This window comes from Poecilia mexicana, unplaced genomic scaffold, assembly GCF_051168715.1.
Source record: "Poecilia mexicana isolate PSO_F unplaced genomic scaffold, ASM5116871v1 scaffold_22, whole genome shotgun sequence".
Lineage (NCBI taxonomy): Eukaryota > Metazoa > Chordata > Actinopteri > Cyprinodontiformes > Poeciliidae > Poecilia > Poecilia mexicana.
The window spans coordinates 24,491,203-24,627,281 of NW_028263391.1; the positions used below are offsets into that span (position 1 = coordinate 24,491,203).

At 40.8% G+C, this 136,079-nt stretch overlaps 4 protein-coding genes across 9 annotated transcripts in view; 2 read left to right on the top strand and 2 right to left on the bottom strand.

The window, feature by feature from the left end:
* Nucleotides 1–35,473: 35,473 nt before the first annotated feature.
* id2a (inhibitor of DNA binding 2a) lies at nt 35,474–37,056 on the top strand. Its single transcript, XM_014970986.2, has 3 exons — nt 35,474–35,868; nt 36,016–36,076; nt 36,485–37,056. The coding sequence occupies exons 1-2, from the start codon at nt 35,527–35,529 to the stop codon at nt 36,070–36,072; spliced, it is 399 nt and encodes a 132-aa protein (XP_014826472.1). The 5' UTR covers nt 35,474–35,526; the 3' UTR covers nt 36,073–36,076; nt 36,485–37,056.
* A 2,862-nt stretch (nt 37,057–39,918) lies between these two features.
* kidins220a (kinase D-interacting substrate 220a) lies at nt 39,919–92,316 on the bottom strand. Of its 5 annotated transcripts, none has more exons than XM_088002721.1 (32): nt 92,187–92,316; nt 86,551–86,699; nt 85,859–85,957; nt 85,277–85,375; nt 83,889–83,987; nt 82,964–83,062; nt 82,754–82,852; nt 81,298–81,495; nt 79,090–79,188; nt 78,790–78,888; nt 78,325–78,423; nt 78,080–78,257; nt 77,836–78,000; nt 77,406–77,585; nt 76,999–77,164; nt 76,303–76,454; nt 75,340–75,440; nt 75,075–75,260; nt 74,174–74,314; nt 72,578–72,806; nt 72,429–72,490; nt 69,140–69,284; nt 68,294–68,456; nt 55,914–56,092; nt 50,997–51,208; nt 50,223–50,336; nt 49,371–49,430; nt 44,922–45,038; nt 44,755–44,853; nt 43,855–44,076; nt 41,919–42,140; nt 39,919–40,992 (listed from the first exon to the last, which is right to left on the bottom strand). In XM_088002721.1, exons 2-32 carry the CDS (start codon nt 86,680–86,682, stop codon nt 40,225–40,227), a joined length of 4,983 nt encoding a protein of 1,660 aa, XP_087858847.1. In that variant the 5' UTR covers nt 86,683–86,699; nt 92,187–92,316; the 3' UTR covers nt 39,919–40,224. The 5 variants fall into 5 exon arrangements, with proteins under 5 accessions (XP_087858847.1, XP_087858846.1, XP_087858845.1 ...); XM_088002720.1 differs by lacking the exon at nt 49,371–49,430 and adding an exon at nt 47,974–48,006 and having other exon boundaries at nt 72,399–72,490; XM_088002719.1 differs by having other exon boundaries at nt 72,399–72,490.
* On the bottom strand, nt 92,250–120,919 carry mboat2a (membrane bound O-acyltransferase domain containing 2a). The gene is made up of 13 exons (XM_015004715.2): nt 120,628–120,919; nt 108,866–109,011; nt 107,428–107,505; nt 104,518–104,613; nt 103,727–103,782; nt 102,611–102,668; nt 101,385–101,571; nt 100,169–100,361; nt 99,559–99,662; nt 99,418–99,482; nt 98,529–98,661; nt 97,325–97,476; nt 92,250–96,037 (listed from the first exon to the last, which is right to left on the bottom strand). The coding sequence occupies exons 1-13, from the start codon at nt 120,709–120,711 to the stop codon at nt 95,872–95,874; spliced, it is 1,518 nt and encodes a 505-aa protein (XP_014860201.2). The 5' UTR covers nt 120,712–120,919; the 3' UTR covers nt 92,250–95,871.
* Nucleotides 120,920–130,890: 9,971 nt separating this feature from the next.
* Nucleotides 130,891–136,079, top strand: part of asap2a (ArfGAP with SH3 domain, ankyrin repeat and PH domain 2a) — a 43,424-nt gene continuing 38,235 nt past the window's right edge. For both annotated transcript variants that reach the window (XM_088002308.1, XM_015004707.2), the window contains exon 1: nt 130,891–131,378. In XM_088002308.1, the coding sequence (XP_087858434.1) occupies nt 131,253–131,378 (126 nt within the window). In that variant the 5' untranslated portion in view covers nt 130,891–131,252. The remainder of the gene's footprint in view (nt 131,379–136,079) is intronic.

A 136,079-nucleotide genomic window follows, 5' to 3' on the forward strand; every position in this document is an offset into this window, starting at 1 on the left:
AATACTTATTAAAAATCTATGAACTGGGTCACTTTACATCACTACAGTCATGTGAGAGAATTCAGATACCTGTTTACATTTCAAAATAAATTAATCGTAAATTTCCAACAATCATTTAGTATTAGCTTCTGGTAAAAATCAGGCTAGTGCAGGGCTTTAGCATTAGCTTCTACTAAATAGCATGTTGGTATTGCGTTTATATTTTAGCATTAGCCTCTAGTAAATACCACATGGCATTTTAGTGCATGCCAACCTCATGATATAATAACATGAAGTACGGTACTTTAGCGTTAGCATCCAGTAAATACCGTGTTTGTGTAGCGTTTAGCATTATGTTTTGCTAAATTCCATATTGCTATGGTGCTTTAGCAATAGGTTCTGGTAAATACCATGTTGGTGTAGCACTTTAGCATTAGCTTCCACTAATTCTAATGTTAGCATTATGCTTGTACTTCAGCAATGGCTATATAACACAATGGTACGGTGCTATATCATTAGCTTCCAGTAAATACCATGTTGTCGTGTTGTCGTAGCCCTTAGCGTTAGCTTCAGGTCAATACCATGTCGGTGTAGCCCTTTAGAATTAGTTTCTGCAAAATACGGTGTTGGTTTAGCGCCTTAGCATTAACGTCTGCTAAGTATTGTGTCAGCATGACGCTTTAGCATTAGCTTCCATTAAACAATGTACTGGTTTAGCTTTTTAGCATTTGCCTCAGGTAAACGTCGTGTTGGTTTAGCGCTTTAACATCAAAACGGAAAACACTTCAAACATGCAGGACGGTTTGTTTTGAGGTCTGGGGTTGGGAAACACTGCAGTAGACGGTGATAGACGAACTCGTCAGGGAGAGGAAGGGGACATGTTCTTGATTTTCGTCTCTTCAACACAAAACCCTCTTAACAAGCGCATGCTTCATTCTTGAGAGGCTAAAATGACCTGGAAAGGCTTTGGCTACGGTCCAGCTGCCTTCACGCTAACACACACACACACACACACACACACACAGTCCTCATCTTGGGTGATTACATAGCCTTTCAAACTCATTTACACACACAAGCAATCAAGCTGAAAACTAATTAGTTACAACATACACAAACAAGCACACACTGACACTTACACTCACACCTACAGGCATGAAGAGAGCATCTATAGAGCAAGGTTAAGAGAAGTGGAACAGTACACACGTGTGAGCCATAATCATTTCCACATTCAGACTTTAAATGTTCTAATCGTTCTAATAATCAGAAAGTATTTATTAAAGGAAGGACAGATTCCCAAACTGACATGATTACTGCCAGACCTCTAAAAAGCAGGTCCTGCCTCACAACATGAAGTATGCACTAAGGTTTTCCACAAATGGAGAAAACTTTACCAAAACTACTCCAAGACCGACTCACCCAGGATCTACAAAGAGCCCAGAGCAACATCTGTCTGAACAAATCCGCTAAATGTGTTTCCAGCTTCTCTTGAGCGCATTAGATTAAAAAAACACCTTAAGCTAGCCATAAGCGCAAAGACACTTTATTTTAAATTTCTCCAACCTTTTCACACAATGCTCCAGAATGCATTGATGGAAACAAAGCTTGCGTCAAGAAACCGCAAACCAATTGTCGCTGCTCTGCTGTTTCTTTTCCCTCAATAAATGAAATCATTTGAAAACTGGTTTAGTGTTTATTCTTGCCATCTTTGATGTCAGTTTGATGGTCTTGAATACTTAAAAGATGAAAGTGTTTTTCCCCTCTCTGCCTTCCACTCACCAGATCAATTAATCATGTTTGTACATTACATTTCAGCAGTAAGGCAGTTCAAAGTGCTTAGAAAACACAAAAATGTCATAAAAGAAGCACCAAAGAGTCAACAATTGAAAAAACAGCAACTCTAACCAGGTGGGTTTTAGCGTTGAGTTAAAGGAACTCAGTGTTTCGGCTGTTTAGTAGTTTTCTGGAAGGTTGTTACAAATTTGTGATGCATAGAAGCTGAAAGCTGCTTCTCCATATCTGGTTCTGAGGATGCAGAACCAGAACCTGAACCTGAGTGGCCTGGAAGGTTGATACGAGTTCTGCATCCACAGGTTTGGATCTGGATCTGCAGAAAGGAGACTGGTGTCAACTGGCCGTCCATTCAAGGCGCTCTGTGTGTGCGTGCAAGTGTGTGTGTCTGTGCGCCCGCGCATGCGTGTGTGTGTGTGTGGAGACAGTCCAGTTGTTGTGTCCCAGAGTCTTGTCCCCAGGCTATCTGACACCTCTTCCTGTTTGGACATCAGGCCCCTCAGGACTCACACAGCTGTGTACCAAGCTAGCTCCGTCGCTTGCTTTAAGTCAATAATTCCTTAAAATTGATGAAAAAGTACGAGATCTAGGGGCAGATAAATTCACATATAACTATATATTTTTCCCATAAGTGAAATAATCTGCTAATGGAACTAGAACCTTTTCATCAACATTAAAGAATTATTGACTTAAAACAAGTTCCTATATATTGCTGAAAGGTAATCTAGTTTCGTCTTATTTCAAGCGCACAAACATATATGCACTAGAAACTTTTTGTGTTTTTACAATGAAACTCCCATTTTTGCACTTTAATTTGTGTTTCTACTGCTTCTAAAAACAGCTGTGTGACCCCAGCAGAGTTCCGCCCGTTGCTGAGCAACCCCATTGGAGTTTCTGCCCGTTACCTAGTAACCCCAGCAGAGTTCCGCCCGTTGCCGAGCAACGCCAGTGTTGTTTCTGCCCGTTACCTAGTAATCCCAGCGGAACTCTGCCCGTTACCTAGCAACCCCAGCGGAACTCTGCCCGTTACCTAGCAACCCCAGCGGAACTCTGCCCGTTACCCAGCAACCCCAGCGGAACTCTTCCTGTTACCTAGCAACCCAAGCCAAGTTTCACCTCCTCCTTCATATCTAACAAAATTTATTACTTATCCCTAAGACTATTTATAATTTATTCAGCTTAAACATTACTGTTCTAATTCTGCTTTAATTGTTTGTTTGTGGCAGCATTATGTTACTTTTTACATCCATTCATATGTTTTTTGAACCGTGAGCTCAATTTTAATTCTGTAACGAGGAAAATTTCTGGTAAATTTCTTCCGTTTCTTTGTTTCTACTCACTAATGATTGTCCCTTTAGATGATGCAACCAGAGCAGGTGTGTTTTAAGTATCATGGCGAAAGCTGTAACGCTTCACCTATGAAAGTAAATCTACAACAATTCATAGTGCCACACTGTTGGACAGGACACATTAAAAGCGTACAGAAAGTATAAAAAAGGGCAAGTATGAAACGCTGCTTCACAAAACAGAAGTCCTCCACACCACCAGGGGGAGTCTGGAGTAGCTGTCTTCATATTATATCATACCAACTTTATTTATAAAGCACTTTAAAAAAAACCGCAGCTGATACAAAGTGCTGTACATTAAAACACAACATAACAATTAAAAAAAATTAAAACTCTTACAGTTTATAAACAAACAAACCAACATACAATTTAAAATTAGATCCTGCTGGAGTTGAAAGCCAAGTAAAATAGAAGGTTTTAAGACGAGCTTTAAATAAAAACATGAAGTATGACGCACCTTTTCTATCTTCCTTCAACTTTCGTCTGGTAAAAATTATGACTATTTACTGAGGATCTTTTCTCAGATGATTTGGTGGTCGGCTCCCCCTGCTGGTCTGGAGGACTTCAGTGTTGTAGATTGAGTTTGTAGCTTTTCATATTTACTTTTATTTATTTCCTGTGTTTGCAGGATTTTGTTTGTGGTTTCATTTGCACCGTTTTTCTGTTGCATTTGATGTTTTTGTTTGTTTTCATCCATTCTGACTGAGTTTGGGATCATTTTTTTAAAAAAATGGCAAAAATGTTGGTTTGTAGATTTGGAAAGCTGGTAGAAACATAACCTAAAACACCTGCAGCTGTAGGAGAAACGTGATGAGGTTAAATGTGTGATATTCTCATTCCTTCCTCTGCACAACTGTGCTCTGCCTTGTGCCTTTCTAACATAAAAGTACAATAAAACACCTTGATTACGGTGAAGCGGTGTGAAATCACAGAATTTGCGTTATTCCAGAAATTTCTTCCGACTTCACCTTGTCATTGCAGCCGCAATGACAAGCTGAAGAATGCAGTGAATGAATGTAAAGCAGTTGCAGCATCCTTGAGTTTGATGACTCAACAATAAAGTATGGAGACAAAAGAAGACAAAACAAGGTCTCATAGTGGGCTGAAATGTCAGATTTCTTTTTGTCTAGCATCCAGAGCTTCTGTTGGATAAAACAACTGAATGTTTGTCTTCACTCAGCGTTTGCATACTTGATGACCGCAGATGATCTCGTCTTCTTGGCAGCATGTTAAACGCTGAAGGAATGTAATGCAATAAACTGCAAGAAGCAACAATCTCCCCTGTTGTTTTGATTTCCAGGGCAACAAGTTCCTCCCTGGGCAGTGATGGCAAAACCAGCAACTTCTGTCAAACGAATCAAATCAAAGAGAAACCAGAACCTTATTTACACAACTGCTGAAGTCGAGCAGAGATAAACTCAAACCTGACACTGGAAAAGCAACTGGAAACTCAAGAAGTTTCAGTTTCCTCGTTAGTTTTTATAATTTTGTAATAATTTGTGAGACTGCCTCCCTGTTTTATCCAAGACTCGCCATTTTCTTCCTCTGCATTCCTGACTGATTCTCATCTCCCCTAAGAGCTCCATCCTGGTTTTCTCCCATTGAGATAAATTTCTCATTGCTCTCAAGTATTTGAGTATCTAAAACCATATATTTAATTAAAAAACAATTTTTACTGCAAAATTATTGGATAAATACACATATGAGCTCTACAACAGATATTTACAGACTGTTTTCACACCTGACAGTCCGATAAACTTGGATTGACTGGGGGTCAAAGTAACAACATTTGGCTCATTTTCAGCTGCTGAGGTTCAACTTCACAAACGATCCAAACCCTTTGACCAACCTGTTCTCCTCCTGGCCTGTGGGGGCGCTGCGCCAAGAATCACTAAAGGAAACGACACGAAACCTCTGAAGACACCGAGAGCAACTTCCTTCTTCACCAGATGGAAACAAGATGGAGGCGTCAGATTTTAGCGGTTGGAGGATTTATCTTTAGTCTTTGGCTAAAAACCACCATTTCTCCTGCTAGCGCTAGGCTAACATGTTTGTTTTGGTTGTTTACCAAGCAAGCTCGCTAAACAAACCGGACTTTCGAGGCAAACGGACTGGAGTTGGATTAAAGTGGATTAAACAGAGCTGGTGTGGATGCAGCCTGAGTTTTTAATCTGTTATTCAGGTTATTTAATCATCTGGTCGGTGCAAAGTTCATGTTTCCTGAGTTTCCGGAACATCTGAGCATTCGTGGAACTTCTTTAGAAATGTGGACTGTGGAAACTGACATGAGCGTTAGCGTCTGATTGAGATGCTATTAGGCTAGCATAGCATTGCTAATAGGCTAACTCCTTTTAGCACAACAGCAGTCTTTTCCAGCGTCCCATCAGATCGGTTTGCTGTCGGCTGTGAGTCCGATTTCCAGGTGTATTAAAAACAAAACACAAAGGTTCCTGCCAGAACCTTTTATGTAAAAATGTGTTGAAATCTGTTTATTTAAAACCAAAGTTTGATTTGAGTAAACCTGAGGAAGATGAGAGGTCTCGTCTTCATCAGAACCTGACAGATGAAGGAGAAGCGCGCCCTTTTCTTTCTCTGCCGGATTGCAGTGTTTACCCTCTTATTCCACAAATACATGCTAACACCGCAGATCCTGCACACGAAAACACGGAGGAGGCAACGGACATGTGTTGTGTACGCATGATTTCAAACATATAAATACACGCTCGTATCGATCCAGTTCGCTCAGCTGGCCTGGCCCTGCGCTGAGTGTTTGCTGGTGCTGAGGTCTGCACCCATCTGCTCCTGTGTGTGTGTAATCTGCCTCAGACAGGCTACAGCGCTTAGAGGGGCCAGACTGCAAACACTGCGCTGGGATGAGACACCTGCCACAGGGCTAAGACCGCAGCCTTCACACACAAACACACACCCAGATGGAAGAGGCCGCTGTTACCAGGGACCAACGTGCACTCACGTGTCCCTTTAAAATTTAAAAATATCCCACATTTTTCCTAATTGGTTCGCATTAATCGACGGCGGCGTATTTAGAGAGCGCCTGCTGAAGACGGAGGGAGGAATGAAAAAAAATCTCTGCTTATCCTCGTCTTGAAGTCTAGCTTTGAGCATCTGCTGTCAGGGTGTCACGTCTGAATTTAGCAAATGCCCAGGCACGAGGTGGCTGCGTTCTAAACGCCCAACGCTCAAAGGAGTGTCTGTCGTGCCGCGGCTCCGCGTGCCAAATCAGAGCTGGCTAGGAGCTCCCTATAGGCGAACAGATGGCCATTACTATCATTTATAACTTATTAGGGCCTATAATCCTACCTGCGTCAAACACGCCCCAGCGCCTAGAGCTGCCTTTCTCCTTTTTTATTTAATTTTCTTTAAACTCTCCAACGTGCCAAATAAGTATCTGTCACAATTTATTTATTTTTTATTATTATTATCTGATTGACACATATGTGCAGAGATAATATGATGTAGGGTTATTTTTCTGCTAAATCAACAGCCAACAGATTGCCCCATGATGGCGAAGAGCTGGAAAGTGATAGCAGTGGATGGGAAACGCAGGAACAACATGTGGTGTTCGATCATTCTCACCAACTGTACAGGAGAATCAGACTCTCCTATTTATTTTCATAACATTGCTCTGTTGTTGCTGTAATCACTGGACTAATGGGCAGCGCTCCTCCTGAAGTCATATGCTGTGAGCCGACCGCTCAGGATTTATCCATGAGAAAAGGATTTACCCCTTTCTTCTGTTTCTGAAATGTTTCAGATCATCAGTTAAAGATAACCTGCAGGAGGCACCGATGACTAAACCGAAGCTGTGCTAACGCTAAAGCAGGAACGGTAAATATCAGTTCGGCTAACGATAAAGCATCGACTCAGCATTAATGAAAGCTAAAGAGCTTAACTAACGTCTTATGTCATAGAAGCTCGTAGTAATACAGTATTTATTAGTTCAACTGAAATTTTACAAAACAGCCAAGTAAATTAGCTCCTTAGAATTTAAAAAAGTTATAATTTAGGGGAAGCTAAGTGCGTTGATTATAATCCAAGTTAGCGGAAATCCAGCATTACTGTCCGTCTGCCCGCCACCGATAACCTGCAGGATGCAAGTATTCATAACTTTATTAAACAATTAAAACTATCCAAACCAACCTGACTGGGTGAAAAAGTTATTTCCCCTCTAAAGTTTAATGTGACTTATCACATCCAGGCTTAAGGCAGAGCTTGACCAGCAGCATGAAGCAGGTCAAGGGATTTCAAAAACCATCTCATGACGACCCAGTCTGAAGAAATTCAACAACAGACTGACATCCACCCATCTGGGAATGTTTCTCGAGCTTTGGGCCATCAGCAAACCCCAGACAGAACCAACCAAAGATGCTGTGAGCTGCAGTTGATGATATAAAGGACACAATATTATAAACATATACATCTATACCCGGTGCTATAAACACCAACTTGATTAGAGGTTGAGATCTGAGCTGGGTTGATTTTTTTAGTTTGGTGGGTTTTACTTTGTTTTTGGGCTGGAAACTGTCAGCCAGCTCTGGCAGCCCAGGTGGCAAACCCAGTTTTCATGCTGTTTTGAAAGTTTTTTGACTTTCCTTGGAATTTACCTTGGTTATCCTTGTGTTAGATGAGTCTGACGGCCTGTAGGGAGAACAGTTTTTCGCATCCTGCCGGGTTTCTGTCCGTCCTCCCACTTCATCAGTCTCTCTGTCTGGCTCCACGGAGCCAATCGGCAGCGATGCCTCACACTCGCCACCCAGGCAGGTGTGGGCATTGACGTTTCTGCTGTGAACAGGCTGCATCTGTCATGTGGCAAAGAAGAAATGGCACCAATCAATGTCCGCCGTGGACAAACACACAGATGGAGACACACACTGCTGCTGGAAACGAGGCCGATCGATCGGATATCATCGCCTCCGACACGCCAAGGCCAGAGTCGCCCTCGAACCTTCAACTGCACCTCCGCCATTTTGAAGCAGCAACATTTCAGCGGCCATTTTGTGTGGCGCTTCAGCTGGGGATGCCACATGGTGCCCCAACACACACACACACACACACACACACACACACACACACACGCACGCACACACACACACACGCACACACACACACACAAAACAGCATAATTTGTGACCGTTTGGATGACAGACAAATAAACGGGCAGACAGAGAGACAGAAGGAAGGCAGATGACCGGCTTTGATGAGTTTTATGGGGATGTGTGCAGGAAAGACGGACGGACAAATGTTGGCAAACAGACAGACAGACCGACAGCGTGTGTGTGTGTGTGTGTGTCCGTGTGTGTGTGTGTTTGAGCGGATGTCAGAGCAGGTTGTGTGTTCCTGCAGTGGCAGAGATGAGAGAGAGAGAACAGGAAGCTGCTCTCCTGGAGACAGATGGACTGCCATGCTGTGGACACACACACACACACACACACACGCACACACACACACGCACGCACACACCAGAGCAGCCAGAGAGGGAAACACACTCCGCCATGCTGGTCCATGATGGACGCACAACTGGGAGGAAACAGGTGAAAACGACGGAAAGTTGGTTGGAATCGTCGGCGGGCGACAGACAGCAGGTCTGGACCATCAAACAATATTTTTTGCAAAGATGTGATTTTTTTTTTTCTTTGCTTGATCGTTTATGCTACTTATAAAATTCACCACATTGTATTTGGGCCTTTGTACAAAGAACAAAAGAAAAATGAGGAGAAAATTTCCACCAAAAATCTCAGGATGTTTGTAGAAAATAAAAAGAAAAAAAACTGTGAAATTTGAAGAGTTTGAAAAGTTGCAAATTTTAAACTTTTGGAGCTCAGAAATTTCCTTGTTTTTTCTAGCAAGTTTCTGCAAAAAATCTCAAAATTTCTGAGTTTTTCCAAGCATTTTTTTTTTCTAGAAAATTCCTGCCACTTTCTGGTAGAAATTTGTTCTTTTTTGATATCTGTGTTTTTTCAAGAAATTTTTGTTTTTAAAATAAATATTTTTCAGTTTGAAAAGTCAAAAATGTGCAAGGACATCGTAAATGTTGATATTAGTCTCAGAAATTGTCTAGAAAAATCAACTAAATTTATCAGTTTGAAAAGTAAAACTTTGCTACAAAACTAAGAAATTCTGAGATCGATCTCAGAAAAGTTCCAGAAGAATCTTTTGAGTTTGACATTTTTTTAAAATTTGGCTAAAATAGAATTAAAGCGGTAAATTAGTCCACATATGGATTATTTTGGGGTGGAAAGATCGGATATTGGTCGAATTTTCCCGCTGCGAGCACTAATGAAGGAAATGAGTTTGAAAAACTCATTACAAGTTTCTGTGCAGAAGCTAAATACCTGAAATGAAAACGCCGCGTCGTCGACGAGACGCTCATAACAGGTGTTAATCCCGCCAGCTTCAGGTATGTGATGACAATCTTCTCACACCCAACTTGAGAGCGCTGGCGGATCTAGGCTATGCCAGGTTGTCACACAGGATGTGTTGTGTGTACACACACACACAAACACACACACACACACGCACACACACACACACACACACACATTAAGCATCTTCTCCTCACTTTTCCTCCTCTGAAAAGCGTCGCACACAGGAAAACGAGGAACGGATTCTCAGGCTCCAGCGGCGACAACAGCAGAGTCACACCGCGCATTCGGGTGTTTCTGCAACTGCCTGTGAGTGTGTGTGTGTGTGCGTGTCTATGCATGTGTGTGTGTAAAAGAGAGATAGACTGAGAGAGAGAGGGAGCATCTGCGAGTGTGTGTTCGTGCACGTCTGTTAGGTGTGCTTCGCAGAATTGCCAACACATCGCCTCGCAACGAGAGCCCTATAGGAACAGAGACATCTGTGGAGTGAAAGGACGCCAGCTTGCACGGCCGTCTCCAGAGGAAGCAGAGGAGAGGAGAAAAGAGGAGGAGAGGCGACCTTTGACCTCTAACAACACCTATACTGGTGCCAAAAGGAGAAGTTTTAGAAATGTATGGAACAACTTTTCTGAAAAATGCAGCAGCTACGATGGAAATTCTTCACTTTTTACGCAACAACCTCGACTTTCCTCACATCGTTAAGACTCACTTTTTCTCAAATTGGATGGAGATTTTCAGTTAAACCTTCATCTCATCAAGTCAAACTCACATAAATCTGAAAAGTTTAATCACAACATGAATGCAGCTGTTGGGTTGTAGAAGTGAAACCGCAGGGAGGTACAGCAGGAGGAGGACTGATGTATCGCCATGGAAACATCAGCGAGTGCAATGTTCATGTTGCATTTTTTTATGCTCATGCTACATTTAGCATCTTGGGATATTAAGAGCAACGTATAAAATGATAAAAGTTACAGAGTGACTGAAAACAATAGTAATGACACTCTGGGCGATAATAATGCGCAGGGCATTCTGGGTAAATGCAATCCAAACTCGTTAGCATAGTGCTAGCAGGAGAAATTGCTCATGGTTGTTAGCCAAATAGAAAAGAAAAATCCTACAACCACTCCATTTACTGTCAGGTAGGAAAACATCCTAAATGTTTTTATGAATGTTTTCCCTCCTGATGGTCCAGTCGACCCGGTTCTACTGGAACCAGAACTCCATCATCTGCTCCACCTCCAGCTGCTGTGGTTCTGAGTCAAACCAACCTGTTCCCCTCCTGGCCTGTGGGGGCGCTGCACCAAGAACCACTGAAGGAAACGACACTAAAACCTCTGAAGACACTGAGAGCAACTTCCTTCTTCACCAGATGGAAACAAGATGGAGGATTTTAGTGTTGGAGGATTTCTCTTTAGTCTAAAGACCAGGAGCCATTTCTCCTGCTAGACTAGATCGTTTGTTTTCTTGTATTTACCCAAAATGCCCTGCACTGTAGTTCACTTCCTGTTTTCTTAGTAATCCCACCTCCCCAAACCAACCGGACTAGCAAGGAAAATGGACTGGAGTTGGATTAAACCGGATTCTACAGGATTGGTGGCACTTTGTATGACAAGTAGAATAAATATTTTAAGGATTTTACTCTCTGATTACTCAGGAAAAGCAGAAGAAAAACTAATATTTGAAAAAGGCCAGAGTGTCTAAATAAAAATGAAATAAAGCACGTTGAGGTGTAGTCGTGTCAGAATAAAGCGCACCCTTGAGAAAAAATATTATTTACAAGTACCTTCCCTGCCGATCAGCAGATTGGCGAATAGAGACCAGAGCCACCGGCCTTCCCCAACAATTCACCCGCGGCCCTGCAGCCAGGGACTCCCGCCGCAAATGGAGTTGATGACAATACAAGCAAACGTCCTCCTTGTGTGCACAAGCTGGCGCTCTCCAGCAGATGTGCACCGCAGACCTTGGGAGAGCGAGCCAGCGAACAGGACACAGGTGCACCTGCTCTCTGCTCTCCACCAAAGGTCAGCCAAACTTCAGAGACCGAAGCAACTTCACAGTATTTACGTCTGAGCGACAGCGAGACGAGGACCGCCACAAACATGGAAATATGCTTACATTTAGATTTATTTATGTTGGTAATGAGTGTTTATCAGCATGAATACATCATGAAAATATGCAAGATTCGGCCAGAGAGGCTAAGTTTCATCTGTAAAATTACAATTAACATGCATGAAAACAGATAATTTATGACAGATTTCAATATACTGCTAATATATTTATAATAAAAGTAAGGAAAAAACTAGAATCATTTGATAAGCGTTCTGGAAAAACAGTACATCCCTGAGTTTGAAAAGTGGAAACTTTTCTAGAATAACCTGAGAAATTTTGAGATGAATCTGAGAAACGTCCTGAATTTCTGCTTCCAAGCGCCGCTGCAGCACGTGCCTCGGCGGCGCTTGCCAAAGTGCATTTGCAGCGATCCGAGCAGGTATACAGGAGGAAACATGTGCAGCCGGACTGGTGCCAGCAGAGACAGAAGGTCCGCAATGATGTTTCACTACATAGATTATGCGGCTGCCGCGGTCGCAACGAGGAGCAGACAGCGCTGGGGAAACAGAACACAAGAAACAGACAATTACCGACAGAAAGAGGGACGGAGAAGACGGACGAGAGTGAGCATGAACATGTGAGACAAAGAGGAGCGCGTGTGTGTGTGTGTGTGTGTGTGTGCGTGTGTGTGTCGGCTACAGCTGGCAAAGGGATTCCCAGAGCCAACTGCCAGTGTAGTGGAGCTCCTTAACAACTTCACAGGCCTCTCAGAAAGGAGCTTTAAAGTGGCCACATGGCCTGGCCAGCACAGCAGAGCAGAGCAGCCGGCTTTACTTGGGCTCCACACACACACACACACACACACACGCACACACGCACACACACACACACACACACACACGAGCTCAAACAAGACTCAGCCCGCCAGCTGCTGACAGGGACAAGAGTGTCCAGAGCGATAAATCTGTGAGCATGTGTGAGTGCAGGAAGGGGGTTAACCAAGAAACAGCAAATGAGCAAAAGAGCTTCCTGCAGCCGATTCAAGACGCATTTCTGATAAAAACACAACGCCGGCAAGAAATCACACAAACTTTCTTCATGTTTACCGCATTATGGCGACAAAACTCTGTTTAGTTTTGGTGACGGATCAATAGAAAATGTTGTTTTATGAAAATAAATATCAGGAAATTGATGAAAAGTTTACTTTTTTAATGTTTTTCCCTCATCAAAAACATACCTGGAGTGCTGCTTTGATTCTTTCCTGCATGGATGAGAAGTCCTTAAATCTCCATGGCAACCATTCAGCTATGCAAAACACCTGGTGGCCCTAGCCCCGCCTTCAAGATGCAGCTCCTCCCCCAATATGATCTTTCAAGTCATATTTGATATTTATAGCATTTTTATAACAACTGAAGGTAACGTAGCGTGTTGATTGTGTCACTATGTGCCTGGGAAACATATTGCTGCTTCTTTAAAGTCTCTCCGCCATCTTTGCTCATCTAGAAGTCAATATTTTTATCCCTTCGTCTCTGCAAAACAGCTCAACTTCAATCAGATCCATTACAGAGCTTCTCTTTTCCACAATGTTTCCACCAGATTTATCGCACCATCAACAAGCTACATTATCTTCATTTACTATAAAAATGGAAAATATATGAAATTTGATTTCCAGTTTTAACACCTTGAAATTGGGCCTCTGTCTCTTTAAAAACCTCCTGCTCTTTCTGAAGCTCCACCTCCAGGAAGTCATCCCAACATGGCTCCTCTCAGCAGCAGCTCCTAATGAAGCTGCTGCTCAGCTTCATTAGGAGCTGAAGTCAATCGTTCCAGTGACGTCAACCGTTCCATTAGCTGTTTACTAATTGCTGCTGGCTAGTCTGAAGGAGCTGAAAGGGGGAGGAGCTTTGCCTCGAAGGCGGAGCTAGGTCCACCCAGGCGTTTTGCACAGCTGAATGGTTGCCCTGAAGACTTAAGGATTTCTCAAATGTTTGAGAAATCAAAGCAACACTCCAGGTGACTTTGATGAGGGAAAAACATTAAAACATGATGTGAAGCTCAACCAAGCACATAACGCTGCCCCTTTAAATAAATAAAAGTGCAAAATTGTGAGAATGTTTTCGACAAATAAAAAAAAGAAACATAAAAAAATGTTGAACCAACTATTTGGGGTGTTTCTACCAGCTTTAAACGTCTACAGAATCACATTTTAATTTAAAAAACATCTCAAAATCAGTAAAAATATCAGCTTTCAAGTCTTGGCACATATTCTCAGTTGGGATTTGCACTTTGACTAGGCCATTCTAACTCCTGAATCTGCTTTTATCTTGTCAAATTGGGGCCAGGAGCCTTTTGCGGCCCCCTGGACTGATTTTGAAAACCAGATGACCAAATGTACTGGAGTTCCGCTTTGGTTGCTAGGTAACGGGCGGAGTTCCGCTGGTGTTGCTAGGTAACGGGGCAGAGCCTGCTTTTTGAAACTGCTCATTTTCCGGACATCTAAAAACGTGAACTTACTGCCAGAAACCGGCTGGTGTTTTCTTTTTAAAGCATTTGGCCGTTTCTAGAAGCCGTAGAAACCCAAACAGAAGAACAAACGTGAATTTAGCATAATGCGTCCCGTTTAAAGCGGTATCAACACTTTTGCAAGGCGCTGTCGTCCCTTTGCACACTGATGCAAAACCTAATTCCAGCTTCTGTGGTTCATTCCCCTTTTTTGCAGGAGTGAAAACACGCTGCACGCTGCGTAGCAAAGCGGCTTTGCTCGCCTCCCTTTGATTCCTCTGATAACTGTAAGCAGCGGCCGATCATCAAATGTTCCCAGCGAATTAAGCCCTCCTAATTTCAGAATCTCTGCCTGATCCCTTAAATGCTCGTTGCAGAGCAGAAATTGGTTCTTTTATGGCTCCATTCATATGTTTGATTATCATTATCCCTCTTTGGAGCTCAACTTGGACGAGGTTTGGAGACTTGGGGAGGAAGAGGAGGGAGGCCAGGGGAGGAGATGCCATCACACTGTGGTGAGACAAATGTCTCCTTCTCTGGATTCCTCCCTTCTCAAACCTCCGCTAGACGCTTGTCTGTCCGGATCAGAGGAGGATAACGTCCACGAGTTGTTTGGTGACAAAGGTTTTATTCTACTACGGCGCATTAAAAATAAAAGAAAAAGGAGTAAATAACAGTAAGAAGACTTAGACATTTTTAGATTCATTCTCTAAAATTACAAAATAGTTTCAAAGGTTGAAAAATTTCAACTTAAAGCTCGTTTTTTTCTAGAAAATTTCACAAATTTTCGACTTTTCAAACCCAGAAATTTTCAAGTTTGTTTCTACAAAATTTCTGAGACTAATCTAAGAATTTCTGATTTTTTTTTTTTTTTTTGCATTTTTTTTTACTTTTGGTGTCAAAGTTTATTTTTGTTTTTTCTTCTATAAATCTTTTTAGATTCATGTAAAAAAATTATTTTTTTTTCTTGTAGATATTCATGTTTTGAATCTCAGAAATTGTATTGTTTTTCTTGCAAAATCTTCAGAATTTTAGAGATTTTTCTTGCAAATTTACCACTTTTCAAACAGAAATTTCCAAGTTTTTCAAAGTTTTTTCTTGAAAATTTCTGAATTTTTTCTCACAAATTTTCGACTTTTGGAGCTCAACATTTTTCAAGTGTTTCTAAAAAATTTCGGAAATTGATGTAAAAAAGTTTGAGTTTGTTTTTCTAGCTAACTTCTAAGATTATTTCTTAAATTTCTGAGTATTTTCCTGCAAATATTTGACTTTTCAAACTCAGAAGTGTTGAAGTTTTTCCAGAACATTGCTGAGTTTTTCGCAGGAATGTCCTCCTCCTTTTTGTTTTCTATGTACAATGGCCCGAACACGCCGTCGTCCGTTTCAGCGCTGATCGCGGCTTTCCCCCTTTTCCCACCGTCGCTATGCCAGACCACCACTATACTAATGGTGGGGCATTAGCATTTCAAGGAGCCTCCATTAAGGAGGGCAAGAAAAGCTGCTCTCGGCGGGGGGAAATCCATTTTGTCCCAAGCTCCAACATCTGCTGCAGCCGTCGCAGCCAGAAGGACGCTCGGATAAAGCCGAAGAGCCCTCTGATTTACTGTAATGACAGACAGACAGACAGACAGACAGACAGACAGACAGACAGACAGACAGACAGACAGGCAGGCAGACAGGCAGGCAGAACGGATGACCATATGCGGAAGAGAGGGAGAAAAAGGAAAAGACAAAAACAACTTCTGTCTCACTGTCTGTCAATTTCTGCTGCTTTCTGCCTGCATGTGTCGATGGTGAGGAAGAGGAGGGAGGGGGTCATGGGAACGGCAGGTTGCCAGATTGAGCTCTGCTGGGAAGAATCTTTTATGCCACAAGAGTGGAAAATAATTTTCTAAAAAGCGCTACAATAGAGGCAAACAGAAAACTTTGGTAGCCATGGTTATGTAGGCGCATAAAGACCTGCAGCAGGACGGGAAGATGAGCGGCGGAGGGACGAAGGCCCTGATCCCCGCCCCATCTGTCCTGTTCTGCACTCCTTCATCCGCCCTCCCTCTTCAGTGGTCTCCTGTTTGTTTTGGTCTAAACCTGCTAAGTCCGTCACCAAGCTAAAGCCTGAACAGCACGGAGGTGAGCTGAGTCACACCCCGGCCAGCTGGGAGTTTTAAGTAGATATACAGAACCAGAGAGGCGACTTCAAACCGAGGCAGGAGGTCACAGCAGGGCGACGTCGCACCGGTGGTGGCAGCACTGCCGCTACCACGCCAAGAGCTCTTTTTTATGTTAGCTTTTTTGCTAACTTTTAAAACGATTAGCTCATTTAGCTTCCCCAGATAAATCTGGGTAAAGCGCTAATTTACTTAACTGTTTTGTAAATTTCAGTTGAATATATAAAGTTCATCCAAGTTCAATTTTCTAGCATTAGCATCCGCTAAATTAATTTTCTTGATCAATTCTAAAGAGCTAATTTACTTAGCTATTTTGTAAATTTTACTTCATGATTAACATCTGGGTTGAGTATAGTGTTGAAAGCACTAAATACTGATATTTCAATAGTAAATTCTTCAGCATTAAAATTTTCTAAATATCATGCTACCATAGCACGTTAGCATTAGCTTACACTAAAAACCATGTTGCCATAGCTCATTAGCATTTGCTTCCACTAAATTAAATTTCTGGATAAATACTAAAGCGTTAATTTACTACTACAAATAGCATTAGCATTAGCCTCCACTAAATGCAGTGTTCATATGGCACTTTTGCACTGCACTACAATATACACATACCATTGTAATCTAGTGCTTTAGCGTTAGCTTCCACTAGATGCCATTTTGGATAGCAAATTAGCATTAGTGTACACTAAATACAATGTTGACATAGCACTTTAGCACTAGAATCCACTAAAATACCATGTTGGTTTAGCACTTTAGCAATAACCTCCCCTAAATACTCTTTTGGCATAGTGTTTTAGAATTAGCTTCCACTAACAATTTCACTAAAGCACTTTAGCATTAGCTTCCACTGAATCCCATCTTGGTTTAGCACTTCAGCATTAGCCTCAGCTAATGCTTTAATATTAGATTTCACAGCTATACTTAAATTGCAGTTTCAGTATAGCTCTTTAGCATTAGCTTACTCTAAATACCCAGTATCTCCTGTAACATAATGATAACAGAGCACACTGTAATGACATGGGTCCTGATAAAGTCCCAATCTGGACCAGGAGTTTGCACTTAAAGAATCCTGACACGACTCAGCCGTGCTGTGATGGATACTGGCTGTTGCCACGCACCAAAACAAGAATCCGGCTCCAGAGGTTAAACACTGTATTCTTCATTTTCACAGCGGCGTGTTAGAGTGTTTGGTTGGATAAGTCATGCAAGCATGTGTGTCTCTGTTTTGTACCACCTTCATCATCAGTCTTGCTGGAATTTAAACAGACAAAGGGGTTCTACTGGGAACGCTTCTGAAAGGTAAGACCCGACACAAAGGATGGGAGGAAGGAGTTTTCCTGTTCTTTTTCAGGCTTTTAGGGGGGAGGAAGCTCAGCTTTCTGGCTCTGCATGTTACCACCACAAACTTCACTGTCATGTAAACAGATTTAATGCAATAAACCATCACAAATTATGTTATCAAACTTAAACAAAATCTGAAAAAAATTAAAGAGGTGTGATATTTTCTTAGGTTCTGCCCGTGCTACTGCTGACTAACACAAAAACCATGATGTATTTTCCCAGCTGAAGTTAAATTACCCTCATAAACCATATTTACACTTGGATTATATCTTCTTAGTGTTGAAAAGTTTGTTTCGTCATTGATTTTCTTAAATATACAAAAGATAGCATTGCAAGCTAATGACAGATTTAAGCTAGCTAACTTGCCATGTACTATAAAAATTAAGCTAAACACTTTACATCTGTGTAAAAATCAAACAACTATGCATAATGCTGTGTTGGTTTTTTGAAAAGGTTTTCTATTTTAACGGAAAACATTTAAACCACAACTTCTTCTTAATTCAAGTGACTCCACCTCTCAGTTCCTTCAGACTAGCCGGAAGCAATTAGCAATGATGGAAGATCTGCTGAGCTCGTTGTTAAAGGATTAATAATAGAGAAGACATGCTGTGATGACTTCCTGAAGAAAGAGCAGATGTTCCTTAAAGAGACAGAGGTCCAGTTTCAAGGTGTTAAATTACAAAGTCAAAGTCACTAGGTCTGTCACAATAAGCAATAAATCAATTAATCCTGTGATATTAAAATTAGCTCAACAATTTTCATTTGGTCAACAGTTTTTAAAGAGATGCTCCCCTTTAATATTGTTGAAACGTTGCAAATATTTCACACTTTTTTAAAAGATCATTTTGATTATGAGACTTCATCATCAATTTATTTAAAATATTTTCCAGTTCAGGTGTTAAATGTTCTTTAGAAATTAGAACTTTTTTGATCTTTGAGATAAAAATAAGCTATTATATAATATATATATATATATATATATATATATATATATATATATATATATATATATATAGTAATACTAGAAAGTGGTCTAAAATTACAATATTATTATTTATCGAAAAAATTTCTGTAACAATTTATCGTCAAGCAAAATTTCTGACATTTAAAGGGACAGAACTCTGAGTGACGTTCTGTTTTAATTTAAAGAGGGAATATTATGTTTTCCAGGCTACTGCTATTTTATAGCACTCTCATTTAACTATGTTACCTTCAGTTGCTACATACATCAAATTTTACTAAAGAAATTTTACTTTGTAATTTAACACCTTGAAATTGGGACAATGTGTCTTTAAAATCTCTGCCTTCAGGAAGTCATCCCAACATGGCTCCTCTATTAACCCTTTAACAACGTTTCCACCAGCACTGCTCTGAGAAGCAGCTCATCTGATGATCTCAGCAGCTACACCAGGTGTTTGCTAATTGCTGCTGGCTAGTCTGAAGGAGCAGAGTGGGGGAGGAGCTGCATCTTGAAGGCGGGGCTACATCCACAGTTTTGCACAGTTGAATGGTTGCCATGGAGATTAAAGGGCTTCTCAAACATGCATGAAAGAACCAAAGCAACACCTCAGGAATGTTTTTGACGATGGAAAAACATTAAAGTCAATTTTACATGATACTGCCCCTTTAAAAGCAAACAAAGAAATCAAGCTGTGGCCCGATTGAACTTGGAAAACGTGGTGAAAAGTTTGGACGCTTCTGTCCTGGAGATTTGCTGCAGATGCTAGTTGCTCGCAGTGTGGGAAAGTTTTTTTTTTTTGAGCGAGCAGGGAGAGGCACAGACACTAAGCAGTCGTGTTTTCAGTCCAAACTTCTCGCAGATGGACTTTAAAGTGAGTGATAAATCCACGTCCAGATTGAGGGTCCTTTTGTCATTAAACTAAGCCTTAGCACTGCTGTCCATCTGGCTCGCTGCGTGCGCACGCCTCTGCGCATGTGTGCAGACACTGGACGGGATCCTGTAGCGGGAAGAGCAACACAAGCCTTCCTTTTAAAGTGTTGCTGACTGTAGCACACTTTAAGCTAGCCTTCTGCTCCAGCGTCTCACACACTTTACCCCCAGGATCCTGTAAACACGACTCCGAGCCAGCGCGCCCTTCATCCACGACAGACCCAGACTTTGAGGTGCCTGATCTTTGAGCTAACACCACAGATAATTGTTAGGAGCAGAGAAACCCAGAAGCAGACCTGCAGAGACAGCGCAATAGATGACGTGTGTGTGTGTGTGTGTAGCACGATGGTAAACAGAGCCGAGCGGGTTGCCTGGATGAGTTACGTCTGGACCACACAGAGTAGGAGGCATCAGTCAGAACAAGAGGCCGGTGTTGCATAAAAGCCGCGGTGAGGGTGAGACAGGCAGGCAGACAGACGCGGCTCGCTCCAAATTCGCCAGGTTTTCCTCTACTATCCAACAGGCTGCGGTGTTCCAAGTTTCATTGTTTTGTCCAGTTGGAGTTTCATACCAGCTGCTGGCGCTGAGTGTGTGTGTGTGTGTGTGTGTGTGTGTGTGGCGGTGCTTCTGTGTGTAATGACGGAGCGCTCTAAACACCCCTCTGACATGTAATGGTTCTCTGGTGGTGAAAGCAGCCAGGTGCTCACCGCAGGCGACATCACAGGGTCAGCCCATGATGTGATGCACCGGCCGCCATCATGGCCGCCGCCGCCGCGTGACATCATCACTCTGCTTCTTTTCAGCCCGAACAAACAGCTCGTAATGCTGGTGCTTAGACCTGTCACAATAACACATTTTGTCTCAGACGTTTTGCGATAAACGTTAATATTCTTGTTTTGAGACAATTTTCATGTAATATAATGACAAGAACACGTTTTTAAAGATCAATAAACTTTAAATAACAATGACACTTCAACACTGGAACTGGGAGACATTTTACATACACAAAATAAATAAAACAACAGGAACAATAAATAAAATTAATCATGAAGTCTGGGGAGTGCTAGTTGAGACCAAAGCACCAGATTCAAGACTTTCATCTTTGGTAGAAAAAGAAAGAAAAGAGAAAGACAATAAATCATGCAAGAGTTTGTTTGCATATAGTATCCACAATAAGCAATGATTGATTTATTGCTTATTGGTTAGGTTATTACAGAACCTAGAGATGAGGCTAAAACCTGACCTGAACCTTCAGAGACACATAAAGTCTGTTACAAAGTCGTCCTTCTATCAGCGGAAGAACGTTTCCAGGACTGATTGACTTTGAATCAAAGTCAATCATCTGTGGTGTTACAAACATAAAAGTTGTATGATGCAACATTAAGTCGTCATGATGCAAATGATTACAGGAGGGTGTGCCACATAATTATTACGATTCAGAATAGATTTAAAATGTACGACAGCGTATTAGGGCAATTGTAGATGGATACAAGAACTGGAAGAGTAAATTTCCGACAAAAAACTCAAGAGATTTTTAGGTTCATCTCAAGAATTTTCTAGAAAATAATTTGGAAATCGAAGGCGGAAAATGTGTTGTGGGTTTCCATTTTGTTACTCCACAATGCGTCCTGACGTCACCACGCAGCAGATGTTCCTTGAAGGAAAGTACAAGAAACGAGAAAAAAACTGCAAAAATGAAAGAGAAAAGAGATTCAACCAGCCCTACCTTTGATGAAGGCAATATGCTAATGGCGAAGAAACAACTTTCCGTTACAGGAAAGCCGCTTATCCGACGTCATCGGCGGCTACTCTAGCTAGCCTAGCATTCATGACAGGATTTTCCGACCGCCTGTCTGTGGGCTTTGCTAGCTGCAGCGTCACACAGAGCTAGCGCTAAGCCCCGCCCCCTGGCTCTGATTGGTAGTTTCTGGGAGACGGAAGAGGAAATCGATTTTTTCACAGATTCATAAACTGTCACAAATATGTAAAATATATATGTTTTATAAACGTTACCTACTCCATTTTTAAGGAATTATTTACTTAAAAAAACTTATGTACTTTCTGAAAAGTTGTAAATTAGTTTTATCTTATTTCAAGTGTACCAGGATATTTGGAAACTAGACTTTTGCAGTGCACCAATAGATTAAAGCAGAAATCATTATGAATAATTGAAAGCCCACCTGTTTAGAGTTGCTTTTGAACAACAATAAATGAAACATTGACCAACAATTTGACGTGCAGCGATGACTCTTGGCAAAATGTAATCTTTACTGTGTGTTGTCTTTTTTGATGTTTTGGGGGTTTTTAGTTTTTATAAAATAGAGCACATTGATCTGCCTTGTTGCTGAAAAGTGCTCTACAAATAAACTTGACTGATTGATTTTGGATTTTTGTGAGTTATTAATACTGAAGTTATTATCTTTGGACCTAAAGAGGATCTAAGTTATTACAGAACCTAGAGATGAGGCTAAAACCTGACCTGAACCTTCAGAGACACATAAAGTCGGTTACAAAGTCGTCCTTCTATCACCGGAAGAACGTTTCCAGGACTGATTGACTTTGAATCAAATCATGAGATTGTAAAAGATTCCCAGCACCAGTACGAATCCCTGAAGATGGGTCGGGTCGGTCGGTTCTAGTCCCCCGTTCTGGTGCCAATGGAGTCGCTCAGGCCTTTATTTTCTGGGTTCAGTGCCGTCCAGTGGAGTGACAGCTCAGAGATAGACTAGCTACCTATTTATAGCGCGGGCCATCTGCAGAGCTCCCTCTTGTCTTTGGTCATCCTGTTCACAAAGGCTTGGAGGCAGATTCCAGCAGCCCAGCCGCTCCATTCACTATTCATTCCAGCGCCGGCAGCACCATATGGATCCGGCCCACTGCTGGGCCCTGGCCGGCCCGCCGCTCCCTCTCCACATCGCTCCTCTCAGATTCACATGGTAATGAAGCTTGGGCACCGTGCAGAGCGCCGCTTTCCCCTCTTCTCTCCCTCAGATGCTTCAGCATGACCGGACACCCCCCACTCCTCTTCATCCTCCTCCTCTTCCTCCTCTTTCTGCCTCTCTCTTCTCGCTCTGTCCACTCGCAGTCCTGCTGAATTATCTCATTTGCTAATGCAATGCAGGGATGTCCAAAGTACGGCTCAGGGGCCGTTTGTGTCCCGCCGGCAACACAGGGATGGGACAAATTTGTCCCATCAGCAAAGTGATTATTTTACTTTTAACCAGGGCAAAAATAACAAGAAATGTTAAATAAAATAAATAAAATGATAATACAGTCAAAGCAATACTAGAAAAAACCTGAAATAATACATGAAAAAAGTCATAGGAGAAAAACGTTGTAATATTAAGACCTTTTTCTTGTAATATTTTGATTTTATTCCCGTAATTTTATTTTATTTTTCATATGGCACAAATACTCTGCTATAGAGAAAAGACAAAATTTTTTTATAATTTTTAAAAAATTTTATAGTCTCAAAATTTTGCAAAAAATCCTTCAGAGGTTTTGGCTCAACATTAATCTATAAAAAATGAATTTCTTAGTTTTGTTAAAATGTTACATGTGTAGCTTATTGTTGAGAAGGCAAAAAACAAATTACATTAAAATTGTAAAAGTTTGTGCACCCCTGATCTGAAGTAACCTGAAGAAGCCAAGAAGATCTGAGTGAACCTGAAGACAGTTGTGTTTAAATAGCAATGATTATTTTATTTTTTATCAGTGTCATATGTCAAGAGGAAGGCTGGATACTCCCTGAAGTCACTTCCTCTTTTTCAGCTCACTTCCTCTTTCCAGCTTGACCATCGCATTCGATGAGCCTTAAAGCAGAAACAGGATCAGAGGAGGGGATTCCTCACAGATGAAGTGACAAACGTCTTGCAGGAAGTAAAAGGACTGCGACCCAAACAGAGCCTCTTTCAGAGCCGAACAACCACACTGAAGGCTTTATTACAAATGTGACGCTTTAATTACACGAGTCAAACATCTGAGTCTGCTGATCGTTATGTGAGGAGAGACGCCAGAGGTCAACAAATCACATGAAATGAGGCCGAAAACTGCCGGAGTTATCTTTGACCTGCTGTAATTTTCAGTTTGTGTCTTTATTCTCCGTTTTCTGATGCTGTGTCTACAATAAAATACTAAATATGTATCAGTTCATATTCTTAATGCGGCAAAAGGAATAAAATTAATCAAGAACAAGAAATTAAGTTACAGAAAGCCAACAAAACGGATAAAATCGATTATTATTCGTTCCTGCTGCTACGTGTTGTGCTAACACTAAAACGCTAATCATTAATATTAGGCCTGTTAACACCAAAGCACAATACCAGCACAGTATTTAGCTGAAGCTAATGCTAAGGCGCTAACAAAAAATTCCTAACAGAATTCTTCAAGTTAGGAATTTGGTTAAACATCTGTGTTTAACCAAATGTTAAACACAGATGTTGAACTTTATTCAACTGAAAGTTTACAAAACAGGCAAGTATGAGTGCTTCAGAGTTCATCCAGAAAAACTAAGCTAAGTGTGCTAAGCTAAAGCAAAAAACACTAAAGCGATAAATAAAAAGTCAGTGGAATAGCAGAAGTTCCTTCCACAACATAAAAGTATAGAAAACCAAGAAAGCAGCTAAAATTGCTCATTATTTATGTGCTCAATTATCAGCTGGTTTCATTTTCATGCTAACTTTAGTAAAGTAATGTTCTAATATGTTAGCAGTGGTCATTTAAAAAATACATTTTAATTATTTGTCCAATCAGGGGGGGTTTCTGTGAAATTTTCACTGTTTTGTCACAGCAGCATTTTCAGATCAGTGAATTAACTTTTTACAGTGTAACCAACAACTTAACTTTCATGCTGCAGCTTTAATGCGTTCACCCAACAGGAGAGCCGAAGATACGCCTCTCATCTGTGCAGAACTTTCTGCAGAGCATCCGTGGCTTTTCTGCATGCAAACCAGTTTCCTCCCACAGTCCCAAAAAAAGTGTTAGATCAACCCAAACACACACGAATAAACGACAATTTACAGCTTTTATCCCTCTAATAGTCCAGTAAATCTAAGTGACATGATTTGTACTAGTTATGGTTGTAATATTTTTAGAGGAGAGAACATTAGCAGTCAGAGGTATCACTGTTGCAGTCACCTTGGGATGCGTGCAGCCGCAGGCCCAGGCCAGCCTAGTTAGCCATGCACGCTGCGCTGGGCCTAACCTAATTAGGTGCCATCCCAATGTCAACACTGCTGCTGATAAAAGACGAGCTCCGTTAGCAGCGCCCTGCCATCTGCAGGCTCTGCGCCGCTTTCAGTTTCTCAAACATCAGCTGCTGCAAAAACTACGAAGGAAAACTATGGAGGGTTGAAATATGGAGCTAAATTCAGGACAGATAAAGAAGAGCTTGACTTCCAGCCAGAGACACAGCTTCTGCATTTCCATCGGCAACAGAATCACACAGTTTGACATTTTGAAAATAAATCTGCTGAATGTAAACAATTATTTCAAAAATTGGTTTATTTCACAAAACTGCAATGGAAATACTTTTTTCACACCACATGAATCACATGACCACCAACCGGATGTTACTACTGACGGAAACCACGAAGAAGATAACAGGAAGTGGTAGGAAGATGTTTTTAATGAATTATAGTGTGAAAAACTTAATTAATTAGTGGCCTCGTCAAAGTATGGACCTTACCTCGACTGATCCTCACAGTGGAAAAGCAGAGAAACTGCAGGGAGAAACTTTAGCGTGTATTCACATCAAATGCTTGTTTTTTGCCTCGATTTTGGTGCAAATATCTTTAAATAAGGCAAAACGCAATAGCAGCAGATTCCTGTGAATTAGATTTGTTATAGGTAGAAAGAAAAGGAGGAGTAAATTTCCACCAAAAATCTCAGAAAATTTGGAGAAAAATCTCAGAAATTTTCCAGAAAAAAAGAAAAATTTTGAGCTCCAAAAGAGATTAATGGATTTAAGTCACATAATAAACTATTACCTGCATATTCTGTAAATTTGTCTGGTAAAAAGCCTGAAACTGTCATAAAATGCTACAAAATAAGCAAAATCACAGCTAATTTCTCAGGTGGGATAAATATACTTACAGTCCACACTTTTCAGATGTTTGTTTTTATGTGTAATGACATGAAGTTTACTAACTAGGTGGCTTGTGGTTGTTTTTTATTTTCAGGGTGTCAGAGGAAAAGGGGATGAATATGAGTCCATGGTAATTTTTAGGGCTTTTATTTGTGGAAAATGATGAAACCGATCATTACCTCTCCATTTTCTCCATTTTTAGTAACAAAAAATGTAAATAAGCTGAAACGGAGAAAAGAAGTGATGTGCTTGAATACTTCTGTACGTTTCTCTTGTGTTTTGATGATGAAATCTACTGGCTTAATTCATTTTATCTGTTTTTGAAGCCACATTCTCATAGAAATACTCTGCAGAGAAACTCCAATTATGGGTGATCAAATATGGCTCCACACACACACACACACACACACACACACACACACACACACACACACACACACACACACACACACACACACACACACACACACACACACACACACACACACACACACACACACAGAGAGACACGCAGTGAAAGCTGCTTTTTAAATGTTTTCCACTAATTCCTTTTATGCGGATGAAACCCTCTCACAGACAGATTACCTGCGACGTTCGGTCGTCTCTTTCAGAGCGAGTCGTGGCACGGAGCCACTTCCTCCCACTGCTTCTTGGTCCATTAAAATACAGATGAGAGCGTTTTACAGCGCGGGCCAACAGCAACGCCTCCCAGCTAATCCAGCAACACAAACACAAACATCACATGAATTATCTGTAATGGAGACGACTCTGTTCTGGCACCGCTGACGGAGAAATGAAACAAAACGAGTTTATTTTGGTAAATATTTGGATTTCATTTTGATTCCTCTTTTCACAAAGTAATTAGCTGGCAAATATGGAAGCGCCACTGATGCTGTCTTTAGGTTTCTGCTTACTTTCTAAAAGGAAACTTTCTTTTCTACGACGCTGTGTTACAGCCAGGCAGGAAGAAAATAAAAGTAAGTTTTCAACAAGAAACTCAGAAGCTTTGAGATTAATCCCTGCAAATATAAAATAAAAAATAAAAAAATTGTGGAAATTTATGAACACCAAAAGTCAAAAATGTCCACCAAAAAACTCTGGAGATTTTGAGAATAATCTCAGAAATTTTTAAAAAAGAAATCATAAATTTTGAGACTAAAACTGAGAATTTGCCAGGAAAAAAAACAAAAAAAACAAAATTGTTTTAATTTTCCAGCTGAAAATTTTTGACTTTTGAAACTCAAAAGTTTCTACGTTTTTTCTAGAAAATTTCTGAGACTAAATTCTTTTAATGTATTTTCTATCAAATTTTTGAGTTTTCAAATAAAAATTTTGAAGTGTTTTCTAAAAACATTTCTTGCAAATATTTGACTTTTTTAAGCTCAGAAATTTCCACCTTTTTTGTATAAAATTTCCTGAGATTAAACTCAAATATTCAGTTTTATTTTTCTCGCAAATTTTTAATTTTTCAAACTGAAATTTCCAAGTTTTTTCTTGTAAATTTCTGAGGTTAATCTCAAAATTTCTGAGTTACTCTCTCACATTTTTTTTAATTTTGAAACATTGAAATTATCTAGTTTTTTCTAGGCAATTTCTAATATTAATCTCTAAATTTTAATGTTTTTTCAAGCAAATTTTCAACATTTGTAGCTCAGAAATTTCCATGTTTTTCTAGACAATTTCTGATATTAATCTGAAAATTACGGAGATTTTTTTTTAAAATGTAAAAAAAAAAAAAAACTTTTCAAACTCTGGAATATCCGAGGTTTTTCTGGAATTTTTTTGACATTAATGTGAACATTTTTTCAGTTTTCCAGCTGAATTGTGCTCCTCTTTTCCCCCTCCTGTGCATCGTCTGTAATTTAGTTGAGAAGAAGTTGAAATCCAGCCTGACTCCGTGTCTCCGTTTGCAGCAGCGTCGCGTCGGGTAAACAATGCCGCTCTGACAGGCGAAACTCTCTCGTGTCGGAATCTCATCTACTTAAAGCACTATTTATTCAGCACACATCCTTTTAATGCCGAATCTTGGCAACGGCGCATGAAATCCAGCACCTTAATTCCATTAGCTTGTTACTTCAATAAGTCCCAATAATCTAGACCTAACTGCAGCACGTACACTGACTCAGGAAACACACAGCGCGTCCCGTGGGCCCATTTTAATAACACTAACAGCCTTTAAAGGTTGATTCATTCTGCTGATATTAAAGCAAATGGCCGCATTAACCTGTTGGCTGAGACTAACTGCTGGAGCTTATCATAAGGAGAGGCTGGTGGCAATATGAAACACAGCAGGTTTAAAGCCATTTCATATAATTACATTGCAGAGATGCAGCAGCAGCTGAAGGAAAGTAGTTTCTGTCTCCGGCTTGCAGATTTAGTTTCTGCAAAAGAGCCGATCAAACAGAAACTGAAGCGTCTCTTCTGCTAATAAAGTTAGACGGTCAGAAACTAACACGAACAATTTGGGTTATTTAGCTGTTCACAAGAGAGAAGAATGGAGGTTCATATTGTCAACATGTATAAATGTCAAAGTTTCAAACTAAATATTTAAATATTCAAAATATTTAGTTCATCAACTAAATAAAAGCTGCAGCTAAAACTGAGCATGCTGTTTCAATTTACATTTACTAGCTAAACGTTTAGGCTGAAGCTAAATATTTAGTTTACTAGATAAACATTAAGTTTCGACCTAAATATTTAGTTTGAACACATAGATCATTGCCTAAATATTTAACTCCACACTAAATATTTAGCTCAATAGCTAAACATTTAGTTTGAAGGCAAACATTTAACTTCAAGCTGAATATTTAGCTTACCAAAACATCAACTTCCAACCTAAATATTTAGTGTGGAGCTAAGATTAAGGCTAAATATTTAGCTCCAAACTCAATATTTAGTTCAACCTATATGCTTAGCTTACTAACCCTCCAGACATATACAAAAAGCTGTGTTAAAATGGCCTAGTCAAAGTCCAGACCTAAATGCCACTACAAATTTGAGCCAGAGCTCGAAATTTTATGTTTACAGACACTTTCTATAAAGTTTGTCTGAATTTAAGTTTAAATATAAGTAAAAAAGACAATGCTAGCTTAAAATCTGGCATATTTTGGATTAATAATAAATAATCTTTTATTTTCAAATATTCTGAGATAAAACCTGAATTATGTATTTGCTAACAGATCAGGAGTGAATCAGTGATTAGGACATTTATTTTCTAGGATTTCTGTCCTCTCCAAAGGATTTGGCTTGTTTCACCGGCTCTCTCGAGGCTGTTTTGACCTTTGACCCCAGCACGTCTGCATGCCATGCAGCAAATGGGATGTCCAGGGACTCGTTTTGATTGTGTGAATCTCGACTTTCTGAGGCAGCCCTGCTTTTCACACTTCCTCTGTACAATAAGTAACGCTTGAAAGACAGTGAAAAGCATCTTGGCAGTGATGTTGTTAAGCTGTCGGCTTGGAAGGGAGCAGACTGCATTGTTTTTCTGTTGATTTAGCATTTAGAAAAGTGCTTGTGGTATTAAAAACAAATTTTATGGTTTCTTTTTGTATGATTTAAAGACATTTCAGATGTAAAGTAAAAACATGACAGAAAAATGGAAGAGAAAGTTCACATTAAAGTTAATGAAAGCAACAGAAGATGTTAGAGGAAACTTCCAACATGAGATGCTAACAGACGTGATGCTAACAGCAGTACGGTGGTCAGAGTGAATCAGCCGCCACTCGGCCTGTTCTCCATTTTCACACAAACCCCCGTCTTTTCTACATTAACTCTCTCTTCCCTTTGTGTTTTATAAATAGAGAAAGATTGAGTAAGAGCAAGAAGACTGGGGTTAGAAGGAAGTGGGATTTTTTTTTCAGTACGTCTGAAGGAAGGAAACGAAGGGAGAAGTCATGTATGTTCACTTCGGCCCACCGAGTTAATAACATTTACATGATTTAAAAACAAATCATAAATCTGTCCGTTAATGTTCCTACAATAACAGCCCAGGAAAAGGTCAGGATACGCTAACAGCAGAGCTAATTTTTATCTTAGCGCTTTAGCACTTTTGCTAACTTTGAAAATGTTTAGTGCACTTAGCTTCCCCTAAGTTAATTTTCACAGATAATTTCTAAAGCGCTAATTTACTTGACTGTAAACTTTCACTTGATTAAATTTTGACATCGGTGTTGAAATTTTGGTTATTTATTATTGAGAATTCTTTAAGTAGTGAGACATTTTTATTCATGCTCTTATTTTGAAGTTTGTTTATACAGCAGTTCTGTTTCCTCTCTATCTCGCTCTCTCTTTTTTCTCCATCAATAATCTTATTCTAAACAAGAAATATGTAAAATACAAATATGTAGATATAAACATAAACACAATACTGAAGGGAATTCCAAAATATGCAAATTATGTTACAATTAAATTGGTTCTTGTTTGTAGTCTTTAAAGAGTAGATATAATTTGAATTTAAGTTAACACTTTAGCATTAGCTTCCACTAAATATCATGTCAGTGCAGTGGTTTAATGTTAGCTTCTGCTATATACCCTGTTAGCATTGTCCTTAGCATTAGTGGAACTAATTATTAGTGCTTTAGGGTTAGAACAACTAGCTTCTTAGATACGAGTCGCATAGCATCTATAACTTGCCTCCATGTAGCAAACATGGTTTCTAATGAAGACACATCGACTCCGGTCCAAATTGACACAAAAAGAACCAGAACCTGCATATTTTTCTCATTTTTTTGTTTGGCGAGACTGATTTAAACATGTTTAAAGAAAACTGTGACTGATGAGAGAAATTCCCTGAAATCAAACACCAGCAGAGCGACTGTTGGACAGTTTCACCACAGAATCCAAGAAGTCTGTGGGCTGAGCGGTATCAGAACCTGGTTTCAGGTCTCGCAGACACATTCTCAATTCCCCCTGGAATAGAGGAACCTGTCAGATGGCACGTTGGGAATGAAACAACCACAGCCTCTCTGGTGAAATGCTTCCATCCTGAGCATGAATGTTATTCTCATTTTGCCTTTAATGACGCATCTAAATCTTTGTTGGTCTTCATGGGAGAAATGAAGATTCATCAAGCAACTTCAATGAATTTTAACCACAAAACGTGAATGCAGATGTTTCAGTTTATTGAAGATTTTCCAGTTGGACATTATTTTTCTGTCACAGCTTCCCACTGACTTTAATTTTCAATGATTTGAGGAGAAGTTGAAGGCAGTCATTGTCCAGTTTTCTCTCCCTCAAATGAAAGGAAATTGGGTGAAATGTTCAGGAACCAGTGGTGAGCACTGCTAACTAAAACGTTAGCTACGCTAAACCCAAACCTACACCTCTAGTCATAAATATCAGTTCTGCTCACACTAAAGCACAATACCAACGTGGTGTTTAGAGAAAGCTAAAGTGCTGTACCAGCATGCTAATTAGTGGAAGCTAATGCTGAAGCGCTAATTTCACCAGGATAACATGAGAAGGCTGTTAAAGCAGTTCATATATGTGAATTTGTGTTTTTTTTAATGAAATAATAATACAATATGTTCATGTAAATCCTTCTGTATACTTTATTTGTTTATTGTACACTTGCCCTTTTCTCAATAAAGTTTCTTGTAAAAAAAAAAGAAAGATTCTGATTAGTAGAAACTGCTGTCCACTTCAAAATAAGAGCGTAATAAAATAACTAACTTTAAACTTTATTCAAGTCAAAGTTTACAAAACAGCTAAGTAAATTAGTGCTTTTGAGTTCATCCAGAACATTAATTTAGGGGTATCTAAATATCTTTAAAGTTAATAATAATAATGCTAAAACGCTAAGCTAAAAATTAGCTTTGCTCTATTAGCGAATTAGCAGCTGACTTTAATTAAAGCCAGTAAATCAGAGGTGGCAGATCTTTTAAAGACAGTATATTTAAATCATTTTCAGAAGACAGCAAATAAATTCCAACTTTCGCCCCAAATAAATTAAAGTTTCTCGCTGTAAAATTGTTAAACAGCCGGTGAATTTCATCGCCAGCAGAGCCGCAGCGTTCATGCAAAGCCAGATAAGAAATTCTGCTGTACAGACTAACTGTTCAGCTAGAAACCACACAGTCCCACCTCCTGTGTGAAAAACCAAGCATCTGATTTTAGGGCCACAGACTTCTCACTGCAGTGACAGCTGTGCCGCAGTGATAGGTGGGCGACGCAGCAATGCTAGCGTCTGATTGTGTGCCAACAGGCAATATTGCTCAAAAGTTACACTGCAGCCAACTTTTGCAGGTTGCCAACTGGGAGGATGTTGCTACGTCCAACAGATCTGAGTGAACTCTGGTAGAAGAAGAAATTTAGGAAATTTTCATGACTATTTAAAAAGATGCATCCACATTTATAAATAAAAAGCTGTCAGAAAACTGAAAGGTTTCAGATTTTAATATCAGATTAAGAGAATCTGAGGAATCACAGGCAGCAGTTTTCAAATTAAAACAATAAAAAGCTATCAACCTGGACCAACCTGGAGCTTTGTGGGAGAAGTAATCACACCCCAGCTGGGCAGCGGCTTCAGTTCATCACTAAAAGAAACACATTATAGATTAATTACACACAGATAATGTTAGTTATGATGATTTTTCACTAATTATAGGGCTGCCAATAATGATTATTTTAGTAATCGATTAGTCTCTTGATAACTCTTAAAGTCGAATAAAATAATCTACCGATTTTTATTCAACAATTTTTATTCAATGTAAGAAATATATTAAAAAATGCAAATAAACAAATAATTCAATTCCTTTTTAAATAATTAATTAAACATGCTAGAGTGGTAGCTAATGCCAAACTGCTATATTATAAAAGCTAATGCTATTTAGTGGAAGCTAATGCTAAAGCACAATCCAACACAGAACTTAGTGGAAGCTATTGTTAAAGCTTTTGTCCAACACTGTATTTAGTGAATGCTAATGCTAAGTGCTACACAAACAAGACATTTTCTGGAAGCTAATACTAAAGCGCTATACCTACCCAGTATTTCACAGAAGCTAATGCTAATTCACTACATCAATATGGTATTTAGTGGAGCTAATGCTAAAGCTTGTGAAAGACTCATCATCTGTTACACGAGCGGAGACATGTTAGAGAGGCCGTAAGTAAAAACAGAAGAAACATGTAAGAGCGATTCCTTTCTTACTTCGCTGTATAACACAGAGGAGTCGAATTTATTTTATAATAAAATGCTCAAATAATTTCTCTGTTTAAGGAATACCAGAAGGTCATTGATGGTCTTCCTGGGGAGGGGGCGGCATGCAGCTGAACCTCCGTCCGCCTGTTTTGGTTCTGTTTCAGGGTCAATCAGCGCTCAGTCCTCCTGGCGTGACGTCACGTTGCTGCTGTGTTTTTGGGGTGTTTAATCTCAAACCCCGCCCCACGGGGGTCGCCCCACGGAGGTCGGGGTTTCCCTGCTCCACCCCAGGATGTGTTTACGCTGTCCTCCACGCGACCGGCGCGTGGCAGCTGATGGAGCAGCGCGAGGTTCCGGTTCTCCGGACCGTGGGAGCAGGACGCGCGTGGAGCTCCAGTGGGTTCGTTCTGCGCATGCGGACTGGTTCAAACCTGTGAGGGCTGCTGTGGGCTGGTTGAATATCTGAGGATCAAAACTAAAAACAAACTTTGGGAAAAGTTTAGCTTTGTTTATTATTTATGCCGAACTAAACTTTAGCAGTCTATAATGTTTGGTATAAATACAAGAAGCAGCAAAAACATCACTGATATTCATTTATTCATTCAGTTTAATTATTTGTTTTTTGGCTTAGTATTTTTAAAATCTGAGTTTTAATTACTTCATTAAATGTATTTCTTATCATTGGGTATTTTTAAATAATTTATATAATAATTTCTTTTTTGTTGGGTAATTTTATTTATTAATTAATTGTTTTATTGATTTTATGTGTTAATGGGTAGTTATTGAAAGGTATTCATTTTTTAAATATTTTGTAAGTAATTTTACTGCATTTATTTACTTTTTGTTGGATAATTTTATGTTCCAATAATTTTATTTTATTAATAGATTTATTTTTATTTTACTGGTGTTTTTACTTATATACTTAAGTATATTTAAGAAGTCATTTAATATACGTAGATTGGCAAGAGGTGAAGTATCCTTACAGGTTGGAGTTAGTGGCACCACCACTGGGTCAGAGGTCATTAATTACCCCTAACTGCCTTGATGTTTACACCAGGATCAAAAGATTAATTGTAATTAGTAACCTTTATTTGTGAATTTAATTTATTTATATAGCACCTACGGACATTTTGTTTGTTTATTTTTTGTTTATTTTTTAATATGTACAAAAAAATTATAGCATTATAAATCACAAAGACACAAACATGACAACAAGAATTGAAAAGCAGACATGAAATGTAGCAGCCGAGCTGAAATATAATTTTAATCATAATAATCTATATGAATTTATTTTTAAATCATAAATCCCAAATTTTGCATTTGATCAATTGATTTATAGTTTATATCCAACCCCCTATCCCTTCCCCCCTCCCCTTCCCCATTGGTTTTCTAGCAGCGCCCCTGGATTTGTATCAGCGCTGATGTGTTCAGGAGTTCCGGCGGTCCCTGAACGCACCACCGGCCCGGGTTTTGGGGGGCTCCGCCGGGGTCGATCAGCTGAGGACCTCCCCGCCGTCTCCATAGAAACCGCCTGAGCGGCGCCGCGAGGGCTTGGCTCGAGGACTGCTGTGAATGGGCTGACGTCACGGCGCCGGAGCGTCTGCTCCAAAGGCAGAGAGAGAGAGAGAGAGAGAGAGAGAGAGAGAAAGAGAATGAGAGAGAGGGAGAGAGAGAATAAGAGAGAGAGAGAGAAGGAGAGAGAGAGAATGAGAGAGAGAGAATAAGAGAGAGAGAGAGACGGAGAGAGAATGAGAGAGAGCGAGAGAGAGAGAGAATGAGAGAGAGGGAGAGAGAATAAGAGAGAGAGAGAGACGGAGAGAGAGAGAATGAGAGAGAGAGAGAGAGAGAATAAGAGAGAGAGACGGGGAGAGAGAGAGCGCGGCTGCTGATGGTTGCTGGTTCACTCAGCGATGCGCCGATGTGCTCTTGAGCAAATTCACCTGTCCGTTTGGAAAATGCGCAAAGCTGCGTAAAAACGTGACAAATTTATTAATTATTATTTAAAAAAAACATTTCCAATTTCCCCCTCTATTTATTTATTCTGAGTTAAATAAAACATTAAAGTTTCAAAACTGCTGATTTTTCCCACCTTGAAAAACAAAACGAAAAAAAACAGATTTATTCATTTGGATCTAATTTAATTAAGCACAGCCTTCACCTGCCCCTGGGGGCAATTAGTGGGCCCCTGGGGGGTCAACTGCAGCTGCAGAATGAAAACATCAAACATCATCCAGGTCGCTAAAAGTTTTTATGATTGAGGCGCATTTCAGAAAATTGATATTTAAAATTCAGGCGTTAAGCTTCATTTTTGAGCATTAAATTATAAAACTTGATGTTTTCATTGTAACTGGATATTTTCTCAGGTTAAAATTAATTTTTACCTGAATCTTCAAGTTTTCTTCACACCGGGTTGGACTGAAATGAATTAAGAGTCATCAGTCCTGTCACATTGGATGTGTTGCTTGATCATTTTATTTATTTTATTTTTTGTCATGATGATGATGATGATGATTATGATTACTGCGTTGGGTTTATTAAATCCAAGCTGCGCAAAGCTCCAGGCGCGTCCTCACCATCATTAATTTTCTTGATCAGAAACAGGTAAGCGCTTCATTTTCCAAATTGCTGAAGCGCCCTCCGCTGGTTCCGCGGCTCCGACAAACAGCCAATCGGAGCCGCGATGCGCAGTGAGCGACGCGGCGCCCGCGCCCAATCAGCGCCCCGGAGCCGCCCGTGTCACCAGCGCAGCCAGCCGCCTATAAAACCCGCTCTGACAAATCGGCTGATCCAGTCTGATCGCTGATCTCCCGACCGAACCGAAAGCAGCGCGACAACAACCCGACTCCCTCCGGCGCGATGAAAGCAATAAGCCCCGTGCGCTCCTTCCGGAAAGCCGGCGCCGGTTTCTCGGATCACTCCCTGGGAATCTCCCGGAGCAAAACCCCGGTGGACGACCCGCTCAGCCTGCTGTACAACATGAACGACTGCTACTCCAAGCTGAAGGAGCTGGTTCCGAGCATCCCGCAGAACAAGAACGTCAGCAAGATGGAAATCCTGCAGCATGTCATCGACTACATCCTGGACCTGCAGATCGCGCTGGACTCCAGCCTGCATCACCCCGCGGCGCGGCCGGGGCAGAGCGCGTCCCGGACCCCGCTGACCGCCCTCAACACAGACATCAGCATCCTGTCGTTACAGGTAATTACAGGATTTAAAAAAATAAAATAAAAAAAACCCGACGGCTCGTTTCTCCTCTTTTGTTCACAATACGACCTAGATTCGACGCCCGCTGCGTAAAAAAACCCCAAAACAAGCGCTAACATTTTGGTTTGTTTTTGTTTTCAGTCCCCGGAGTTTCCGTCAGAGCTGCGGACAGATGACAGCAGGACTCTGCGTCGCTAAGGCGGTAAGTAGGCGCAGTTTGCGTCGGATTTCTGCGCAGTTTGCGTCGGATTTGTGCGGCTCCTCTCGTGTCTGTAATGAAGAGCATCTGCAACAGGAAAATAATGGCTGTTTGGATTACTGCTACTACCATGTCTGCACATAATTGGTACAAGAAGTGGGTAGGCGCCAGCTGAGCGGCAATTACGCTGATTCTTCCCCAGATTGGAGGCTGAAGTTGAGCGAAAAGTGCGTGCGCTCCCATCCGTGTGTGTGTATGTGTGCGCGCATCTGGAGCGCAGGGTTTGCTCAGTATTGGGAGTGTTTGGTTAAATGTTAAAAACTGCGGCTTCCTCCCTGGCGCCAGTCTGTCCGGATCTCTGCCCTGTTTGCGTTTTCTAAACACGCCTCTCTCTTTCTCAATCTCTTGCAGGTGTTTGGTCAAGACGCAGAAACACACGCAGGACGCGGGGAGCAGGACTTTCCTCCCCCACTCCTGGATTTTTTTGTTTTTTCCTCCAGAAATCAAGAGACTTTCGCTTATTATGGGACAATCTGATGTGATGTGTTCTCTGTTTGGACTCCTCGTTATTATTTAATTTAAGACTTCTTATTTGTGGGTCCTTTCTGGAAACGGAAGGCGCGTTATTCGGGATTATTTCCCCTCCTGTCCTCCCTTCGTCTCCCCTCTCCCCGTTTGAACTCTTCGCTTTTTTTGCGGAGGTTGGGATCGTGTACAGAACAGACTCGGTTAGTTACTGTAAAAAGTTTAGTCTTGTCTTGTCAGAATTGTTGGCACATGAAGGACTGGACGATGTTTAAAACATAAAAAAGAGTAAAAGTGAAAGAATGAGACTTTGTGAACTCTCTTGTATAGTTGCAGGAATTTGAAACTCCTGCAAAAAAGTGTAATGTTGTACTTAATTATGCTGAAACTTTTTATAAAAGTTATGTAAATTGTACCTCTTTTTTTCTTTTTTTATACAAAATAAATCCAAAACGCAACTGCGACATGTTTCATTTGGTGCGTAAAGTCAGCTGTCGTCCAGCGGAATGTGCGCATTTAAAGCGACATTTCTGCCCTGGAGGCGCACAGGTTGCGTAAAAAAGCTTATTTGGAGCGCAGCACTTTTACTTTCTCACATGTTGGTTAATAGGATTAGGAGGTTTTAGTCTGAGCCAGTTGAGCTCCGGCCAAATCTCAAGCAAGTTAACGTCAGATGAAACCGAGTCTGATCGATTTTTAATCAATCTGATTGGAAATGATTAGATATCAGCTGGACAATGGAGATATTGAGGAGAGCGCTTGCGCATTCCGGGCTGACTCTTCCAGAAGTATTCATACCTCCGGAGTTTGTTCGCATTTCGTTTTGTTACAAACAGAAGGGAGACTGAAAGGCACCATGGGAAACATGGTGGTGGCAGCATTATGCTGTGGGAAGCGGACCAGAGCTGACGGGAGAAATTCATGAAGCTGGAAGAAAACTTGTTACATTCTGCAAAAAATCTGAGACTGACCATCCGAACCAGCCAGAGATGCAATTAGATGTGGTGAAATGGCCTAGTCAAAGTCCATACCTAAATCCAACTGAGAATTTAGTTGTTTTTTTGGTGGTAAATTGAAAACAGGGTTAGGGTTAAAATGAAAGAACCAGCTGACGTTTTTAAATATAGTTGTAATGACAAATGCAGGTCAAATTAAGAAATAATTAATTGATCCAAAAAGGAAATTAAAGGGAAAGTTTAAAACAGTGAAACTGCATTGATTTCCCCACAAAGTGCCAGGAATATTTTGTAAGATGTCTTGTTTTTTGATTCTATTCCGTTTGTTCACAATAGTAGAGTTTATTCAATTAATTATTCAAATTATTTTGGAAATGATCCACACAATGCATGATTTTCCACAGAAAAAGATGTACTGATGCTGTTTCTGGCAACAAAAAAAAATATTTTTTTTCCTTTGGTGTAAACTCAAAATTGTGATAAATTTAATTTATTTATAGCAAAAGGCATAAAAATTCCTACAGTAGATATTTATCAAAACAAAGTCAAAGTTATGTAAAATAGGTATCTCTAAATGAGTCTCATTCAGCTGCACTGAGTACAGAAATCGATCTTTGGATTGCAAACGCTGTAAAAATCCCCAAACGAAACGTTGAGGTTTCTGGTTGCATAAAATGGGTTTACGTTTGAAGGGTGGGAATAGTTTTTGTCATTTTTTGTGATAAAAGTTTCAGGAGGCTGAGATGTTCTCCATCTGACCCGAGGAATCACATCAGTCCGAAAAGAACTCTGAAAACCAGTTCAGTTTCATGTGAACAGAAACACTGAGTCAGTCTGGGAAACAGTAACCGAACCGTCTCCCTTCATAAAAGTCAACTCTCAGCTTTGAGTCTTGTTGCTCTGAGCTGCAGCTTCTTGTCGGCAGGCCTGCAGCGCGTTTGTATGGAGAGTGCGCCATCTATCGGACAAAATGAATCCTGTCAGTGCACATCTTCAGCTTGCCTGGCGTTGAACATGACGCATGTAGTTTCAAATTTAAACGGTGTAAACTCAAGGTTGCTGCACATTTTTATGTTAAAGTATCACACTTGGATTAATAAATACTGCTGTTTTCAGCGCATTTTAAAAGTTTTATACCAGAAAATTAACATGAAAGCTGCTAAAAACAGACAGGAGAAAACAAAAGTATTACAGATTGGTTGAGTGAGCATCAATAACCAGATTAATAAAAACAACTCAACAACCAAAAGAAGAACAATCAATACTCATCATGTAACTTTAGTTATTGAATGTTCAGATTCTCATAAAGTCAGTTACAAAGTCGGCCTTCTATCACCTGAAGAACATTTTCAAGATTAAAGGACGAAACTCATCCATGAGTTTATCTTTAGTCACACTGATAACTGCAGGTCTGCCTGATAAAAACCAATGATGCAGCTGATCCAGAACGCTGCTGCTGGCGTTCTGACTAAAACCAGGAAGATAGAGAACACCACCCAGTTCTACACCACCCAGCTCTAAACTACCCAGATCTACACCACCAGGTTCTACACCACCCAGATCTACACCACCCAGCTCTACACTACCCAGATCTACACCACCCAGCTCTACACTACCCAGTTCTACACCACCCAGCTCTAAACTACCCAGATCTACACCACCAGGTTCTACACCACCCAGATCTACACCACCCAGCTCTACACTACCCAGATCTACACCACCCAGCTCTACACTACCCAGCTCTACACTACCCAGATCTACACCACCAGGTTCTACACCACCCAGATCTACACCACCCAGCCCTACACTACCCAGATCTACACCACCCAGCTCTACACTACCCAGATCTACACCACCCAGCTCTACACTACCCAGATCTACACCACCAGGTTCTACACCACCCAGATCTATACCACCCAGCTCTACACTACCCAGATCTACACCACCAGGTTCTACACCACCCAGCTCTACACTACCCAGCTCTACACTACCCAGATCTACACCACCAGGTTCTACACCACCCAGATCTACACCACCCAGCTCTACACCAGGTTCTTCAGACCTTCACTGAGAAAACAGACTCAATATGTGAAACACAGAGTTCATTTAAATCGAGGCTAAAACCCTCCTGTTTAGAGCTGCCTTTGACTGGAACATCTTTAATTTTAGTCTGGATTATAACGTATTACTTTTTTGTTTTCCCACTGTGATATTACGTGTTTGTAGATAGAACTTTTTTGTTATAGGATTATTAATAAAATAATTTCACTCTAATTCTAGACTGCGTGGGGCCTCTGGGAATCCATGTTGAATATCTAAACAACCGATTATCCAGAAAATACTGTAATAACGATTATCAGACGATTATTATGGGTCATGTGATAAAATATTTATTGATTCACAAAACACAACATGTAGCAGCAAATCCATTCCCCTCCTACCTAGAAACACCACCATACATCAACACTGCTAAACTATCAGTAACATCTAGAACACTTTTTATTCCTTCAAGGAAAAACAAAGGAGAGAAATCACAAACAGGAAACGATCACTGATATGAGGTCAGGAGTTCTAACGGTTTTATTTGGATCAGCTACTCATTCCACAGACACCTGCACTAAAACATCACAACATCAAAGATGAACATGACCCAAATTAGAGAGGAGGGCCTCAGAGAACGCTCTCCCGCTCGTCTCCCAGGTTGATGGAGCACAGGTTCTGGTTCTGATGGACGGCGGTGGCGGCGGTGCTTCCTGGGTGGATGATGATGCTGGAGTCCAGGAAGTTCTCCTGCCGCTGACGACTGTTGTTGGAGTTGGAGTTGGGGTCGTCTGTCGTTGAGTTGTTGTTGAGGGTGGTGGTGCTGGCGGTGCGGTTCAGGTTGCTGACCGAGTCGGCGGGCCAGCCTTCGTCCGGGCTGCTCGCCATCAGGCTGGCTTCAGACGGCGCGTCAGAGCAGATGGACATGCGGGCCACCGCCGCGTCCTGCAGCCGGCTGGGCAGGAGGCCCCTCTTCCTCACCAGGCCCTCCAGCTCCAGCTCGATCAGGCCGGGGTTCAGCGCTCCGCCGGCCTGCTCCGGGGGCGAACCCAGGGAGCTGTCGCTGGACCGCATCCCTGAATCCGAGTCCTTCTTCTCCAGGACGTCTGAGTGGAAGCCAGGCGACGGCGGACTGGCGCGGCCCGCCTTGTGGAGGAGTGGCGTGGTGTTGTCGGCTTCCTCGGGGCCGGAGTCGTCTTCGCTGGGGAGCTTGTGGTAGTACGACCCCGCTGCTTTCTTTGAAGCCGGGGTCCTGGAGGACAGGCTGTGGTTCTCATCCTCTTCGCTGATGGGGTCCAGGAGCGGCGTGTCGGCGCCCGAGGCGAAGTCTGTGGTGTCGCTGCTCTTGGAGGCCCTCTTGAAGGGCTTGCGGCCGTCTGGGTCTGTTCCCTCCTTGGCCTGAGGATGAGGAGAGGATGAAGGGTTCGATAAGGAGAACACTCATTCCACAGCTTGTCGGAGATAATTACACAAGTACACCGAGGCCTCAGCATTCAGGATGAAGGAATGAAATTTAAATCATTTTTATTACTCAATTATACCAAAAATGGATTGAATACTGGGTGAGAGATGCATGGTTTCTCATTTACATCAATTCATCTTTTTAGATTTTTTTACCCCCAAATAGCAATAAAACGTCAAATTTAATGTATCTTATTAATTTTACCAGTGGTGGGAACTGCTAGCTATTAATTTAGCTATGCTAACCCTAAACCACCCTGAAGCGTAAACATGAGTTTCACTAAAGCTAAAACGCAATACCAACATGATATTTAGCAAAAGCTAATGCAAAAAACACTAACATAGTAATTAGCGGAAGCTAGCATTAAAGTGCTATATTAACATGATATTTAGCTGAAGCTGTTGCTAAAGTGTTTTACCAGCACCTTAATTAATACAAGTTAAGACTAAAGTGCTAAATTCAACCTTGTTAATTCCCACTTGAATGAAAAATTAGCTCCCTTATTAGCAGAAGTTTATCTGCTACTGAGTTTTTTTCTAGGCTGCATGCAAACATAAACCGTGTTTTTGTTGTGTTAAAGATATGTTGTGGCTCTAAACATTTTTTTAAGGTGAGGCCAAAATGCCAAAAGTGTTTTATTTGTTTTGATCTGGAGAAATGTACTCAAATTTTGTACAATTACAACAAATATGCTATCCTGTTTATTAATTGGGTGACTTCTGAAGGTATCCGACTTAGAGTAAGATGGGGAAGAATACAAATGCATGCCACACTTTTCAGATTTTGGTTTGTAAATCAATATGAAAGTTAAAAATGACAGTTTTTCAATGTGTGCTGGGACAAACTGAGGCAGCTGACCCACCCCTTTATCCTCTGAGCAGGAGGCCTGGAGGAAGTGGTTCGGATGGGGCTGGACGGGCCGCTCCGCCCCGCTGCCGGTCATCTCCAGCTGGGCCATCTGGGCCACGTACTCCCTGTAGGCGTCCCGGTACTCCGCCTGCTGCTTGTCCGTCAGCTTGCAGATGTCATTGGAGGATTCCTGGGAGATGAGGCTGGACATGCTGGAGGTGTGGGGGTTCGTCGCCTGACAGCAGGAAGGAAAAACTCCGGTTAGTGTGTTTGTAAAGGCGGACATGTTTAGTTGAACTTTAACCCAACTCCAGTCTGTTTGCCCAAAAAGTCCGGTTAGTTTGGGGAGGAGTGACCGCTAATCCAACTCTGGTCCTTCTACAAACCTCGCTCTCGGTTCGGTTTAAGTGAACTCTGGTCTGGTTTGAATGCATATGTGAACACAAAGCGGACTGGAGTTCGTTCCAAAAGCAGGAAGTGGACTACGGCAATGGGCATTCTGGGTAAATACAACCAAAACAAACAAGCTAGCCTAACGCTAGCAGGAGAAATGACTGATGGTCTTTGCTAAAATCTGACGCCTCTGTTTTTGCTCTCAGTGTCTTCAGAGGTTTTCATGTCGTCTCCTTCAGTGGTTCTTGGTGCAGCGCCCCCACAGGCCAGGAGGGGAACAGGTTTTCCCCTCCTGGCCTGTTTAGAAGTTTAGATCATTTGACTCGTTTCAGTGTGAAAGCAAACTGCAGGAGCTGAAAATGTAGAGAATGTTGCAGTTTTGGTCCCAGTTGAACTGAGTCTACCGGAGGGAGAAAACCCCGAGACTCCATTTAAAACATTTCACAAACCGAGACATTTAACCAGCAGCAGAGATGCTTGTTCTGAGACGTTTTTATTTTTGCAAACTGGGACTAGCGAGGGTGAAAATAAATGGGGCCTCATGACACCTTCTGCTGCTGCGTATGTATGTATTTTTAATTCTGTCAAATTCAACGTGACATTAGCTTCCTCCTGCTGCGATCGATGAGTTTCTCGCTCTAAACCACACCGACGTGAAGCCGCTGAGGTCACCACCAGGATGGCCTGCTGGGCGGACACCAGGCCGTTTGACGCCTCACAACATCTTAAACCTCAGAGTTGAGTTGGAATTTCAGGTAAACTGCATTATTTTTATTTATTTCTTTACAGTTGGATTTGACTAGGCCATTCTGACACATGCATATCATTTAATCTAAACCAGTTGTTTCCAAACGTTTTGTCAAACAGAACAAAAAATATTATTTTGCTTTCTCAGCAATAAACTAAGCATGAAATACTTTAGATGTCTGTCTTTGTCTTTTAATATTTAAATCTGTCATTTATTGGTTTATTTACAGTTTTATACAGTTTGTTTTATTGATTGTTACACTTTGAGATTTCTGTAAAATACTAAGGTATAAATGAAATGTATTAAACCTGAAAAAAAAATTATTAACTTCATCAGGGGTGTACAAACTTTTAGTCATCTGAGACAAAATTCAAGGAAAGTATTATTAGAAAATAAAATATAGCAAGGCAATAATAATAATTTTACCATGATTAAAAATCTAAAGTTTAATAAACTAATCTGTATAATTTCTTGACTACAAAAAACAAAAACAAAAAAAGTGCCAAAAATGGCCCCGGAGCCGCAGTGTGGACACCGCTGATTCTCTGGTTCATTTTCCCATCAACTGGCACCAAAGCGGCATTCTGCCTCCACAGCATGATGCTGCCTCCACAGTATGATGCTGCCACCACCATGCGTCAGGTGATATTCTGGCTGAAATCTGTCAGATTTTGACGTTTCTCAATTTTAACTTTGCCTTGTTAACGTTTCACATCAACCTGGGAAGAAAACTACAGGCAGAGGAATAAAACACAAAGCAGGACGGAATCGAACATGCGACCGATTCATCCGTTTGCTGTCCACCAACCGTCCACTGCGGGTTGCTGCTGTGCCGCGGCGGCTCCTCCAGCCCGGCGCCGCTCAGCTCCTCGAAGCTCAGGGCGAGGCTGAAGGGGGCGGCGCCGTCGCGCTGCGTCCCCGCCGGGCGCAGGCCCGACTCCCCGTGGAGAACGCTGCTGCCTTGCTCACTGGCGGCACGAGACTCTTCCTGCAGCGCCGCCTGCGTCTCCGCGTGCCGCTGCTCCATCACCTGCAGCAACGCATTTCAGCAAAACAGGACGACACACAGTGAGTTCCTGCTTTACGTTACGGCCAGGCGGTAAAGTCGCAAAACAGAAAATAAAATGATAAAACGATACAAGGATAAAGCTTTACTAACACCAGAAACCACATGGCAGAAAGGTCGTACAGCAGTCAGTCGAAATAATACAAGAATAAAGTCGTAAAAATCAGTAAATATGATTTATGACAATAAAGTCAAAATAATAAATGAAAAAAGTTGAAATAATACGAGAATAAAGTTAAAACGGGTCCTGGATTCATCTCTGTCCTTTCTAAACTAGCATATCCCACAGCATGATGCTGCCACCACCATGATTCATTGAGTGGATAGCATGTTCAGCGTCTCAGTCTTCAAACACAGAATTTTACTTCTTGGTCTCATCTGTGCAGAAAACTTGCTTTCAATTGAATTAACGGCAGGTTTTATAGTTAATTAGTCATATTTTAATTGAGAAAAGCTAAATTTTCAATTTAAAAACTCCCTTTTCCTGCTAAATTATTAATTGTTAACTTATGAGCTCAACAATATTTGCAAGTGTTTCTTTCTTGACTTTTAAATAATAGAAAAAGTATCAAGTCAACATTATTTAGCTTCATTTTTAGCATTTTTAGCCACTACAGTCGCAGTTTGCGTAATTTCTCTCACCATTCCTCTGAAAAGTTGCCAGTCTCCAAAGTTCATGTCCATCTCTTTCTTCAGCTCGTCCAGGTTGCAGTGAGTCAGAACTCGGCCGTTGATGTTCGCCTGAAACAGACTCGGTAAATTCACCCTGAACCTGGCGGTTAAATTTCAGGCAGAGTGCGGTTCTCCACCTTCGTGACGGTTGCTGCGTACTGCGGCAGCATGCTGGGGTCCATCCCGTCGATCTGTCTGAGCCGTTCGCACACGGCGTCCGTCCCCAGTGAGCTGAGCGGCACCACTGGACACAGCTGCGCAGCGAAAAAAAAAACCCGTCAGAGAAACAGAGAAAGTTACAGAGAAAATCAACCAGAAACGCTGATTGTGCAGAGCGAGGAGCCGTTGCTGCCAAAGAGACATGCAGGCAAAACGGCAAAAAACCTGCAAAAATCCTTCAAATGTGGATATTTATGAGAATATTTCTGGATCACCGCCACCTTTCAAGATGGCCACCGTTTTTGAGCATTTTAAGCCAATTGTCATAAAATGTTCCCCATTTTCATGAGTTGGATGAACTTTATCTTCTGTTTTGACATCGGTCATCCGATTTATCTAACTTCAAAGTAGTGATGTGGAGCAAACACCAAAACAGAGACAGTCGTCTTAATGGTTAGCATTAGCTTGAGCTAATGTTTAAAATGTAATTAGCATTAGCTTCTGATAATATTTAATGTGTTTAGCAGTTTAGCATTAGCTTCTGTTATCATATTTTTATGTCCAGTGCTTTAACATTAGTTTTCCCTCATTTTTTTGTTTAGCGGTTTAGCAAATAAGTGGTTATTGAACCTAATGTTTTGGTTAGCTTACACACAGCTAACCAACACCTTAGCTGTGGACTAACGTTAGCGGCCATTTTGGAAAGTGAAAAAGAAAACACTAGCTCCAGAACATATGCATGATATTTGTGATTTTATAAACTTGTAGGCTGTTATTTTAGACCATTAACATTCATGTTAATGTATTTTGTTTTTAATTATGTAAAGCACCTTGAAATGCCTTGATGCTGAAATGTGCTATACAAATAAAATTTGATTGATTGACTCATGTAATTGCTGATTTTAATGCAAAACTAAATTTTCTGTGGCAGCCATTTTGAAACAAATAAAGAAAATCAGTAAATATGATTTCTATGGGTCATTTGATTTGACACCAAAAATGTTCATCTGTAATAAATATTGGCAAAATTTGTGCAAAAATGAATTTTGCTTGACCATCATGGCGGCCATCTTAAATTTCTGGGAGCCGCTGTAAATATTGGTGCCAATTTAGGTTCCTGTATCCACATGTGAAAGACATTTGCTGAAACTGCTGTGAGTCGAACAGAGCTGCTCTGATCCCTTTACCTCAGTGAAGGAGCACAACACTAGCAGCGCACTGGGCGGCCATCTTTGTTGGCTGTAAGACACAAATACCCAAACCTCCTCCATCCTGCTGGTGAGCAGCGGTACTGCACCCCCCTTTCTCTCCGTTTATCCCCTCTTATCCTCTCTCCCTCTGGTTCCACCCGGCTATTAGCATCATTAAGACCGGGCTTTGACTGAGCCACCTGGCTTTGTCTCTGCTGCTGAAGGACAGCAGAACGCGGCTTAGCTGGACTCTGACTGGATGTTTGACAAAATAACAATCATCCCAAACAAAACTGCACACACCAGTAAGAGCCGGGCGAATGACGCGCTGATGACGGACGCTAGCAGACTGAAACTACAGCAATGATGGGAAATATTCAAACTTTAATGCATTTTACCAACACAAAGACATGCTAAACAGTCTACTCTATACCAGAAGCTCATTCAAATGGGATGGAATCTATCCACTGATTCTCAATATACTATAGGTCTGGACTTTGACTAGACCGTTCTAAACATGAATCTGCATTAACATCTAAAATGTCAACGCTTGCAAAACAGCTCAGTTTGGATGGACAGCGTCTGTGAGCATCAATTTCCAAAGAATCTCAGCTGGATTCAGGTCTGGACTTTGACTAGGCCATTCTAACACAGAAATTTGTTTTGATCTAAGCCATCGTCTGTATCTCTGGTTCTGTGTTTAGGGTCAAAGGTGAACCTAAAGGTGAAGAATGCTTTATTGATCCCAAAGAGAAACTAAATGTTTCTGTAACTTATTTTCTAAGTTCCTTCTGACTGTGATCTGGGACGATCTCCTGTAGCAGCCTGTATCACTGGAAATCTGAAGAGGCCTCTGACTGAAGACAATCTGTTTTTGTATAGCTGCTACTGTATGAAGAGGATTCTTCATCCTCACGTTCCCTTGACTGTACAGCTGAACTGGATTATATTCAGGTGATCAGAGTAAAACGGGTAAAAGAAAATGTTTAGCAGCACATGCTAGCATCTGGTCTGTTAGTGCTGATTGTTCTTTTTCTAGACTTTCGTTTACATTTTTGGACAATTTTTCTCTCTGGTTCTGGATGAGGGCAGCTGAACAAGATTTTTCCACAGAGCAGTAAGTTTAAGCCATCTCTTATCCCCTACTCTAGCATCTTTCTAACCGTACGGCCTGACAGAGATTTAAAGAGGAGCAGCAAAAGCAAAGGATCAGCATCTCAAAAGCTCAAGCAATCCCTGAACTTTGACCTCAAATCCCAGAGGAATTGAAACAGAGGCTTTATGGATGAAGAGCAGGAAGTCTAAAGCATCTCATATCCCCTACTCTAACATCTTTCTAAGCATACGGCCTTAGGGGAGTGGCAAAAGCAAACAAGATGGATTAGCATTAGCGTCATCCGGGATACAATACTGTGAAATATCATCTCCATTTCCTGGATATTGTTTTGTCAACATGCAGCCTTGTAACAGTTGTACAGGAACAGTCTTCAGTCAGAGGCTTTTTCAGACTCGTTGTGAGACTGGCTGCTCCTGGAGAACATTTAATCTCCCTTTGAGACAACTACAATGTTTTGAATTTAATAGAATTTTGAATTTGAGCAGAAACTCACACCGCACTATTCAGATTCCATGACATAAAATCCTCATAAAAACATTAAAGTTTGAATTTGTGACAATGTGACAGAAGATGTGAATCTTGTTGCTGATGTTAGTGACTGTGATGTTGTGTTGCCGTCTCTCTGTGCAGCATGCTGGGTGGCAGCGAGTCGCCGTGTTAGTGGAACGATGGAGCGTCGACAGGTGGAGGGAAAGAAACGAGGCCACGAAACCAAACATGTACCTGCTTCAATTTGCAAGGCAGCGACTTTAAATGCTTGATAAGGAGACAAGAAGAAGCAAACAGTCAAAAACCACAGATAAAACTCTGGGCGCTACGCAGCCGAGGCCCAACCTGCGAACAAAGATGGCAGACGTGAACACAGACAGAAAGAAACGGGCGGCGTCGGCATGGAGACGTAGAAACTGTTAGAGAATTATGAAACAACGAGCGTTAATCTCCGCCGGCACCTTTTACTCAACAAAAAGCAGAAGTTTCAATTCAGGGAAGATTCAGACGGAGAACGTGACACAAAGTGAGTGTGTGTGTGTGTGTGATAAGAGTGTAATTACAGCTGGGCCGGGCTCAGGGCTGGGCAGAAGGATGGGGAAGAGGAAACAGAGCTCAGCGAGGGAGGAAGCGTCTTGGTATGGAGATAAGCTCCACCAGAGCTGGGCTCATTGTCAGCGTGCAGAACCAGACTGCATGTGTGTGTGTGTGTGTGTGTGTGTGTGTGTGTGTCAGCCCCAACAGTTGCTCTGATGATCGTCCCGGCAGCCACAGGGAGCCGTACTCACACCGACACCGGCTCGGTAATTACGCTGCTCACAAACCCAGATTAGCAGGAAAATGCGACGACTGCGGCGTAAACGTTAAGAGAAAATAAAAACAAAGCAGGAATCACGGCCGATCAGAGGAGAACGGGCTCATCTAGCTCTGCATCGCTCACTCGGCTGCCGGCTGGGCGCCGATAAGCAGACGTCTCCTGAGCCGTCTTATCGTTAAATTGTTCTGTTCTGGAGAAGCAGAGCTTCAGCAACGAGGTCAGAGGTCAAGCCCGGCTGAAGTTAGACGGCATGGAGGCCGTCTACGTTTATCGCAGTAATTCACCTAAAAACGTGAAGCTCGTGTTGCACCGATCCACTGAGGTTAAGAATCGTCCGACACGGATCCGATCCAGAAAACCAGCTGCAGTGCAGCTCACCGTCACAGCAACAAACATCCTGCACCATAAACTGTTACCGCGATAAACTACAATGCTGCTGTTTTAAAACCAGTTTGAACTCATAAAAACTTCACATTTTAATGAGCTGGAAGAGATTTTAAATATTCAAAATAAAAACAACAGAAACAAGAAACAAAACAAATTATGAACAAAATTATATACAAAAAAAGGAGCAAGACTGAAAACTTATTACAGTTTTTGGTAGAAAGTGAAAGACAATAAATTATGCAAATAAAAATGGAATTGTTTTAATTTATTATTGGTTTATTAAATGGTTTATTGATTACTGTGACAGGCCTAAGGATATTTAAATACACCAATAGCTTCACAAGCGGATAATTCCGGGTGACTTTGACTAGACAGTCATGTGCATTGTGCAGGACATGGATGCTAATTCTAATGCTAGCGAGGTTACCATGGCTGGGTCACATGGGCTGGAGGGGAGGCCCTCCCTGGCATCCTCTGCAATAACTTCCTGACATGGAGACAGACACTGAAAGGTTAAAGGTCGCATCTGATTGGACGACAACAGCCTGGGAAACGTATTCACGCCCTCTGACCTTTCAGATCCTGATTCGTTAAAATCAGAAACTGCAGAGAAATTTACTGAGATTTTATGTGACAGAAAAACAGAAAGATTCTTAAAATAAACATCTGTGGTGTGTAGAAAATGCCTTTTATCTGATTAACGGATTAATCACCAGAATAATCCATTGTTTGATTAACTGATTAAACGTCAGCTTAAACAATTCAATCAAACAATTAATTGATTATTCTGACGATTAATCTTCAGAATGTGATGTTTAACTGATTAATCGTCTGGTTAAACGATTAAACTGATTTTATTAATCAATCAATTATTCCGGCGATTAATCGACAGAATAACTGATATGTTAATTGATTAATAAAATAATCGCTCGGTGCAGCCCTACAATAATCTCTGCTTGTTTGTCACATTAAATCCCAATAAAAATCAGATGTTTGCAGTTGGAACAAACATAATAAAGTTCAAAGTGTGTGAATACATTTGGTCAGTGTGGAAGCTGCAGGAATGAAGACATTTTGAAATGAACAAGTGAAGAAAAGTAAAGCTAAAGCAAGTTAGATGAGGAAGAGGAAATGAACAAAATGAAACAGGAAGTGTTAAACAGGAAGTGAAGCGTCTGGTTTGTTCATGCAGCAGGTTGGACCCAAACACCAGATCAGGAAGAAACATCAGCGATGTGAGCGGAGACGAGGCGGTCCTGTGCTTTCCCTCGTTACTTACGAGTCCGGCGGCCTTCTGCAGCGGACTGGATGGTTTAGCGAAGGGACGTGAGGATGAGGGGGCGAGGTGAGCGTAAGGTCGCGGCAGGTGGTAGACATGATGGGGGAAATACGGCTACGATGGAGAGAGGACAACCAAACGCTGAAAATCATGCAAACATAAAACAACACGGGGAAATGTCTGGGACATAAAGGCTGGGGATTATCCAAACCATCGGTGTCTCAAAGTGTGGCGCAGGGGCCATTTGTGGCCCTTGAAATGATTTTATTTGGCCTCTGAATGGTAAAAATTCAGGCAACGGATTTTTACCAATTTGTTGGCCAGATTTAATGATTTATCTGATTCATGGGAATCATTTTGGTAAGTTCATGTTGTTGCAAATGTGCCAAATAAAACATTTTTGACTGTGGGATTTTTAAAAATGTTTCCAGTTTTCTATGGATTGTCCTTATTTATTGCTATGGGATGTTTTTAAGTTAACGGGGGAATGATAAGAAACATGAGTTTGATTCTTTGTATGTTTGATAAAATGACAATAAAATAAACCTTGACTTTGGTCTCTGTTACAAATAAATAAATTAAAAGGAAAAACCTGGATGAACACTTTGCGAATCGGGGAAAGATGGTTTTTAAATGTGAATCTGCATCAAACTGCCTGAACTGGCAACCAGTTTGTGACAGGGCCGTGCAGAACGGTTCTGAGGACCGCAGATGGCCCCCGCGCCGCACTTTGGACACCGTTGATCTGAACATTCGGACCCTGACGCGCCTCACCCGGTTGTAGAAGGGGTGCTGAGGGCCCGTCATCCCACTGAAGTAGGCGCTGTGCGGCTGAGGCGGCAGGGCGCCGCCGAAGGAGCCAGTTGGGGAGCCGGCGGCGGAGAGCGGGCCGAAGCCCGGCGGGGGTCGCGGCGCTGCATCCTGCAGGGGCAGCGTGGGATAGGTCACCCCTCCTAAATGCATCTGCTCCCTGGCCGCACGCACATCTAAGGGAGGAGAGCACAGAGGAGAGGTCGTCAGCGTCTTGGCGATGAGTTTAGAGAGCCTTCAGATCCACCCACGCTTCAGAAACTTTGGTTTATTTATGATCTCCAGAGGGAAGCAGAAAACAACGGCCTGAATTTAAAGAGGAAAATGGTTTTCAAACACGTGATGCTGGCAAGAGGAACGTTTGCCGATCCTTTAGGCTAAAGCTAAATATTAGCTTGAGGCTAAATAACATGGAAACCAAATATTTAGCTAAATATTTTAAAACTACATATTTAGCATGCTATGCAAGTATTAATTTTGAAGCTAAATATTTAGTTTGGAGCTAAATATTTAGCGTGCTAGATCAATATTGGGTTTGCATCATAAATTTTTAGTTCGAAACTAAAACTTTATGATGAAAATATTAGTTAAATATTTAGTTTGAAGATTAAATATTTAGCTGCTAACTCAATATTTACTTTGGACCTAAATATTTAGCATGTTGAGAAACTACTAATTTTGCAGGTAAATATTTAGCTTGGTGCTAAATATTTACCATACAAACTAAATATTATAGCTTGGAGGAAAAGTTTTATTTGGAAAACTAAATATTGTGTCTGGAGAAAGATATTTAGCATGCCAACTAAATATTTAGTTTGGAGCTTGAAACACTAAATGTTTGCAGCCAAGTATTTCGTATACTAGCTTGATATTTAGCTCAATATTTAGCTCATATTTAGTTTTTGTTTATCAGCACTGTGTCTTGGCCCCGACTCTGAAGAACCGACTATAAAATGACATCTTTGGTTTATTTTATGATCTCCAGAGGGAAGTTTAGAAACGGTTATGACTTGAAAAAGAAAACTGCTTTTCAAACATTCCCAAATCACAGCTGGGAATCATAACAAACACGATTTTTCTCCCATGATCTGCACGTCCATAATGGGAGACATTCAGAGTTTAAATTACTTTTAATCCCACTTTGATTCCTCAAGTCGTTTTTCTGCCAGTGAAGAGAAAAATTGCTGCTGCTCAGCAGAAAATCTGATCACCGTGTAGAGGAACAGTCAACACCAACTATTTGGGATGTTTAACATGTCACGGGTTTAAAAGTCATATTTTCATTATGTCATTCATTTATAAATGAAAGCAAATATATGACTAACAAAATATTTATCTCTAAACTAAATATGTCTTCAAACTAAACATTTTAGTTTGGATCTAAATATTCTAAAGATCTAAATATTTAGACTGAAGCTCAATATTTAGCACATAGCTAAATATTTAGCATGCTAACATATTTGGCATGCTAACTCAATATTTAGCTTGTAGCTAAATATTTGACTTTCTATGTAAATATCTAAATTGAATCTAGATATTTACTTTGAAGCTAAATGTTTAGCAACCTAAGTAAATATTTAATTTGAAGCTCAATTTTTAGTTGGTAAAACTAAATATTTAGTTGAAATCTAAGACATTTATAAATGAATAAACAACATGGTGAACATATGACTGAATTACTCTTCTCTCCGCGCCATCAGCTCTCAACTCTGCAGTTCCTTTTCCCCTTGAATCTGTTCTCCTGTGAGGTGAGCTGAGGCTCGGGTGAAACCTCCTGCATTAAGCGAGGAACAGAGCGGCTCTGTGTGCGCAGACCCAGAAAACAAGACGCAGGCACCAGAATGTCTCCTGCTCACACAAGCGGCAGCTGAATGACGTGCCGACTGAGACCCAATCCGACCCGCCAACACAATGGGGCCCTTATGAGGCGAGTCCGGTTGCGGGGCGGCAGCCACTGACGGAGCCGCCCACCGCCCGGCCGCAGGGCGCCGGGTAGCGGCCACCGACCGGGCCGGGCCGCAGCGCCGCTCACCTCCTGCTCAAAACACACCTTTATGCTTCAGAACCAAACATCTAAACACAAGATGAATTTAGGCCAAACAAAAGGTAGTGAGAAAGTTTTCAACAAATAACTTGGGCAGGTCTTTGGTTTCTGTTTCTACCAGCTTTGAACTGGAGATGCACCGATTGCAGTTTGAAAAGCTGGACCTGCCGATTCTGATTGTGGCTGATAATGAAGTTTTTTAAAAAAGATGTTGGTAAATTTAGCAAGAAAGTTGCTGATTTGGCAACAATGGGGCGATTATCATAACCCGGCAACATGCAGACATGAGCTGGTGGGCGGGGCTAACCCAGTGGGCGGGGCTAACAGTAAAACCTCTCACCACAGAGCGGCTGATTTCTAGATCTCTGCTATAGTAAAATCAGCTTCACATGGACGTATCGGTTGATCGCTGATCTCCCAATATTAAGAAAATCAGCACCGATAAATTGGCTGGTTGCACATCCTACTCTGAACGTCTACAAACTTTTCTGTACCATGACCCCCAAACAGTGTTTTGTTTTCCATTTCTTGCTAGCTCTGATAACTTAGCAGCCAATCAGAGAATTAGCATCAGAAAAAAAATTTTTGGCTCTAGTGGCCTTTATTTGATAATTAATTGACAGGAAAGTGGGTAATGAGAGAAGGGGAAGACATGCAGCAAAGGTCGGGAATTGAACCTGCGACAGCTGCGTCGAGGACTAAGGCCTCCATATGTGGGTTGTGCTTAACCCCTGCGCCACCACAGCCCACCCAGAAATAAAATTTTAGTCAATTATTTAACTTATATTTTGTATAAAAAACCATGACTGAATAAAGGATACAAGATTTAAAAATCTATGGGATTCAGTTTTTATCTTTTCTGCTGTCCAACTTTCACAGGCCCCCAAATGGCCCCCTGGCGTCCCTCCAGAATGCCGCGACCCACACTTTGAAAACACTGCTCTACAGCATCACATGTTTATTTTCCAAACATCTTAAGATCAGCTTAAACATCAATTTTCAAGTTGGAATTTGGACTTTGATTAGGCCATTCTAACACCTGCATCTACTTTCACAGTGTTCAAAGATGGGCTCGGGGGGCCGTCTACGGCCCCTGGACTGATGTTCGTACGGACCCTAGCCACAGTTCACGAATAAATTAAATGAGTTTATGCTCATTAGACGTTTGGTATTTCTGATTTTCCAGTAAATTTTCTGCGATCTCAAACCGAAACGAGTCGCCTGGCTCGTGTGTTCCTGCCATTCTGATATCGTTACGTAATCGCTGTAAAAGTGTCAGCTGCAGGAACTCTGTGTTTCCCACATCTTGTTTCTCATTTTCAAACAGTTGAATGCCAAACAGGTTTTTTTCCTGCAGAAACTGTGAAAGCGGGACAATAATGCCATTCAGTGCCACCGCTCTGCATGCAGCTCCACCAGATTTCACAGTTTGTAGTCACTGTGACGTAAAAGCGAATCCGTACGAGAGTCGGAGGCACCACTGCTGCTGCGATGCGTCAGCGGCTTTACGGCAGCGTCAGCGTGAAGCCGCTGCATCATGGTGTGGTGAGACCACTGAAAACAAACGAGCACACTCACTCAGAGAGCGCTCAGCGCAACGTGACTCACGGAGCGCGCAGGTGTGGAGGCTCTTCAGCCAGAAAAGCCAGGCTGTGAGTTTAATACCGAAACTTTCATCAGTCGCCATATTCCCTAAATGATTTTCTACATTTAGTTTGATTTATTAGGATTCTATGTGACAGAACACAAAGCAGCAAATAGATATGAAGAGAAATCAGCATTATACTGAAGGGTTGAAACGATTAATCGTGATTAATTGATTATTTAAATACAATTTATCTAAAAATGCAAACTTGTTTGAATTTTAGCAAAGATCAAGTTTGCCAAAATGCTGCACATACTAATAAAAATACAGCTGTAAACAAAAATCACTATGATATTGGAGGGCTGAAACGATTAATCGTAGTCAATCGTGATTATTCACGATTAATTATTATTATTTTTTATTATTTTTAATTTATAAAGCAAAATTGTAAATGTAAAGTTGTTTTCGGTTTAGAAAATAACGAATTTGTCAAAATGCTGTACGTATCAATAAAATAAAATCTGTCATTGTGAAGAAGAATTACTATTATATTTCACGGCTGAAACGATTAATTGTGATTAATCGATTATTTGAATGATCACAAACTAATTCAGTAATTAATCTTTAACATGCTAAAGAAAATCATATTTGGAACAGCAATTAAGGTGAAACTTTTTATTCTACCCAGCAGGTTTTAGCTTCACCTGGTCCAGATAAAAAATAATCACCTTTTGATATCCAATTATTAATTGGTTAATTGGAAATGATCAGATCAGCTCTTCACCATATTGATAGGTCAAGGACAAGAGCTGAGTTTAGTGTTTTACTTTATTTCTGCTGCAGAGGTAACATTTACTACATATTCAGTAAAGGAAAGCAATAATTGCATCTTAGGCAATTTTGTAATCTTATTTTTAAAAAAGAATTAAATTATTTGTTTATTATATTTTTTTAAATGGTTAAATTTGCAGATTCATCGTCAGAATAATCGTTGATGCTCAAAAGCCCTAAAAATATAATTTATAAAAATTAAAGTCACCGAAATGTTTTATTTTTTACGTTTTTAACTATAAACTTTGCCAGAAGGTTTTGGGTGTGCATGTAGTCCGTTTGGGTTCTCTCTGGGTTCTCCAGTTTCCTCCACAGTCCAAAAGCACAACCAGAAGGTTTCAACTGGTTTCTCCGATTAACCTCAGTGGGAGCGCGGCTGGTGACCCAGACCCAGTGAATCTGACATGCTGCGAGTCCAAACCTGCGATGATCTCCCTGAGTTTGGGGTCCAGGTTGACGGTGCAGGGCAGGAACGTCTCCACGTCTCTGGCGACGAGGACAGGCGTCCTGGAGGACAGGAAGACCTCAAAGCTGCGGATGTCTCCATCGATCTCCAGCAGCGGCTCCACGTCCTTGGTGGTGGGGATGTTTTTGGAGATCCTGCATGTAAAATAAAGCAGTTAAAACATTACCTGCTAAAAAACCCCACTTATTTTTATCTGCATGAACTTGGGGCTAAAAGAGACGCCACATATTTGTGTCTTTTACATTTGCAGCAGATGACAAAAAGTGTTACGAACTGATAGAGGGAAAAAGGGGAAATAAGAAGCCGCGATGTTGAGATTAAAGAGATATGCCAACGGTCATCATCATCATGAGAGCAGAGAGATAACCGGATTTAGAGAAGGCGAGATAGCAGAAGAGAGGGGATGTTCGGGGACAGATAGAGGGAGGGATGTTATCTTCTCAGAGCAGAGGAGGAAACCTGAGAAGATGACAATCAGGGTAATTTAGCAAGCAGCAGACGGAAACACGTCATGATGGGCTGCTGCGGTTAACAACATGTTTATCATAAGTAAACACCATGTTTGGAAACGGCTTCCAGGACCGACACACTGCCTCATATCAATAACGACAGCCTGGAGTTTAAAAGAGGGCACCTGTTTTAGAAGAATGTAAAACGATTAAATCAGGTGAACTCTCAGTTTTTCATCCGAATGCTTCATCTCTGGAGATATCACCACCACAAACATCCCAAACATCGACGCGTCTCCGCTGGGTTTTCCCCCCCACAACTGACCCGCTTCCAGAATGAACAGAGGCTGGTCTTTCTTTCACTTGATTGGATGATTAGAGCCACTTTTAAGTCAGGATGAGGTCAGCATCCGGTGAGAAGACAGCAAGCTGTTAGGAAAAACTATCAGCTAAGTGAATTTAGTCGGACGGCTCTGAATGTCCCATTAAACTGAGCAGGTCAGGACCAGAACGCATCCAGCACCGCCAACTACGCTAACTCTAAAGCGCTATTCACAAACATTATGTAAACTAACATGCTATGTAGAGGAAGCTAATGCTAAAGCACAATACCACCACAGTATACGTTCAAAGCTAATGCTAAAGCACAGTACCAACATGGTATACAGTGGGAGCTAATGCTAGAGCGGTGAAATTAGTGTGTTTTATTTTGTTTCCGTATGTTTAACAACTTTCAGCCACTTCAAATTAAGAGCATGAATATAAACGTCCAACTACTTGAAGAATCCTGAGCAGTTCCTAAACAAAGCTTCAACAAAGATGTTGACATTTATTCAACTGAACATTTGCAAAACAGCTGAGTTAATTAGCGCTTTAGTATTTATCTTTAAAAAGCACTAAGGAGATAACCAAAAAATTTCTCATCCAACACCAGCGTCTGACCTCACAAACATTCCCGTGAACACCAGGGGTGTGTGTGTGTGTGTGTGTGTGTGTGTGTGTTCCTTTTCTCATGAACTGCATTAACACACTATCTGGCTCACTGGTGCAGACACAGACCAACAGGAGCCAGTGACTCACAAATACACTTATTTTTAGTATACAAAAAAAAATGTTTCTTGATTTAAAAAATAAAGTGATTTCATGGTTTTGTAAGTAAATCTAGTGTAAAAAAGTTTTTTGTGTAGCAAGTGTCAGTAACGGCAGTTCAAAGTGCTTGACATGATATGACATCACAGTGGCAAAATAAAGAGCGGTAATGCCAATTTGTTTATCCAGACTGAAATGAAAGATGTTACTGATCAAATGCAACTCTAAGCTGCTAATCGTATTACTTGTGAGCTAGCAGGAGCATGTAGATATTAAATAGTTGGGGTCCAAGAATTGAACCTTGTGGTACCTCACAAGTAACTTCTGTCCGCTCCAATGGGTTAGCTCTAGCTAATAATGTTAGCTGCAGCTAATAGTGTTAGCTCCAGCTAATGGTGTTAGCTACAGTTTATGGAGTTAGCTCTAGCTAGCTCAATGGACAGTAGCTAATCATGTTAGCATGTTTCAATAGATATCTCGTGTCTATCGGTTCATGAAAACTTTGAGGAGTTTAGCTGAACCCAGACATTTTGTGTTTGAGAAACTCCTGCAACATTAGCCTTGATTATTTAGTTTATAGATTATAATCCACTATAACCTGCCTGATTATAGTGGATTATACCGGCCCAGCAAGGTGAAAATATAACAAAGACATACAATTTCTGAGGTAAATATTTGTTTTTTCATGTCAAAGACTACAACATTTAAACCTGATTGAAGTCATTGGGGTTGTCTTTTTCTGCCAGGGTATGTAAACTTCTGAGCTTCACACTTTGCTGGTAAAGAAGAAGCTTGTTGTTCAGGTCGGAGGGACCCAGGAAGCAATCGTCTTGATTTCGAAAGGTGAGCTGTAGGAAAGCTGAGGAGGTTTTGGAACAATGGGCCCATTGATGGCTTTTAGGCACTCCAGTCGAGCACATGGTGTGTGGCGTGGCGCTGAGAGCTTTCTGAGCATATCCAAGTGCTAATAGGTCCCAAAGCTGACTGAAGCACAGCCTTTCTTCCTCCCTGAACCTCCTCCACACTGCAAGAAGTGGGAAGGAGCAGAAGTCATCCATCTATCCCGTATGTACGCTCTTCGGGCTCGGAGTATGAATGTGCCACTTGATGGTGCTTTACAGCTACCCTCTGTGCTTACGGACGCCACAAAGCGGCGGCCTCCCTGCCAAACATTTCCATAAAGGGACCCAAAGACAGAGAGATGCCAGGAGAACAGACGCCCGCCTGTGCACATTGTGTTTGAGCAGCTCCAGAGTTTCAATGTCAGGCCGGTAGGAGAGTGTGTGGGAGCAGAAATTAACCAGGCCCGAGTCCGCCGCATTCCTCTCCTGGTCAAAGCCGCGTCAGGATCTGGCTGGGTGAAAACGGCGCGTGGACGTTACGCGTCGATGCTATGGAGGGTTACTGTTACAGCAGACGCTGCCAAGGCCGCCGCCAACCGAGGCAGAGGCAAAATGTTTTCACTTTATGAAAGGTCAGAGTCGTCTTTCAGGTGACCGATTATGCTTCCTTTAACTCAGCTCTACAGAAACCTCCTCACTGCATTTCCAGCTCAAAATTGTTCTGCGTTCACACTGCGGACTTTAAAGCTGCACTGCCAACGTTAATAAAAAATATATTGTCTTTACATGTTTGAGAGATATGACACAGATAATCTGTGGAAAAAAAAAAAAAAAAAATCAAGCTTCTCTGCCTTCTTTTAGTGATAAGTAAAAACAACCAATCAGAGCCAGGAGGCAGGGCTTAACCATGTCAATCACAATCTCCTGCAGCGCTGCTCGTCCTCCCTCCCTCTTTTGCTCACGACAGCAAAGCCTGTCTTGAATGCTAGGCTAGTTAGCATGGTTACCAATGTCATGGTAAGTTGTTCCTCTGCCTATAGCACATTTAGCAGCGCATTCATGAGGATTACTGACAGCGTTAAGACCCGCCTCTTGGTTCTCACTGGTTGTTTTTGGTGCATTTCTTCTGACAGAAATCATATCTCAGGGGGCAGGAGGAGATTGAACTTTTCACAGAATTCACACAATTCAATGTTTACACTCGCATGTAAAAATGGCTGCAAACAGATTTGAAATTATCCAACCATCTGCTTTGAAAAGCAGATGTGACGCCTCCTGCACAACCAAGCAAAATGCAGCAAATGGTTTCTGGATAGTAAGTCAACAATGAAACAGAAACCACTGTACATTGCATACAGTGGTAAAACCAGCTGACCAAATGCACTGGATTTCTGCTGGGGTTGCTAGGTAACGGGCAGAACTCTGCTGGGGTTGCTAGGTAACAGGCAGAACTCTGCTGGGGTTGCTAGGTAACGGGCAGAACTCTGCTGGGGTTGCTAGGTAACGGGCAGAACTCTGCTGGGGTTGCTAGGTAACGGTGCAGCGCCTGCTGATTTGTGACATTAAATTTTGGAGGTTTCTGAAACAACAAACTAGCATTTTGCCAAAAAAAGGCAGGGTGTTTTTTTTCTCAAAGCTTGGTGTGTTTTTAGAAGTAGCAGAAACCCAAAACATGCAAAATGTGAATTTGTAAAGTAGGTCTCCTTTAAAAGCTAAGCATATTACTTTGATTTAAATCAAATGCTCCAAAGTTCTGCAGACACACTTCTCTCACTTTTTTCTGAGTTTTCATAGCAACGTCTGCTTTCCATGGAAATTCGGGGCAAACTCTGGTCCAGTAAATAAAACTCTCATACTGAACTGGACCTTTGCATCCCAACTCAAACCGCAAAGACAAGCAACCTAATAGGAAACACACCATGCTGATAAAACCCAGCCATTCAGGGAGAGAGGATAAATACTCGCTGGCTCCCTGAAATCCTGATTGAACTCATGTGTAGCAGAGAAATGGGGCCCTTAAAGAGGCAAGGCCTCATTCTGGACAAATAGCAAAGCAATAAAACCTCCAACGGTAGATTTTTGTACAACGGAGGAGTTTAAGGCGTCCACAGGCCTTAGCAATGTTTGTTCGTTGCGACATTAACCGGTTCATGAAGTTCAGATCTACACATGTGGCTGTTTGGTAGCTGCTACGGCCAGTTGGTTGGTCATGTGATGCTCGGATAAGTGCAGACAAATATGCAGCGATGGGTTATACGCGTGGAATAAATTCTTCAGCCAGTCAGTGACGATGTGACCGCTGCAGATTCACATATTCAGGCTGAACCGATGCATGTGTCGTAAAACAAATACAAAGCACAGAGAGTTTATAGCCAAGAACAGCCACCAGAAAGAGAACCAGACAGAAAAACTTAAAACAATAACATGATCAGGGTGAAAAGATTAATCAGATTAACTGTGATTAATCGATTATTGGAATAATTGTCAACTAATTTAGTTAACTGGAGGATACATCCTTTGTTGCATTTTAAGCAATAAAATGTTAATTTTCTTCTTTAAAAAGAGCTTAATTATTTATTTCCATATTTTACGTATTTTTAACATCAATAAAAAAAGTCTATTTTTATTGGATTGCCAATTGATTCTATTGGCAATCCTGGTTAGTTGGCAACCAGGATTGCCAATTAAAGTAATCCTGGTTAAACAGAGTCGTCTTAATTCCTCAGCATTAGGAATGAGATTTTTAGATTTTTCATCTAAACCAGATGAAAAATATGCCAATTTCTTTGTATTTAATTCTGCTACTCGATAACTAAAATAATCACTAGCTGCAGCTCTGAACATGATGCAATCACTGAAACAGAATTATAGAGCAGAGACTCTTATTTTGGTGGGAGATTTAAGGTGCCGATGGAGCAGAGCGTTATAAGTTTGTTGTTTTCTCTACAGACTAACATCTTTATAAGCAGCTCACAGTAGCTGCCCCTTTAAATAAGTGCAGCTCAATACTATGAATAAATTGCAACAGACATGTGAAGAAGAGTCTCAGCCAATCGGATCACAGCTGACCCAGATGGTTGGTCCTGTGACCTTTTGAGCAAATTCATTTCTCAGCCCTGGACAAGAGAGGAAGACGACTGTGAAGATGAGGAGCTTCTTTAATTCAGTTTGAAGATAAATGAAAGGAGGAAGCGTCTCTGCTGATAATCTGAGCAGATCCTGGATCTGGACACACAGGAGCTTCTTCTTCTTCTCATTATTATTATTTAGTGATCCAACGGTTCATGGAGCCGAGGTTCTTTAAGCCTGGACTTCTCTCATTTAGACCAGTTAAGATAATCCCTCAGCCTTGGCTTACAGGCAGAAATAAAACGGATTTTCTACCAAAGAATGACGTTCTTTCCATCCTTCACACACACACAATGAGAAAACACACCTCCTCCTGTGTCACCTGTACAAACTGCCTGTTTTTTTGTTGTTTTTACGTTATAAGCAGCTCAGCAGGGAATAATTGGTGTCAGAACCGCTGAGGCTGATTCACGGCTGACTCACCTGAGCAACAAAAACGAAAAACAAAAAACAACTCGGGGATCAAACCTGCAGGGATTACCCACCAGAAGCAGAAATATTACATCACAGATTAAAAATCATTATTATAGTGTTGAAGGAAATTTTCTAATTTATTCCTGTATTTAGTCACAAACTTTGTTTCATTCCTGGATGCCATTTCTTATATTTTCCGCCCGACTTTCCATCTTTCTTTCACACAGAGCGACACGTTCTCCTGCCGTCTTGGTCTGCGATCGCTAAGCAAACCTAACGATACCGACCGAACTCTCAGACACAGCTAACTTATTTATTATGATTTTGCAAATTTTTAGGAAAACAGTTTCAGCTGTAGTATTATCTTTCCTGCAATACTTGCTTTGGATAGTTTGCCCTGTGAATCTGCCATACAAAAGCCCTCATAAGGTTTCTATATGCAAGTTAAAGAAAAACTTCACATGGTTTTTAACGTTTCCATTAATAAACTCTGAAAAGTGCGGCGTGCATTTGTTTTTACCTCCATAAATCAGACACTTTGCACCACTAAAGCCAATTCTTCCCTGGAAAAACAGCTCAAGCTCTGTCAGATTATCAAGTCTTTCCACAGATCCTAAATTCTATTTAGGTCTGGACTTTGACTAGGACATTCTAATAAATCAATATTTATCTACAGAGAATCATGAAAGACCCCAAACAGATTTTCTTCCAGGATTATTCTGTATTAAGCTTCACTGCCTCAGCTGAAGGGAGGCATCCCCAGAGCATGATGCTGCCACTGCCATGCCTCACCCAACAGGTGCACCCAGACAGCGTTTGGTGTTTACATAAGGCTTATGGCCAAGTTCTAACAGAACTCTGTGTAGAGTCCCATTCAAACACAGTGAGGTTTGGAGTGGACCAGTGGTTAGCACCGCTAACTAGAAGGTTAGCTGAACTAACCCCAAAGCGCTAATCAAAACCATTTGTTCTGCTAACACTAAAACAGCACACTAACATAGTATTTAGCGGAAGCTAACGCTAAAGCGCTAAATTTAAGAAGTCTATGTGAGGAGGCTCACAAAACAATTCATATGTGAATATTTTTGCTGAATTTGTTTAACCCTAGTTGTTCATGTAACGGTTGTATACTTCTAAACAAAAATTAGCTGTTGTTAGCGCATTAGCGTAAGTGTGCCCACCACTGCAGTGGATCAGGTGATGAAAAACTTTTGATGTGAGGGAAAAAAAGTTTAGAAGTTCTCATTAGCATTAGCAGGAGATATTGAAAAGCTTATTAAAGGCCTTCATACAGAGGAAATAAGCAGCGCTTGCTTTGGAATAGCCTTTCTACTGCAGGACGTAATGAAATTACACTAATTGTGCCAATTAAAGTAATCCTGGGGAAAGAGTGTCGTTTTAATTCCTCAGCATTAGCAATGGGGTTTAGGATAATTAACAGTGAATTGCAGGAGTTCATATTCAGTCAGTTTTCAGAGTTTTTAGGTCTGATCGTTGTTTTGGGCCAGCAGAGCCGATTTTTAGATGGAAACAACTCCAAGCTTGTTCTGCTAACCGCTCCATGAGAATCGGTGTGTTTGCTGAACACGGCCCGCATCTCGGCTCTGATTAATTACTCCAACTCTCTGAGGAGTTGGAGGCAACATATGCTGCAAGAGCTCATTCGCATGAGTGTAAAACGTAACAAAGTAGCACAGTTAGCGCTGAGCTTCGGACTCAAGAGGAAGGCGCGGCTTCAGGTATGAGTGTGTGGCGTCTGCTGGTGTGTGTGTGTGTGTGTGTGTGAAGGCGTGGGTGTGTGCTGAGCGGGAGGCACCAGAGCCGCCGTCCGCAGTGCAGCAGGGGCATCCTGGCACGGACAGGGCACCAGATGTCAGAGCGGCGCAGGAACCTGCTCAGCGGACCAGTGACACTTTTTCTAGGGCTGAATTTGGATCTGGGCTTCCAGGAATAAACTCCCACAGACAGTCTGACTAAACCCGCCCTCACACATCGCCAGGTCCAAATGGTTCCACTCGGAACCGGACACAGAAACAAATTAACTTTTCAAAGTGTTATTTAATTATGCGTTTTATCTGCTGATTTTAATTTACACGTTTTATCAGAACTCCAAGTGACAAACTCAAAATGGCAAATTAATTTAAACAGTTTCTACTTCAGAATCCCTAAAGCTGCAGTACTTTTATAAAAATGCATATTTTTACATATTTGAGACAATTAATCTGCTCCTCTGCCGTCTCCCAGTGCCAACTAGAAACAACCAATCAGGGCCAGGAGGCGGGTCTTAGCGCTGTCAATCACCCCCCCTTTGTTCTCTGCCATCACAGCCTTTCCTGAATGCTAAAGCTAGTTAGCATGGCCACCAACAAACAGTTGTTTTGCAACAGTAACTTGTTTCTCCACCGTTGGCACATTTAGCAGTGAGTAAATGAGCCAATGCTAAAACCCGCCTCCTGGCTCTGATTGATTGATTTTGGTTGAGGGCTAATTTACTAACCTGAAATTATGAAGGTTTATGTTTATATCTTGTTCTCTACTGTCAGTGTCTTATTTTGTTTCTGTACGTTTTTTTATTTGAAATAAAGTTCTTGGGGAAACAATGAGAGAAAGCAAGGAAAGGAAATGGAACTGCTGCGTAAACAGACTTCAAAATAAGAGCACGAACATAAACCTCCATAGTCAATAATCAAAACTTCAACACAAATGTCGAACTTTATTCAGATGAAAGTTTCCAAAAAACACGCATCATTTTATAACCTTCTGGAAGATCTAAATGTTCTCAAAGTTAGCATAAATGCTAAAGCGCTAAACAAAAAATAATAGCTTAGCTATTAGCACATTACCAGAAGTGCTCCATCCAATCCACATTTATCATTTCTATTTGGAAAGACCTTTCAACACCTGGAAGTTTGTAGTTTTAATATAACAAAATGCTGAATGTTAAGAGGTTTGGATATTTTTGCACCGTTTACTTTTTGCTGTAGATGAACGTAAAGAGGCAGATTGTTTTAAAAGGCAGCATCTTTAATGTGTTCTCCTCACGTTCCTCTACAGAAGAGTCGCTAATAAACTGATGCAACGACTCTAAACAACATCAACTAAACAAGGATAAGAGACGATCGCAGTTAACGGTCTTTGGGAATGGCAAAATCAATACCCATAAAGAGCAAAGAGCTGTTAGCTAAGGCCATTAGTCGTCCAATGGCTGCTGAAATAAAGCAAAACCGACTCTTCAGAAGAGACGAGCGTGAGAGGAAAGCAATAAAAATCCAGGACGGTGATGCTTTGAGTGCTTCACTTTAATTACTAGCTACAAAACGGGAAAAATGGTTCATTTCTCTGGCAAATGAACAGATTTCACCCATTTATGCTCAAAACAAGCATTTTCTAAATGCCTGTAAATATATGACAGCTCTTTATGATTCATCTTTTAGAAATTAAGAAAGCTTTACGTAATCAGTGGTTAGTTATAACAAATATTGATTATTTGAGGTATTCAGAGGAATAATTATATTTAAAGCTCCGATAATGACAGTATTTTGGCTACAGTAAGTATGCAAATCCCATTATCCATAAATCTCCTTCTGATTGGTTGATCAGACCCTCATGACGACTCCTCTCCCGGAAACACAAACTGAGTGGAGTCCTAATCAGGATTTAATTAGGCCAACCTGTTGAAAATATTAAATATCCTAAAACATGATATTAAATCCTGTCAGACTCTGTGGAGTCGAATCTTTTTGCTTGAATTGTGCGCTACGCTACATTTTCAAAGAAAGTTTATGACCTTAACGGGAAAGTATGGTTTAAAATTTACTTATTTTTAGCTTTAAATCATGTTATTGGTTCATCAAAAACAAACCTGGAGTGTTGCTTTCATTCTTTCATGTTTGAGAAATCCTTTAATCTCCATGGCAACCATTCAGATAGCCTGGTTGGACCTAGCCCCGCCTCCGATCTGTAGCTCCTCCCCCACTGAGCTCCTTCAGACTAGCCAGCAGCAATTAGGTCATTATAGGAGACACTTCTCAGCATCTCTGATAAAACGCTGTCAGAGGGTTAACACAGGAGCCATGTTGGGACGACTTCCTGGAGGCGGAGCTTCTTAAAGACACAGAGGCCCATTTTAAGGCGTTAAATCAGGAAGTCAAATTTCTTTTAAGCCGTATTTGATAAATGCAGCATTTTCATAAAAATTTTTATGCTGTAAAATGGTATTTTGTGCCTGAAAAACACATAATACCTCCTGTTTAAAATAATTTAAGTGTTTTTCCAGACTGGAAGAAGCCGTTTCCCTTCGCTGCCTCCAGTTTCTTTGGACAGTGTCCAACAGTCGTACCATTACTGAGAGAAATCACTCAGGTTAATAACAGATTACACATTCTCCATCAGATTAGGGAGGCTGTGCGGACCTGCTCCCAGGATGGGATTTCGCTCTGCGTTCTTATTGCCTTGTGTGGTCAGAAATCCTGGTGGAAAAATGTTTCTGGATGGATCACATTGAAAAACAGCTGAAGAAACTCACAAAACGATCAAACCGGCTGTAATAAAGTCGTTATTTATCCGTTTTCAGATGAGAAGTGAAACATGTTTCTTGTAATGTGGGTGCAGCTGAGCAGTAAGATCTGGAAGGAGGAGAGAGGAGCGTGTTGCCTTGTGACTGAGATGCAGGGCGACAGTTGACCTATAAGGGGGCTGACTCACCCCCGCGTTCACTTCACCACTAATATATTCACTTAGTAGAGCTCAGGGGGGGTGCTGCTGCTAGAAACGGTGAAAACATTACACTCAGGACACAAAACAAGCATTTTAAAACAAAATTACAGCAGTGAATTTGTTTAGATGTAATTTGGCGACAGGAAGAGGAGAAAAGTGACTGAAAGTGATCCAGAGTGTGAGCAGAAAGAGGAAGAGACATAAAAAGCTCCTCGGACAGAAGCCTGAGTCTTATCAGCGGAAGATCGCTGCTGGAGATAAAGCCAGCAGACAAGGCGTTGTGTTTAGCCTGTTTGAGATTTCCTGTCATCATCATTAAGTCAGCTCCTTCCACAGCCGAACAGACCGAGATAAACACAAACCGGACTCTTGTTGTGCGGAAAGCGCGCCGCTGCAGCTGCAAATCTCGCTCAGATTCAGATATTCCAGAGTTTAATGTGAAATCTGTGTTTCTGCGGATGAAACTCATTTGTAATGGGGTGCAGCGTTGGCTGGAGGCGGGGGGATGGAGCGGCGCTGACAGTAACGGTCTGTGACACATCCCCGCCGCAGGAGTCGTGGGCGCTAGTGTATTGTGACAGAGTGCGACCTTTAAAGGCCAGAGATTGATGCACAGCAGCTCCTAAACCCAGAGACTCAGGCTCCCCCCGTCCGCAGCCGGCCGGCCTAAAAAAGCCCCGCTGACCTCGCAGGAACAGGAAGTCGAACTGAGCATGTGCACAGAGTTATTCCTCCACATTCCTTAAATGTTGCCTTAAACGATGTGATCAATTACAGAAGCTGCCAATTAGCAGAGACCTTCTGACTAAAGGCACGGAGTGAAAACAAGGTCCACTACTGCCACCTGCTGGTTGCATTCACCAACAAGAAATCAGACTGGATTATAATTTCACACTAAATTTACTGGATTACTGGTGGAATTCAGCAAAAGAGGAAAAATAAAAAAAGAAGCAGAAAAACCTTGGAAAGTTTAACATTTCAGCCACAAACTCAAATGTTGGGGTTTCAAATATTAAACAAAAATCAATAAAAGAAAAAAATAAATCTGCTCATTTCTAACTGAAAATAAAAAATTGCCTCACTTTTTTAGATTTTATATTCTTAAAGACATAAAAGAAACTAAACACCATGCATTATTCTCCTCCCACTTCAAACACTCACCTCTTTGCTCTGATTTATCTCATAAATCCCTATAAACATTTTGAATTTGTGGCGATTAATCACATTTTTTTGTTGTACAGACTCAAGCTGGAACTATTGTGTTGCATTTCTGGTACGCCTGTAAATCTGATGCACATCTTTAAACAGCAGCAATAAAGTCGCTTCTTTCTTCCTACTGGGTTTAATTTCTGCTTCTAATCGATTTGATTGGATGCTGGAAAAACCTGTTGTGTTCAAGTTGTGCTAAAAGGAGTCGTAACAATACGACAATGAAGTCGCAATATCACCATAATAAAGTCATAAAATTAAGAGAACATCTTTATATTACGATTTAAACAGATTAAAATCAATAAAAATTGTTTTTGTTGAGTTTATATAGCAATTTATTCCATTATTTTGCAGCAAAAAATGTTTCTGAATTGAACTGAATCATTATTGAATATAAATCTCGTAATTAACTTCAATAAAATTTCCCACCGCCTGATAAGACATAGTATTTTTCAGCTGTACTGTAAAACCGAGCCGGTTGAGTTACCTCTCGTAGATGGTCTTGAGTGTGACCTGATCCGACACGGCCTCGGCCTCCTCCAGGAACAGGATGATCCACGACGTTCTGTACGGCCACTCCTCCGTCAGGTGGATCCACGACGCCAGGCGGTCCCAGTTAAAGGTGATCTGATGGGCGCGCAGCAGGCGACCTGTCCGCGTCGGGTCAAAGGTCACCGTTCACTCTGCTATGCATTTCATCTAACCTCTAACATTTACCGTTTGGGGTTTTTACAAAACAGAAACTTCAGATCGATGCTTTTAAAACTTCCTGTGTTTAGATCAATAATATTCATCTGTTCTAGTAGCGCTAGCATCAATTAGCTGCTTTTTGAAGGATGAGTTTGATTTCCACCTCATCGCTGTGAAGGCTTTTCATTTTGCATCCTTTCAGTAGTGTATCGTTCCCCAAACTTTTCGGCTTGTGACATTAAAAATGACGCAGATCAGAGATTATAAAGTCAAAATAATACAAGAATAAAGTCACATTATTATGAGTATAAGGTCAAAATATTACTAAAAGTTTAAGTGATATCAGGATAAAGCTGTAATATTAATAAAATAATAGTTTCATTTTACTAAAATAAAATGTACTATTTAGTAATAAAATTTATTTGCTAAATAAAAACATCATCATAATCATAATATATTAGTAAAATAAAACTTTATTCTGATATTATTTTCACTTTATTCTTGTAATTTTCTTTCTTAAATTTTCTTACCATGGCTCCTAATACCCTGTCATGTCAAATAGTTATAAAGTATATATTCTATGGTGTCTGAGTTGTGGATAAATGGACTAAGATGTTAGAGTTGCTCGTTTCTGCTGCCTGACCTGTGATGGAGACGATGTTGAGCAGCCGCCTCATGGTCTGGGGGCTGATGTCACAGAACCAGTCCTCCGTCACCAGCAGCTTGGTCAGGTCGAACGACATCTGCCTGGTCAGGGTCCTCTGCATCTGCCGTCGCCGGTACGTGTCCTGGACCAAACCGCAACAGAACGAAGCGTTTCCGGTTCACAGAGTGTTTTCAGAACAAACAGACTCGTCGTTTCTCAGATCAAATTCAATTAAAAATTTCAATCTATTAAATATTGCCCGATTATCTTAAAACAATCGTGGACGGTGATGCTATGGGGAAGAAGAATCTCCACTAGCAGTCAGTCTCGCAACACATGTGGAGAGGCCTCTGACTGAAGAATGCTGCTGTGTGACAGCATGACATGCTAACAGCTAAAGATCAATGTAAAGATATTCCACAGAAACATCCTGGATAACAACATCAGTTGCTAGCAAGCTCTGCTAATATTTGCTTTTAAAAATGTTAAAAAGTTTAACCAAAATGGGCGGAGTCAAGAGACTGAGGGGCGTGGTCACATGCGGGTATGAGTGAAGGGGGTGTGGTCAGAACGACATTTTTAGATCAGTTACTCTATGAAAACCTGTCAATGTTTAGAAAGCCGGGGAGATGTTGGAGTAGGGGATACAATCTGCTCTTTGGTACTGCTCTGCAGCCTCCTTCTCAGCTCCTCTAGGTCAAAGTTCAGGTATTATTGAACTTTCCAGATGCGACACCTTGTTGCCACAGTTACGCACTATAACCGTCTGTAAGCAAAAAAGTAAGAGTGTAAATCCTTCCAGCTGCACCACGTCCAAACCAAAGGGAATAATTACCAAACATGAAATGGTTCAGCCCCAAAACCTGAAGTTAGTTCAGTTCATCTCCTCCAAAACCAAGGTGGTGGCATTATGATGCTGAGGGCCTGAGACATTCCATGATAAAGTGTGTTTTGAAATAGATATTAGTGTTTCAAATCATCAAACCAGTTTAAATTTTAGTCAAACACGACACAAAATGCTGTTATCAAACTAACCCAGTGGAAACAGGTTTGAACAGAGTCTCCCAGTTGGTACCATAAAGATTCATCCGTTAATTTACGAACCACTGACCGCTGGAGAAGAGTCACGACACACAGGCTTGGTCCTGACACAGATCCACAGCAAACATCTGTGTTGAAACCAGACAGCTGTCATGGTCCAGAGCCAGCGCCAGCCTTTTGGTTCACTTTGAAGTTCTAACACCAGTCCCATGACCTTTCTCAGAGCGGCGCAGCATATGGCCACCGCTAGGTCAGAGCGGCTAACCGTACGGGCGGCAGCGTGTGCCTCGGTTCGCGGAACAGGTTTACTTATTTTTGTGATTTGAAAAGAAGAAGCAGCAGGTTTGCACACAGAAAATGTGCAGTGCACATTTCCACTAGTCTGCTAATGACAGAGCTAATTTTTAGCTTTGAGCTTTAGCATTTTAGCTTCCCCTAAATGACCTTTTCCTGGATACATCCTAAAGCACTCATCTACTTTGCTGTTTTGTGAACATTCAGTGGAATAAAGTTTGATATCTGTGTTGATGCTGTGCACACTTGATGCTGTGCAGCAAATGATGTTTATTCTGTACCCAGAATGCATCACTGCACCGTAAACAGTTTGAAATCCACTGAGTCCTGCCCTGACTGAAGTCCTATAGAGGTGAATCAGGCAGTTAGCAAAACTCAACAGCTCCAAACTGAAACCACAAAATATCTGCTTTAAGAATCTCTTCCTGAAGAGAAACTGGGATGACGGGTGAAATTTGGGCCTTTGGGGCGATTTAACAAATGTTGTATAACTGACACATGGTGGCCATCAAAATGGCTGAAATTAGCGCATTAGCATTAGCTTCCACTAAATGCCACTTTAGCACTTTAGTGTTAGCACAACTAATGATTATGATCAGTTCTTTAGAGTTAGTAAAACTAACTCTTTAGCTGCAGTTGCTACCACTGCATTCGCTATAAAAATAAGCAGTAATGTTATCTACAAGTGGAAAAGCTGCAATAAGTGAATAAGTTTCATTTTTTACTTGCTTACTAGAAGGAAAGGCTTCCTCCTGCTAAGATGCTGATTTCTACACTGAGACAAAGAGCCAATAGTGACAATGTTCTAGATAACGACCAAACAAACGGGGAGCAGCGAGGATGGGGGAGGAAGGCTCACAGGAGGGAGGGCAGCATCAGCTAAAGCAGCAGAGTCACTTAGCCTCCTGCCAGCAGACCTGGTGCCAGTGTTTTGTCACAGGGACCCACCGCTGCTAGGCCTTGTCATTAGGCTGTGGCAACACAGCAGGAAGGATAAACAGCCATTACATCAATTACACCAGGACCTGGCCGCACACTGAGCGCCTCGTCCATGTTGTCCCCTCCGTCCTCCGGCCAGCCAACACCACGCCTTCGCTACCCCCCGCCTCAGGCAGGAAACGGAGCAGATAGAGCTGCGTTTCCTGCAGTGAGTTCAGAAGGAGGCAAAAACAACTACAGCCATTTTTATATCAATACGTCCAATAAAACCAAGAGCAGTTTGAAAAAACATTAGTGTTTTAATACTACTTAAGGGGTTAACTTCACACAAAGTCGTGGTTTTCATCATTTTTTTTTAGCAACAAAAATCTTAAAAGTGTGGTGTGTAATTATGCCTCCCACCATCACCAGTTGCTTAGTTAAGCTCCGTCAGGCTGATGGGGTCGGGGGTGCAGCTTACTTAGACTTAAAGTTACAAGACACCCTAAAACGTTTAATTCTGACTAAAATCTCATTATCTAAGAAAGATTTTGTGCCAAAAAATGTAACAGGCATGTTTTGTATAGGCCATAGGCCCATCCTAAAATGTTCAACTTTAACAATTAAAATGAAGCAAATGTCACTTCAACTCCTCCTGAGCCTGAAAACAAGCAAGAGTTCACTTCAAATACCTTTGTTTCCCTTTTTTATTATTTAGTATAATTTAACAAATAGGCCATGTAGCCGTGTGCGTGTGAGCCAGGTTTTTATATCCTTGTGGGGACCCGTTTCTGTCTACAATGTGGGGATCGCAGCTACTTGGTCTCCATGAGGGGAAATGCTACTTTTGGGTCAGGGGTCAGGTTTAGGGCCAAGGTGTGGATTAACTTTTGGTTAGGGTAAGGATGTGACGGTTAGAGGAAGGGTTAGGATGAAGGAAATGAATGGAGGTCAATGTAAAATCCCCACAAGATACGAAAACACGACTGTGTGCGTGTGTTACCCTTCGGTTTAGAGCAGTCTTGCTGCCAACCTTGACTTGATCCTGGGCCAGGCTGATCATAGACACCCGTCTGTCCATGTCATCATGACACCCTGAAGGAAAACAATCAGAGGAACCGGTTAGCAGTTAGCCAAACCTGCATTAATCTGCAGAAACAACCTGCTAGCTGCTGGGCATACCGTCGGCCTCCCCGTTGGTGGGCGTGGCCATGCAGAGCTTCTTGGCGCGGCTGAGGCCTCTGCTGTTGAGGAAGACCGGCAGGTGGACGATGTTCCTCATGTAGTCGTGGCCATTGATGTTGGAGTCTCTCAGGACGCTGTTCAGGTTCTGGTTGATGGCTTTGATGATGATGTGAGGGTCGCTGGCGAAGATGGAGATGAACGGACCCTTCGAGAAGAGAACCCGCACCTAAAGTAGAAAATAAAAGATCAATAAAATATTTTTCTGACACACTTTGTACTACAAACACCTAAAGAACTACACTTTTCTTCTCACATTTCATTTTGTTTCTGTTTGTTCACTTAGTCTCAACACCTGCATCTTATTCATAAATAAAAAGAACGCCCCAAATGTTAATTTAAAAGATTAAACTCATTAATTGACAGAAAAACTAAGCCTTAATCAAGCATTTTCAAAGCCTTTAAGCACCTTTATGCACCTAAAACTTTAACATAAAAAAGAAGATGCATGTAATCAGGCAGCAGTGAACAGCTGGAGGCAGCAGTCAGCTGTGGCCCGTAAAGCTAATGACTCCTGTGAGAGCCGCCTGTCTGCAGCGCGAGGCCGGGGATTTCCTTTCTGCTCACTAAAGAACATTGTCTGGGAGTCACAGGACTTCAATTTCAGCTCCATGCATTCATGATTTGTTAAACTCTGACCAGCAACCTCAGGTTCAACCCGAGGGCGGAGAATCTCTGCACCTAAAGCTTCTAAAGCTGCGATTTCCGCCATAAACACGCCGCGTCACATGACGTCTGCAGCTGAAACGCAGCAACATGGTTTCTACGACGGGGGAAAGAAAGGAGTAAAAATCCCCCAATAACCTGCTCCTTCGTTTTTCTAGAGTAGAATACGATCTCCAACAAGCTCAGAAAAAACATTAAAATGTTAAACTTTTAAACTCAGAAATGTTTTATTTCTAATGTTGATCTCAGCATTTCATGTAACGAAATGTCTGGCTCAACTGTTCAATTGAGCTCTGGCAGTTTAGCAAAAGTATATATTTTTTAACAAAAACATTATAATTTCTGTATAAATGGGATTGTTAAATCATTGCAGATCAAAAACATTTTGTAAAAAGGGTCTCATATGTTTGAGTTATTAAGATAAAAGCTAAAAATCTCCAGACTGTTGATCTGTATTTAGCCCAGTTTAAGGAATGAATGCACCCAGGATTCAGAGTAAAAGTCACCAGATGTTGGCAGTCTTGTTCACCAACACTGTTGTAACAAAAATATCCAAATTTAACAATATTATAATTTATGAGTGAAAATCTTGTCCCAAATTGGCACTTTTGGCAGATGAGCTAAGTTTTTCCTTGCACTGAACTTTCCAACAGCTCTCTTCTTTTCAGGATATTAATGAGTGAATTACATAACTTCATCCTGTGTCATTGGCTTTATGTAATATTGAAGTATTTATTAGCTGTAATCCACCAGAACAATAAAAACCATTGAAATAAACGTCTATTTGTGATGGATCTATAAAATGAGGTCAAGCTACTTGATCTCATGTTTGTAATCGTCCTGGACAGCAGAGAGGAGGACGCCGCTCACCGTGTCCAGCATCTGCAGAACTCTGTCCTGTTCGCAGGCGTCCAGCCCGTCGATGATGACCGCCATGCGCGTTTGGTTCTGGGTGAAGCCGTCGATTGTTTTGGCCATTTTGGACATCATCTCCACTTCGTGCTTCAGGACCTGGCGAGAAACACGAGAAAAACTAATTCAGAGCAATTCAGCTCCAGTTCAGGTCTTCTGAACGGTGAAATATTTAAAGTGTCGACACAACCATCAAAACCTGAAGGCTCAATGCATGGCTGCCGTTTTTCAAGATGGCCGTCATGCAGGCTTAGCTTCTGTAATGTTTTAGTATGTTTAGCTGTTTAGCATTAGCTTTTGCTATACATTTGGGTTTATTAAAACACATAAAACAATTAGCTACTCCTATGTTTTATGTGTTTAGTGTTAGCTTCCACTTTTTTATGCAATTACTGGTTTCTGCTTGTGCTAATTTTTTGTTCTTAGCAGTTTAGCATCAGCTTCCTTATGTGTATTAGCACAGCTAAGATTCTTATTTAGCAAATTAGTGGTTAGTGAAGCTAACATTTTGGTTAGCTGTGCTCACCACTGACAATAAGTAGTGTTGATTGAACTGCAACCATATATTCTCTATAGAACCATGGCAGCCATTTTGAAAAATGTCCATCAGGAAAAGAAAACACAAGATGAAGAAGATATGTATGGCTTTCTATGGTTCAAAATATGAAACCAAACATTAATCCAATTGGCCAAGAAAGCCATGGTAGCCATCTTTAAAAATCTAAAAATTCTCAGTAAACATAATTTCTATGGGTCCAAATATATATGATTGGACATTAAAACTATTCATCTGGCTAATTTACTGAATTTTTTTATCTTGAGAAATGTCTGGTTGAATTGGTCCAGTTCATGTCTTCACCTTCATAAACCCTTCGCTCTTCAGCTTATGCAGGTTGTTGGCGGCGCCATGCAGCCGCTTCCTCTGGGAGTTGAGGACGGAGTCGGCCACCTGCCACCAGGTCCGGAAGTTGATCAGCAAGGCCAGTCCGACCACGCTGGCCATCGCTATCAGCACTGCGTTTACCGTCAGGTTTTCAGAGTCCACCTAATGGAAAAACAACAATAACCACATTAAAAAAGCTCCAAACTCCAGAATTCTATATGATTTTTATCGCTTAACTTACCCTAAAGATGGATAACAGCACCACGCCGGTGATCAGGCATCCCAGCGTCAGCGAAACAAACACGAAGGACGGCAGGCAGCAGGTTTTCTTCCATTTCTGACCTGAAGTTTTGGAACACAAACACTGATTTTAGAGAAACAGATGGAAATTTATCACTTTAAAACAACTATTCTGCGTTTGTTTATTTTATGTCACAGATCAACACAAAGCAGTTCATAACTGGGAGGAAGAGGGAAGGATTTCAGCAAGTTTTAGATGCTTATGATCTGAATTTGAAGCATTTAAAATGATTTATTTTATTATTCAACACCAATAAAAGGCTGAAGACTGTGCTCAGCCCCATTTACTCTGTTACCCATAAATACTTCACCCTTAATTCAGCAGTCAATTGACTTTGCTGATAATAAAGCAAAGATTAGACATTTTTATTTTATAAGTTTCTTTTTTATAAGTCAAACTTGAAAGTTAAAATTGAAGTTTGTGAAATTTGAAAGGTTTTATTTCTCATCTGACAAAAGAAAAGCTTTGTAAAAACGATTTTTGAATTGTACTGCATTTTAAGCAATAAAATGTTTTCTTACTTAAAAAAGGACATTAGGATTTTCCCTTTCATACGTTTATTTTACTAGCTAAAATAGCTACGACACAACGGGAAAATTTTTATTCCATTACTTGATTAATTACCAGAATAATTGATAAATTACTAAAATAATTGTTTACAGAGGCCCTAACTGATCACAGTAATGAGAGCAACGGTCTTCAGTCAGAGGCCTCTTCAGATATGATGTGAGACTGACTGCTACTGGAGTCTCAGTATCACAGCATCACCTTCTGACCTTTTTGACACGTTGTGGAGAAATTTAAATATAAGATTTGAAAACCATCTGATATTTGCTCTAAGAATGTTCATCTGCTGTAGAAGCTTTTCAGCAGCGGCGGCGACAGCTAAGGCAGCCATGTTACCTTTGATCTCATCGTTCATGAAAACCCGGAACAACCTGGTGGCCAAGAAGCCGAACTCCGCCTCGCAGGCGTCCGACAGCGTGGCGATCATTTCAGCCAAAGACGTCTCCCCTCCGACGCTGGACAGGCGGTTATAGTCCGTGAACAAGAACCTGTCAAAGACAACAATAAAGGTCTTAGTGGTCTTAGCATCTCTAGTTTTAAAGATTCAGCATTTTTTTCTATTTTTAGGACTTAAAATAAAGATAAAATATTTAGCAAAAACAGGATGAAATTTTTTTGTATGTGACAGAAAATTTATTGCATTTATATACATTTATCATCTCAAAAAAATCCAGATCATTTTTAAGGACAGATTACATTCTGTGCATTTGAGAAGTTGAGATGATTTATCAGATTAATGGTGATTAATTGATTATCTAAATTATTCGTTATCAATTAATAGTTAACTTGAGTATAAAAAGTTATTTCCTTCATTTCTTGAGGGTCAGCTGTGTTTAGAGAACCTTCATAATTCATTTTATTTGTTGCTACTGTTTTATTTACAATATCTAAAATAATTGATGGTTGCTTTCCTATTGTCAAATAACTCAAGAGTTGAACCTTTTACTTTCTTTGACAGAGGCATTAAATATGTAAAGGTCTTTCCGTAACTGTCCGGAATGTTCCGGAGACTCTGGTTTCCATGGCGATCACCTGACAGGCAGGGCTCGGGCGGTTTGTTCTGGAAGATCCAGCGGGTTCACGAACATGAGCTTGAGCAGCAGCTCCATGTAGCCGATCTGGCGGGCCAGACGGGTGCTGATGACCCAGGCCCAGTGCCAGGTCTCCTTCTCACGCCGGCTCCCGAAGTACACCAGCACTGAGCAAAGACACAAGCAAGGCCAGCATGATAAACAGGTGGGAAATACGCTTTATGTTGTAAAAGTTAGGAAAAACTAAGAGCTGCCATCACCAGGCATACAGCACCCTCTAGTGACCATTTCTAATAAGACTTTTTTAAGATCAAATAACACAAAATGTTAGTGAAACAGTGAAGTTTGTGGCTGTGGTGCAAGTTCAAGAAACTGCAATGGCATTTTTCCTCTCGTTTGTTTCCTCACCAAAGAAGGTGTAGAGCAGAGCGAGGAGGCTGAGGGAGACGGCGATGGCCAGCCTGGGGTCGACGGTGAAGCCCAGGATGATGGCGACTGAGCCGCAGAGGAGCAGTGTGAGGAAAACCACCAGCCAGGAGAACTGGAACAGCGGTTCGATCTGCTGCCCTGCAAAGGTCTTCATCTCATCTGAAAAAAACACAAAACCAGTTACTAAACTCTGAAATCATTCATCGTTATCAATCGATTATTGATCTAATCAACTAAAAAAAGTTTAAAGAGGTTACATGAGAAATCAGCAGAATGCGCCCATTTTTTAATCCGATTAAATCGACTAATCATCAGAATAGTCGATTAATCTGTAACTAAAATAATCACTAGTTGCAGCCCTGCATGTCTGTGGAGAGAAATGGTAGGAAAAGTCACTTCCTTTTCTCACCCTCCAGCTTTTTGAGGAGGAAGGACTTGCCGCTGCCCCACTGGGCGTACAGACCAACACAGATGGGCGGCTGCATGGTGGGCTCACTGAGGATGTCCGCCAGAGCGCTGCTGTACAGGTCGTAGCCCAGCATGTCGCCGTCCGTCTCCGTTGGGGAAAGGTGCTCTGTGAAAAGACGAAGAGCCTCTGAGTAAACGTAAACGTTTTCCAACAGGAGCACTGAATCTGGAGACGTGGCTCATACTGGCTCCAAATATCTGCGTCAGGATGCTTTTCTGGTGGGTGCAGTCGATGTTGTACGGCGTCTCTCCAGCTTTGTTGGGCCGGTACAGGAGGCGGCCATCTTTTGGGTTCCTGAGCAGCAGCTCGGCCAGCTTTCGGCTGCGCCCGCGGATCGCGATGTGCAGGGCGGTGTCCCCTTTCTAAAAGAAAACATGCTTACAGCTGAGCAGAAAGACCGGCGGCGGTTCAGGGTGTGCAGAGCCATACCCGGTCCACTGCAGACACTTTGGCTCCTTTATCCAGCAGCAGCTCCACGACGTCGATGCTCCTCATTTTAGTGGCTTTAATAAGCGGCGTCTCTCCGTCCTGGAAGGCAAACAGAACATGCAGTTTATACCTAATGGGTTTCAGCTTCTGGAGGAAAGGGAATTTATGCATCTACAGCATAAAGATTGTTTTAACTCCACAAAGAGGAAAGACATATAGTCACACTTATTACTTTTGCCCTGACGTCACGTCTCACATTTTATTCATTTTTAAAGGTCAACTGCAGAAAGTCGTACAACTTATTGTTATTATGACTTTATTAAAGCAGGAGACATTCAGACTCCAGTAAATATCAAGGCAGATAAGAGTGTGATGGAGAATGTTAAACTCATGATTTTACTCCAGAATGTTGCTCCGTTGGGTTTCTAAGTTGTGGTTTTTAAACTTCATTCATAATGCGCGTACCTTGGTGCAGCTCTCCGTGTCAGGATTGCACTGCAGGATGTCCCTCACCATGGCAGCGTTTCCTTTCTCCACTGCCCAGTAGAGGGCAGTCTTTCCATCCTAGAGTGGCAAGAACAAATACTCCTGCTATTAAATAAAAAATACACTTACCATGGAGAGGGGTGTATTATTACAGGTGAATATTTATCGTTGTGCAATTCTAATCCAAGGAAGAGAGTTTAAAACAATAAAGAAAGACAATATAAACGGACAGAGTTGCATTTCCCACAGAGAACCCATGGAGGGAGGAACGGCCCCTACCTGGCCCCTCACGTCGACATCAGCATATTTGTTGAGCAGAGCTCGGACGATCTCCACATGTCCTCCTCTCACCGCTCCGATCAGCACCGTCTCTCCACTCTGGAACAGAAACATGGCAGACACCGCTAGGCATCGTGAGGAGCCGCCGCGCCGGAGCGTCCCGCCGCGTCGGAGCGTCACGCCACATCAGAGCGTCCCGCCACGTCGGAGCGTCCCGCCACATCAGAGCGTCCCGCCGCGTCGGAGCGTCCCGCCACATCAGAGCGTCCCGCCGCGTCGGAGCGTCCCGCCGCATCGGAGCGTCCCGCCGCATCGGAGCGTCACACCACATCAGAGCGTCCCGCCACATCAGAGCGTCCCGCCACATCAGAGCGTTACACCACATCAGAGCGTTACACCACATCAGAGCGTCCCGCCACATCAGAGCGTCCCGCCACATCAGAGCGTTACGCCACGTCGGAGCGTCCCGCCACATCAGAGCGTCCCGCCGCATCGGAGCGTCCCGCCGCATCGGAGCGTTACACCACATCAGAGCGTCCCGCCACATCAGAGCGTCCCGCCGCGTCGGAACTTTACGCCACATCAGAGCGTCCCGCCACATCAGAGCGTCCCGCCACATCAGAGCGTCCCGCCACATCAGAGCGTCCCGCCACATCAGAGCGTTACGCCACATCAGAGCGTCCCGCCGCATCGGAGCGTCCCGCCGCATCGGAGCGTTACACCACATCAGAGCGTCCCGCCACATCAGAGCATCCCGCCGCATCGGAGCGTTACGCCACATCACAGCGTCCCGCCGCGTCGGAACTTTACGCCACATCAGAGCGTCCCGCCACATCAGAGCGTCCCGCCACATCAGAGCGTCCCGCCACATCAGAGCGTCCCGCCACGTCGGAGCGTCCCGCCACATCAGAGCGTCCCGCCGCATCGGAGCGTCCCGCCACATCGGAGCGTTACACCACATCAGAGCGTCCCGCCACATCAGAGCGTCCCGCCGCGTCGGAACTTTACGCCACATCAGAGCGTCCCGCCACATCAGAGCGTCCCGCCACATCAGAGCGTCCCGCCACATCAGAGCGTCCCGCCGCATCGGAGCGTTACGCCACATCAGAGCGTTACACCACATCAGAGCGTCCCGCCACATCAGAGCATCCCGCCGCATCGGAGCGTTACGCCACATCAGAGCGTCCCGCCGTGTCGGAACTTTACGCCACATCAGAGCGTCCCGCCACATCGGAGCGTTACACCACATCAGAGCGTCCCGCCACATCAGAGCGTCCCGCCGCGTCGGAACTTTACGCCACATCAGAGCGTCCCGCCACATCAGAGCGTCCCGCCGCATCGGAGCGTTACGCCACATCAGAGCGTTACACCACATCAGAGCGTCCCGCCACATCAGAGCATCCCGCCGCATCGGAGCGTTACACCACATCAGAGCGTTACGCCACATCAGAGCATCCCGCCGCATCGGAGCGTTACGCCACATCAGAGCGTCCCGCCGTGTCGGAACTTTACGCCACATCAGAGCGTCCCGCCGCATCGGAGCGTTACGCCACATCAGAGCGTCCCGCCACATCAGAGCGTCCCGCCGTGTCGGAACTTTACACCACATCAGAGCGTCCCGCCACGTCGGAGCGTTACGCCACATCAGAGCGTCCCGCCACGTCGGAGCGTCCCGCCGCGTCGGAACTTTACGCCACATCAGAGCGTCCCGCCGTGTCGGAACTTTACGCCACATCAGAGCGTCCCGCCGCATCGGAGCGTTACACCACATCAGAGCGTCCCGCCACGTCGGAGCGTCCCGCCGCGTCGGAACTTTACGCCACATCAGAGCGTCCCGCCGCGCCGGAGCATTACGCCACATCGGAGCGTCCCGCCACGTCGGAGCGTCCCGCCACATCAGAGCGTCCCGCCGCGCCGGAGCATTACGCCACATCAGAGCGTCCCGCCGCATCGGAGCGTTACGCCACGTCAGAGCGTCCCGCCACATCGGAGCGTCCCGCCACATCGGAGCGTCACGCCACATCGGAGCGTCACGCCACATCGGAGCGTCACGCCACATCGGAGCGTCACGCCACGTCAGAGCGTCACGCCACATCGGAGCGTCACGCCACATCGGAGCGTCACGCCGCGTCGGAGCGTCCCGCCACATCAGAGCGTCCCACCGCGTCGGAGCGTTATGCCACATCAGAGCGTCCCGCTGCGTCTCACCCGGTCGGGGTTGTTAACGTAGGTGCCGGCGTCCAGCAGGTCCTGAACGATCTCCGTGTGGCCCTCCTTGGCGGCGATGGCGAGCGCCGTGTTGCCGTCCTTATCGGTCAAGTTGACGTTGGGATTCCTCTTCAGCAGCTCTTTGACGACGTCCGTGTGGCCGCCTTTCACCGCCACAATCAGAGCCGTCATGGAGTTCTAGGGAAACAGGAAAACAGAGATTTCTGAACTCAAACATTTTACCAGATTCTTCCTGCCTCCTCTTTTCACAGTTTACAATATAAAAGTCTCTCTGCAACAGTCAGTTGTGTTAATCCATCTGATTATTGATGGAACTTTATAAGAAATATTTTATTTTTTTACATATTTGCTGAAACCGTCATGTGGTGACAGAATATTATCAGAAATTGATCTCTGCTTTCTCCCAGTGCCAATGAGAAACAACCAATCAGAAACAGGAGGCGGGTCTTAAAAATCTCATCTGCAACAATCTGCAGCTAATTTAGCCTGTTGTGATGCTAATGCTAGTTAGCATTTCCACCAATGACGGATAAACTGTTTTCCTGCTACAGTACCTTGTTTCTCTTCCATTAACACATTTAGCAGCTTGTACATGAGGATGATTGACAGTGCAAAGACCTTCTTCCTGGCTCGGATTGGTTGTTTTCCAGCCACCTGGTTGCCATTTTATAGCATAATCAAGTAACGATGTTTTCTTCAGTTGTTAAAGAAATGCTATATATATCAAATATGAGAAATTTTACTTTGTAATTTAACACCTTCAAATTGGTCCTCTGTCTCTTTAAGAAGCTCCGCCTTCAGGAAGTCATCCCAACATGGCTCCTTCATTAACCCTTTAACAACATTTTCACTGAGCAGTAGCTCCTATAATGAGCTCAGCAGATGTTTGCTATTGGCTACAGGCTAGTCTGAAGGAGTAGAGTGGGGGCGGAGCTGCGCCTCGAAGGCGGAGCTTGGTCCACCCAGGCGTTTTGCCCAGCTGAATGGTTGCCATGGAGATTAAAGGACTTCCTAATATGCATGAAACAATGAGGCAACACCCCCAGGTGTGTTTTTCCTGAAGGAGAAACATCATAGCAAGATGGAAAGCTGAAAAAAGTTGATTTTACATAAAACTGTACATAAGGGCAAGTTTAGGGCCAGCGGCTACTTTCCTGTTTGACAGTTTAGTTTCTTTGTTGTGCCGTATTCATAGCCCAGTGAAACAGGAAGTCACTGATTACTAATGAAACGTTTATGACTCTAATCAAATTAAAGAATAAATTATAAATAACTGAGTAACACCTTGTGCTTTGGGTGCAATTTAATTTTGACAACGCTGATTTGTTAAAAATAACTTCTTTAAATGTTTACGTGAAAGCTTGGATTTGCTTTTTAGTTGTTAATCGTGACCGATGTGAGTAAAACATGACGGCGATGAATGGAAACGACTCACTGCTCCTTCCTGATCCACATCAGCTCCGTTGGCCAGCAGGTGCATCACGCTGTCGTAGTTTCCCTTCCTGGAGGCCCAGATCAACGGCGTGGTGCCGTACTGGAATAAATGCATTACAATACATAAAGGAAGAGATCACCGAGATAAAGTGGTTGTCTCTGCCCTGTGTGGGTCTGAAACAGAGATGAACATCTGCGAGGCGTTGGCTACCTTGTCTGAGCAGTTGACCTTGGCTCCATACTGCAGCAGGAGATGGATGATCTCTGCGTGGCCGCGGCCCGCCGCCCAGATGATCGGGTAGACGCTGTACTGTTGGGCCGGAGCAGAGCTGATGTCACCAAAACTAACGACCAGCGCCAAACAAATGGTTGCAGCTGCTTTAAGCAGCAGGAGGAGGAAAAACTATAGTCTGTAGTTGTGTTTACAGTACGGCTGAAACGATTAATCGATTGTTGAAACTGGTTTAGTAATCGATTAATCGCTAACTGGAGCACACAGACTCAAAACAGTCCACGAAATATTAATATTTTGCATTTTAGATAAAAACACCTTGGTCTACAAATATGATCCACACAGAATGCTTTAATTTTGATACACAATTATTAATCGGTTTATAAAAAAAATAAAATAATCAACCCTAGACTGTAATGATGTTAAATGAAGCAGAAAGAGCTGAACGTTTACAGTATTTATTATCTGTGGAAGCATTCACTAAGCGAACAAATGTCACATTTTAGGCAACAAAATGTTTTCATTTTACAAAGAAATTATTTGAATCTCTTACAGTAATTCTACTTAAGTGGTTAATGAAAAATATGGAGAACGTCAATTATTAAAGTAATTATTAGTTTCGGCCCTAATCTAATTATGCTCTATAAACTGCTTATAAAAAAGAGAAAAGTCATGCTGGTTGCTGTATAAAATAAGGAATAATTGGTTTATAAAACATCTGCAGAATGTGATTTTCCATTAATCGATTAATCACAAACTAAAATAATCGTTGGTGTTTCTGAGTTCCACCTTTGTAAAAATGTACACATCTGATGAACTCATTTTGTGCATCAAAACAATCCCTGTAAAGCAGAGTTTATGTCTTTAATGTGATAAATAAGCTGATAATTTTCGTTTTCGGTACCTGCCCAGTGATGTTGGGATTGGCTTCTCTCTCCAGCAGCAGCCGGGCCACCTCCGTCCGGCCCTTATAGGCGGCCCACATGAGCGCCGTCCAGCCTCCCTGAGCGGCAAAATCCAGACACATCAGCACAGGAAGCAACGGCAAACAAAAGAACCAGAATTACAGCATTGAAACAACAGAAGAGTTCAACCACACCACATCTCTGTTTTGCAGATTAGACCAAATTCAGGCAGATTGCTGCTATTTCTGGACAGTGACACACTTTCCAGTGAAACACAATGTGGTTTATTTTAATCCAGCCAGCTCTCCTGACACATCTTCAACTGCACATGAGTCAACTCCCTTCCTGTTTATTATTTATCTACCATTAGTTCTGTTTTAATGTCGTTCTGAATGCATTGAAAGCCACCAAAACGCAGAAACGGCGTGTGAAGGAGAGGCTGGATGAAAATTAAAAACTCTGGTGCAGTTCAGGAAGCAGCGACTGTCTGGGTTTCCTTATCTCAGAAACAAACATCAGAGCCAAGGCAGCCGGATTTAAGTGGATGGATTTTCTATTAGGAAGGAGAACAGAAACTAATCTGATTTCATGTCCATTTTGAAGAAAGTGAATTAGGTTGTTCAGGCATAACTGAGGCGCCACGTCCAACAGAAGAGGGAATATTAAGCTCCCAAAACATGTCAGAATTTAGGTCCATTTTAATCAATATTTAGCTCTTGCTTTCTAAAAAATATACTGATATAGAGATTTTATCATAAGTACTTCAATTTATTTTTCAAGATGGACGCCGCCTGTGAGCCTTTTAAACCGATTATTGACAGAATGTTACCCATTTTCACGACCTGAATGAACTTTGTCTCATCACATTTTTGACTTTTTCCATCATATTTATACAACTTTAAACAATAAAATGTTTCAAAATCGTCACAAAAAAAAAGTCTCACACCAGCTCAGAGACTGAGAGACAATCGTCTTAATGGTTAGCGTTAGCCTCCGCTATCTTTTTAACGTGTTTAGCGGTTTAGCGTTAGCATAGCTAAGATTCCTGTTTAGCAAATTAGCGGTTAGTGAAGCTAACTTTTTGGCTAGCTGTGCTCACCACTGGTGAAATATAAAGCTGGTTTTAGTGCATAATACGAGTCATAACATTACAAGAATAAAGTTGTACGACAATAAAGATTTTAATATTACAAAAATAGTTGTAGTACAAGAATAAAGTTATTTTTATTTTGGTCCATAAAATATAAAACTTTTCTACATTAGTCCACCTGATGAAGCAGTTTTTAAATATTAAATGATTATCTTCATCAGTTAAGTACTTTCTTACTTTTACTTGAGTAATTACGTTTCACTTTTGATTAAATTTGGCGTTTTAGATTCTCCTCACCATGTCTCGGTGCTCCAGGTTGGCGCCGTTCTCCAGCAGTTCCCTCACCACCTCCAGGTGTCCCTCCTTAGCGGCGGAGATCAGCGCCGTCCAGCAGTCCTGCACACAGCGCCAAGCCGTTACTCTGACGGACCCGGACCCAGCTCCGGACCCGGCCAGGTGCCGATACCTACCAGCTGGTCGTACCAGGTGCTCATGGAAACCCGGTGCCGCATCGCGACTCAGTCAGACAGAAACGCAAACAGAGAAACAACCAGAACCTTCCTGTTCTCCTGCAGTAAGCCGGAGTGATCTGGTGTAATGGCAGGTCAGGAGAGTAGTGTGTGTGTGTGTGTGTGTGTGTGTGTGTGAGACAGAGAGAGTAAATGAGTGAGTTAGAGTGTGAAGGGTGTCGGCTGGTGAACCGATGACTTCAGCTGTAATGAGAGGTCATGGTGGCTCATAATAACCGACTGGTGACATCATCAAACATCAGAGCAGGTTGTTTTCCACTCGCTGCTATGCCATCAGCAGGTGTGTGTGTGTGTCACCGTGTGTGTGTGTCACCGTGTGTGTGTGTCTCCAGGTGTGTGTGATGCTCACCACGTCGTCCATGTTGACGGCGGCGCCCCTCCGAATCAGCTCCTCGACGATCTCCAGGCTGCCCAGCTCTGCTGCCACCATCAGCGGCGTCTGTCCGCTCTGCAAACAGAAACGCCGGGTTTTAACACCGATACGAAAAAAATAATTTAAATAAACACTGAAATCAAGTCCTGAATCCAAGCATATTCATGGAAAGTTTGGTGGAGGGAAAAGGGTTCTGAAGCGCCCTTCGGCTAATGAGTTTGGAGGATACTGCACTCTGTTCCTGGTCTGGGCTCCTTTTGCATGAATTACTGCAACAGTGCAGCGCATGGAAGAGATCAGTCCATATTTCCGATGTCTTATTTTAAATTAAATTTTTATTTAATTTTTTAAATGGCAATATATCAACTACTTATTTTCAGTAATTCAACTCAGAAATTTAAAATTAATAATTGAAGTTTCTTTAAATTTAAAAGTAAATGTAAATTTAATTTCAATTTAAAGACTTTTTTTTTAATTCTTCAAATTTGAATAATTTAAATTCTCAAAAATTCTAAGAATGTTTTTTTTTTTAGAATTCTTTAAATTCTTGACATTTACGTTTAGAATTTAAAACCTAATTTAAATTCTTTAGGATCTAATTTATTCCTGGTAGCGTAGCGCCGGAGTAAACTGGAACCCAAACGGTCCGGCCAGTGGTTCTGACTCACGTCGCTCCTGCAGTCCACGTCTCTGAACTTGTCCAGGTGAGTCCTGATGGCGTCCAGGTTGTCCTCCTCCACGTAGCTGAACAGACTCTGGACCACCAGAGAGGTCATCTTCAGGGAGGTGGTGGTTTCCATGGCGACCGGCTAAACTCCTGAAACAGGATTTGATCCAAGTGAAGCTAAAAACGCCACTGGAGAAATTCTGGTACAAAGAAGGTTTTTTTATTTAAAAGCAAAATGTTTATATTTTTTTATTATGCTAATATGTTGTTCTTAAAGCAAATTGGCTTTTTGAGTCAATATCCTCCAATTAGTGATTAATGGATCACCAAATTAGTTGACGATCATTTCAGTAATCGATTAATCTGATTAATCGATTCAGCCCAGACAAAAAAAAGAAAACAGTTACTGAATCTTTTTTTCATAGTTTTTTCAAAGTCAGAACTGCAGTCCAGAAGTATTCATACCTCTTAAACTTTCTCACAAGAAGACTAAAGACAGGCCTTCAGCCTGAGGACTTCTGCAGCTGGTTGCACCGATTTACTTATTTAGGGGTGTCCGTGTACAGGTCAATGCTACACTTTTAATTGTAGCATTTTATCACAAAAAATCCCCCCAAAATACAGACAAAAGTGTGACAAAATGTGGATAAACTCATGAGGATATGAATCCTTCTTCAAGAATCCACAGTAAAAACAATTAAAGTAGTTGAAACATGGAAACTTCTGTGAAAACAAAGCATGAATACCCATAAATCCCTCATTAGCATTAGCAGCGCGCTAATAGGAGCTCGTTAGCTCTTCTGCTTGGTTGATGCGGTCTGCTCATTTAACGAAGCCCCATTAAAGAAAACCAAACAAGCCAAAAGTCAAACAACAGACTCCAAACTTTGGTATTCAGATGCAGCCGGCGCGGTCGACCGCGTGCAGCCAGAAGTGGGTCGCTCTGAATTTTGTCTTCAGGAAAGAAACAAAACTACAACTGGTACAAGCCTGGGCAACAATTTACTGAGCAGACAGAGAAAAGTAGCAGCAGGGTTGTTACTGAAAAATAAAAACAAAACTCGCTTCAGGGATTTCATCTGCAGCAGCTGATGAGTCTTTAACTAAACCAGGAGAAGAAAAACAACCATCTAATCATCTGTGGAGGCTTCAGTAGAAACTTTTCCTCCTTCCTGAAAAGAAAAGAAGCCCAACTGCTTTCTACCCGAGCCATTTATTGTTGAGCCATTTATGAACCATTCAGACTAACGACACAAAAAAGATACAATCAGAACTCAGATGAGTTTGTTACCCTGTGAAAATAACTCCAGAGTAGTTTTAAAAAATTTAAATCTATTATTTTCCTTCTTACGGAAAGTTTCTGTTTACGTCTTAGAAGGTATGGAAGACCATGTTTGACCTGTTTTGCTTTTGCATTTATAGAAAAAGATATAAAACTTTAGATATGAACATACATGGAAAAACCTTAAAAACTTTATATTGTAGCAGAAAGACTTTCAGTATTCAAGATGCCGCAGGAACTGGCTGGTACATGACTGTGAGGAAATGCTAAAGAAAAAGTTCCTGCATGTCTCTTATGGGGCTCCGTAGAAAATTAATGAAAATGCCAAAATGTGAAATAATTGAATATATTTTGTAAAAATGTTTTTAAGATTGTTTGAGGTGATTCTTTGGTTTTCCGAAAAAGTACTTTATCATCACTTTTTTCATTACTTTTTTCTCATGCAACTTTTTGCCTGAAATTTTTTAAATTTTTTCTTAGCTGAACTCTAATATTCTGTGGTAAAATGCAGAATAATTTCTGACATAGAGAATTTTACGTTACTACAGCCATGCATAGCGTCGCTTAGCGCAGCCTGGTCGGTTCGCTCCAAACCAGATGGAAACACAGAAAATTCACTTTTTTATTTTTGGTGAAGTTTTAAAAGTTTTCTCAAAATTTGTGTGATTGATGGAAATCAGCGACTAAACAGCTGATGCAGATACAAGTAAAAAAAAATGATACAATTTTCAGTGTTTCCTCAATGTTAACACCTTCTATCAAGCATGTCTTTTGCTTTTCATTTATTTTAACGGAAAACAGGACCACAAACATCCAGTATTTTTTTCTAAAAAATAAATAAATTGCCGCAGCGATTTAATAAACTTGGGTAAATAAATAAAAAATAATCCATATCCTGTTCTTGCTACTGAAAAAACACACACAAAAAAGCTAGAAAAAAATTTTATCTGAAAAGGTTTATAGATCATTTTTCTACAAAAATGAGATTATTCTCAAATTTTGCACAGGAAATAAGAAAAAATTTGTATGTTTTTGCTATTTTAATTGTAAACATAAATAAAAACTTTGTGGCCCATCAGAAACAGCTGAAAATCTCAACCAGCTCATAAAGTGTATTTTTATACATTTTATATGTTACAAACTCAGAAAAAGAAAGAAATCGGAAATGAAAACCTCAATCAAAATTCATTTTAATGCTTTTAAATTGTTTTTGATTGCTTTTTACTTTTAAGATTTCAGACGTTTTATCCCAGATCCATCAATGAATCTACCGTTCTGTGCTGTAGTTGATCGATAAACGGCTCATTAATGATTCATAAAGTTCTGCCCATCCTCCAGAATCAGACTCACTTCCTGCACAGAGAGCATCTGAATTAATGAGCCTCATTCTGAGGGTTTCACCAAACAACCAGCAGGATTTCCTGCCGTAATCCTGCTCAGGTTAACGCTCCCTCACACGCAGAGTCACATGGCCGTCGGTACAAAGGCCCCAACAGTTCAGCCAAATTCAGAACCGATCAATCCTTATCTGCAGAACAAACTGTTTTCTCTTCTCCTCCACTCAGCGATCACCTGCCAGCTGCTTCCCAGATCCCAATGAGGAGAATAGAAACAGAGGAAAGTCTTTGTTTATGGTGACGGCAGCCTGTTGACACGCCCTCCTCTTCCTCATCTCTCCCAGCACAATGGATGGGTCACCATGCCAACTACAAACAAGCTTCTCAAACTACTGAACAAGATGAAATCTCAGATAATTACAGCCTTACCTGTGGGGATGGGTAAAGTTACCAGTTCAAGATCAAATCTGACTTCCTGCCCAGTTCAGCCAGCAGTGGCGGCTCACGCTCAGCATCCCCCGCTTTAAGTAGCGGCTGAATATTTGATGAGGGGCTGGAGGCACGCCCAGCTCTTCCCGACACAATAGACTCCCGTCCTGTCCAAGAAACGCTTCAAACTGCAGCTACTGACCATTTCAGGTAATCTGCCCATTTTTACCCGATTATTCTGACAATTAATCGGATAACAAAACTGGCACATTCTGCAGGTTCATTAAGCCTTTTATATGCAATACTAAAAATATGTCAAAGGATGCAAATACATAAATAATTAAATTCCTTTTTTAAGTAATAAAATAGTTTAGTTTAGTTCATTTAATGGAATTAAATACAAAAAAATAATAATAGTGCAGAAGAGGCAAAAGCCCAACTGTCTTACCAACCAAACAGGACAGGAAAAATAATATAATCCAAGAATAAAACTAACTGATCATACATTTAGGAATCATACAAACATCTACAAAGTATTGATGGAAAGTTAAAACATGTATTAATGAAACATTTTATTGTCTAAAATGAAACAACGGCATTCCTTTGGTGAACATTTGATGATTTGTAGCAAAAGATGCATCTGCAGCTACAACAATGTGAAACAGTTCCTGTCTGATTTCACATCAGTAGATCAGCGTCGAGCTGATTTACCAACTAATAACTGGATCAGAAAATGTAATTAATAGGAAATCTTATTTACAGAATTTAAACCATGTGAAGCTAAAAATGGAGTTCAGGGTGGAAAATATTTACAAAGAAGGTTGTTCACCTTAAATTAAATATATTTTTACATTTTTGGTTTGCTCTGATTGTGTTATTCTTTTAGAAAATTAGCATTTTATTGAAACTCCAGTTAACGATTAACCGATTCTTAAAGTAGTTATCGATTATTTGAATAATCGATTAATCACGATTAATTGTTCCGTCATACTTTAAACCCCAGGTGATTCAGATGAAACACGACTTTTAAATTATTCTAAATTCCAGTTTAGAATATCAGAAATTTGGGTTTTTGGTCTTTCATTCATAATCAAACTCCCTTGTGAACGGCAGAAGAAGAACGTCACAGACTGCTTTCATAATTTACATCCAGATTTACTGTCTGGCTTCTTCTGGTGCAGAATTACGGCGCATGTCTCAAGTCAACGACGTAAAAGTCAAATAAATGCAGTATGACTGTTCAGACGGCAAATACAATGAGAAATGTCAGATTTTGGTCCACATATGGAAGTGGAACAGGTTGTACTTTTTTGGGTGAAAAGGTCAGAGCAGCAGTTCAGATGACTGTAAAACGTAGAAAAATGAACTAAAACAGTGATTTGATTACATCACAGTCAACTGGAAATAAGACAACCTGAAGCTCACTGACTCAGCTATAAATAGATTTTAAAAAATGGAAAATGTTCTTGTTAAAGTATTACACATGACTTGAACTTTAAACTCGTATCTGGATTTGGCCTTAAGGGTCAAATAAGATTTTAAAACTTCAGTTTAAGGCATTTTTTCCCATCTGTGTTTCAAAGAGAACTGCAGACATGTATGATCTACATTCACTGACAGATTATCACAAGGCAGAATGAACTGGAGAAAAAATTATGCCATTGAATCTTTTTTACAAATGAAAACCTGGGAAATTTGAGCTGGAGTTGTATTCAACCTTCCAACAGGACAATCATCCTAAACATACAGACAGAGACTTTATGGGATGGTAAGGCATATTAATGTGGAGAAATAGGAATGGCCCAGTCAAAGTAAGAACCTGAAAATAATGCGCTGGAAGGTGGTTGAACCAAGAGAAAATGTGAATAAGGTCAATGGGTGTGAAAATATGTTGCAGGTTTTATCTGGAGTGCAAACAAGATAACAAATCAGTATATATGAACAGAAAAAACTGAAATTATGTCCAGTTCAGCTTAAATAAGGACAGGCAACACTGGATAGGATTTCTAAATTTAACCAGCAGTCAGCTCTTTATGGCAAGTCATGTGGGCACGAAACCGCTGAGGATTCAGTTCCTTGGGACATACCAGCCTGCGGGTCAACTACAAACACAAACATTACATTATCACATTTATTTAATTTAGTTTAGCTGTGATGAAACTGGTTACTTCAACAGGATATTAACACATAAACCAGCGCTGCTAAACTGACAAACTAAAAGTAGGTCCAACGAGTTACCATCGTGACAGGTGGCTTAGAGATTATTATTAAAGTTTATGTTGTGTTTCCAGACAACATTAGCCAAGGTTCCCTCTCTGACAGCGGCTCTGGAGGTCGTCAAACATCTGTCAGGCAGCTAACATATGGCTGGCCCCTTACAGCGACTCAAAACGACCCAACGGCGAAGCTTTTAACAGGGGTGTTACAAACACAGTGGTCACCCCGTTGTTTGCGTAGCAGGAAGTAACAACTTTAGCTAAAAGTGACAAGAAAGGCAAATAGAAGCTAGCTATCCAACAGGTTACAACTGTTTTTAATATTTAATGAGCTTTAAAATCAACTAAACTCACCAAACAATGGTTTTCTTACCTGCACACGGCTGCTCACTTCCCGCCTTTCAAGTTATTCCTGCTGGCTGAATCCAGCTAAATGTTATTTTTTCTTAATCAAGACATGTTTGGTCAGAAGACAGTTAAACTGTAACCTGCTACTGAACCAGAAATGTGACGGAGGCTCCGCCTCGTTCCTCTTGCTTTGTTTACAGGGGCGGAACCTTCGGCTTTACACCGGAGCCCCCACCTCACTGCAACTACCCCGCGGTTATGCCGCCTTCGGTTCACCTCGGAACGCAGACCTGGGAATGACGTCACACCCGAGTTAACAGCGGTTAGTCGGAGAAGTAGGAATAAAAGAAAAAGGAGGAATTCCAAAATGGCCCCGCCCCAGCAGCCATTGTTTGAAATCAATTTTAAGATTGGGAAGTAGGTTTTAAACCTACTGTCGAACAGACTTCTGGTCCGGGCTAAGAAAAAGACAAGAATAAAAACATAATATTATGAGAATTAGGTTATACAAGGATAAAAAGCTGTGCCATTACAAGAAAAAGCTTAAAAAAGCAAAGCAGTTTCTGTTTCTGACAAGACTACCTCGTCATGACTGGATTTTTTTTTTTTTTTTTTTTTTGTAAAGTGCCCAGAGATATTTGTTGGGCATTGATGTTATATACCGGTAAATAAACTGAATTTGATTTAATTATTCTTCCTGGAGTATTCTAATTACCTCCTTTTCCAAATATATGACCTTATTTTGGAAATACAACTCATTTCTGGAATTATGACTTTTTTCCTCATATATTGATTAATTTATTCTTGTAGATCTTTTTTCTTGCAATGACTTTTAGCTTTGCTCTAGTGCTCCAACACATTATTTAAAATTTTTTCAGCTTAGAGTTGCAGGCACTACATGTAGCATGATAACCAGAGGGTAGGGGCGGCTGTCTTGGATCTCGCAGTCTGTGTGAGAAAACTTCTCAAACACAAACTTTCAAAGGGAAGTTCAGCCAATTTTCTCAGAGTTTTACAAACAGAACGAGTTATTTGCAGTTTTACATGTAACAGAAAACATTTATCCTAATATTTACATGATTTTATTTTCATATATTGTAAATAGTCTGTTTTTTAATGCACATTTTGAACAAAAGATGGATGCAAGTCTAATTAAAAACTGATATTTTTCCTCACTAGAAAAAAAAGGAAAACATTTCCACATCAAACAGGTTTAGTGTTTAAAAATAATTTCTCTTTATTTCGCCACATCAGAATGTACTCCACTGTTATACAAATAGTTTGATAAATTTCCTTCTGACACAAAAATACCCATTATGTTAGTCTGGCGCGCAAACACACACACACACACACACCCCTACACACATTCTCTAAAACAAGATGCGCCGTTTCTGATTTGGCACTTTGGACGTATGGAGCCGTTTGCATTGATCTGCTGGTATGTGTGGCCATGCAGTGTTGCAGCGCTGCAGCCGCTGCGTTTGTAGCGACGGCGTCTCTCCTCTCGCCGGTGGGCTACAGAACATGGGTTCCTTTAAAAACACGATCAACATCGACAGACCACAAGAAACGGTAAACACACAGAGTTATGGCAGGAACATGAAAATGTTAGAGAAAAAAACCCACAAACAGATCCACACTGAAAGACTTCACTTCTGCTGCTTTGTAGCTTTTTAAATAATCCGTAACTTTAAAGAAGAATAACAGGAACCATCAGTTTCAATCTCTTTTATATTATTTTAACAGAAATACCTCCTGAAACAGAACCAACATCAGATCAGAAATCTGGAAGGCTTCAGATGAAGATGCAGCAAAAACAGCAAAAGGAAACAGTGTCTCATTCACCTTACAGTAAAATGCACCCTGACCCGAACATTAGACGCTCACAATATAAAAATAAAACCGTTCACGGCACCGGCTGGCTCTGGACTCCAGAGGTCACATCATGTTTTAATAAAAAATATCACATTTCCTCAGAGATTTATGCATTTAGCACACCAACGCATTAATCCAATTAGACTGCGGTTAGATTTTTAAGATAAGAAGCTAAACAATCAAAAAATTGATGGAAATAACACAGTTAAAGTTTAACATTTTTTTTACATTTCATCTTGTTACATTTAGAAACTCTGGGATATTTTAATGGGATGTCCTTTGATGAGGCAACATAAAGTAGTGAATAACCGTGAAGTGGAATAAACTGCGTCGTTTCTTAAAGTGTTAAACCAGACAAGGAGAACATCCAATGAAGAACATGTGTTGGAATGGCCTAGTCAAAGTCTGAAATTAACTGGAATTCAGAATCTGGGGCATGACTTGAACCACAGTTTGAGTTTATAATAGAGACTCAACAAAAGGTGAATTACTGACTCAGGCAGGCAGTATAATACAACGGAGGATTAGGAATAAAACCAAAAATGGGAGGAGGTCATGTGATTAATTTAACTTAAAATAAAAAAAAAATGTTTTTTTTATGTTAGAAAGTTGCAACTTTGTGAGAAAAAATGGATAATTTTCTATGATTAAAGTCATAAAACGTCTGATTTTAGAACTGAACTCGAGCAGCAGGCCGTTTTTAATGGGTTCCCAGCCCGACCCAGAGAGGTACGTGGTACATCTGGGCTCTTTGCCCGTGTCAGCTCGACATTTTCCAGGTCCAGAATCACCGTGAACGCCTCCATCAGGATGCAGGAAACCAGAGAGGAAGAAGCTGCAACATCCTGGACCCAGAAGACGTTCTGATGCAGATCAAACTCTGAGCTTGTCGGGTTTGGAACCTGTTAAAAACTGCCTGCTGTCACTTTTAAATTTGTAACTTTATGCTTTTAATCATGAAAAATTATCATTTTCCCCCTGGAAATGTACAACTTCACAACAAAAGGAGTTTTCTTTAGTAAATATGGGAAATTAATCTAGAAGTTTCTGATCTGCAATGGCCCAATGCATAATAAATAAAAAACTGATTAAGAAAAACGCGTACCAGTTTTTTTTCCACTTCATAATTATTCACTACTTTGTGTTCATTTATCATATAAAAAGTCCAATTAAACCCATTTTAGTTTGTGGTTGTAACATTTCAAAATGTGTGAGAAAATGTGTGTTTGGAAAAAAACGGAAGCCTGTTGTGAGAAAATCAAAACTCCCTTTAACCGTTTGTCAAATAAACTCATGGATCGAAAAAACACAGAACCAAACAGAAATCCAGAACAGAAAACTCTCCTCTCTCTGTCGTTTTAGAGCCAAATCTTCCCAAAAAGAAAAAAACATTAAGAATGTATTTCAAATAGTGTCGTCACAAACGGCTAAATACGAAACGCACAACGTGAACTCTGCTCAAAATAAAAAAAAATGAAGAAATGAAACTATTCAAAGATCATAAGGCCTGTTCAAAGTTGGCAGCTGATAATAAAGTTTGTTTCTTTCAAATGGACAAACTTCCTGTTCCAATGACAAAAACCCTCCACATACTTCCTGTCTGCCCTGAGGAACTCCACCCATCCTACCGACCTCACCTGTAGAGTACATAGAGGGTTTAAGGCAGCGCGAAAGTCACCAGATTACTTCCTGTTTGTCCACGTCAGCAGAGTGACGGCTGTCCTCCATGTTGCTACTAGAAGTTTTCTGTTTTTTCCTTAGAGTGCTTTTTGGGTTCTTGGTTAGGTAATGGGACCCGACCCGGTCCAGGTGTAGCTTGTGACGTGGCGGCGGTCTCATGTGGATTTGTCTTTCTGGTTGCAGTTGTTGTCTGTGCTGCTGTGGTCGCGCTGCTCGTCCTGCGCAGCGTCTTCCTTCGCTCTGGCCTGCCGGCGTCTCGATTTGACAGGCAGAACCAGAACCACGAGGAGACACAGGAGGTGCAAGCAAAAGTACCACGAGCTGCAAAGACAAAAAACTGCATCATGAATGGCATTTTAGCAAAATCTCTAGATTATCACAGTTTGTCGACAGTTTTTGATTCCACAATGGTGCAAAAATGGTTGAAACCAAACATTGGATTCAAGTGATGCTAACTCCCACCTGCAGGTGGCAGTATTTCTTACTCTGCTGCCTCTGTCTTACTTGATGCCAAATTATAGTCTGTGATTGATGCGGTATGTAACAAAAATCAAGCTAATTTAGTTAAATGGAAATAAACGACTGAAATAACACCGTAGCAGTGGTGGAAACAGCTAAGAAGTTAGTTATATTAACACTAACACACAAATTATAAACATTAGTTCCGCTAACGCTAAACAGCTACAACCTGCTACAACAGTATTTAGCAGAAGCTAACGCTAAAGCACTACGTCAACAGTATTAAAGCTAATGCTAAAGTGCTAACTTCAAATCAAATTATATTTGACATTGAAAGACTACAATCCTCAAAACCATTTTAATCTTGACAAAGTAACTTTCTACGTTCTGTATTGGCCTTAGATATTATATTTATGTTTATTTATTCCTCTCTACTGCCTCTTTTTTTATTTTGTTCCTGTATGTTTCTTGGTTTAAATAAAGTTATTGGAGGGAAAAAAGAGAGGACGTCAGGAGAGGAAGTGGAACTGCTGTCAATAAACAAAACTTCAAACAGATGTCAAACTTTATCCAACTGAAAATTTACAAATGGGCAAATAAATTAGAATTTCAAAATTTATCCGAACAAAAATATTTAGGGGAAGCTAAGTGAGCTAAATGAAATTATTAGCGGTTTAGCAGAAGAGTCTTCACTGCCGCACCATATCAAGTATTTTGTTAGTATTTCATTAAAGCACACTCAAAAACCTACATGTTTCATCTATTGAATACATTTTATTCTTCCTGAAAAGGTTATAATAATAATAATTTCATAAGCTCAGTCAACAAGCAAGGAATCAGTGGGAACTGATGATGTTTTCTCATTTCTCTGTGAAATATTTCAACCATTTTATGAATTATGTGCCAAGAAGGAGGGCAAAGGTTAACCCTGAGGAGATGGCTCAAGGGTTAGCCTGCTTTCTTTACGCCACCTGTCTGGCAGCTAATCGCTAACAACCGGGTCTTTATGTCCCAGCACCGACTCGGCCCATTTTATTTCCTCCCATTAATCTGTCTTGTTAACCATTGCAGCCTCCCAGCAGAGATCCAGACGATTAATTCCTCTCATTCCCAGCAGAAGTTAGCGGTTAAAATATAAACAACACGTACCTGTAGAACTTTAGCGAGGGTCCAACAGCGAGCAAGACGAACGGCACCACCGTGTAGCAAATGGCAACCTGCGTGCTAGCCCACGTGATGACATCATAGACGCGTTTGTGCGAGTCGGAGACCAAGAAGTACGGTCTGATGTTGTGCCGTACCTAAAGGAGGGGAACATGTTTAAAACTTTAAATTGCATCCATTCAGTTCCTAGAAAACTACAGCAAACGAGCTAAATGACCCGGTTTGACGAGTCAAACATGTCTGCTCATTAAAGGAGCATCTCCCGTTTCTCTATCTGAGGCTGAAGACAGAAGGATCATTATCTTTAGGCAGTAACTGGGTCAGCATTTTCTAGGTCAGGGGTGTACAAACTTAACAAAAAATAAATGAAAATCCAGCAAATAAAGTAATCTGATATTTTTATTTTTACAAAAAGGGAAACAAAAAAAAAACAAGAAAATAGAAAAAAAAAATTTAATTTATCTGATTTAATTTCTCCTGTAGGACAGGAGTTTCATTAATCAATTTCTCATGTATCCCTTTTATATTTACCCATTTTTCATTTAACATTTGTTTGAAAAAAAAATAATTTTCCCATTTTCCAATTTCCCTTATTAATTTAGAATTTCCTTATTTTTTTATTTATCACATTCTATTTTCCCCTCAAAACTCGGAAAAAGAGGGAAAAGAGGCACGTCATCAGGCTACAACTTCCCCAATGGGTTGGGGAAGTTGTAGCCTTGAAGAAAACCGTACTTTGCTTCAAGAAAGATGGCGACCTACTACCGGGTTATCAATAAGCTGAAGCTCATTAACTTCATTAGAAAATAGTGTTATTACTCCTGACTTTACTTTCCGTGTGGCCGCTCAGACAGAACGTGTTTCAGCTGGCGGCTCTCATGGACTCAGAGCTTCACCGTCGGGAGTTTTTATAGTTTGGACGAAGCAGCCGCTGAAGTTGGCTTACGATTGAAAATTCGGGACACCTTCGTAGCTACCAGCTGTCCAAAATCGGAATAAAAGTCTTGTCGTGTGAGCCAGGTGTTTGAAGGGCTAAATATAAATGCACACCACCCTTTTCAGATTTTTTTTTCTTTTTTCATTTTTGGGGAGAACTGCTTTTCTCTTCCAGCAACCGGGATGTGGATTTCTGAAAATTTCAAGTAGATTCTGGAAAGCCTTCGGTGCTGAAGGAGGAAAGTGAACTCACGGCGCGGGCGGCCATTGTCATCCCAATGCCGGTGACGAAGGTCAGGTAGTAGCCGGGGTAGACGCCGTGCCACATGGCCGACAGCAGGAAGGTGGCGGCCGTCGGGTTGACGGGGCAACGCTCATAGCAAAGTCTGAGGAAGACAACACAGTGCATTCAGGGCTCATGGAAAAATCAGGAAATATCAGCAGAAATAGCTAAGCTAGTTAGCAAAGTTACACTTTTACTCAGAGGTTTATGGGGATAAATCCATTTTAATTTAGAGATTTTAACAAAAGGGAAATTACTATGCAAAACTATACGTATAGGCTCAAATAAATAAATACATTTTGAATTGAATATTAGTGGGAGTGTGTTTATATATTTAAGTCTATTTCAGGCGTCAGCAACCCTTTATAATCTAAAGAGCCAACAAAAAAAACTAAATTAGAAGAATTGTTACATGATATTTGGAAAAAGATGGTGCATTATTTCATAAAAATATTTATTACAGGATGTTTTTGTGTCGTTTGAAAGGAACCATCATCTTATTTCTACTTTTAGGTTTTAAAATAAAGAAAAAATAAATCTACTGTAAAGTGAGGATGGACTGATTTTCTTCTATTTTAATATTTGTAGAAAATTATAGGAAACAAATATTACATATAGTTTTATTGTCATTCTGATGTGGAAATTAAAAATACCTGTTATTGTTATATCTTAATTTAAAACTTTATGTTGTTCTTCATTGTTTTTAACTCTGTGCAGAATACAGGAAACCCCACAAAACAATCAAAACCTGTTCAAGAAATTAATTTAAGTTGTGTGTTGCAAAATAATTCCAAATCTCCCATCCAGAAAACGATTAAAATGCATCATAAAAACGCAGAAATAAAAATAATCCTGTTACCTTTTGAGCCACTGAGCTGTCTGAATGTTCCAGTTGTCTAGAAAGAGCTTGAAACTTGTGGCAAACTGAAAGGAAACAATAAAACTTCAGGAATCAGATGGAAAAGTAAATCCAAAAAGTAAACAAACGACGTCGCCGAACCTCGATATCCAGAATCCTGAGGTTGGAAATCAGGTCCCAGCGCGGCGAGCCGTCTGCGTCGTAGCCGTTGAAGCCAAACCCGGCTGCGTTGTTGATGGCATCGGCTGCAGACACACAAACCGGAGATTCCTCATGAAATACAACAGGGTGCAGTTCTCACATCAACACTAGATGGCAATGTTGCACTGGGAAATGATTTTACATAAAAATACTTTTTAATTCTGTTGGTCAGGGAGTTTATTGTGATAATTAAATTTTTGATTTGATGGCATAATAATGCAACACATTCTCAAAGATCAATAAACTTTAAATTCTAATGGGCATTTAACACAGGAACTGGAAGACATTTAAAATCTGAAAGTAAATAAGTAAAACAACCAAAACAACAAATAAAATGAATCATAAGTCTCTGGTCATAAGCACCACACTGAAGACTTTTATCATCCAGTTTTGGCAGAAACGGAGAAAAGAAAATAACAGATAAATCTGTTTTAAAACAAAACAAGCAACCTTGTTTTAATTTACAATACGATTAATTGATTAATGGATTTACTGCTTATTGAGTCAGGCCTAATTTCACAACACAGGTTGTAGTTTCAGGTTTCCTCACCTAGAGTCCACACAAAGTAGTATTTAGGCCTGAGCGCCAGCATGGCCAGGTAAAGGTAGACGACCTGCAGGTAAAACGGCGTGGTGCTGACGAAGTGCTCGTCTATGGAGTGGTCGACCGGGAGCAGCCGGTAGAGCGACAGGTAGGTGGTCAAAGAGATGGCGCAGGTGCACAGCTTGGACACCACGGCGCGCTGGGAGGACATGGAAGGAAAAATAAAAACACGTCGTTTATCTGACGATGAACCGCTTTATTATGGATCAGGTGGAGGAAAGGAGAGGCTTCTCATTCACAGACTGGTTACTGTAGATGGGGACTCTGTTGTTTCATTTCCATTTTGGGTTTTTACTGCTTCTAAAAACAACCCAAGAGTTGAAGTTTTTTTGGTATTCTTCTGAATGTAACATCACAAATCATCAGGCACTGACCCTCACCCAGTGACCCCAGGCAAGACCAGCCCGTTACCTAGCAACCCCACAAAGTTCCACTCGTTACCTAGCAACCAAAGCAGAGCGCTAGCACAGTTGCTCAGCTGGTTTTACCACCCTAAAAACAGCTCATTCTGAAAAGACCAGACTGAAATCTCATTATCTGAGAATCATTTTATAGGGAAAAAAAATATGATGAAAGTGTTTTGTATAGGCCATAAATCTATGCTAATCAGTTCAATGGAGAACAACAGGCCACTTCTAAAGAACCAAACCAGTTATTAATAAATATACTTCTAAAAATCAAAAAAATGCAAACTTGCATTCATCAAACAGTTGTTCCTGTGGAGATGCTCCATGAAATCAGGATGGAAACTGAAAAGACTGACATTTTAACAGTCAGTGAATGCAGCATATTAAAAGGGAAAGTATTTATTTTCCAGGCACAAAGTGGCGTTTCACATTAAAATCAAGCAATTATATTACCTTCAGTTGATGTAAAGACGCCACACACATCAAATATGCCTCAATTTAATGCCTTGAAATTGGGCCTCTGTCTCTTTAAGAAGCTCCTGAAAAATATTTTTTCTTCTATTTTCTTGCATTATTGGCCAAAACTGGCAAATCAAAGTAGAAGAAAGGACAGAAATGCTGATAATTGAAGCTCCGCTTTATGTTTTATTTAAACCTTTGCTCTAAAAAAAGCCTCAAAGTTTCAGATTTAATGACTGTTTAGTTTGAGTCATTTGAGCTGATTTAAGGTGAGTGGATCTGGATCCGACCGGTACCTTTGGTGAAGGCTCGGGCTGCTTGGCCTTCCCGTTCTCCTTGCCGTTAGCGTTCTCCTGGTGGCGGCGCTGGTACGACGTCCCCTCCATGAAGGCCATATAGTCGTTGTAGGAGCAGGTAGGTCCCGCCAGGATGCCCATGAAGTTGCAGTTGTAGCTCAGGTACTCCAGCAGGCTGGGCATCCGGCTGAGCAGAACAGGAGACGCTCGTTATCAGGATGTGAAGCGACAGAAAAGCACAAATAAGCAAAACTCTGAGCTAATCCCAAATAAAACTTCCTGTCTGCTGCAGGTTTTCTGCAGCACAGAGTGTTTCTGAACATCAATTTTTAAATTTTACCACAAATTCTTAAAGAGCCGGTATTATGCTAAATCAACTTTTTTCAGCTTTTCATCAAGATTTTCTCTCATCAAAAACAAACATGGAATGTTGCTTTGACTTTTCCTGCATGTTTGAGAAATCCTTTAATCTCCATGACAACCATTCAGCTATGAAAAACACCTGGTTGGACCTAGCCCCGCCTTCGAGATGCAGCTCCTCCCCAGAGCTGCAGTTTCCAAGCTTCAACCTCACACAGCAGCTCCTTCAGACTAGCCAGCAGCAATTAGCAAACACCTGGTGGAATTGCACAACTGCCGAGCTCATTATAGGAGCCACTTCTCTGGTAAAAACGTTGTTAAAGGGTTATTAGAGGAGCCATGTTGGGATGACTTCCTGAAGGCAGAGTTTAAGAAAGAGCAGGAAGTTCTTAAAGAGACAGATGTCCAATTTCAGTGTGTTAAATTGCAAAGTCAAATTTATATTAGCCATATTTGATGTACACAACATTTTTAAAACAACTGAAGGAAACAAAGTTATTTGATTATTCTATAAAATGTCACTATGCCTGGAAAACACATAATACCGCCTCTTTAATGGAATTTAGGTCTCGACTTTGACTAGGCCATGCTTTGAGTTGAGCTGTTTCACTGCAGCTCTGGCTGTGTGTTCATGTTAATAAAGGAAGTCCCGCCTCGTAGCGTGAGCGGCGTTGTTACAGCAACATTTCATCTCCATCAGAGAAGATTTGAGAGGGAAAACAATCCGCAAAGCAGGAAGGACGGATTACAGGCATTCCCGTAAAATGATTCACTGACAGCAGCCGGCGAACGCAGGCTTACACTCTAAAACAGACAAGATGTTAAATTCAACCGTCGGAGCATTAAAACATACCTTAGTCACATACCTGATAGCTAGGTATTTCTGACTGGGAGTCAGCTGTCCTTCCCTGCGCTTCGACAAACCTGCACACACACACACACACTAGCATGATGCACGCTGCGAAACACATTCAGGTTTAACAGTCAAGGTGTTCAGGATTCAGAGGGCAGCCGTGATGACGGAGCAACATAAACATGAGCAAAAGGTCACGACCTCCGGAGATCGCTCTATTGTTGGAAACCGTCAGCTTTTCAGCTCATTGGGCGCAAAAACCAAAACTGTTTAAACAAAACTACGCTTCATTAAGACTAACATTCACCAAACCTGAAGAGGAGTTTCACTTTACACATGACTTAAAGGGAAATTAAAGGAATGAACTGTAAAAAATTGATAAAAGAATGATAAAAAGTAAGGGCTGGGACTTTACTGAGTTGATTTTGATTAATTTAATGACCTAGATTTTAGCACAATTAACTGAACTTTTCTTTTTACATAAAAATCTCCCAACTGGAACCTTTGAATTTGTTTCTGGTACACTTCTAAATCTGACGCACAAGCTACACATGCTAACAACAGTGATGCTAGCGCTCCTCTCGGCTCACTGGAGGCTCATCTCTGCTTCAGAAACCGATCTGATTAGAAATACTAGTGTTGTGTTCAAGTTGCGCTAAAAGGAGTTATCCTCTCACTGAAGCAATTCAAGCCTAAAGTAGCATCTCAATGCTAACCATGTAGCAGCTAATGCTAACGCCTAAAATAACCTGAATTGCAGAATAAAAACAATAAATATCTCTGTTGTTGATTTCATGTGTCTGTTTATTCAGTAATTTAGCAGCAAAAAGAGGTTTTTGAATTGAATGAGTTGCTTATTTTCTCAATTAAAATCCGATTGATTAATTACAGACATTTTAATCGACTCCTAGTTTGCAGCCTGTTGGAGCTCAATCTGCGGCCTGAGGAAACTGTTGGCCATAAACCCATTACATAACGGCGCCTGTGCTCTCTTTCTGCTCCACTGGTCGGCCGATCGAGCCGTCTCAAAAATAACGTTTTATTTTTTTAACTCCTCAGAGAATCAAAGTGGCACTTTCACTTCTGCCTCATCTGGCGCTTTAGGAGCAGGAAGCCGCGCGCGTCTTACCGTCATGGATTTCAAACGCCATGCTGGTGATCTTCTGGGTTATAACCATCATGGGCCTGAAAAGCAAAGCAAGCAAACAACATTTATTTCTGTTTGATTCAACATAAAATACAAATTAAATGGGAAAAATTATGACCATTTTAGACACATTTTTAGTCCGATTTCAGCGACAGACATATTTTGATTTATGCACAATTTTGTGTTCTTCATCACTTAAAATCCCAGTAAAATACATTAAAGCCTGAATATTTCTGCTAGAAATGACTCATTTTCCAGGTGTTAGTCATTTCAGCTAATAAAAGCTTTCCTGTTATCCTCATTTTGTTTTGTTTTGTCGTCCACCTAATGGGCTCAGATACCAATTAGCCCAGTAATAGCAGCAACAGAACCAGCTGCACCAGTATCCTTACAGTGGGAAGTTCCCTCCTGGATAATTAGGGGCTTTTTTAACTTCCTGTTGCTCTTCCTTCCTGCTCCTCTTCCTCATGGCTCTAAGAGTGTTGCACTAGTCATCTCTCTGCTTCTTCTTCTTGCTAGTATCAGCAGAATAAATCCACGCATAATAAATGACCAAACAGAGGCGTTCGGTTCAGAGAAGCATATTTGATTTGACATTTTGAAGCCAAACAGACAGACGGCCCATTTGGGTTTGCGTTACGTTGCTTAGCAACCAGCCTCCTCCAACCTGCAGGCCGTCTAGCGAAGAGGGAACTGACTCGGCGCTTCCAGCGTCATTTAGGATGTTTCATGTAAAGATTTTATTTAAAACGTGCAGCGGTAGAGAAGCTCACCCAGTGAAATCGGCAGAGTACATGCCGTAGTCGAACACGTAGACTCTTGTAATCTGACAGACGATCAGGTAACCGAGGGTGACGATGAAGCAGTACCTAAAGAAACAGAAACAACAGAGACATGCTTTTTCTTTTGCATCCTTCACAATAAATATTGTAAATACAGTCATATATGTTCGCCTTCAAAGGGGCAGTGTTAAACATTTTCCAGGCACATGGCGGCCATTTTACAGCACAATCAAACAAATATGTTAAAGAAATGTGACTTTGTAATTTAACGCCTTGAAATTGGGCCTCTGTCACTTTAAGACACTCCTGCTCCGCCTCCAGGAAGTCATCCCAACATGGCTCCTCTATTAACCCTTTAACAACATTTTAGTCACTGAGATACTAACATGAGATATTCAAATGTTTGCTAATTGCTGCTGGCTAGTTTGAAGGAGCCGAGTGGGGGAGGAGCTGCACCTCGAAGGCGGGGCTACGTCCACTCAGGAGTTTTGCACAACTGAATGGTTGCCATGGAGATTAAGGGATTTCTCAAATTGAAAATGAACTAGGGCTCTATAAAATCTGTTTTTATTTTCTAAATGTTGATTCATTTTTCTCAAATTCCACTGTTTCTGTTCTAATTTTTATGAATTACATTTTTTTAAATTAGGAGTTAGAATCACTTAAATTCAATGTTTGCGACTGTTTTTGTAGGAAATTTGTAACAAACTCAGTTATGTTTTTTAGCACAGAAAAATGCTGAGATCTAAAACAAAGTTTTATTTCAAATTGTAGATAAAAGAGTAAATTTCAGCCCCCCAAAATTTTTTTCTCAAATAATTTTGAGCAAAAAAGGACATTTCTGAGTTTGAAAAGTTGAAATTTTTTTACTTTCGAAACTCAGGAATTTCCTTTTTTTCAGAAAATTTCTGAAAAATTTGGTCTTTTTTTTTTTTGTTTTTTGCTTTTTCTCTCTGCAGTGGCCCTGACATGCTGTGGAAAGTATTTGATTATTTTGTGTGAATTTCTATGAAAAACTGAGGGACTGAGAAGTGCAGGTGAATTTTATTATTAACTGACTGCACTCAGTTTTACATTCTTTGCATATGACATTTTTTAAAAAACGTTACTAAAGTCCTTTACTCTTATTTTTCTCTGCATGTGGATGATTTTTTTCATCACTTTGCTGCTGAATCTCTTCACTGTGGGACCGTAAAGGATATTTGTGTTGACTGGATGCCGGCAGCATTCCTCGCTTTGCTGCAACTTGTTTGCTCAATTAGTCAAATAGAGGAAATTTGCATCAGACCGAACTGCGAAGCAGCAGATCGCAGTGAATTAATGTTGTAAATCCTCAACAAATAGAGAATAATTGTTTAAATTACATTAAATTGGCTTTTCCTTTGTTTGTCCCAAACCAGCGCTTCCCATAAAGTCCTGTTGTTTTTTGTTTTTAAGAGTTTCACAGATGTTTGTGTTTCTACTTGGCAGATATAAGTGAAGAGAGATTAGATTAGATTAGATTAATAGGTAGATAGACAGACAGACAGACAAAGACAGAAAAAAAATCAGTGAAGAGGCAGAAAAACAAAGAAAACAGAAATAAAGAAAAAAGACAGAAAGAAAGAAGCTCAGTGCGATTAGCTGTGAATATTTCTCCACATCTTTCTTCCATTTCCTGCCTCCGTTTATTTTTCTGCTGTTATGCTAATCGCTCTGCTAGCCGTGCAGGTGTAACCATGTCAGGTCGAGCTCCAAGAGCAAAGGTCGCAGGTCAAACAAAGGATCGCCGTGTCCGCTCAGAAAGCCGCGGGCTTCCGACCTGAACCGGGTCAGAAACTCATTTGTTATGCAAAGACCTGGAAGGTTCAGTAACCTCAGCAAACAGCGACATGTCAGCGAGTTCTGGGACTTTACTGCTTTTTAGAGATATAACTTTAAGTTATATCTCTAAAATGCACAGCAACTGTATTTAATCATATTTTTTTACATTTATTGATGCTGCCACGAAACATGGAAAAAATGACTAAAATTTCTGATCATACTGTCAATTTTTTTTATTTAATATAAATAACTGAAATTTAACATGAAAATAAATCAAAAATATGATAAGAAATTTTTCACAATAAACGGTAAACAATAAGATAAATTTCCTATCTTTTGGGGATAGCCTGAATGTGGCGACCTTAACGAGTCAAGGTCACAAACCTGGACGATGAATCAGCTAAGCTGAACAATTTAAAGGTAAAAGTGATAAACTATAAAGAAAGTTTAATTTACAGAGTAATGTTATGGAATACACTTTAATTCCTGGGCTATAATTTTTACTATATTTGAACCCTGCAAATGAGCTGATAGACTCAGTTTGTTTGGACCAGAACTTCATCATCTGCTCCACCTCCAGCTGGTGTTAAAGTATCATCAACAATATCTTCTAATAATTTATCACTATGCAGTCACATTTTCTGTCAACCTTTAGGCTGCCCTGCACCAGGCTCAGCTAGTTTCTGAGGGAACTTGCAGGCTCTGTCTCCTGTCGTCCAACATCAGTGTCTGACCTCACAAATGGAGCAGCTTCATGTTGAAATCTATAAATTAAGAATCCAGGATAGCAGACCATGGCATTTCCATGGACTAAAAGGCGGTGGAAGTATCATGATGTGGGCTGTTTTGATGGGAAACGGGAAAATTACAACTAGAACGTAATAAAAAAAAATGTCAAAATCAGAACAAATAATTGTGTTCTGACGCCTGCTTTGCTAAAAGTGATGCCAACTCTGTTTATGAGGTTTATTTATAACTTTGGACTGGGCAAAATGAAGTAAAACCCGCACCAGTTTGTGTGTTTAAAAGTTCCTGCAGATTTGCACCGTCCTGGAGAAAGAACCATAAATGCTTCACTGAAAAATGTTGCTGTCTTACTTGTGCATGTGCTCCAGGCTGGCAAAGATCATCACCCCGTAGGAGAGGCCGCTCTGCACCAGAAAATGGACCGAATACCTTTAAAGACAAGACAAATGTCACACAAATATTACACAAACATATCAACAATTATTGAGCAATGCAGCAGGGTCCAGGCAGTCAGAGCACAGGAGAGAAATCTGAATTTATTTCAGCTAAACTCCTAAAAATTCATCCCTATGATATTGGAACAGGTTGCACCATCAGAGCGCCGCAGGAGAGCAGAAACAAAGAAACACCGCGTCCAGCAGCGCCGTGATCTGACCGACGTCAAGCCCTGCAGCAGAGCAGAGACGCCGCTCTGAGTTAGCCGAGAGTCAATGCAGATAACGAGGATGGGAGGAAACACGACGGCAAAACAAAAACAGGCGAAAACACGACGGCAAAACAAAAACAGGCGAAAACACGACGGCCAAACAAAAACAGGCGAAAACATGACAGCAAAATATGTGTTTCCAGGCACATAGTCCCATTATATAGCAGAACTGTCATTATGAAAATGATATATCAAATATGACTTAAAATAAATTTAACAAGTTGAAATTGGGCCTCTGTCTCTTTAAAAGCTCCTGCTCTTTCTGAAGCTCCGCCTCCAGGAAGTCAAATAATAAAACACTTCATTTAATGTCAGCATCAAATTACTAGAAGCAGCAGGAATTTGAAACAATTTGACAAATAATCTTAATTTTTTAAACCTATTTTTAACCAGGAAAGTCCAAATGACTTTAAAATTCTCTTTTTAAAGGAAGTCCTGACCAAAAATAACTACCAGGGCTTTTTCTTATTAACCCAACTTTTTCCTGGTAATCCTTGTGGTAACTCATATCTTAAGTAAAGTCACAGTAGCGCCACCTGGAGGCAAACCAAACTCTGAAAATTAGTTTTCATGACTTTGTGCTCAGCTAGAACACCGAATGTTGAATTAAATTTCTGTCAGCCTCATTCTGGTGCAGTAATGCTGCATTTCTCTGAAACATGGCGGCTGCAGGGAAATTAAAGTCAAATACAACCATTAAAATGTGCAGAACGTTTTTCACCCAGAAGCAAAAGTTAGACGTTCTTAGCTTTTCTGGTAGGAGGTTTCTCAGCCGCATCGATTTCTTAAAACTACGTGGAAAAATCATATTTTTTGCACCACGAGTCACATGATGAGCTACTGGATGTTACTACTGGCAGAAACGACAAAGAAACAACAGGAAATGGTAGGAGGATCATAGAGCTGCATATTTTTAATGACTTATCACATTAACAAACTTTTTCATGTGTGATTTTAATTGCTTTTCTTATTTAATGGAAACAGAAATTGAACAATTGTGTTTTTTTAACATTAGCAGATGACCGATAAAGTTTTTGTGCGTATTTCTCATGAAAATGCAGGATAAACATGGCGGCGCCTTACCAGCCGAAGCAGAACAGAGCCAAGTACAGACCCAGTAGGGTGGCCACCACGTGTCTGATGAAGGGACTGGTTTTACTGGGATGGAGGTAGAGCCGGAACCACACAGCCATGAGCAGAGCGAACAGCTGACACGCCACGAAGTTCACCTGCACAGGAGCAGCAGAAGAAGAAATCCCATGAAAAACACTGAACTCCACGATTTCATTTGCATGAGAGGGATTAAAGCGACAGCCGGTTTCAGCTTCACTCCTAATGAGGCGTTACGTTTATTTGCATAAAGCTTCAGCAACAAAGAGCTTTACATCATAAAAACATCATGAAGTCATGAAACAAGAAATAAACATTTAGGTGAGAGGCTAAACCAGGGACACAACATATCAGTATTATAATCAGTTTCCATGTTTTTTTCTGTTAGTTTCTGTGTTATTTAAAATCAGTTTACATGTTTTTAATCATAACTTTCTGAATTTTTTTTAGTCGGTTTAAGTGTTTTTACCATTAATTTTCATGTTTTTAACAGTTTATATGTTTTTAACATCAGTTTCCATATTTTTGACGCTAATTTTAATGTTTTAATGTTTTTTAGTCAGTTTCAGTGGGTTTTTATCATCAGATTTAGAGCTTTTAGGGATGCACTGATCCATTTTTTTCATTTCCGATACCGATATCTGTGGTTTAGTATCGCCCAATACCGATCAGATACAAAAACAGATAGAAAACCAGCAGAAACATAAGTGGAACAAAAACCATCAAACTCGGAATAAATCTATAAAACTTTTCACAGAGCCGTGAGTCTGATGTGAGGTGATCCGGTAGCCCTGCTGGTGTCACGTCGTGTTTATGTTTACGTCTCTGTGTGTCAGCACAAACTGGCTCAGGGAAGATCTTTAACATCCTGTGACGCTGTTCCCGTTAACCTCACACACACGGCGACACACACCTCCCAATTCAAAGGGAAACAAACACAGATTCATGCAAACACAGAAGCATCACATTAATTAGACATTAATTGCTATGAGATGAGATTAATGGGGAGGGGAAGGAGATGCAGCCCAACGTCTGTCTGCAGGTCACATGCTGACAAATTAAAGCGGTGAAACATTTTGTTTGTCCAAGACACATAAACGCTGAGGCAAGCATGCAGAGAACATGAAGCGTAACGAGTTTGTTCTCTTTTCCCTGTGAAAATGTTCAGCAGGTGAGCAGACAAAGGAAAATTCAGAGGAAGAAAAATCCCCTTTTTATCCCTTAAATACATTTGTTTGTGCACTTGGTGTATAAAAGCTCAGTTCTTCTGCCCAGTGCTGCGTAGATATCGGTCATATCTTTGAATCCATTCAGTTTTATGAACTGTTAAATTTCCAGCTAATCAACTTCATGAGTCCACAGTGACCACAAAGCAACAAGTCCAAATGTTGGGTGGCTGAGTTTATTAACCCACACAAGGATCAGAACCACTTTGAATTTCCTGGTTAGCTTTTATTTTAATCAGCAGAGAAAGTCCTCTTTGTTTACGCAGCGCATTTAGCTACCTCCGCTAGCATCACGAAGGATTTACAGAAAGATAAAAATACTAAGTTATATCTGAGGGAAAGATGCAAAAAAACACTAAAATTAGAAAATCCGTTATTTTAGACATGAATTTATTGCATGTTGCGATGACATCATTGTTTTGCTATCAAAACGCATCTTCTGCTAATGTTAGCAAACGCGTCTTGTGCTAATGTTAGCGCTGTGTGCTAGCTGTTAGCTCGCGGCAGGCTGCGCCTCATCGGCACCAAGACAAGTTGCTCTCAAACGAACATTAAAAAGAGGAAAGCAGAGCAAAGCATCGCAGTTTCACTTTACACAGATCACAAATGACTGATTTAAATGTGGTCACTTCTTAGCTCTAAGTAAAAAGAAATCTGGCACATTTGTGTTAAATAAGTTACATAATCCGGCTGAATGTCAAATTTTTGCCCATTTCTCAGAGAATGTAGGATAATGTAAAACTAAAGCTGCATGGGAACGTTTCTGCCCACCAGCCAAACATGGACAACGTTCGGCTGAGCGTAGAGTCAATCGGGGCGAAGCGGGCCCATCCCTGAACATCACAGCGCTGCTTTGTTAGCGAAGGAATGTCATGTAGGAGAGAAGAGGGAGGAACAGAGGATCGTTCAGACCAGCAGCAGCTGCCGCAGATTTCTTCACAGTTTTCTGTGTTTGGCAAAAGCTCTAGCAAAATGTCAAACTTTACATCAAGCTGATGTGTCGTCAGCTGAGGCCCTTTTCCTGCAGCTAAATCCAACTAAAATCATCTTTTCTGGCTACAGATCCACCTGCAGAGCAGCCTGATAAAGAAGCTCCATGAAATTTGGATTTTCAACGACGCTTAATGAATTTCTGCAAAAAATAATCCAGAGGACATTTTTTAATGTGCATGAAACAAACCAAAGAGGGAGAAACACATCAGAAAATGGGAAAATTTATTTCTAATAAAATGTTCAGACTAATGCTGGCCTTAAAGTTAAACACCAATCTTGGTTTCTTTCCTCACTTTTTAAAAACACAGAAATTACATAAAATATCTTAATAGTTCAATAACTTTTTCTTTGAGTTCACCTGAATTCAACTTCAGAATAAACAAAACAAGATGGCAGTTCTTTTACATCAGTCTGAACCATGGAAACACGAGGAATGCTACAGCGGAAAAAAATCTAATTTTCAAAACATTTAAATTATAAAAAAATCAATCGATAGAACTGATTTATTGTCCATCTGTAGTTCAGAAACAGGCAGCATGATGCAGTTCATATCAAGAATTAAAAATAACGGAGGATTTTAGGCGCGACACACTACACCAAATTGAGCTATGATGCTAATTAGATACATCAGGCAGTTAAGGAGTAAAATAGACAATCTTAGCTTCAATAAAATAATGCTGATTATTTTATTAATCAAAAAAGACTTTTAAACTGAGTCAAAAAGCATGAACAACCATTGCTTTTTCATCATAAGTTCTTTAAATACAGCATAATTTCGTTACTGAGATCTTAACTCATTTTGCAACATTAAATCAGTGTTACGAGTTTCATTTAAATATAACAGTCAGTGTTCATCCTGCAGCTAAACATAAACAATCTCTTTACCGTCATAAACGCTTTTATGGCCTGTTTAATGATAAAACATTTTGGTATAATAATTATTTACTCATCAATATTAACATGTAATTTATAGTAATCTAAAGTAATCGTTTGATTCAAAGTTACATAATCAAAATACATGAACATATTTTACTTTTTCTACATTTTCATGCCAGCATCACTTGTTTCCGTTCCTTCATTGTCGAGTGTCGCTAAAAAGCTTCAAACCCAAAATAAGAAATAACTTTTAAAAAATACAGAAAGGTTTTAGTTTGCAGGGAAACAAAACATGGAAAAGTTCCAGAGACATGAAAACTTGCAGCAAGCAGATGTTTTTATGGTGCAGGAAGCGATAATCCGCAGCCGGCCGTTTCCTCCTGGCAGCAGCAGCAAAAAGCTCGGTAGCAAGACAAACCGGACACCGACGAGCTGAGGGAGAAATTCAGAAGGAGGGAGGAAGTAGTAAACGCGGTGGTAGACAGAGATAAGCTTCCTCGTCATTGTGTGAAATACTGAGCGCATGTGAGGAGGAGTAAAACAGCGAAGCCGCTTTACTTATTCTGCCATCAGCTCTGCTTAGCGCCGTGCCAAACGGGCTCTTCACATGCAGCATCCATCTGCTCGTTTCTTAATCTAACCCATCAGATTTCATGTCAGAGACGGTGAGGACGTGGAGCAAGAGAGGACGGGCAGCGCAGAGACAAACAGATGGATGATGAGTCACTTTGTTCCTCTGGGCAAATCTGTCTTTGTCTGAAACATCAGGAAGAGGCCGCGCCGTTAGCCCCGCATGGCTACATGCTAACATCATGACATTCAGCTTCTCAAACATCACAGCAGTGATTTATTTATGAAAGATTCATACAACCTATAATTGGAGTCCATTTCATTCAGAGAAGCAACAAAGGGAACTTTCATGTTAAGCTTAGATTTGTTTTTAGTTTATTTATATTAATATCAAAGGTTTTGTTACCACTGGTACCAAAAAAATGGGGCAAAATGGTTCAGAAGCGTTTATTTATTTTATTAAAATAGTTAAAAAAGAGATTTATTATTTGGTGATTTCTTAAAGCTGTTTTCTAACGCTGTGGTTTGTCTTCACCACTGATTCAACGTTCTCAAACTAAAAGTTTTCAGATTTTGTTCTTGCTGCTGCGGTAACAGCTGGATGTCTTTGAAGACTTTTTGCTCTTTTAACATGTTAAATGTAGAAAGAGGGAGCAAGAAATGTCGATATTTGGATGTTGTTAGAAAGAATGTGAGCTTTTTCGCCTCGATATTTTACAAAAAAAAAACTTGGAAGGAGAAAAAGTCACCCAAGGTCAGCAAACTGCTGAGAAAACTGTGTGAAATGCTGATAATTATGCAAAAATGAACCGGCTCGCCTCCAGCCTGAGTGTCCTTTCCATTAACATGTTTGTGAACTCGCCTTGTCAAAGATTAATTAACGAGAAGCTGCAGTCTGGAGGTTCCCATGGGGCAGGAGGAGATAATCATCCTAATAAAAGGGGCCTGTTGACTGGAACCGGGCACCTTTTCAATGGGGAAGTGAGCTGAGTGCTGTGGTAAGGACTATTCAAAGCACACACACACACACACACACACACACACACACCCCCACACACACACACACACACGTTTGTGTTGCTATCTTTGTGGGGACTTTCCATTGACTTCCATTCATTTCTACAGCCTAAACCTGACCTTTACCCTTTTCCTAACCCTAACCATCACATACCTAACCCTAACCAACCAAAACTCAATTCATACCTTAGCCCTAACTCTGACCCCTGACCCAAAAACAGGGTTTCCCCTCGTGGGGACCAGGCTCCGGTCCCCACGAGGAGCGATTGGTCCCCACAACGTAGTATATGTCAGGAAAATCGTCCCCACAAGGTATTACAAACGCACACACACACACACACACACCTCTATAGACAGAGTTAGTAAACTCAGTCACCATTCCCTCCCGTCTCTGTGCAGCTCCATGTTTAGCATCGAGCCTCCGTCACTCACGCCGCTGCGTTTCTGTCTGTTTTTGTGCGCCAACACAAAGCAGGAGATGAATTTAGACCATCATTAGCATAAAATCCTCTTCTCCCCTTAGTGTTATTAAGTCAAAGCCTCCCTCCAGTTCGCCGCCACAGCTTTAGGGATTCATGCAGCTGCTGCCAGGATCAGGGCGAAGCATCAAAACACTCAATTTAAACTCAATCTGTGTCAAAAGTAGCTAAGAAAAGCAAACATGGCAAACTTTCTAAACCGTCTGAGTCTGATGAGGACAGAGCAGGAAACAGCATTCGTGTCCAGGTTAGCGGGAGAGCAGCAGAGATCATTTTTCATTGAGCAATTTAATATTTTGGCTAACTTTTAGCGCCCTTTCCTAAAATTTATCCAGATAATTCCTTAAACACCAATTTATTTGGCTGTTTTGAAAACCTTTCTGCTCACATCGGGTTCGGTTGCACCTCAAACCGGGCCCACCGGGCTTTGGTAAAGCCAAAGTTAGCTTTTCTCTCCATTAAAAAACATTAAAACAATATTATTGTGAATTCCTTCTCCTTTTAATGTACAACAATAAACTGAACAAACTACATGTTTTATTGAAACCAATATTATTATGAAATTTGCATTTATTTAACTTTTTGAGCCGATTATTTAATGTTTTGTTGGCCAGTAAATAGTTTTTGGTTTCCTTTTAAAGCTTTTATTGCGTGACCTCACACTACAATCTGTAAAATTATTTCCATTTAAGAAATAAACTCGCCATGAAAATAATTTTAAATGTCCTTCTCATCCACATCGGCTCCAACTGCAGTCAGGGGCCGGGCCAATTCATCCCAAGGACCACAAATGGCCCCCGGGCCACACTTTGAACCCCCTGCTTTACTTTAGCTTCCAGCTGAGACCAGAGAGAAGCCTGATGAGGAACGACCAGAAGAAGAAAGGCACACATGAAGCCTGCAGTGCAGCAGGCTGATCCAGGCTATTAATAGCTGAACAATCAGACGTTTCCCCACAAGGCAGCCAGCAGTGCCGGACCGGGCCGGGCCCTGCGTGCGCCCGCAGCGCGCATGTGAAGCATTTCAACTGGTCTCACCAGAGAGGTCACCCTGCTGGAGGAAAGTACAGCTGAATGACGTAAAAACGTCTATATCCTTATAAAATGATGTAAATGTTGCCTTGCAAAAGCACAGAAATAACGATAAAAGTGACAAAGTAAACAGAAACGACGCTCTTAAAAAACATTAGTAATAAGATTCTTTAGGACACCAGTCGCATACAAAACTGATTCACATCACTGCATTTAGTCATGTTTTCAAATTTGTAGATATTTATTGTAAAGCTGAAACAATTAATCGATTACTAAGACAATCGTCAACTAATAATCGATTAATCGTTAACTGGAGTATACAGACACAGAACAAATCAGGAAAAGAAAAAGAGTCCGCACTTCGTTTAGTGAATAAACTGATGATGATCTTGGAGAGTTAAGTAAAAAAAACTTGGATATTTTAGTTTTGGTGAAACTAATGTGATGCATGAAGTTAGTGTCTGCTTGGTTTGCAGCCGTAGAAACTGGAACATTTCAGGGGAAACGGGAGAGAAATGGAGGACGAGCTGTGGCACCAGAACTCGTCCACCATGATGCAGAGACAGATGTGCAAAAGCTGGTGGAAAGACTGGAGGGCGGAGCAGAAACACTGTAACTATCACAGTTATATAGGATAAATTAATTCTGGCCAGATTTAATTTTATAAAGAGCTTTTATAAAAAGTCCAGAAGTTGCATCCAGTTGGGGGACAGAAAGCAAAACTAGAGGTGTGCCGATCGATCGGCCATCGATCATAAATTATTTAAGTCTTCGAGTTGCGATGTCAGACGCTGGTTCTGCTCTCCTGTTGAACCGCTGCTAAGCTACAGGTAGTAATATCTGACAGACGGAGCTTCGCTTCTGCTCCACCTGGTAGTGACTCTCACACCGAACCTGCTTAAAGCTGCAGCATCTAAGTTAAAAAATACATTTTACATGCGTATTAAAACTTTAGTTGTCCTAACATGAGACAGATAATCTCTGAAAAAATAATCGATCTCCTCCCTGATCTGCATACCGTAATTACTCCGCTCAGTCAGAAACAGCCAATCAGAGCTAGCAGTAATCAGCTAGCTGCCATGCGATCAGGAAGTTTTCATTCAGTAACTCTGGATTGTTTATTGTAATGGATCCTGTTTTTGCCTTTGAATGTTAAGTTTTATACTTGAATTTTTTTGCCAATGTTGAGAGGTTTTATTTTGACTCTTTGCATTATTTAGCCTCTTCAGAGCCTTCATACGTTATCAGTCTGTTAAAGATAGTATTATCAATAGCAGTACAATTTGCACAATGCCTGTTTTGTTTAGTTTTCTTCTTGGAAAAAGTTATTAAAAACAAGTTTTTGTGTAAATTAAGGTGAATTCATGGTTCCTTTTTCCACATAATGTAACCGGTAGTGCTTATGATTAAAAAAATAATTATGTGATCGGTATTGGTGATCGGCCCTGATGGGTGATCGGAATCGGAATCAGCAGGAAAAAACCTGATCGGCACATCTCTAAGCAAAACCAAAGGAAGCAAAGTCTTATCCAGGATATCTGCTCAGTTTCTACAGATTTGATCAATATTTTAACCAAATTTTTAAATTTTCTTGTAAAAATCCAAACGGTTTGGTGGCCAGACTTCAGAAACCTGCAGCAGCTTCTGCCCGGCGGGACGGAGATGAATCAATCACAGGTTTAGCATCAGAGCCTCTCAGAGCTTCAGTCAATACTCCCATTGACCGCTTCCTGCAGTGGAGAAGCACTGAAGGCGAAAGAGTCTGATTAACGTCTGAACGTCTGTCTGCTGCGCCGAAGGTGAAGCGTCAATGATTTACTCTGAATGGAATGAAATTACTTATTTCTGGAAAAAATATTGATACAACTTGAACTTTTTTACATCACAGCCACCAACCTTTGGTTTTCTTATGGGATTTAAGGCCTGTGCCCAGCCAAAGTGGCAGCATCATGCTGTGAAGATGGTTGTCTTGAAACCACAAAGCTGGCTAGTGATTAGTCGTACAAGTTGAAAACCACCAGGAAATTCAAAGCTGTGCACGTCTGGGTCGGTTGCGTCAGGTTTGAAACCACAAACATGCCAACATGCGGGTCTGCTGCAGCGCTCTGCACCAGATACAACGCCAAGACAAGCTCGACACCCAGCAGCTACTTCTCTGCTGCTGAGGGCAGAAACGCTGCTGCACAGAAATCCACCAGGAACATCAAGGCTGGGTTTATGTGCAGAAATATAAAACAAATGTTCAGCACGTAGTTGGTATAGCACGTTAGCATTAGCTTCCAATAAATAACATGTAGGTACAGCATGTTAGCATTAGCTTCCAATAAATAACATGTTAGTATAGCGCTTTAGCATTAGCTTCCACCAAATAACATGTTGGTACAGCGCTTTAGCATTAGCTTCCAATAAATAACATGTTGGTATAGCACTTCAGCATTAGCAGAACTAATGATAAGTGTTTTATGTTTAGCACAGCTAACTTTTTGGCTAGCGGTGTTCACCGCTACCTGGTTTTACTGAACTGACCACCAAAGGGAGTCACACCTGAGCGTCAACCAAAGCGATGGCGTTTCCAGACTGATGGATCCGACAGCCAGGGCTAACAGTCGATTTGCCAAGATTCTGCCTCACTAAAACAGAATCAGTAAAATAAAAAAGATTAAAACCTCCTGCGATTCCTGGCACAACTAAAACAGAGGATTTAAGAGCTCACACAAGGTGAAATGATTGTTGTAAATCTGTTAAACTTATGTACACTAATCTGGTGTGATGAGCCTCATCAAACCAACACAACTTGACCCGCTAAGTGAGGCAGTTGTTCCCCGTATCTGAACCATATTTCACATTTAGACGATTAAACATTTCCTCATAAGTCCATCCCAGTGTATTTAGACCTGTTTCATGTTCCTGAGTGATTTTAGCACCTGAGCTAACTTATCGCTTCCTCCCAGGAGGAATCACACATGCTCGTCTTGTTGACTCTGAACCTTCATAAAGGTAACAGCCAGCAGCACTCAATTACACGGAGCTGAAGAATAGAAATCAATTGGCACGTAAAACTCTCAGAGGGCAGCAAATTAAAGACAAAGGGGAGAGATTCTCAGCAGACCTGGGAGCTGGAAAGGAGAGGCTAACTGAAAGCAAGACATTAGAAATAAAATTACTTTTATTCTTGTAATTCTGATTTTAAAACATGTAATTATGATTTCCTGTTGGGTTTTAATTGTTTTTTCATTCATGGCAGGAATGTGCTTCCATACAGAGCCCATTTAACATTTTAGTGTTTTTATTTTAACCTTTTGTGACCAGTAAAGAAAATTATTTGTGGTTTTCTGAATGTTTTTAGACATAAAAACTGAAAACTTCTGCATATTCAGCCTCCATGAATCACTACTGTCACAGATTCTAAACAAAAATGCACACCACACTTTTTAGATTTGTTTTTGCCAAAAAAACAAACTTTGGCATTGCATATTTAAATCTATATTTATGATAGTAAATCTAAGTGATATGTAAAAACATGATTTAGAACCGGTTTATGAACTTCCTGCCAGACACGCCCACACCAACAAAAACCCAAACCAGAAGCTTCCAGGACAAAAGGAAACGTTTGGAAAAGACCAGCTGATAAAACGGCAAAGTTTTCTCTCTTGAAGCTTTGAGTTACATCATCCAGTTTGTTGAGGGATCAAAAAGTAGCCTGGGAGGCTGACAGGAGAAGAAGAACGAAGCGTTCTGGTCCGACATGTTTGCTTTGGGTCTGAAACGCCGGCAGCCTCTGATCGGCCGACAGAGTCCCGCAAACACACGTTTAAGTACCCTGTGATAAAACTCTCTCTCTGGATCCCAGAGCCACACCCACACCAACAACACTGCTGATAAAATGTTTGCTTAGCTGGACTGGATCTGGGTTTAAACATGTCCGCCTCCTCCAGGTGTGGCTGCTGCACCGATCCTCAGATAAAACCAAAAAATTACCTGATTTTAGCAAACATGAAGCTAAAAGACAACAGATTCTGAAGGAGAGGCTTTTCTTTCTGCTAAAATGGAGTTACTCCTCTCTACTGTCACCACGTGCTTCCTGAGAGAAAGTCAACACATGGGAATGAATCGATTAATCGTGATTAATCGATTATTGTCAAATAGTTTAGTCATTAACTGGAGTATACGTATTCAAAAGAAGTCTGTTTGCTGAAAGAAGAACACAATCAGAGCAGCAATTAATTCAAAACTAAACAAGATTTAAGAAAATCTTTGTAAATCTGTTCTAAATGAAGTGATGAAGTTTTAGCTTCACTCGGTTCAAATTCTGCAAAAAAAGCACAATTTTATCTAATCATTAACTGATAATGCAAAAATTAATAATCTATAAATGATCCAGCGTTCACTAACAAAAGGCCATTTTATTGCATTTTTGCCAATTAAAAATGTAAAAAGAGGATTAAATGGTTTATTTGCATATTTTGATATATTTGAGATGCATATATATTAAGTGGTTAATTGAATAATTTGGCAGTATGTGCCAATTTTTTGTCTGATAATCGATTAAGTGTCTGAATAATTGATAGAATAATCAATTACTAAAATAATTGTTAGTTATATAGCTTCTTAATCAGATTGAGGTCCAGACTTTGACTAGGCCACTCCTTTATTTTGTTTCTGCGGAGCCATTCAGAGGTGATATCGCCCTTTGACTGAGAATAAAGTCTCAAATTGATGATTCAGTTTGAGACCCAGCCCCAGATCATCATACTGCCACCACCGTGCTCCGCTGTACATGTGTTTTCTGTCTTTGGATGCTTTAGGAGTAAAAACGCTTCTAACGAATTACTTTGAAGCACTTTCCAGACAATAAATTTCTGAGTTTTAATTTGTTGTGCTTTGCAACCACTTATGTATTGCCTTGCTGCTGAAAATGTGCTATATAAATAAAATTAGCTTTAACTTTTAGAAACGGTGTCACGTCGACAGACTGGTTCTAATGTTTCCTGATTCTAGAGGTTTGGTAGCATTCACGTGTAAGTGAAGCTACTTTCCTCTCTACTGGATTTAAATACCTAATAACTGAAATAATCATTTAAAACCATTTCTTATATTCACTCTGGATATTTTAACCTGGTATTTACATGTATTTGATTAAATAAAACTTTAAAAAGCACCATAAACACAGTGGGTTGTGTTGGTTCTGGATTAGGTTGTATATTTCCTAAGAAGGAGCCCATCAGGACCGGGTTAATAAGAACCAGACCGAGCTTTTCAGTTGTTTTGGACCTCCTCTGCTGCTCAGTAATGAATAGAAGCCATTGTGTCTCCTAGATACACACTAACCAGAATGTTTGGGTAAATTTTAACCAGCAAACACCAGTTTCTCTGCTGACCCAGTAAGGGTCCACAAAGGATATTTAGGCGATGACAGCAGATCATCTTCATCATCATCAGCACCGGGTCGCTGCGCATCAGCTGTTACAATAACATGTCGCTTGGAAAATCACGTCACGCACTCGGTCTATATATAAAGATTCAATCTGAATCTGGACTCATACCTGGTCGAGTGGGAGGTCTATGATTTCGCTGATTGGCTGTAGCAGGGTAGATCCAGTGCAGGATGCGGTGGTTTGGGTCGCCATGCTCGGGCTGTGTCAGTAAATCCTTCCCCTCCCCGGTTCGGTTCGGCTCGGTTCGCTTCGCTTCCCCCCGCCGCTGTGTTAAAGCCCCCGCCAGCCGAGCAGCACCGCTGTTTTTGCGACGAGCTGGACGGTTGTCATCCACAGCAAGGCGTCCGCCAAAGAGGAGCGACTCGAAGCGAGAGTGTGACCGCCCTCTTTCCTCTGCTTCGTCTCCGGCTGCAGGGCCGGTCCGGTCCGGGTAAAGGCCCCGAGCGGAACTTGGGCGCTCACTTCCGGTTAAGCGCTTTGACTCCCTGTTGCTGAAGCTTGCGTTATATTTTCAAGTATTTTTTTATTATTTAGAACAGGAGCAACGTGTTTTCATAAAAAGTCTTGAATATTTATAAATGATTGTCTGATTTTCATATTTTACCTGGGGAATTGGTTTCATAAGCCTTTCTGGGGCCTCAAGCAGATTTTCACTTGCCTTCCCAAACCCCTCATGCTAATATATCAGCACCAGATGCTTTATCATTCTAAAGCATAACATACCTATTATCATTAGCATTGTTTGTAATTAGCTTACATTACACCTTGTCTATTATGGCAAACAGAACAAATTGGATTTTGAAATGCAATGGTATTTTTAAGTGTGCCATATAATTTTAACTCTGAATGTAACTTCAATTGATAAGCGCTAATTTTAAACAAGTTAACAAGTTTGATATCTTCTAATTTTTCCGCATTGAGTAATGTTTAGCTTTTTCAATTTGAGCTGGAGTGCATTGAAATATGCGCTCCATGAAGATGAAGATGAAGAAGAGAGTTAGCTGCTGCTGTTTGGAAATGCTAACCCAAAGAAGAGGGTAGTGGATGCTAGACAGAGCACCAGTTTGTAACTCAGACTGTTTACGGTTAGCACTGGGATAAAATATTTTATCAATTATTTAATAAGAATGATGTTACAGCGACCTGAAGACTCTTCATTTTCACTTTAAATTTTTAATCTGTTTTGATTTTGTGTTAGCTCTTGTTTATGGCGATAGCTCTGACTATGTAGCCAGAGAAATAAAGATAACATATAAAATAAAAACCATTAAAACTATTATTAAATATGCTATATTTAATAATATAATATATTATTAAGTATTATCTACGCTGATTTTAAAAACATGAGTTTGAATCAGTTTTTCTTTACCTCTCTGGAGTTTAAAACAAAGGCTCACTACAGCAGGTTCTATAAATTTATATTATTTTTGTTTTTAAAATTTTAAATTGAGGAGTGATGTTTTTTGAACTTTTACGCTGTACTTTGGGTTTCAGTTGCGCTGGGAGGGGAACAATCTTGAACTGCGCTTCATCTTTGACCACAATGAAAATAGTGTTGGCGTGAGTGGAGTCATGGCGGCTCAGCCCTCTGTCATATAACCGTCTATTTCTGACCAAATATGCTGTAAACCAGATTAAAGTCCAGAACTAACATGACCACAGCGGGATTCTTGATTTTATTTCGCGTTTCTGGTGTCAATAAGCACCAAACTCACATGTAACCGACGTAACGTGCAACATTTCCACATGTGAAGAGCAACTGCATGACGTCAGAAGGATGTCATATATGATTCATATGCAGAAAGTTCAACACCAGGATCAGCGTCAGGAGTCTTTTGTTATAAATAGATATTGATTGCTTTATGAGCCGCAAATGAAGTATGTTTGTAAACAGCAGCGCTGTTATAAATTAGTACATTAAAAGCAGGTTGTTCCGTCACAGATATCAGCTGTCAGCTGTGATTTGTTTTTGGTTTATTAGCAGAAAAAGCTGGAAAAATTTATTGTTTTTTTTAAGTGCAGGAATTACCTCTCACAGAGAATTAAGTACAAACTGCTTTTTCTTGGTATTGTTCCTAAAAATACGTAAACTAATGGAAATAGTGTGATTAATCTGACTTATTCTTAATAAATTGTTGTGTAATTTCCTTAGTTACTTTAACGACGCTGTCAAATAGCTCCCTCTAGTGGAAGGAGGTAGGTTATGACAGGTGTTATTTGGACAACATGCTTCTCTTTCTTTATTTCAATTATTTTATTCTACGTTCAGGGAAACAGACTCATTCACATATATTTCTAATAATTCAGCTATGCTTCCTTTGAAATACTGGTAGCTGTACCTCATTCCGGTGGCCAACAGAGGGCAGCACATACCTACCGTTCCTCCACAGTTAAAGATTTGAAAGTTTTGCGCAGTTTAAAGTTGAAAACAACATATTTTTTTATTTGAATAAATAAAAATGTTCAGGGTAGAAGCAGATAGATATAAGCTTATTTCGACATGCACTCCCAGTACAAGAAACGTTTACAAAACATGGAATATTTAGATTTAAAACCAATCCCAAAATATACAAAATGGTATAAAATTAAAAATTCATGACTTCTATATAATGTTAACATACATTCAACATACATTTTAAGCCCTGCGACAGATCCTCAGTTAGATTTACAGTGCTTATATAAAGTATGGAGATTTTTAAAAATATTACTTTCACAAATCAATACGTATGTTTAAATAAGTAAATAATTCCCTTCTCACCCTCCGCGGGTGGTCTCTCTCTCTCTCTCTCTCTCTCTCTCTCTCTCTCTCTCATCCTCTGAGCTCGGGTCCTCTACCAGAGGCCTGGGAGCTTCAGGTTCTCCTCCAGTATCTTGGCTGTGCCTAGAACTGCACATTTCTGGACTGAGATGTCTGATGTTGTTCCTGGGATCTGTTTGAGCCACTGCTCCAGTTTGGGGGTGACTGCCCCGAGGGCCCCGATGACCACAGGCACCACTGTGGTCTTCACCTTCCAGGCCTTCTCCAGTTCCTCTCTGAGGCCCTGGTATTTCTCCAGTTTCTCCTTTTTCCTGATGTTGTGGTCACTTGGTATTGCTACATCCACCACAACGGCTTTCCTCTGTTCTTTATCCACCACCACAATGTCCGGTTGGTTCTCCATTACCATTTTGTTTAATATATTAATTATTTATATGAAGGATCTATTGAAGCTCTTCCTGAATCACGGCGCCACAATACATGCTTTATTGTCCCATAGCTCGTCTATAATTAATAATCACTCATATTTACACGTGTAGAGAAAGAGGCAGAGAGAGGTCGAGGTACCCTGGGTCTCTCTCTCTCTGGGTCAGGCGGAGAGCTTCATGCCACTCTGTTGGCGAGTCATTGTTCCTCCTCAGAGGTTGCCAGTTAATCCCACCTTTACAAAGAGATGCAGTTCGTTACGCTCGGATCATCATGGCAACCCGGGTCATTTCTCACAGAACTTCAGGGGGTCCAATGGTCTATTTAAAGTAACGTGACAGTGTGAGGAGTGTTAATTCATTTATCATGAGAACAGTTTAGACAAGCTGCCATTATATTTGCATTCAGGACTCAAAATGTTCCCCCCAAACTAAGCTGCATGTCTGAAAGCAGCTGCATAAGCTCCTTATTTAGCTAATAGTTTCTGTTTTGCTCCTCTGGGGACGAACTTCCTCTCTGTTTATGGACAGGAAAGGAAGCATCTTTGTGCTCTGAGGTCAGACTGGACTGACCTTCCTGAAATAGGACAAGTCCTCAGAGAGAGATGGACATGCTCTGTTTATTTACCGCCAGGACCGCCTGTGTGAAGCTAATGCTCTCATTCGCTCTGGCTAGCAGAGAGCAAGGCAACCTGTGGGACGGCCCTGCTAGCCGCAACAATACATATTACATTTAAACAATGCATTCATTCGGTTATAAATGCCACAGTCTCAAACTAAATATTTCATTAGCAAGATAGATATTTAGTTAGTAAGTTAAATAGCTAGCTAGTTTGGAGCTAAATGTTTAGCTTGTAAGTTAAGTATTTAATATTTAGATTAGCTAAAGGTATAGATAAGCCATATAATAAACTAAATAGTTAGCTCTGCTAGCTAAATATTTACTTATACTTAGCTAAGAAACTAAAAGCCAGTTTGGAGCTAAATATTTAATTTGTAAACTAAATATGTAGCTAGCAAGCTCAATATTTTTACTTCAAGCTAAATAGTTAGCTAACGTGTAACTAAATATATAGATTGTAAACAAAATTATTTAAGTTTAAAGTTTAGTTTGAAGCTGGGACATTTATACATGAATGAACAACATGGTGAGGAAATGACTAAAAAGTAAAGGCTTATTTTTTTCTCTATTAACATAAAAAAACAAAAACATTAACTTTAACTGTGTTCCTTATTATTGCTAAACAGGTGTTGCCATACTAAGTTGCATTAGTTGCTTTAAAGGTTTTGCCATATAGGTTCATTCCTTTAGATTCTGGTTTATTCTTAATGTCTGTTTTGTTGTATTTTTTCTCTTGTGCTACTCAAAGCATCTGTTTTGCTAAGGATCCTTTGAGTTCATCCAGTTCTGATTAGGATATTCGTTACAATATTACAGTAACTTAAGGAACGATAAGAAGCTAAAATCAGAGATTCATGTTCTGATTCAGAAATAAACCAATTTTGTAATATTCCACAGAATGGATGAATCAGGGGATCTAAGCCAGGAAGTCCAGCCTGTAGCCACCATCTGACTTCAGCAGGACAAACACAAGCTTCCTCTGCTCTTTGTTTCATTTTCTGCCCCGGGTGGGGCAATTGTTTCCTCACTTACTTACCAGCTGAATCCCTGGAAAATGTGATGTTTTTCTTTTCAATTCCCCTTTTTACATCACTTTTCTTTCTCATACATCAAAAATTGGAAATATTACAAATGCTGTAAAAACATCACATAACAGGATAAGTTAATAAAATCCAGAATGGAGAGAAAATCTGCAGCTGAAAATTAATTTTTCTCATTTTTCAACCTGGATGTTCAGTTTCAGAGAACAGAAAGTTCAGCAGATTCGTAAACAACGATGGAGCAGCGGCGCCCAGTCGGGTTCCAGGTCGGCTCACCGGTTCGCCAAACTGACGTTTGACTCAAACTTCTAGAAAACTGCAAAACAGCTGACTTTCTTCAAGTATTTTTCTGAATTTAGCTTCATTAACCCGTCCCTGACCACAGCATGATGCTGCCAACACCACAGTTCACCAGTAGGGTGACGTGTTCAGGCAAAATAAAGCAGAATCACAACGCAATAAAACCAAGAACTTAGAAAATAAAGGAGGCATGAAGGAAAATTAGTAACCCAGGGAGTTATGAGAGGGATCTGACAACAGAATGACTGAACAGAGGTGTATTTACTCTGAGAGTGATTACTGGAAATAACTGATGAAATGATGGCCTTTGAAATGATTTTGATTGGCCAAAGTTTCGGTCAACAAAAATGGGAACAATTTTTGTTTTTCAAAGACTTTTTTTAATCTTTGAAGATTTTTAGATTTTATGAACATTTTATTATCAAGCCGATAAAACTAAAAGAAAGGATAAATAATCTGGGTGTTTAACATTTCATAAATTTTGTGGTCTGCAAGTAAAACTAAATAGCAGAAAAGTGATTGGTGAGGATTTAAGGTCAATCAGATAAATAATTTGCTGATCAGATTAAATAAAATAAAAAATTTTAATGCCAAACTGTTGTAGATGGAAGCGGACTACGATTGGATTCTGTGTTTCTCTGGGTGGGAAAGGTTCCTGCAGCGGCTGAGTTTAATGGCCTGAACTCGATGCCCCTCCATTAGCGTTCCCAGAGGGATCCAGAGACCCTGGACATGCAGCGCTCTGCTGTCGGCTCTCCTCTTCATGTTGGGATTCTGCATCGTTCTGTTCATCCTCAGCTCGGCCGTTAGGAACCGGTCCAGCCTGGGGATTTGCACCATGGCAGCAGCGGCTCACCTTGGGAACCAAACAGGCTGCTTTGGATTCACGGAGAGGCAGAGCTGCTGATTCATCCTCCACCATGAACGGCTGATCAGAATGATAAGGTTTTATTTGTTTGGGTGCAAAATTCACCCTAACGATTTTGAACGAACCCAGAGAGACTTAAAGAAAACAAAAAGCAGATTAAACACAGTCCAGTTTTTCACTTTATGTCACATTGCAACTGCAAATCTTCATAATTAAATACATTTTAAATAAGAAAACCAGTCAGGAGCTTCAGAAGACCTGAGGTTGGGTGGAGGTTCATAATTGCTGTTTACGTTTTGAAAGCCACCTAACATTTTTCTTCCTCTTCATAACCTTGCTCGATTTTGTGTTGGTAATTTCAAAAAATCCTGAATAAATACACAGAAGATGTGGGAAAGTTTACGGTTGTGAACACTTTTTTAGAAATATAATTTATAAAAGCAACATAAATGATCTTATTCAGGAAATAAAAGAATGATTTCTTTCCCTCAGAGCAGAGAGGAGCTAATTCTCTCTGGTGGGGATGTGAATGTTATATTTAGCATGTAGGGTGAAAGCAGCCATGAAGGAGAGTCAGGTTGGGTAAAAGTGACGGTCAGGATTTAATGAGGAACAGCGGATAAATGCAGAACCAATCCTGTGATGGCTCATAATTACTCTAAAAGTCACTCATTCCCAGCGATGGGGAAGCAGCAGCTTTTCACCCAGAAATAAAAAATGTGATGCTTTTATATTATTGGATGTCCTTCATCTATGTCACACAAAGTTTTCCACATAATTGTAGTTGAAGCACAGCTAATAATGTTTATTCTTATGCACAATTCTCAGTAGCTGCATTTCCAGTAACCATAACTTTACATAACTTAAAATTACAAAAATAAATTCACCTAATGGAAACACCTCAATTTAAAAAAGATCTTGGTTAATGATTTAAAATTTTGGGCTAGAATAAGGTGGGTTTTTTTTTCTTTTTACTGTATTGAAATTAGTTTATTTCACAAAACTGCATTTGAAACACTTTTTTTTAATCACGAGTCACATGACCAATAAATGGATGTTACCACTGACGCAAACCACGAAGAAGAAGACGACAGGAAGTAGTTGTAGGATGTTTTCGTGTGAACAACGTTATTCACGTCTGATTTTAATTGTGTTTCTTTTTGAATAGAAACATGGCAATTATGAAATTGTGTGTTTTTGACGTTATGACAAAGTTTTTCAAACATTTGTAATGAAAACGCAGCTAGAGTGGAGTTGGGTTTGGTGGAAAAGTGTAACTGGGGGTCATCTGCATAACATTGATTATTACTGCTGAATTTATGGAAAATCTGATCAAGAAGAAGGAGATAATGTTACATTGAAGAGGACTGCAGAGAGATTTGAAGATTTAATGGAAAAATTAGAACAAAGGAGAACAAAAAACACCAGAAACAAACAAAAATACAAGGAGCATGACTGAGGGAACAGAATCTGTCAGGATTTAACAAGAGGAACCAGTGAGGAGGAATGAGATAGAGGTGGTTAAATCCAGTAAATTACCTCTAACTCTACACTATAAATCAGGCTAATTGTCTATCAGGTTTCAGGTGTGGGGGAGAAGCAGCAACAAGACTGATCTAATGAAGTAAAAATGATAGAAATAATAACCAAACTCTAAAGCAACTCAAACAACCCTGACAGATAAATAGAGACCCCAGATCAGAGCTTTGGGGAACACCACGGCAACTTTAAGGGTTTCAGTTTAACTCAATAAGGTAAACTGATTTAATTATGAGTTTCTGTCCATGCCTCATTAAAACGCCTTCCTAAACATTCGTCCCATTTCTTCAGCTGAATATTCTCAGCTACTGCCAGCTTCCTGTCTGCAGCCAGCTATTGTTTAAACTTGTCTTACAGTCTTTAATATACAAGATGAGTTTCCAGCATCACGCCGTCTAATTAGGACCCAGTTGGGCTAAAAATACGTCTTTCAACAAACTGCATATTATTTCAAACAAAGAAATCATTTGTTCTGAATTACTCAAAGTGTTATGAGCGGAAAGCTAAAGTTTTCCCACCTGTTGCACAACTATGATGTCATCCTGTGCATTTAGGGAAAAAGTGACTCCCACTCAGACATCTGTGCTGTTAGTTGCTTTGACATGTTCCTGCAGACTCCAAGACGGCAATCCAGAGAGACCGTTGGACGTTTGAGGCTCACACCCTGCAGCCCTGCACAATCATGTCTGTTTGCAGCTTTTGTTCTGTGTTGTTTAGCAAATTAGCTCTGATTTTGCAGGAAACAGATTCCCAAGCGGAGCAGTGATTAACGTGGAGGTTTTCGGTTTCACTAAATCATCTGGAGATGTTACAAAACATGGTAACCGTGACCAAAGCGCCTCCAAACAACTGCATGCCTGTGCTGCTGTGTGAGGCTGCATGCAGCCTGCATGCAAACAAAGTGTACATTGAGCTGCTGAATGAGGCTTCTGTTCTGTTCAACCAGGCAGCTGACAGCTTGTGCTCTTTTCAAGCAGCTTGCAACTAAATTTGAGGTGTAAAATACTAATAAATTTAGCTTTTTGCATATCTTGCAATTTAGTTTGCAGTCATTTTCACCTCCTGCAGCAGAATTTGTTGGAGTTTGTTGCTGCTCCGTCTGGATGGCAGATGTCCACACACAGCCTGTTTATTCATTTTCACGAGTTAGTTGAAGTCGCCTACAAGCCTGTCGGGGTCAGCCTGGGTCTTCGGCTCCTCATTTAGCAGCTTGCCAGGAGACGCTGCAGAGCTGAAAGAATGTGTGAACGCTGCCCAGTTCCTGATCTGAGGGTTGCCCAGGGTTTAGCTTCGCCTGCTGCTGCTGCTGATGAGGATCCACTGTTTGGTTCCTGTTGCTGTACAGATCAGACATGAATAAGCCTCAAAACATCAGGTTTTAAATTATAGGTATCTTAAAAGATTTTAATAAATGGGAAAGTTTTCTGTTTTTGAAAAAAATAAACTTCTAAATATATTTATTCACAGTTAAATCAATGATTCATCCACAATAGACACATTACTAACGTGTTTCTGTAATGAGTCTTACTTTGGTAATTCCCTTATAGTTATAAATACAAACAATATGAACTGAATCATCTTAAATCTGCCTGATTCACCCATTTCCACCTTAACAATGAGTTGGCCGTAGACTGCGCAGTCTCGGTGCTGCCTTTAAGGGCTGTTGGAAATTTAACAATCAGTGAAAATACTTTGTAATTTTGTTTTTGTTTTAATTAACAGAGATTTTTTTCATATGCAACCCCATTAGATTAATGCTGGTTTTTATAGCATCAAGTTATTAAGAGAAATACGGCCTATTTAAATGATCATAACTTGTGCAACTACTACATCAAGGGTGTTCAAAGTGGGGCTCAGGGGCCATTTGTGGTCCCTGGTCGGATTTTTTCGCCCCCCAACCACGATTCAAGAATAAATTAAAACAAAGCAAAAACTTTTAATTCAAAGTGTTGGACTGCTTTAAGATGTTTTATTAGAACCTGGCTGAGTACAACAAGTGTTTTGAAATGAGATACAACAACCTTCACTTTCCCTTTGGGGTCAATAAAGTATTTCTGAATTGAATTGAAGACTGACCTAGGTCTTGTTTTTAATGTTGCATATAAAAAACAGTTTTCCTTCTTTCAGAAAACCTGTGAACTACATCAAACTCCATTTCTGTCAAGAAACCAACCAGTTCACGTATCTAAATCCAAATATCAGTTCAAATACGTCTCAGTAAGTTAAAATCTGGCCTGATGAGGCTCGTTTTAAAAAACTCAGATTTAAAGTACATTGTAAGAATAACTTTTAAGCAGGTGTTGAATATACTTCTTGTAAGCCCACATTTCAGTATAAAATGTATTTTTATGAGTTTGGTGTAATATTCTAATAGTAACTGTCATATTTTCATTCACTGTTAGCAGTAAGTTATGATTAACACAAATAAGGTCTTGAAAACACTGGTCTGAGTGGAATTACTCTATATGATGCGTTTCACTGAGTTAAATAATTATTTGATTTATTGAACATTACTGTACTTTTGAGTCTGAGTAGATTTATAATGTGTGCATATAGTTGTTTTGAAAATCCATACGTTTTTATTATAAAAACCCCCCACTGTATTATACTTTAATTTATTCCAATTAAGTTTTACAAAGTACAGAAAACGTTCAATTTTGGTTAGATTTGGTTTTGAGTTGAGTATGATAGTTTCCGAACAGCACTGTAAAGCATCATTTTTCCTGAATTCTGATTGGCTCTCCGTTTCCAGCCGCTGCTTCCCATTGGCTGGTGCAGCTTCATTGAGGACCCTCCTCTACCTTTGTCACTTTGCGCTCCCGTTGAATCGCCAGCTTGTTGTTCCTCGGATCCCGGCAGGAGACCTTAGCTCACCCAGTCCGGATATCTGCCCCCGTTTTGGTCGCTTTTCTTTCCCCTCCGAGCTTTGAGGATGAGCCGGTGAACTGGATGGGGAAGGAGTAGCCTGCTGGTCGGCTGAGCTATCACCCTGCGGCGCGGCGCGGAGCTCCAGTGTCGGGAACAAACAGCGGGGAAGGGACGTAAATAAGCCCGGAGATGGTTCACTTTCCGCGGGGACCTTCGGCGACTTTACTGCTGCTGACGGCGCTTTAAAATCAGATTTAAAAAAAAACTGAACAGACAAGAAGGAGGTTAGATTAAATCGCTTTGTGGATTAACAATGCCGGACCAAATCACAGTTTCAGAGTTTGTCACGGAGACAAATGAAGATTATAAATCTCCAACCGCCTCTATTTTCACCACCAGGATGTCCCACTGCAGGAACACAGTGGCTGCTCTGGAGGAGGTGGGTGACCATGCTGCGGTTTTTATTTTTAAAAACAAAATGCAGGATTTCAGTACTTTTTACTCCCATTTACTCTGCTACAGCCTAAAACTCAGTGACTTAATTAGTAAATATAGTCCACCTGAGCAGGTGTTGGTAATCCAAAGCAGGCAAGATGCTCATAGTAACTTTGGAGGAGCAGCAGAGATCCACAGATGAGGTGTAAGAATCTGTTTTAGTTGTCCATAAAGTAAATAAGTTTGCTTTTCTCCAAAAAGCCACACAACAAACATGTGGAAGAAGTTTCTCTAAAGTGCTGAATGTTTAGGCTACATGCTTCAGTCACCAGAAGGTCAAACCGTGCAGAAAACGCATGAATGAATGATGAAAACGCTGCAAAGTCCTCCAGACCACTAGGGGGAGTCTGGAATTGATAATATTCCCTCCCTACGTAAACATGCTGCTGCTTTTTTATTGTAAAAGTAATTAATTATAACTCACATTTTCTTTCTTTCTCCAACTCATAGTTAAAATCACGACTTCTGGTCTGGTCCTATACGGTTTGGTTCTCGACTCCCCCTAGTGGTCTGGAGGGCTTATGTTTAGTTTGCAGCACATTTGGTCCACATTTGTTCTTGTGCGTCCATCTCTTGTTTTATTGGTTGCTCCATTTTTTTGTTTTCTGTTGCGTTTTGTCTTTGTGTGTTTTGAAGTTTGAATCCTTTATGTGTTTGCAGCGCATTTCCTGCACTTGTAACAGCCAATCCTGTTTGTAGGAGAACAAATCACCTTGAACAACCCTCACAGTGAAACATAGTAGTGGCAGCAAAATGCTGTGGGGATCCTTACAGATAGTGCTGGAAGAAACCAGTTAGAGGCTGCAGACTGGAGGATAACCGACGTAAACATGCAGCCAGAAATAAAATGGATGGTTTAGGCCAGACGTCTTCAACATGGGGGTTGCGAACCCTAGAAGGGTCATGGATGTACGCTGGAGGGGTCATGAGATTTCTGAATATACTTTTTTAAAATTTAAAGTTATACTTTAACATGAATCAAACATGTAATAAGTTGATAAATTAAAAAACTAAAATATATTTCACACAAAAATTCACATTCAGCGAACAAAAAATCTGTTGTTAAAATTCTGCATTCACTTTAGCACGTGAGTTTGTTTTTGAAAATAAAAATCATTACATAAAGAATATGTGTATTATTTATGTTTAATGCCCCTTGCTGCTCTGTCTTAAACCCCAGATGAGGTTTTTGGTTGTTTGGAGCCAAAATGTGACAAAGTTGCTCATCTGAGTCGCATTATATTCGTTATTATTCATTCAGAGACGGAGGATCATCTCCAGCTCCGGTGCAGAGCCGCACTCTTTAGCTTCTGGTCAGAGAGGAGCGTTTTGTGTTGAAACTGGCGGTTCATCAGGAGGAAGGACACTTCCGCTTCGGCCCCCTCCCTGCAGTTTCCCTACTTTGTGTACGGTGCGGCAGAGCCTCGCCCTGCTGCTCGGTAAAAATAGATTTTCCCACATGAGCGTCTCCCTGTGTTGGTGTGTCCCTGCTGCGCTGATTAGGGAGGATGTTGGAGCAGGAATGATGCAGGAAAAGGACAGTTTTTTTTAATTTTAACCTGATCCGCCGCACCTTTCAGAGGTTGTGGTTTTATTTTGACGCTCTTGTTTGAGGATCCAGGCAGATTTACACCTGCTCACCGCGGCAGGTGTCTGTGTAAACCGGCAGGAGGAATGTGTGTTTTTCCACTTAAGAGTGAGGACATGTCGGCCTTTGAATAGCAGGCCAGCAGTAATTGGCGGCTGCGCGGCTGAATTGTTGGGTGGTGAATCTAATTCAGCAGCTTTGTTTCGGCTGCAGAGCTGCTGCTGTTGCTCGCTGACCTCCGCGCTCAGCAGCACAAGGCTCCATTGTTGGAACCGCAAACTTTGCTCTGTTTGACTAATTAACCAGGGCAGCCGACGGGAACACTTCCGCTTATTGTCAACGTCAAGATTCGGTTAATCGCAAACAAAGTGAATAAAGTTGAGGTTTTTACTCACAGACTCAGTTTCATGTGAGGCATTCAGGAACCGTCTGTTTAAATCTGACAACAAAGACTCCACATACGGACAATAAATCAATAACAGTATCTATTGGATAATGGGTAATACATCTGATAGAATATTAAATCATTTCACTGAATTCTGATCCAGAACCGCACAGCATTCTGGGAGATGTAGGCAGAGGAAAGACGTTAGCCGCTCAGCCTCATGGCTAGCTCACATTTATCAAATCGTTTATCATTTATTGTGGAAAATGTTTTTATCATGATGAGAGTTTTGATTTGTTGTTACGATAAACTTCAGTTATTGATGGTAAATAAAAAACAAAACTGTCAGTATGATCAGAAATGTAACTTTTGCTTTTTTTCCTCCACTGTTGGTTCAAAGAGAGCTTCAATAGATATCAGTAAATTTGAAAATGAGATTAAATGCAGGGACAGTTTAGTGACACAAATCACACTTTTTATGTGACTGGTATGCTTAAGAAGGGCCTTACTAATGGGTTTATTTGTCAGGAATAATATGAGTAGTTATTGTTAATAATAGTAATAATAACGATTGTAGTTTCTGTGTCATTTTGCAGCATGAGTTGCATTTTAAAGCCCGTTGAAATGTGTATATTTGCGAAGGAAGCCGTTCTCGATCGCTGGTGTTCTGGGTTTAGAAATGTTTGCTGTTTGTCTGCAGGAACCTTTAATCAGATGCAGTGAGGTGCGATTATTCGGCTGCTAATCTGTCCTTCCAGATGGTTAGTTTGGGACAAATCTGCTGCTTAATCCTGGTACCAAAGAGAGGAGCGCTGCCTCTGACTCAAGTCCCAATAAAACGCGTTTATTATTATTGATTTATCCGCCAATAGGAAGAATGTCACAAAACGATAAGAAGTATGTTTGGAGGAGTCGAGGTGATTCTGTGAAACCTGGCCTTGTACTTTATTTTTATTTTTTTTTAATGTATCCTGGCCTTTAAAAAGACTTTGTGGCTCATTGTCTGAGTCTCAACGGGTTTACTTTCACAAGTGGAGCGTTATGACTGTGGATAGCAATAAATAAAGCTTTTATTAACTTATTATTAGCATTACATATATATATATATATATATATATACATATTTTATCTAAGGTTTCTTGTTTGTCTTTTCTCTCTTTCTGCAGGTGTAGAAGCAGACTTTTACGGTGTTCACTCGTATTTCTCTATTTTCCTTCCTTTACTTTCATCTACTTTTCCTTTTTAACTTTTTCCTCCACCTCTCTTGCCTTTTCCTTTTTCATTTCCGTGTCCACTACATTTGAAATAAACCCAATTTCTTATAGAGGTGTGGAATATTGCATATTTTGGTATAAATCCAAAATCAATCAAATAAAACCACAATCAGTGAAGCTGATACTTTTTTCATTTAGATGTTTTTGTAGTTTTTCCTTTGAATTATATTAAGATGTTAGAATTTGAACAAAGTTTATAAGCGTCCACAAAATACTTTATTTATTAACAAGATAAACAATTGAACAATTGTTTATCGTGCGTTTTTACCAAATAAAAGTGGAGAAAATTATAATTTGAGAGAAAATTAAAGCAAAATCTTTCGGGGTCGAGTTGAGAAACTAACGCTCAAAAATAAAGTTTCATAAGAGAATCTGAAGCTGAAGTATCGATTTCCCACATCATCTGAGATGGATGAAGCAGGCTAACGTTAGCGGTTAGCGATTCTTCAGATGTCCGTCCTGTTGAAAATGAAAGAGAAATGCTTACAAACTGGACCAGTACACGGAAAACGGCCAGTTTGAATACTTTCTACCAGTATTGCAATGAAACGTGTCCAGAATTAGTCCAGGAAAAAGGTTCACCAATAAATCAACCCAGATTTTCTTTGTTTTGGAAGATTGACCATCAGCTGATAAAAACTGATCACATCCACTCATCTTCTATTGTCACCACTGTTACTATATTTAGTAACGTTTCAGACAAATCAGCCTATTTAAAGATCAGTGATCAGCCTGAAAACAGCAATCGGTGCAGTGCAACGCTAGTCCAGAGGTTTGTCTGAGAAAAACACTTTATTTTTCTACTTGTTGGTTTGATTCTCGCTTCCAAAGTTCATTAATATAAATCACTAAAATCCTAAAATGGTTGCAATCTTCTCTCCTGGTGTTGGTTTTCTGTGTAAATGGGTTTTCCAGACGGCCTTTGAATGCATCACCCCCAGGCCTTAATGGCTCTGCAGCCATTCTGCTCTAAACTTAAATGCATCGCTTAATTAGGCGGGTAGTTTTAAAGCGGCTGCCATCGCTCAGACACTGTGTGCCAGAAGCACAGCCATAAAAACCAGTTTATCCAGTAAGAGGATATGGAGCTCTGTGTCAGGACCCCCCGCCCCTTTGTGCTGACTTTCTTCTGCTCACGCTCAGAAATAAGAGCTTCTGGATCCTGTTTCTGTCTTCAGTCCTTTTCAAAGCTTGTTGTGGTGATAAACCTGTTACAACCTGTAAGGTCACCAGACATATTTATGGTTTCTTCTCAGAAACAGAATTAGTTTACATATTTGGAAAAATTACATGTTTACGTCTTTATTTCAGTCTCAAATCAGTGCAATTCAAAGATTTTGTGCTGAACTTCTTACAAAATAACGACTCGTTTTCAGATGACTCGACTAATTTCCCCCC

Bases quoted from the DNA above. Each gene is read 5' to 3' on its own strand.
- mboat2a (XM_015004715.2), bottom strand. From the start codon at position 120,711: ATGGCGACCCAAACCACCGCATCCTGCACTGGATCTACCCTGCTACAG. The intron at 104,614-107,427 runs GTAAGACAGCAA...CTGTTTCTTTAG, and splicing joins AGCCTGGAGCACATGCACAA to GTACTGCTTCATCGTCACCC. The intron at 96,038-97,324 runs GTACGTGTTGTT...TTGTCTTTGCAG, and splicing joins CCCTCGCTAAAGTTCTACAG to CTCGTGGTACTTTTGCTTGC.
- kidins220a (XM_088002719.1), bottom strand. From the start codon at position 86,682: ATGGAAACCACCACCTCCCTGAAGATGACCTCTCTGGTGGTCCAGAGT. The intron at 74,315-75,074 runs GTGAAGACATGA...GTTTCTCGCCAG, and splicing joins AGAGCGAAGGGTTTATGAAG to GTCCTGAAGCACGAAGTGGA. The intron at 56,093-68,293 runs GTAACTCAACCG...TTTTACATGCAG, and splicing joins CTCAAGACCATCTACGAGAG to GATCTCCAAAAACATCCCCA.
- id2a (XM_014970986.2), top strand. From the start codon at position 35,527: ATGAAAGCAATAAGCCCCGTGCGCTCCTTCCGGAAAGCCGGCGCCGGT. The intron at 35,869-36,015 runs GTAATTACAGGA...TTTTGTTTTCAG, and splicing joins TCAGCATCCTGTCGTTACAG to TCCCCGGAGTTTCCGTCAGA.